General features: G+C 41.5%; 3 protein-coding genes across 3 annotated transcripts; 2 read left to right on the top strand and 1 right to left on the bottom strand.

Moving 5' to 3' along the window:
• Nucleotides 1-74,523: 74,523 nt before the first annotated feature.
• On the top strand, nucleotides 74,524-98,219 carry LOC139203189 (transmembrane channel-like protein 3). The gene is made up of 22 exons (XM_070832868.1): nucleotides 74,524-74,671; nucleotides 77,320-77,466; nucleotides 80,447-80,522; nucleotides 82,685-82,766; nucleotides 82,960-83,066; nucleotides 85,251-85,349; nucleotides 85,852-85,994; nucleotides 86,733-86,880; nucleotides 87,109-87,152; nucleotides 87,827-87,974; nucleotides 88,747-88,856; nucleotides 88,970-89,048; nucleotides 89,276-89,527; nucleotides 90,176-90,304; nucleotides 91,130-91,197; nucleotides 91,591-91,719; nucleotides 93,744-93,854; nucleotides 94,741-94,866; nucleotides 94,966-95,044; nucleotides 95,426-95,468; nucleotides 95,561-95,834; nucleotides 97,217-98,219. The coding sequence occupies exons 1-22, from the start codon at nucleotides 74,553-74,555 to the stop codon at nucleotides 98,217-98,219; spliced, it is 3,516 nt and encodes a 1,171-aa protein (XP_070688969.1). The 5' UTR covers nucleotides 74,524-74,552.
• A 715-nt stretch (nucleotides 98,220-98,934) lies between these two features.
• On the top strand, nucleotides 98,935-106,282 carry stard5 (StAR related lipid transfer domain containing 5). The gene is made up of 6 exons (XM_070834555.1): nucleotides 98,935-99,440; nucleotides 100,322-100,371; nucleotides 101,071-101,203; nucleotides 101,698-101,815; nucleotides 105,109-105,202; nucleotides 105,359-106,282. The coding sequence occupies exons 1-6, from the start codon at nucleotides 99,351-99,353 to the stop codon at nucleotides 105,507-105,509; spliced, it is 636 nt and encodes a 211-aa protein (XP_070690656.1). The 5' UTR covers nucleotides 98,935-99,350; the 3' UTR covers nucleotides 105,510-106,282.
• A 5,820-nt stretch (nucleotides 106,283-112,102) lies between these two features.
• On the bottom strand, nucleotides 112,103-143,290 carry il16 (interleukin 16). The gene is made up of 27 exons (XM_070832968.1): nucleotides 143,215-143,290; nucleotides 138,076-138,322; nucleotides 137,473-137,752; nucleotides 133,418-133,557; nucleotides 132,115-132,232; nucleotides 130,279-130,413; nucleotides 130,088-130,187; nucleotides 129,378-129,526; nucleotides 128,529-128,639; nucleotides 128,098-128,212; nucleotides 127,375-127,448; nucleotides 126,529-126,778; nucleotides 125,754-125,871; nucleotides 125,331-125,463; nucleotides 124,105-124,192; nucleotides 122,901-123,127; nucleotides 122,682-122,819; nucleotides 122,081-122,233; nucleotides 121,285-121,341; nucleotides 119,628-119,721; nucleotides 117,915-119,032; nucleotides 117,503-117,654; nucleotides 117,099-117,264; nucleotides 116,227-116,328; nucleotides 114,730-114,967; nucleotides 114,487-114,615; nucleotides 112,103-113,946 (listed from the first exon to the last, which is right to left on the bottom strand). The coding sequence occupies exons 1-27, from the start codon at nucleotides 143,225-143,227 to the stop codon at nucleotides 113,780-113,782; spliced, it is 4,812 nt and encodes a 1,603-aa protein (XP_070689069.1). The 5' UTR covers nucleotides 143,228-143,290; the 3' UTR covers nucleotides 112,103-113,779.
• Between the last annotated feature and the right edge of the window lie 889 nt (nucleotides 143,291-144,179).

Raw genomic sequence — 144,179 nt, 5'->3', positions numbered from 1 at the left:
ACAATAACAACAGCAGAAGCTTTTTATCTGCACCTGAAAATCTGCTCTACGCCTACACCCTGTGCAGATGCTTTTATAAATGTCCATGTGTCTGTATGTGCCATGTGTGTCAATGTGTGTGTGTGCTTGTCTGTGTGTCTGTATATTCAAATTGACTGGATGCGTGGGAGTCGGCAGCCAAGAGCAAGGCTACATTTCCTGCATAATGAGGCTCTCCTCCATTCTGGGGACAAGAGGAAAAGCATAAAGGATGTCTGCCACCTCTGACACATCTACCTCGATAGAGGCCCTACACAATCACACTCATTACCATGCTGAGATATCTTGGTTAGAGAACTGTGAGACAAATGACGTCTACAATCCAAAACAGTCACCAGTATGAATGGAATCAAAGCTCATCCAATAACAGTCATCGAGCACTGCTGGCATTTTCCCTCTGGCCTGAGAACTCATCTCAACCTTTCTGTGAATTGTGTCTAAGGAGCGTCAAGCAAGATAAGCCATTTTGCTTTCAGCCGTCTCCTCAGTGCGCTGAATCTTAATGACCACTTCTGAGGTTAGAGTGCTGCATATGAGTGGGAAGGTACAGTGCAGATTATTGCTCTGCATGGCCTGAGTAACTATGTCTAACATCACAATTACAAGCCACGGCTCGGGAACACTTCCTCAGCGGGCTGTATATGAGCATTCAGTAACTTGTGGACACTCCAACTCATATGCAGTAGATGTTTAATGTCACTTGCGTCATTTTAAACTTTTAAACTGACAGACAGATGTTTTAATGATAATTCAGACAAATTATTGTGTGTTTTAGTTATACTGTATAACTGTATTACATAAGGTCAGGGGTTTGTCAGTTAGTATAGACTAAAATATCTCAAGAATTGATTGCCATGGAATTTTGTACAGACATGCATGGCGCCCAGATGGTGAATGCCACAATCTCTGAAGCTCTCCTTGTTTTTCATCCAGCACCAACATCAGGTCAAAAGTATACGTTGTCCTTTGGTTCCCATTAATCTCAGCTGTAGTTTGTATTTGCAAATGTTAGCATGCTAACAAACTAAATTACAATGTTAAACGCCTGCTAAACGTCAGCATGTTAATATTGTCAGCATCTTACCTTTCTAGTGTGAGCATTTAGCTCAAACTAGCATTGTTTGTAGACTCTTAAACTCATGGACATGCTCCTTCAGGCTGCACATAGGAGAATACATAAACTTTTATAGTTTTTTGAGTATATGCAGTGAGTAAGAAAGTGTCATACGAGTTTGGAGGAGAAACAATCGATGGTGATAATTCCCCCTCTTATATTGAGAGGTGCATGTCCTTCCTGTCTCTCCACAGTTATACAGCAGTGCGATTTGCTTCTGCAGTCTTCGTAGAAAGCTCACACATTGCTGCTCTCATCTGTTGTTTATGCATGTGTGGGTATGTGTGAAGTCTGAAAATACTTTTGGCTCTATCTTATGATGAATCAAATCCTCATTCCTCATTACTGCAGATTGTAAAAATTCACAAAAAATATCTGAATGTTCTGTAACCTACTTTTCAAAATCAATATACTTTATATTTCTCTCTTATGTGTACCTTTATGTGAACCACCTTGATGGTTTCTTTTTCATAAGCAATGACTGTATGTAGCTACATTCAAATAACAGTGTAAGACCATAATCATACTGTGATGATACTGATATTTAAATGAATGGCTTTTCTGTATAAGGTGTCTTAAACACATTACTGAATGTAACTTGAGTTCATCATTTGAAACCTTTTGTAGGATTATTGTTTTCTGCCTTATTATAATGAACCCTATCACCAGGTAAGATGGTCATTATTGGACAATTTTATGTTAAGTAGCAACATTTTATCACATTCATCCATCCATCTTCATCCATTTTTCCAGGGTGGTAACATGTTAAGCAGAGCACTTCAGACATCCTTCTCCCCAGCAATGCTTTGCAGCTCCTACTGGGGGATCCGAAGGCATTCCCAGACTAGTTGAGATATTTAATCCCTCCAGTGAGTTCTGAGTCTGCCCTTGGGTGTCCTCCCAGTTGGATGTGTCCCAAATTTCCTCCAAGCCTAGAAGTCACACTTTCTACTATATCTGTGAATGACATATAAGTTGAGGATAGGAAAAGACTGTAGTTATGGTAAAAAAAATATGGTTAACTTATGGGTAGGGTTTGACAAACCCCTTAATTAATAAATATAAAAAACATTAGAGATAAGGTTGTGAACAGATCTTTGGACTTGCCTAAAAAAAATTGTATAGTATCTGTTAAGGAGAATAATGAGACATGTTTGGGGGGGGGTCAACTAAACCATTTAATCTTGATAAACCATGTCATTGCTGGAGTGTGTGTCCACCTACAGTAGCACTTTCTATCACAGACAGCTCTGCAGCAGGGCACCTATCTCTGTAAAAAGACAGTTAGCTGCCCTACTTCCTCCAAAATAGGTCAGATCAAATCACCATAGGCCATAATCTGCATCTCCAAGCACTAATTATAAAACCCCTCCTCTCGCTCTTAAGCTATTTCAATACAGGGCTGCTCTGCTGCAACTTGTACAGGCTGTTGCTAAATGCTTAATATAAATACCAATTAAAGTGCACCTGTGTCTAATTTAGGGTAAATTGGTCCTGAACAAAATGCTTCAGTACTTCTGTAGTAACTCTGGGAAGCTAAGGAAGGCTGTGGAGGCAGGGTGGTTCATTACATGGCTGATCACAAAGATACAGTAAAAACATGTAAATATAACTGACAAAGATAGAGAGAGATGAGCTCGATGTGAATCCTTGTATCAGCTGGGATTTCTCTTTTGTCAATCGGGGTGTGTACAGTCCAGTACAAAAATGAAAAAAAAATATATTGTAGATGTTCCAATACTATGTGCTGCAAAGCCAATAGATTAATAACATTAATATGTTTTGATATTTTAGCATTCTTCATAAATGTGTGTGTGTATTAGTTTTGTGTAATTGAATTAACATCATCATTTTAAATTCTGCAGAACATCAAGTCGTGAAAATAGGCATTTATAGACTCATTTTTAAGAGAATGAATTTTTAACTGAAATAAAGCTGTGTGGGTTTGTTTACCTCTGCTTTCAGGTCACTGTTATCCCTCTATGTTTGGCATTATCAACAATGCTCTATGGGCACTTGTCGTTATGAATGAAACACAGGGCCTCAGTAAGTGCCATCAACCAGGAGTTTGTTATGAACCTCCTGATACATATTGGCTAATCTTTAAATTAAATTAAATTACTGCTGCAGCTCAATAACCTTATACTCATAGCAGAAACCTCCACACATCAAAATTACATCCAAATGTGACGTTAAGTGTAGCAGTAATTTGGCTTTTATGTAGCATGATATAAAGTAAGGGTGCGGTCACATTACTCTTACATTCAAGGAACTTTCCCTGTACGCAGTCCTAGGGGATGTGACATCATGTTTCTAATGCAGGCAATAAATACATCCCCTTGGTCAAAGTTGAACAAATGGGGACTCGAACAGGAAATACATGCTCAAATTTGCCCACTGTGTTGGCTTCAATAGAATTGAATGGTAAACTTTGCGAGGACAGAAACACACTATGTAGCACCTCTTATTTTTTCTAGGAGACTGGAGTCCATATCCTACCAAAGACTACAGGTTTTCAATCAATCATCTTTGGAATAAGTGTAACAATGATCATTGCCTAACCTTAACTAAAGGTTTTAGTCACTTAAATGTCACCTAAATGACCTCTATTGCCAAACAAGATCATTCATATTGGATAATTTTGCAACACCCTGGATTACATTCAGTGGCAACATTGTTTTACATCCAGTTACAATGTTCTTTATATTCCTGCCTCCTACAGTATCCATGCATAGCAACTACTCACTCCCAACATGGAGAGAGCAATCAACTATTTTCTGACAAACAAGCATGGAGTAAGACTTGGAGGTGGTGCTGACTATCATCCATAGCACTTTACACTCTGTCCAAGTATAGAACAATTCAAATGCAAACCAGACACCCCCCATACCTCTCAGTTATATAAGGACCAGATGGCTTATAGTAATGGATTTCACCAGTCACCCCACTGGACACAGTCTCCAAGCCGTCTCAAGTCCACAAAACACATTTAGACTGAGTGAGCAAGACACGTTCACACAACCCCGCAAGGGTAAAGAGCTGCTCCACTGTTCCACCACCGGAACAGAATCCTCAATGCTCCCCCTGGACCTGTGGTTTAACAGTTCTTCTGAGCCTTCAGTGCCATGGAATATGCTTTCCTAGGGAGACTGAGCAGTTTGATACCTCAATGATTGAAGCATGCTCTCTGGTCCATCTTTTTATCACCCCTTTCTCCCCACACACAGACACTGTCCCCGATCTCCATGCAACATTAAAGAGGCATGTCAGCCAAGACAGACCAACAATGTGAGTGACCTCAGCATCTGAAGACAAATCTTATTACCACCTGGTGCCTTGCTGCTGAGGAGCTTATTTGTTACCTGAGTGACCTCTACCAGGGATATGGAGGCTTCTCCTGAGTCTTCCTCTATACAGGATGTGTTGGTTGGGGTCAGAAGTCCCTCAAAGTGCTCAACAATATCCATATCCCCTGTGCACACAGCCTGACCCAAGCCCTGCATTCCCAGCGTCATCTTAACTCTCTGCCAGAATTTCCTTGAGGCCAACCAGAAGTAAGGCTTTTGCTTTGGTGACCACTGAAGCTGCAGCCCCCCTGGCCTCCTGGTACCTGTCTGCTGCTTCAGCAGCCCCCTGAGCCAACCAACCCCAATCCCTTTCACAGCTATACAGCCTCCTTCATCACTAGTGTCCATTAGCGGGTTGTTAGGTTGCTGCTGACCCACTGACATATGGCCAGATATCTGATGATGCAACCGTAAAATAGATCACTGAAATTATATTTCACTGTCATTTCCACTGTAGATAAGTCGCATGCAGCTTCTTTTTAACATTTTCCATGTTGATACACCTTCAGATTCTGTTTCAAGATTTGTGTTCACTACCACCTCCAAATCCCAAAATATACTTCCAGCGGAGAAAGTTTGAGGATTAAAGGGTAGTATTGAACTCTTTAACAAAATCAAAAATTCCATCAAGGAGTGTACATATGTATACAAAACTATCCAAGGTTTTAGCAAATGGAATCTAAATTCAAATTTTTATGGAAGAGGAGTATGGGAATAGATGGATAGATGAATCTCTACCTATCTATCTACAGTATGTCCCTGTTAAATATTTGATAGTGTTGAGGGAGGCCAGTAGAGCCCTGAGAAACACAAAGCTGGCCAGCCTCCAGGCTACCAGAGTGAGACTGGATGATGGAGAAAAACAGAGAGAGAGGGAGAGGGAGCGAAAGAGATGGAGGGATATAGGAGTCAGACAGATGGGTGGTAGAGCTTGACGGACAACCAAGGACAGAGTCAAACCAAACAAGAGAGCTTGTTTCAAATGGGATTTAGGGGAAAGAACAAGAACAAACAAAAACATAAAATAATTCCATGGACATCATCGATGTCCATGCTGAGAAAACACATCTATAACACTTCAATACTGCTCTGACGGTGTTTATTTCTCCAGAGTTACAACACGCTATTTTCTTACAGTATTTTAAGTGTTTTTGAGGGGGATTATGCCTTTATTAGAGCTGACTGTAGAGACATAAGGCAGCGAGAAAGGGAACAACATGCAACAATTGGATTAAACTTTATTGTCATTACACAGAATACAAGTACTGAAACAATGAGATTTAGTATTTTGCCCACTGTCAGCTGGGACTGGCTGTAGCCCCCCCTTTAACAGTAAGAAGAGTGTGAAGTGGATACAATAAGAAATATACAGTATGAGCATGTGTTGCGGCTATTTCTACAGTGCCTACTCTATGTATAAATGTGTCAAATATAGAGAGCAGAAGTATAAGTATTGGTGATGCTAATAGTAAGACAATATCAGATAAGAAATAGCTGGAGGAAGATATGAATGGCGTGAATACACTATGGAAATGTCCCCATTCAGGCTCAAACTGGGGCTCTCAAAGCCTTAGGCCACCACATCACCCCAGAATGTACAGTACACTCAACTTTTATGCCAACATGGACAAGAAGTCATTGAAGTGCTCAGAAAGATAGATCTACAATCTTAACTGAGCAAACTTCATCTGCTGATAAAGATTGTGTGATATGGTTGAAAGCTCCTGAAAACTGTAATCAAAACTGGACCATACTTTTTCCAAAGTCAAGGATGAACTGTCAACCTCAACCTTTAAGTCAACACGGATAAGAAGCCCTACAAGTGCTCAGAAAAATGCAAAAAAAAAAAGAGGAACATCTAAATTCCCAGGACGACTTATCAAACTCTATATTATTGTACAGAATTGACTTTTTCTTGTGGAGAAGACTGGAGGTTGTCATTTTTTAAGGAAAAAATTATTCATTATTGAATGAATATCTTTGGGATTTGGATTAGCTCTGTGCTTTTTGTAAACAGCTTGTACTGTACCTTTTAGCAAATGTTACCCAAACATTGGGGACATGGGGACTATTTTCAGCAGCGGATTAATCCACACGTGCTCTTGTGAGTATTTGGACAGGACGTTGTATGTGGGAGTGACTCAAAATAAACTACAGTGTATATTCATGATAATAAAGATCGCGTCACCCAGTGCAACAGTGTGGCTCACTGATGTGTTAGACACAATAAATAAGTACAGTGCATACTGCAGACTCCAGAGAGACCATTACAACATCCATAAAAAAAGCTAGCATTACCAAGCTTTTCCACAGGGTGTTACATGACTTCCTTTGACCTGAGACATGAAGATAACATTTGACACGTGATAATACCAGGTTCAAACAGGGTCTACAAGGCCGTTGACAAAAATAAGAGGCTCATCATGTTTGATAAGAATTTTCATGCTCAAGATGTTGCTGAGATGCTTCCCAGATGTGGTTGTGAGCACTGGAGTGTCCAAACTATTAGACAAATTCAGAAAGTGGACAGGTGATTCAAAAAGTCCTGAGGGGTATTATTTAGTACATGCTTCATTAAATCTGGCATTTGTTTTAACACTTAATAAGTAATAGTACCAGTACAGTTGTAGTCAGATCAAGGAGATGGGAAGCAATTGGCCAGAAACTATGCAGGTTGGACCTGGGCTGGAAAAAATCTTTTGACTGAAGGTGTTCCTCTTCTCCTCTTCTAGCAGAAAGTTTCTGGAACAGATGGTTAGCTGGGTCTGCAGGGTCCATGGCAATCCTTCCTGCCCTTTTCCTGAGCCGGGTGTCCTGTTGTGCTTAAATAGAGGGCAGCTGACACACTGGAGCTTGTCCTTTATTTGATTGCATGCTCTTACACCTGTTTTATCACTCTGCTCATTCTTCATACAAGCTGGTCCTTTGCTTTTCTCCCCATCACCTCCTCATTCACACATTATCCTCTCCTTGATTCAATCGTACATTAAAGACTGTGAAACTTAATTTTAGTTCAAGCTGAACCTCATTCAACTATTGCAATCATTTTAAAGGCATTAGAAATAAAACTGCTCTGGTGCTTGTGTGTATTCAGATGTCCAAATTTCCAATGGAGCAGTAGTGTGTTTGCCGGTAGCTGGTGTGTTTGTTTGGCCTTGCGCTATTCGTGGGCTCCGGGGAAAAGGAGGCAGCAGAGTAGGCAAGCTGCTCCCTCTACCAGGCAGATGGCGCTGGAGCTTGGAGACAGAGTGGCAGGGGAGGGGGGGTGTGCAGAAAACACAGAGAGGGAGAGGTGATGGGCAGGGGGGTTATGGGAAAATATTGATTAATAAGTCAGACAGGTGAGCTGTAGAGGACCGTCTGAGACTAGCAGAGTAAGTTATTGGACATAGTTTGACTTTGTCATTGGATGGACTGGTCTCGATGGAACTGGATTAGATTGGACTGACTGAACCACATTTCAAAAGAATCAGATATCATTGGATTAGACTGGACTAATGTTTTAATGTTTAACAAAACAATCAAAGGGCTGAGGTGTTCTTATCCCATTATGACTACAGGATCATTGGCTATTCACAGGAGACAAACTGAAAAAAGAATGGTCAAAATCAATCCAGCAAGGGCTGAGATATCCTTTTAGTTCTGTGTAATGCAGCCCGTAGTGTCTTTCTGTTACCCCCTCCTGGTGAATGCACATGTCTTTAAACACACCTGCAGTCTAAAAGCTTGCTTTTTGCCAAATTTGAATTGCAAAGGCTCAAGCCATAATAACTCTGATGATATCACATTAAATTAATGTTTTCACAGCCTGAGTAGTGCTGCCAGTAACCAGTGAACTGATCGTGCTGTTCTGGCTCTACAATGGTGCCACAGACTGAAAACTCATCTGTTCAGACTGCACCTTGGCCCATATCGTATTGTTTCTAAACATAGCACTTGGGGCGGTTCAGCTTATTAGATGAAGTTGATGTACTTGTTGATTTTTGCAGTTTTTGGTTGTTCTGATGGTCAATTCTGAGGTTAGGCACAGTCGGTATGAATCCATCCTTGAGCTTGCACATTTACCGCACACATTCCAGTTTTCCAGTTGCTGTAGGGACATTTCCATCCCATTTTCACCCAAAATAAAATAAATCCACCAGATACTCACTTCGTCAAATGATGGGAAGAAATTAAAACTGTTGTGTGGGTTCTTACACCCAACAACAGCGCAATTTGTGTGCGTTGCTCGTGCCTTCATTATTTTGTGTTATTAGAAAGTGAAAAACAATGGTGGACAGCCAGGAAGACTCAGCTTTGGTTTGAGGGTTGATAGAGAGACTCCTCTTTTGGCACCGACTTTGGGCTTTGTAACTTTGCAGACCTTTTGCATCCACAAAAAATCCACATATCTTACTAATGGCTAAAACCCAGCAGGTTCATCTGCATCGCGTTCCACCTGCAACATGGCAAACTCTTCTGAAACGCTCCCTGTGGGATTTAAAGCCAGGCGGAGGACAGAGCAAAACCTGACTGCTGCCAGAACGTGACGCAGGAGTGCCTGATGGGTTCTCAGGGTAAAAGACAGGGAAGAACCCAAAAAGCAAAATATATTGCCTTTTTACTTCTCCGAGGTTTTATGCAATGAAATGGCTGCCAATGATTTTATGCAAAAATACAATCTGTTAGGCAAGGTGAGACTTGACTGAACCAGGGTTATTGCACTGAAATTCTTCTTATCAAGTAAACATCTGAGGCTTTTCATCGTATTAGATCATATGGTTAAATCTACAGAAGACAATATGGGTAGAGGTAACGGATAATTGCAGTAGAGAGAGAAATATGACAGATAAGAGAACATTGGATTTTAAAAAAATGCAGTTTTCTTGTTATTCATTTTGGGCATCTCCTTCAAGAAATAATTCCTAAATGCAATCGAGAGATATTTAATTTAGACTGCAAGACTTTCATTGTCTCGAAATAGCATTTTGCATTTCACCTGCTGTTTGGACTGATTTTTTACATTTAAGGCAGGCAACTGCATGTGAAAAAACATCAATAAAAACAAAGGTGTTTCTATAGTACTAACCAACATCTATTTTCAATTTAACAACTGTTTTTATTCCAACAATTTTAAGACACAAATGGAACCTTTTTGCTTTTTACTTCTTTTGGCCCGGGCCTTCACAGACGGTTTTCTCTGTTCTCATCTCATAAAGCAAAAATAAAAAAAAATGTTGATCTTACAAAACAATTCCCATGGAATGTGGATGAAAGGAGAGGTGGATGAGACAAAAGAGAGGAGATGGAGCTGGTGATGGTGGGGATGTAGAGATGTTGTGTGTGGGAGACAGGGGACTGGGGGGAATTATAGATCTCTTTGCCAACGTGAGCAGCATAGAAAGTATTCCCCTCCAGGGCTGCTGTTTGAATCCACTTCACAGATGAGGATAACAAGAAGGATTCAACTGTACCCGTAAAAATAATATCCACGGCTGCAATAAAACAGTCGGACTTTGATACCAGCACACTGTGTTGCGTAGGGATGAGACTCATCAGCAGAAAGGGCTGTAACAGTATAAACACTAACCAAATTCCTGTATTCATGAGTATGTATGCGCACATTCCATCATTGTTGTAATACTGGTGATATCATTCGGCTGTATTTACTTGTATTTATAGTAATTATTAGAAGTGACAACTTAAAAGTGCATTTAACATCTGGAAAAAACAGGTGTAAAGTCTGTTTTACTGGACACACAGGAAACGGGAAGAAAAACGAAGACACACAAAAAAAAAAAAAATCATTGTGTTAATCTACACATAGGTGTTCATCCTCCTGGGACCTGAAAGATCTTTTTTTATTTTATGAAATGGGGATGTAAGAAAAATATCAGATTTTTTTTTCAATCTTCTTCAAATCTTTTTCAAAACGGTGCCTAACTTGGGCCTAGTTTTGGTGCCTTGACCTAAGAAAGTAGTTTTCTTGTCTAGATCTAACCAAACTGCAGTTAAAAACTGATAAGAGAATAAATGAATAAAAATAAGTAATTCAACCAAGTCTTAAAATAAAAAAGGTCAATGTTGTCATATGTTTCACACTGAACTAGAACCCACTTTCATGTGTGAAAGTCCTGTGGTGGATCCTTTCATCCTCTCCCTTATATGGACTGCGTTGCTCTAATACGTTACTGGGCCAAGTGTAAAGTTTTCTGGTTCAAATGATTTCCAGAGCTACTAAATATAATTAAACTTTGATGAATGAGGACTCAAAATCACAGCAGTCAGCCAAATGAAATAAAGTGGATGAGCTTTGTTTTAATCTTGAACCTTTAAGAAATATTACAGCCATATATTTAATGGCTTTTAATGTTCCCAAGGACATAATAAGCACAACAAAGAGTAAAAACAAAGCAGTGTTGCACAAGAAGAATACGTTTTGACACAGCATGCAAAACCTCATCATCAGGAAAACACGTGAAGCTAATTCTTGGCGTTTCTTTGCTTGCACAACCTTAAAATAATCTCGTTTAATCATTTGAAGTGGAAGCTGCTGGGAGCTGAAGCACCAAAAACCTCAACACACCGTCAGAGTAGAGGTTTAGGTGTGAGGAAGGAGAGAAGGAGAGAGAAGAGACGATTCTCTGTCACCTTCAGATTTTAGAAAGGAAGCTCACAAGCCCACAATTTAACATCAGCACGCCATCGCGGCTCATTTTTAACACATGCTGCTTTTGCTCAAGGAGGTTAGAAAGCATGACACATAAGGTGTTCAGCTGTCATTCGGGCCAATCACAGCCTTGCCGTAGCTTTTGGAGGTGTCGACATTTTTAAATCCTTTCCTCCTGTTTCCTTCTGAGCTCTTAAATGTGGCATCGACGCATCTGGAGGCTGTTTCTTTACAGAAGCAGAAATATTTCAATAACCTGAGAGAGCAGAATGCAGCATGTGACTTTGGCAGGAGACGAGTGCCTGACTGTGCAAACACACGGTCTCTCTCACTCTCACACATACAAACAACCGCATGCACATACACAGCGAATATGTGGTCAGAAGAGAAAAGAATATTGCTTTTGAGTTTGAGTTTGGATGACATCCTCAGGCAGCAGCAGCCCATTAATAGAATAAGGTAACCTTGTGGACTGAATAAGCTGCCAAGTGGTTTGAAAAGATGAAATGAAATGTGGAGAGTGCAGAGTTAGAGTGAGGATCAGACCCAGCATTTATCTATCAGTGTACTGGAGTGTGACGGTCCGCAGTAACCCCTTATCTCGCCTCTTGTCTAAAAACTAACTGCTGGACGGTACAGAGAGAACCGTCACACACACACACACACACACACACACAAGCACAGACATCCACATTAGGGCTGGAAAAAAGTAAGATTGGATACGGTGGCATTAAAAACTCAATATGTGCGACAAAATAATCTCAACTCAGGTCTATTTACTAGATTTTCCATGTGTGGAAGAAGTACTTAGATTATATACACACACAGTATATTATATAGTATGAGGTATTCTCATCTATTAGCTACGTATCGTATTTTATAAACTGATCATATGTTAAACAATAACACACTCTGGGTTTTTACAGTCTTACTTGGTCTGATATGACCAGTAGCACATGGTGGCAAATGTTAGCAAACTTTGGGTGGATACTACTGTGTATCTGACATGTCCAAGCTCTTGAGGGTCACTGACCTGGACTCTTCTCTACTTGTGCTACTGGTACACTACCTTTTAGCATTTACCATTATCCTGTACTGAATTGTTTGTGGCCACTGATTAGGAAAAGTTATAGGATTGCCTCAGCGCTATCGTGACTTCATTGGAAACGTTTGGGAAGTGGAGGACATTTTCTTCAGCAGCTACATTTATGACATAGTTTAAGTTGTTTTGCCGATGTGTTTTGTGATTTATGAGCAGGAATACATGTTAGAAGCTCTATAGATAGCTAACAGATGCTTGTGGCTTTACTCAAATATGACATCCTTTTGTTGCCTCTAACTCTTGGTCATCACTCATTTTAAAGTTTAACGCAGTTGATCTCACAGCACAGCTGCTGTCATTAACCTGTATTTATGATGATTCTGTCAAACGATGTCATAATCGTAACAGTTTCATCTGCATCTCGGCAGCTTGGTAATGACGGCCAGTCAACAAAATATTTATGAGCTGTGATCAAATTTCATACTCATTCAGCTGTTTGACGAGAGGAACTGGAAGATATGTAAATATGTAAAGAGATTTAATTGGGTTCCCCTCCCTTGCCCGTTAACTTTCCTCCCTCTCGCTCTGTCTTACTAACTACACATGCGATAAACTAGTTTTGCTGTGATAAAGTTGGAACAATTACAAAAGTCTTTAGTAAATTGCCAATTAATAATACAAACATGCATCGCCATGTGAATTTCATACTTGAGAGACACAAGCTCCCCTTGCACAAAATAAACCCGGCTAGAACACAAAAATGATTTAAGCCTCTTTTTTTAGTCTTCAGTCTCAGGCACGTCTGATGGAACAGATAAGGTTTTATTTTAATCGAAACAGCTGTCTACACAGGTTGTGAAATAGCTTGCAACTCTAAGCATTTTTTTAATGCTTGAAGTTCATTTTCTTCTGTTTAAAGCACAAAACTCCTGTCATTGTGCCTTTGGCTTTGCTTTAATGATGATGTAGAGGTTCCTGGAATTACGTTAACAGTATTCTTCTCTGTAAGAACTAACAAAAACCTGGAATTTATGTTGAAATTGTAAATGAATTAACTCTTTAAGTTTCACAAATTGGTATTTTTACATTAACACAGTTCAAAAGAGCCAAACGCAGAATCACCAGACAGAGAGAAGTCAAAAATCATAAATCCAGGCAACCAGGCAGAGAAACATGTCAGAAAACAGGTACAGGTCAGAAATCCAGAAGTTCATACAAACAGACAGGTGGGATGTGAAGCAGGCTGAACAATTACAACAATCTGGCAAACAACAGGCAGACTGACTGGTACAAATACTAACAGATAATGAGCTGATCAGCAACAAGTGAATGGCAGACTGAGCTGGCTGGCAGCTGATTGGTATGCAATAAAGGAGGAGTGAATAGTGAGCTGGCAGGAAAAAGCTGGCAGGTGCTGACTGGCAGACATGCAGATGGGTGTGTGCAGGAGGGTGAGGTTGTAGGAGCAGGAAGCTCCAGCAGTGTCCATGACACAATGAGTCAAATAACAATGTGTGATGTGACAAGGGTATTGCTAATAGTGTCAAACCCTTAGAGAAGTGTCCCCAACTCTACAGCTCCCTTCAGCTCTATGGAGCTTCTTAGCCCCTTTTAGCTCAGTGTTTTGGTTTTATGGCAATTTAACTATTACAGTTCAGTCTCACTGCTCTCAGCAGCAGGCAGCTGTTTTCAGTAAAAAAAAAAAAAATCTATTAAACCCATTGTACACTACCTTGTGAACATTTAGCATTTGAGGAAACCAAAACAGGCAAGGACAGTCAGTGTTGGTGTTTGCATTCAGTAGGAGCACAAATCTATGCTGAATAAGCAAAATTGTTTGCCAATATGGTTGCCAAAAAAAACACATTATGTTATTGTTGTGTTTACAGCTTGTTCTGCTGCCCTGGAGTGGCTCAAAAAGAATCAAGCAGTGCAGCTTCAAACTTCTGTGATCTTAAAGTGAGACTTTCTTTGTTAAACAACAGCTTCTGTGCCCAGAAGTCGTAATTACATTGAAAGAACACACTTCACTTTCCAAGTTTCTTTGGAGTCAGTAGCAGTAAAGCATTATCATTAGGTAACATAACTGAGAAGAAACAAGTCTCTTGGAAATGTTGTGCTAAAACAGTGATAAAAGTAGAGAAGAATCAAAAAGTGAGTGAACTGAAGCAGTAATATAAAAAAGTGAACGGATTTGTCTGTCATTATTTTGACATTTATGCATTTAGTACAGAATCTTCTTGACAGGAATTATGTTGCACTTCACTGTGTCAAGAAGACATTAAATGCAAACCAGCCTAATTTAATGAGTAATATTAGCATGACCTTTAAAAGGTAATAAGTGTCCTTACTATTCAAAATGTGTTTTAACCAAAGTATCTGCTCTCACTTGTAGAGGTTTGTTACATGCAGCCCATCAGTCCCTGTATGAGTGGTTTGTAATATTACCAGCAGCATCTATTCACAGCACTTCACAGATGTTATCTACAGCTGCAGCAGACAGGAGGTCTAAACTTATTGATGTGAAACATTAACAGTCCACCGTTAAACCCCTTGAAATTGCTTTGAATTTGGTGAACTCTTGGTCCTAAACGGGGGCAGACCGGCCGCCCTTCAGCTTCGGCCTGGCCGGCTCTTTGGAGGAATGGGGCGGCGAGATTGGTATCTGGCTTTGGGAATGAGATCAGGTCACGGTCTGATGGCAAGTTTCATGGTCTACAGGCTGAGCTGTAACAGGATCACACAGCTGCCCAAGACTGCTTCCATCAAACACAGCAGCAGGTAACTGGCACCGCATCCAGTCATGCACATTCACATACTCACATGTACATACTCAGGAGGCTGAAAGTACCACACTTTCCTGTCCCTTAAAGTTCTAATCCAGTGACACCTGTAGTTTCTGGTGGTAATGGAAAGTATGTTTCGCAAATGCAGATCACCAGACACACTTTGAGCGAGAACAACTCTTGTGTTTAGTTATAGCAAAGACCAAAACCAACAACCAAAACCATATGTGTCAATATTCCCTGACTTCTCTGCTTGTCTGTGGCTCTCTGCCCTAAGCCCATTATTTCCTGTCAAGAAATACGCTGTATGTAGGTTCTGCTTTTTAAATGGCTCACTGTATTTTTCATCACAGCTGGGCACTTTAGTTTAATACTCAAACTGAAGGAAATAATTTGTTGGGAACTATTTTCAGCAGCTGATTATTGAATCCACGTTTGGAACTCTAGTGAGCACTTCCAGCAGCAGTACAGTGTATCATCAGCTGTATCCTTTAAAATACAGTAATTCTATCAAATTTAATCATCATCAAAATGATCAAATCCCAAAAGCCATCACAGTACTGAACTCGAACCCTACTCATACACCTCATAGGTGCAAGCACTGTGGTCACTATAATGTGCAATAAATGTTTGCACTACTCACTGCTGCTGTTCTTTTATGCCTTTTATTATTGTTATTTATTGATGCACAAGTGAATGAGAAGTATGTATGTTGTGTGTGTTTGATACATAGTGTTATTTCTAGGTTTTTTTAGCACAGCAACATTTCGTTGCACTACTTGGTGCAATGACAATAAAACTTTCTGATTCTGAAATTTCAAATAAATATGAAAATAAATATAGATATTCTTTAAATGTGCACATGTGCAAAAGTGGAGGTCTGCAGGCCCGTCACGTCCTAACGGGTCCTGATTCTATTTGGCCGGGCCTTTTGTTTAATAGACCAGGCTCAGGTCAGATTCAGGCTCCTTTCACATCTCTTCTTTCATTGTGCCCATGTGCGCACAGCAGAGCACATACTGTATAGGTCAGTGAATGAAATATTGTGATATTCAGTTACAGTTCAGAACTTAGGTTGGTCATGCTGAGCATCGGAGAGAAGTTGGGAGTGGAGTTGCGTGGGGAGTTCCTGAAAATTCCTACTACCTCAGGAAAAGCTGTTTTGAAGCTTTCAGTCATCATACACAGCATTATTTTTTTTTATTTGACATGAATCAGTTACCAAAGAGTTTCTATAAAGTTACTAAACATTAAAGAAAAGTATGGTGTGAATCTTTATTTGCTGTCAGACCATGTGGTTTGGCTATATTCTATACAGAATGCTCATGCTTCTCTGTGATGGACAGTCAGTATTTACATTTGTGGGCATGATTATCAGTGGCACTGGTAGTTAGTTATGTTTGAGGCTTATCATAAACTTCTTAGTAGTTTGTGTGTGTGTTTGCACACATCCGAGAGAGCTCAAGGTGATGTTGGTGTAGGTCTTGGGTGGGGTCAGACTAGAGCTGAAAAACTGTGGCTTGGTTTGAGCTTAAACACCACTGACTAGTCTAGAGCTGGAGTCCTAGTTTTGCTCTCATGTAATGAAAATGAAAGTGAAAATTAATAAAGTAAGATTTCACTGTGATTATATGGTCTCATTTTGATACTGATAGCCAAACATCACCATGTGAAGTTGGTGTTATGAAGAGATCTATAGAGGACAGTTAACACTGTTAAATGACTCTATAATGCTGTGAACTACAGTTCACATAGATGTATAGTATGACTGTACTATACAAAGAGGCAATTACAGAATGTGAAAACATCATACTATGTAACTGAACGTTTTTTGGTGTTGAAATATTTTGTTGGGCGATTGTAAATTACATGGTGAGCATTAAATCATCTCCATGAGGATGTACACTAAACTAAACATATGAAAAGCTACTGTTCCACACCAAGATATCCACAAGGAGGGCAGTGCTCGCATTAATGGCCTAAATCTGCCATGACTTAACAGGCCCACTAAGAAACATCCCGGCTGAGAACCATCATCAGACCGGATGGATGAATAATCTGACTGGCCCCCTGCCACCAAAATCAGGAAAGACTGACTGTCATTCACCCAACAGCATCAACCCTCCACCATCTGTTCACATAGGCTGTTTCTAGCTGGGCTGCTGGCACTCCATTCGTATGCATGTCTCCAGTAGATAACGAGCACACTGCTAAATGAGGCACTGTCTGTCTTGTGATAAAATGTTTTTGTTAGAATCTATTTCCATTGACGCGACAGAGTTGGGGAGGACTCATGTACAGATGGTAAGCTCCAGTGAATAAAACTAGACCTTCACCAATGTGGGATATGCTAGGCTGACACAAATGTGTAACAGTTCAATCACATGAGTGAATGAACAGTTTATGGAATTCAAATACCATGAAAATGAAAATATTCAACTTAGTATTGAAACATATCTGACTGATGGAAAAAGAAAAATGCTAGACAGCAATAAAACAGTGCAAATGGGCCTAACTCGGCTCCTGAGATGTGTCATATCAGGTGAATGGACCCTGCCTCGCTGTGTTCACTCTCATCGTCGCCCCCATGCTCTGGTTCCACTCGCTCCTCCCAGAGAATGTCATCCAGGCTGCCATCTGAGGCATTCGATATGCAGCATCTCTTGAATCCGATGGTGATGCTGTGTGGGGAAACTGCATCCCATGCTCGGAGGATCCATTCACAGGGCAGACGTACTGCAGGCTGCTCAATTTTTCCAGATGGTGTGCGTTCATGATTACCAGACAGGAGCCACTCTGTGCATCTCACACATTATCCTTACATCCAACCCCTGCAGCTTGCTTGTCATATCTCTATCTTTATCTTTCTAGATTCAAAGTCTAGACCCCGAATGTAAGACAAGCCCACTTTTTCAGAGGTATTTCCTGTCTTAGATTCAGACCAATACAGCAAATGATTTAGCAATGATCATTAAAATTTGATTATTATTTGCTTGCTCTTTTTTAGCGTGTTGGCTACCTTTCTGAACTGCTGCACACACGTGGTGTCCACATAGGCAGCATGGCTGCTGTAGAGCTGCTACAGGCTGTCTGCCAGCCAGCCTGTCTTTCTACATTCAGTTTACCTTTGATAATGGCCATCAAAAAAAGCCTGAAGGGATTCTGTCCACAGAAATACAGCTACAGGGCTTTTTACTGGTGACATAGGCAACATAGGCAGCTGCCTATTAGGGAGGGTGCCCTGAGGGGAGAGTCGAAATTGCCCCCAGGTTTTTTTTTCTTTTTATAATTTTGACATAACATATTAGCTAACAGCATTTATTGTGGTTCAGTTGAAACTGTCATGAGGCCATTTTGGAGTAAAAAACATACATATAGCACATTTCTGTTGTTTGTGTCATGCATTTTAGGCTAGTTTTGGTGTAGTGTAAGTAGCTATAGCCAGAGTGTGTGTTATAAGTTGCCAGCACCAGTACTCCAATAGGACCTTAGTAAATGGGGGAAAGATCACGAAAACAAAGTTTGGTGACTTAATGAAAAAAACTCTGTCAACTTTTCTCTGCAAAAGGAATTCATCCAACAAAAGGAGAATGTCTGATTGGAAAAGTTCATGTTCAACAGCTGTGAAAATAGACCAGAACACCTCACAAATTTGATGTGAAGGAAAGAATAAGCAAATTGTTTAAAACAAGTTCCAGCCATAGACAACACAATAGCAGGCCCTCCTTGACAGAGCAGAGTTGGTGCAGAGCAGTGTTGACACAACTGGTTGCAGTGTGAAATTGGTAGGAAAGTAGCAAAGACTTTTCTTCAAATGGAAACGTTTTGTAAGAGGTTGAGATTTTGACACAGTTTGACCCAGTGCTGACAGACCACATCCACAAGATACTCAAAACATCACGTTATAACTTAATAGAGGTGATCAAATCAATCAGTGGAAAGAGATAAATAGAATGCAAGCACCTTCCCCTTATTTTAGACGGCACCCCCAGCAGATGTGAGCTACACTGAACAGCTATCAGTAGTGATTAGAACTGTGTTAGAGGAAGGAGATGACCCTCAGCTTAAAGAGCCCTTTCACCAGTGGTCCACCCTGATTTTGAAGAGGCTGGAGGATTTGCAGATTGCTTTTTATGACTGCAACAACTGTGCAAATATAAGAGGGAAGAACAAGGGAGTACTGGCCAAGCTACTGCAGTTGAACCCAAGAGCTTTGTTTGAGCATTGTGTGGCAAATTCATTCAACTTTGTAATGCTGCCAAAAGCTCCAGAGATGCCATATTTTGGTATTGTGGAGAAGCTATAGTCCCAGTTTGCTGCCTCAACAGATCAACCTTTGGCTCAAAATGTGTTTAGAAACCAGATAGAAGATAAGGCTGAAAGCTGTAGTCTCCGTGATAGCTGCAGCTGTGAGAGATGCACTGCTTGAGGTGAGAAACCAGGCCAAAGACCCAACCGTCAGGACAGAAGCCCAGTCTCTGGCAGAAGAAGTGGGATCTTTCTGCTTTTCACTGTGCACAGTGGTCTCGTATGACATGTTGAGTCAAATTCAGCAGGCGAGCAAACTCATGCAGCTCGGAACAATCCAAGTGGATGTAACAGCAAGTCTACTGAAAAAGTTCTTGGGTCCTACAGAACCACAGGCTTTGCAGCTGCATGATTATCAGCCAAGGACGTGAGTGAAGACGTGAATGTGGATGCACTCCTTGTGAAAAAGTGGCTGAGGGTCCACAAAAATGTGCTTCTCATGAGTCTCCCTATTGAGCCATTGCTGGGTGCCTTGCAAAATCTTCTGTAACGGGGTGGTGGATGCTGCAGTGTCAGCACAAAAGGAGAGGTTTTTCCATTCTTGAGAATGTGGGAGTTTGGCATTCTGTCAAAACATCCATGACCTGCCACACCAGGGGAAGCTTGCCTTGGGCACTGAACTGAACTGATCGCAGCAATGCAGCGAGATGTTAAAGCAATGGAAGCCAGAAAAACTGAGATTTACAGCTGCTGTTAAATTCATTTTAAAATGGATTTAGAGTGGATTAGAAACTGAAATACGCACGATGTTGAATCAGGTCACAAACACAACAAAAGCTTGGTTTTGAGTGGAAATACATCCAGATGAGTTAAGTTGCCTTGCAATTTGTCTTGGCAAACTATGAAATCTATGCATTATGTCACTCTGAGACAACATTTAAATCGGTTTAATTGTTCACTGCAGAAACTAGTGCAGAACACAATGAAAAACTAATATTTTATGTGTAATATAGACTGAGCTTTATACTGAAAGAGCAGCTTTATTGGTTGCTATTGAAGGCTCTATATTGTAGGAATGGGTTGGCATTTTTAGGTGTTAAATGAAAATGTTCCTGCCATACCTCCTCTTGTCCATCATTATTGATGCACCCCCACTTTAAAGTATAACTAACTGCCCATGTATTCACCCATAAGAACCACAAACACCTGCGTATTATCTTCTGCAAATTCAAGGTGTATTCTCTCCCAGTGGCCTGGAGCTTATTTCCAAGTATGCATAGGGGCTGTTGCAGACATGTTGCACCGCTGCTTGCATATATTGGATAGATTCACCTTATTTTCAATATCCTCATCAAAACAACTGAATGACTCTCAGAGAAGAGCCGTCATTTTTCCAATATCCTCAGTGATGCAATACAATAAAAACCCATAATTACAAAACAATAACTTGTTTGCAGCTTTTCTGGGATGGCCACCCTGAAACTACAGAGGACCCAATCGTATTCTTTTGTGAGTTCATACCAGTGTTTCACATATGGTTGTAGGACCTCCTCTGGTACAGACTTTGGCCATCCTGACAAAACGTAGTACTGTTTCAGTTTTCCCAGTAATGGATCTCTCTTTGTTTTGTGTGCTATATCTTTTGTAGTGATAGGCAGACTGTCTATGACACCTTAAACACAGGGTTTTGGTTTTATAAATCTGTCATCTGAGAGCCATAGAGAGCCAGGATAATGCTTAAGCATTTCTGTTCAGATGGTTTGTACTGAATCTCAGAGGTATATGCTAAAATCAAGGACCAGCTCTACATCCTACTTGCAGCTAATGGAGGTATCCCTGCTTTTGGTCCTAAGACCTTCTGTGGTGTGTTGTGGTTACCAGAGTAAACTTGTCCAAATTTGCCAATGCACATGTAACAAGACTTCCTGTTTACCTCCTATTTCATTGCAACCACATTTTGAAATAGCATTAGCCTTGACAGACTTGTGTGACATTAGCGAGGGAATTAATTTTGTCTCTTTGTGTGCAAGTCCCATCTCATACACTCCTGCCGGCATATAAATTTGTCCCAAACTTGAAAGTAGATGTTTGCTTCTCCAAAATACCCAGGTACTCACATGAGGATGCGTCCTCTCTCTGATTTCTGGAAGTAAACTTGTATCTTTCTGCACTGAAGTCTTCTGTACAAAATGTGCAGGCAGCAAGTCAATTAACTCCAAAGCACCTCAGCACCACCTTCATTTATGTATTTGCTGCTCTGCCTCACTCTCAAAAATAACACAATGGGGAAAATGTCTGTAAGGCTAACCGCGCTCCCATTTTACAGTGTAAATGGTAAAAGAACAAAGAATACCAGTTGACACATTTAATGAAAGGCTTCAGGCTTGATTAGATCCAAGGAGAGATCCGTTGAATCTAGAGAGGTAAATTAAGCTTTCAGTTCTGTGGCTTTTCCCTCCCAGGTCAGTGCCATCAAAGCAGCACAGTCGTAAGCCAGAAAACTTGAGAGACTAATAGATATATCAAACAAGCCACATGAGCAGATGCACCAGGAGTGCATGGGCTGCAGAGTATCTAGTTAAAAGGCAAAAATCTTGAACAAACTTCCACGTCAATATAAATTGACGTGCATGTCTCTTTTGCTGCTAATGCTCCATCAGCCAGTTGCCAACAGCGTGTGTTTGGTTGGGTAGGAGTTGGGCAGGCGGTGTACAAAGGGTTTATCAGAGCTTTTTCATTGCAAACAGCAGCTTTGCTGCTGCTGGAAACAATGCTAATAAGAGCAGTGACAGTGAACCAGAACAGTAAAGATGCACTCTATAAAACCAGTAAGCTCAAAAAATCTTAATGCAGCACCTTTCACATTTGATCCAAAATGACATAGCTTAATGTCTGATGTGTTCACACTTTGTGTATTGTCACAGTCCCTTGCCACCTTTTACTTAGGGACAAACATTTTTGAAATATACCTTAATCATCTCCTGATCTATACACACCTTCATTTAAACTTGAGGTTAATGTCATGGCAGGGTTTCCTTTGCATGCTTAGAGGATCTTAAATACACTGTTTCCCTGCTCCCGCACACCTGATTCAAATGAATGGGTCGCAGAGCTTGATGACGAGCTGATCATGTGAACATGTGTTCATGTGTGTTGGAGCAGGGAAACAACTAAGACTACGTTCACACTGCAAGCCCAAGTGGCCTGAATCTGATTTTTTTTCCAGATCCGATTTTTTCCAAGTGGCTGTTCACATTATCTTAAAAATGTGACCTATAACAGTGTGAACAGTTTAAGGCCCCGATGCGCAGTAGAAGCACATGACCTCTAACGTAGCACATGTTTACTGAAGTGAAAATACAAAGAAGTTGGCGGCAGACATGGAGTTGAGAGATGCGAGTGTTTGGGCTCCCACCTGCACATAATTGTGACGAATGGCGACCAAGAGTGACGTCAAGGTCGCATTGAAATCCGGTACGGGTCACATTGCTGTTCAGACTGAGGTCGCATTTCAAAAAATCAGATCTGTATCTGATTCCGAACCACATATGAAAGTGGTCCAAATCTGATTTCAAAAGATCAGATTTGATGTGTGTTTTGCTGTTCACACTGTCGTGAAAAAATCTGATCTGGGTCACATGAGGGGGAAAAAAAATCAGATTCAGGCCATTTGGGCTTGCGGTGTAAACGTAGTCTAAAACATGAAAGGCAATGTGCCTCCAAGAACAGGACTGAATTACTCAACATCGGGCTTTTCTTCTGATGAATTTACCTTGTGGTGAGAAACAGGAGGAGTTGAGTGAGATCTGTAGACTCTCCTTTGCCACTGGTCAATGGTTAAGCTGTAAAGCCCCAGCACTGACAGGCAGCATTCAGCTGCACTCTGTCAGAGCCAAGAGAGCAAGAAACATGAACCTCTCAGCTTTAAAGAGGGCCTATTATGTATTTTGGGTTTTTCCCTTTTCTTTGGTGTGTTACATAGCTTTTTTTTTTTTTGTATGTTAGAGGTCTGCAAATGTACAAAGTCAGAGGGAGTTACTCTCTCCCGCAGAAACAGGCTCCTGAACTGCCTGTAAAACATCTCGTTTGTAGTCCAACATTTTCTCCTCTAACTCGTTTACCTCATTATGTAACAAATCCCACCTAGCAGCTAGTTTGGCGCACCCTCACAGCAGAGCTGAGTCTTTCAGTCCACAGTTGTTCTTTTCCTTGCAAAGGCCGGCCTCAGTAATGTGAAGATGTCGAAGGCAAGAGCAAAGCACGCAAATTGTTATGTTGTTGGCTGCAAGAACCCACACAGCAGTTTTCATGTCCTCCCATCATCTGAGAAGGTGAAGGCTGAGGGGATTTACTTTGTTTTGGATGAAAAATAAAACAGAACATGATGCGAGAGGGAGAAAAGCCAGATTTTTACGTTCTCATCCGAGATGGACTGCTCAGCGCTGCAATACACATCTTACAGTTAAATTAAAAGGCATTAATTGCGACATCGTTTCTTATCATAGATGTTATTGTGATTAGAAATGCTCATAATGGGCTTCAAATCCAAGATACCAACTGACTTAGTGCTGTGTTTATATGTCTGAGGTGTGTGTGGCTCTTTTTACACAGAAATAAGTGTCTATATTAAACTAAATTACCAGTATACAGGAACTTACTAAATGACTGCCAGCAGCCTTAGTGGCAGTTTGTATTTCTGTCTGTATATCACCTTTATGTTACCTGCATCCCTGCATAATAGTTGATGAGAGATTGAAATATCAGATGGAATATCAGGGAAATTATATTTTACTTTATGTGAACCAGAAACTAAATCAAGAGGATCTCCTTTTGAAGGATGAATATTGGAAGCTCTAGTGGTACCAAAACTTTTAAACAAACTTTACAGTTTTGAGCTATTCCTGTTAAATTAGTAAAACAAATTCCCACTATCAAAACATGTAGGGTGTCTCAGTATTTTCTTTACTATTTAAAGTAAAAATATTCCTATATCTATATATTTACCTTGATTTTGAGTGGTAGCATTTGTTACATACTGTCATTTTTCTTCTTAAATTGACATATTCCAAGTCTTACTAACATGTTTTCCACATTTCTTTGTTGAACATTAAATTGGGAAGCAGTAATTACAAACAGTGCTGACAATTAAATTGGTATCATAAAATATTGATAAACAGATAAACATTTTGTTTCAGAGGTTTTCCAACCTCACACTGACAAAAGCCACGCTGCACATTCCAAATGCATGCGGTTGGAGATATGTGTGTGTGCCTGGATGAGAGTGCACTTGTTGCCATTTGGTGTGCACCTATGCGTGCATGAAGAATGCCAGGCATATTTAAGTCTGACATCTCACATCCTCTGCACCACAATGCTTTTCCTGAACATGGTTGAGGCAGAAGATTGATGGTCTCTCCTCTCTACTACCTCACAATAAGACCTTTTGAGAGGCAATCTGCAGGGTCAGGGCACAGTGGAGGGGTGCAGAGGGTCCTCCACCTCGATGACATTCGACCCCCACCCCCAGACCTCTAAATTGTCATTGCTTTGTGGCTGACTGACCACTGATGGATGCACTGATTGAACAGGGCAGCGATGGGCGTGAGAGAAGGGATCCCACCTTGTGGCACTACATGGAGGCAAAACTCTGGGGACATTTTACCACAGAATCAAGTCAATGTGTACATTTAGTCTCACAGACACTAAGTCTACATGTAGATCATATTGTTACAATTTTATCTCATCATCTGATGAATAGAAGTTTCTACTTACAATTCTGGGAAATAGACCCCACACATTAGTGGTGGCTCAGCAAGTTTCAATACAGAATGTTTAGCAGGTTTCATATATTTCTACTAAAATTCTCATGTTATTTCCATATCATTGTATTCCCATATTTTGGCAATACTGCCCAACCAAGTCAATTATGTAACTAAGAAACAGATTTTTTTTATTTTATTTGAAAATAGGTCTTGTACTAAGCAGGAAAGTCAGAGTTGCCTTGTTAACACTTTGAGACGTCAGTGAATATCTCTGTTCGAAATCATAATGAATCTGACAGCTGGAACCATTTTGTATGAATGAGAGAAAAGTCAACTGTGTGGAAGTCAGAGGATGGATTTTAGATTAGTTTAGTATCTTCGAAAGTCAAAAGTGCAGTTTCTTGGAGTTTCACTGGAGCACTAATTAGTCCAACAGAGGTTGTTTTTAAGGCGATATAATTAATTGCTGGCAGTGCATCAGTGCATTAGCATAGAATGAGTTTCCTGAAACTGTTTGCTTTCTCCCCGGGGTTCAGTTCTTCCTTGAAAGGAGAAAATCTCTTTTTGTTAGCTCAAATACAGTAAAAGATTTCCCTCTTTCTATTTTTCTTTCTTTCTTTTGGGTTGATATGGGGGGGAAGGGGGGGTGTGATAAGACAAAGCAGTGGTCTGTGGTTCGTTTTATCCGGTGCCACCATGCCATCCCGTGGGACCTCAAAGCACACCTGTCTGCTAGAGAAAATATATCAAATTAGATCTGACGAGGGGAAAAATTGGTGTGTGTGTGTGTATGTGCCTGTGTATGTGTGAGTGTGTGTCTCGAGAGGGTTGGGTAACCTCCATAGCTTCAGAGTATAATAACTTCTAATATGAAGCTGATGGCACAAGCAGGAGCTTGAATAGTGCAGATATACGTCTTTTTTTTTTTTTTTTTTTTGCACATCACTAGTCAGGTCCAAGAAATTCAAGACAGCTTAATTGTCACAGTTTCATTGTTACAGTTACAGTAGATACAGAGTTATTCAGTGGTGTAAAAATAATATAAAAGTCTCTAAACATCTCATCTAAAATAACAGTATGTAAGATATACAATGTGAGCATTTGAAAGTGCTCCCCTACCACACTGCATAGCATGTGTTTAGTTATAATAATAATACTTTTTATTTATACAGCACTTTTACTGTAAAGTGTACTGTAATTTATGTTCGACCAGCAGCAACATATGTTTTCTCCTTCAGCATTTCATCCTGTAATGTTCCAAAAATGTGAATCTCTTTTAGGCTGTTTCAGTGTTGCAGTCACAGTACAGTTAAAGGAGAATAAATATATTATTATTGTATTGTAGTATTTGATAATAATTAAATTGAATGAAATTAATATACAGGTTCCATAAACTGTAACTGCATAACTGCACTTCAAAGAATTGGAATTGATGAGCAGATCAGACTTTCTATGATCACAGAGGACAGCTGTCGTCATTAACCTTTATTGTTTACTTAATGACGATCATGGTGCCTACATGTTGGGGACTAAGCAGTGAGGCAATGAGGAAACAAGAGTTGTAGATGAAAGCCTGGCCTTTTTTTAATTACCAAAAAAAAGTTATAACTAGTTGATTGATAACCTATAAAAGAGGTCAACGGCATTGAACTACACTTTATCTCTCTATAACAGAGCAGCTTTGCCAAACCAAATAACACACAAGGGGTAAAAAAAAGATGGACACCAATGACAACAGAGCCCTCAACAACCACAGTGACAGAAAAGACTGATCAATAACAGACTAAAGCATTTTGTAACCTGTGACGTGTGTTACTTAACGCCGTCTGACAAAATCAGCATAAGTGCAGGTACACAGGAAATGTCTTCAATGGACTACGTTCCCCAGGGATCCCCTCCACTCAGACCGACTTGGCAGAGATCACAGACCTCAGACTTCTCCAAAATCCTGTGCACTTTAACATCCATCTGGCAGCACGAATGCCGGCTTTAATTATCAAAATCTTTTAACAGATGCATGGATTTAGCAGTTACTGAACTTCTGTGCTCCTCCAAATAATAGTTTTTTGACAAAAGGACTGTTGAGGGAGTTATGACTTCTTCCCTTGTATAAGTAAGAACTGATTTTGTGTATGGAGTTGTGCTTTATTATACTTTTATTCAGATAGGGTAGCACAGTGTTGTGGTGGTTGCCTCACAGTCTTGAGCCTTGAACCTTTCTGTGTGGAGTTTCCATGTTCTCCCCGTGCTTGCGTGGGCTCTTCTCTGGTACTCCGGCTTCCTCCCACAGTCCAAAGACATGCAGGTTAATTGGTGACTCTAAATTGCCCGTAGGTCTGTCTCTATGCATCGGCTCTGTGATTGACAGGTGACCAGTCCAGCGTGTACCCCGCCTCTCGCACAACATCAGCTGGGATTGGCTCCAGCCCCCCACACGCTTAAGGATAAGCAGCACAGACAATGGATGGATGGACTTTGAGATTTGCCGAGGAGGAGCGGAGTTTCACTGTATTAACTGGCCTTTATGTAGTTTAGTTTTTGCTGCATCACCTTGGATTCAAATATCTAAATAATAACATGAATCAGATCAGATGTGCAGTGAATGAATATCTTTAATTTCTTTTGGTGAATGTTTTTCCCATGTGGTTTTGTGGGTATTGACAGCAACTGTGTGTCTGTTATTTTCTTAACTTCACATCATGATTTGCACTATGTTAGTCATGTGCTAACAGATTTTGACTAAATATCTGAAACCCTGTGTAGAACAGATTGTAATCATTTATCCAGTGCAGCCCAGAGGGCCTTTGTGACTCAGTAAAGAGAGAGGGCAGAAAAGAGAGCAGCATGTTGGATTTTATGAGGCTGGAGAATACTGTGAGGGTAATCCCATGGGGCCACTGCAATGGGGAAGGATTTTTTTTTTTTTACTGTATAATGTCAAATTTAACAAAGAAAGCTGTTGATTAAAAGGAAGGATAGACCATTTGGAACAAATATTGAAATATACATATGAAAATGCTGCATAAAGTATTGTAATAAGAAGAGAGGTGGAAGTGTGTGATAATGTTAACTTTTGCATTTGATCTCTGCATATCTGCCGTTATGGTTGTTGTTTTGCACATCCTGAGAATTAATCCTTAACTCTGAGTTATGGGTGCTAGAGAGGCAATTTTCTGCTCTTTACCAAACTGAATGGCACTTTACATTTTGGGGAATGTTAGCAGTGGAGCTTTATCAATAGCAATGTAGGTCAGTCGGTTCTGTATTTCAAACTGAAACATTACTATTGGATGAGCAGTATTTTGGATTGGAAACAGATTGCTGCTCAACTAACTTTCCCATCAGCCTCAGCTCTACTTTGTGTTCTGTGTTCTGTGTTCTGTGTTCTGACAAATTCTTTCACAGCAAGTTTAACTCTGGTGAACTTTGCCGTGAAATTTTGGGCTGCTGACCAAAGCAGAGCATCTTGACGGAGCTGACCTTTGAGGGAGCAGGGAGTCGTAAAGTCCAAAGCAGAGCAAGTTATCATATCCTATTAGCTTTATTGCACCATATACATTTACAGGCTATAAGACTGCACTGTTGGAGTATAAACTGCTCCACAAAAGTGGCGTGGCCTGCAGTCAATCGTGAATACAAACAAGTTAATATGTCTCTTCAGTAAACTGAATTTATTGTCTGATTAGCGACCAAGCTGACGTCTTAACTGACAGTCACCAAGTCAGCTTACCTCGAAGAGCGGTCATGACTGACGAGTACTTGCATAATAAAATGATAACCTTTTAATTACCACAAGAGACGTGTGTGTCTGAGTGAGAGAGAGAGTTGTAGGTCAGGGATGCCAGCCCCGGGGCCATACCACTCAGTGGAATTTGATGAAATGACCAGTGATGTGACAGAGAGGGATGTCCTCCTCTCTGCACTGCACCTCTCCTCTCACAAAGCTGAAATTCAGGTCAGTTTCCTAACAGAGTCTGGCAGTGGGCTGGGTGAGTCACCACTGACACAGACACAGAGAGGCAGTTCATTCAGCATTTATGCATGTTTATGGACTGGCATATCCATAAAGGGAAACATAATATCTGTAAGAAAAAAGACAGGATGTGGAATCTGTGCTTTTTAAAGCTGCAGTATGCAAGAAGTGAATGGAAAAATCCAAATGTCTTATCAGGATAAAACAGAAGACGGGGCTGCAGCGGAGCAGAGCTCTCCTGTCGTCACTGACTCAGACCCTGTCGGTGTGCAACACAAGCGACGGAGAAAGAGCCGAAATCCTGGGATGGCGGCATTACCACAGTGGAAATTACTTTATTAGATGTAAATGTCCTGCATTCACATGTTACTTGAGGAAAAGTTACCAGTTTTTACAATACATGAATTCAGTGCAGTGAACAAATAATCGACACATTATTAAAGCCTGTTACAACACATAGACCACGAAATCTCACAGTTTGAAAATTCTGTTCCAAGTAAAAAGCTGATGGAATAAAAACATATACGGCAAGTGTTTGGCTAGTTTTGCAATAAACTGACTTGACAGCTTTGATTTTGACAAGAGTCAGCATACCACTGGATTGGTCCAATAGATTGCTCTCACCAGCAGCCAAAAATAGACAGTGAAGGACTAAAAGTGCTTGTTTTTGCCAGTGACCTGTTCAGATTGTTATTTCAAGTGTCTGACAACACAACACAAAGGAACCCCTCAGTAATAGACCTGTGAGATCCTTTTTATTTGACAAGAAACAGACATTGTATTGCTCAGTGCAAACCCACCAGACTCCATCGACAAAAACGGTCATTTTACACAGGCGTTGCCACTGTTTCAATCACTTTGTTTCTTTAGTAGTGTTATTGTGTGACTTTGCGTTAATGTGTCACACAAATATTACCTTAGATCCGAACCCTTTAAACACCAAACAAAACTAAACGAACAGGCAGAAGCAGACTTTCCACTCCTATATTCTGCGAGGTAAAATGACCGTTTTTGTGAATAGCTCCTCTCCTCAGGACAAAACCAATATGTCACCATTAATGTCTTCATCTGTATGTTGGTTTTGTAAATGGATGCATTTTGAACATAAATGCTATAGCTGTACTAATCCTGCCATGCTGTATCTATGCTACGTGTTACATTGTAAGCCCACCAGTCATTAGTAACCCAGTACATCAGTCTGACCCTAAGAGCCACATCTCTTTTGAAACATTGTAATGGATACGTCCACTGGCTCATTTGTACGAAGTTGGATTTGTGGCCCTCTGAACTTCACCTCCATAACTAATGGATGTTTCTACCCACTACATGTCAAATTTTCCTGCTCTTGATGGTGGTTACCACAGAGCACGCTGGACTGCAATCACCACCACGGAGAAAAGATTTCACTGATCTACAGGTGGTGGGACCTTTACGGGAGCTGCCTGATCTACCGTTGTTATTTAGGGACATGCCGTCATTGGTTGCCATAATAAAAAGGAGCTCACCTCAGCCTTCACAAATAGAACTGTCTTTACCAGACTAACACAAACAGGAAACATCCATTTACATGGCAGCTACCTCCAGCTAATCCATGACTCCTTCCTTTTTTATACTCCATCTGGATATGATTTGGCTGGAGCATGGGGAGACATGCCGCCCCTACCATGCTGAGCCAAGAAATACTTTTCCTATTCGCTTTACTTCCTTGGGCAAATATTAAAGGCCTTTAAGTTTTGAGGGGAGGGGGGGTGAGAAGAGCGAGACTAGCAATGAAGAATGGACCTAAGAGAGTAAGGAGTTGTTGAAAAGGAGATTAACCTAGAGGGAGAGTTAGAAAGCTGTATTTTACTGTCCTTTAGACATTTAGAATGTCAAGAGGGCCATTCTGAAAAGATGTTTCACTTTTAAACCTTCGGCATTCAACTGTTGTTCAAATGTTGAATGAGCTATGAGGCTTTCGCATTGACTTTGGTCTTTGGAAAAGCTGCTGCCTGTAATTCTGCTAACTGTTTTCTAGGAGAAAGGTGAGAAGAGCGGAGGACAAGAAACGAAAAAAATACTGTAAGAGAAGAAAAAAAGGGGGGAAAAAAGAAGAAATTTGGAAGGAAAGGACGGCATCTGGTTGTGATTTCCATGGAGAGGTATCTCCTCTGCTTCTCTCCCACAGTATTGTGCTTCTCTCTGACAGACTGACAGAGCTGCAGGAGGTGAACGCTGCCAGGAAAAATAAAAGTACAGGCAGCGTGTTTGGGAGTGGAGGCTAAGAAGGAGGGGGAGGAGACGAGCGGGGTTAGGCTTGGGGGTGATGGTGGTGGGTTTACTGTGAACAAAGGCAGTCAGTCAGGCCAGCTGCAGAGGGCTAAAGTAACATATAGGGTGAACAGACCTTAAAATAAACACAGGAATCAGAGATGGATGTCTGGCTGGCGCACTGTGGGACCTACATCTGGAGGTCTAACTAGTTTCTATCATTAGACATCATTACTGCTGCTCCTCCTTTTTGCTGTGCACGCTGAAAGCTCCAGTCAGGGACAAACAGCAACATCAAACTGATTCTCTCTCTGCTTTTCAGGCTGTTACACTCTGATGATATCTTTTGCTTGTTAGTGACATGTTTTGGCCCTGCTCATTAGCCGGAGAGAAGCCCTGGCATTTGGGAGTAAATCGCTTAAGTAAGGCAGGACCAGTTTCCTACCCAGGCCAATTTGTATTCTGTTTCACCTCATTGCTATTGCATCCAGTTACTAACATTATTCATGTGATCATTACTGGCAGATAGACTAACCATTGAGCACTGCTCCTGGGTTTAATGATGTAAGAAGGTGATATACAGGTAACTGATGGTGCTGAGATCCCCATATATCCTTAAAATTGGCAATGGCTGCTAACCTTTACCCACTACTGATGATGTGTTGGAGGTTTGACGCTCACCCAAACTAAACTTGGTCGTCTTTGGTGGTAGCAGTCTCTACACAGGTAGCACTAAAGCTTCCTCCAAACGCACATAACCACTGTCACATCTATAACTTCTGTTCATTTTCATTTCTAAGGCACATACATTTTTTAAATGCACAGCTTTGTCTTATCCTCAGAGGGACAGAATTTGGTTCCACTTGACTCAAAATCTACCAACTCAAATATACAGACATAAAATTGGAAGATCAAAAATGATTGAATAAAATGTTTAAATCACAGCACCAGACGAACTGCCCATACAAAAAGAATATAATGTATTTGGAAATGACACTGAACCCTCCCCCCCCCTTGGAACAACACAACATCCAGATGTCAGGTAATCCAGACGACAGATGAATTGCTCCATGATGTCAACAGGAAGAATTGTCTGACTAAAAGGCCAAAAAAAAACTTCATACAAGCGTGCACAACAGTGATCATAATACCAATTCTTCTGTTTCATCTTAAAATGTGCATAGCACTGACAGTAACTACATTAAAAACTGTATTAACTAATCATGAGCTATATGCTGATGGGTCAGTTTTGGGTGTTTGGTCATTAAGTATTAGACAAACTTAACTTTTGACCAGGTGATGGTGCCAGTTTAGAACTGACAGCATCATCAACATGACTTTTATTCTTCCTGTGAGGAACAGAAATGTTTGAACAAAATTGCATGAAAATACATCCAGTATTTGTTGAGCTATTTCTTGGTTCTTGGCAATGTAAGTCACTTTGTTGGCGCCCATAAAGTCTGCAGAAAGATCCATTTTTGTACTTTTTAAGTCATGTTAATTTTATCACAGTGTGTACAGAATGACAAAATTAGCAATAGATTGTAAATGTGTATCTGGGAGGACGTAAAATAAACCTATTACTGTAAACCCTTATTCCTCTAATAAGAGTGGATAGTCTGCTCTTTCTTGCTTTTTACTATCCTGTTTTTAAAAGCTGCATTTCCACATGTAGAATATTCTGTAATCATTTGAGAAGAGTCGAGCATACTCACTGTTCTGCGAGTATCGCGTCACATGCTGATGTGTTTCTTGACTTCCTTCCTCTCTCCATCCCTCCCCTCATTTGTCTCACCACCCAGCCGTTTAATGATGGAGGGACGCGTTTGGCAGACAAGGTCTTTGCAGCAACACAGATTAGTTTTTCCTCTACCTCTTGTTATCTTTTTTATGGCCACAGCGTTATAAAGGAAATAGGCTCTCTCTCCTGCTGACACGCACAGTGGCTCCCAGAATTTACAGCTTACAAAGCTGACGACATATTTTGACTGCTGGGGAAGGCTGTTTCAGCCTGCAACGTCTGACTATCAGTACACAGCTAAAAACTTCAGCTGTTTTAGGAAATTCACTCGCCTCATATTCTTAGTTTGGTTTGAACGTGTGGAGATTTTAAACATTTAAGCATCTGCACTCACGTTGGCCTGCGCGCACAGCACAGACATTTTATAGCATCTGACAGCTGCATGCTTGTCGATTAAGGAGACACTCAGGATTTTGGAGTCTAAAAGCCCATGAAACAGACAGGAAATAGAGGTGGAAAGGTCTCCTGAGGGCTCACAGAGGAGGTGGGGGTAAGGGGGTTGTTTTTTTTTGTTTTTTTATGTAGCAGAGACTTCGATCATAATAGTGGATTTATCCTGTTAGCTCCATGTGGGCAATTCAAAGCTGAGCTGCTGCATAAAAAGAACAAAAAGATGGCTCCCATATGTTAATCTTTCCTGAGCCGGCTTGTTCGGTAAATATGAATAATGTAAATAGGGAGAAGTTGTTGTTTGAAGTTGAAGTGATTTACTGTCCTTCTTTCTAATTACTTAAGACGAGTTAAGATGTTAATAAAAAAAAAAAAGGGGATGTTTGATATTTAGCAGAAACTATGGATAAACAAAGCCAAATCTTAATGCAGGAAGTGCCGGCAAATGCAATAACGCAGCGAGATTACTGAGGGACAAAATTTGTAAGCTGTCTGTCTGTCAACTTAAAGGAATAATTACTAGATTTTTCAACAGGTTCATTATTCCGTTCTAGTTCCTTCCGTTGTAGAAGTTATGGGAATGTGACATGGACATCTGGGCGAGCAGCACAAGGCTTTAAAATGCTTTCCAAAGAACCCTCAGTGACAAATCATTTTGACAGCTTGTCTCGGAGAAAAACCTAAACACAGAGAGTAGTCGCCTGGATCAGCTATTGTAGCTAACTGCATATGGATCTACTTCCAGAGAGACTTGGCGGCGAACCAAGCTAGCTGCCAATTCGTCTGCACTTGCTGGTTTGTTTACAAGTGTGAGGCTGTGGCTCGCTGTCGTTTCAGCCTTTAAAGATATTATTTGAACATTATTTCCCTTTAAAGATTAATTCTGGGTTATCAAATGTACATTTTTACAGTTTTGGTCATCATTTCTTTAAGTTATGGTGACATAGTGATATTTACTAGTGGTGGACAAAGTACACAACTCCATTACTCGAGTCAAAGAGTAGATATTCCTGGTCAGATATTACTCCAATACAAGTTAATGTTCTTCATTCATATTTTCACTTGTGTCAAAGTACAGGAGTACCTAATTTCATAAATACAGTATTCAAAAGCACACTTTTCTTTTTAAGACATTGTTGAATTGTTGCGACAATAAGACGGCTTACATCTTTCTTTGGATCTCAGGGTCAAAGCACATGTTTGTGTTTTGGATCCACATTGCTGTGAAAGCCTGGCAGCCAAAGAAGAAAGGAGCGTTCACAAGAGAAACTACATCCACCGTGGGACAAAAGGAAAGTGTGAAATAAGTGCGTGTGCCTGTATTCATGAGAGTTTGTGTGCCTTACCTTATGTATGACCCCCAATAAATGTGTGTGCATTTGTGCGCCTTTTGAATCCTGTCTTGTGAAGACCAGCAAAAACCTTTCAGCACACAAGCTGGCAGGAGCAAAATATAATCGAGACTATGAACCATAAATGAAGCTGAAGGCAGAACATATGAGTCACTGACACCAACACACACACATAAAGGACCAAACAGGTTCACCACTTCCAGCAGCGAGGTCCATTTAAGCCACATGTGGCTGCTGGCAGGTTCTGCTGCTGTGTGTTACTAAAGATTTCTGCACATGAATGCTCCTAATGAATATCCTGTACTGCACATGTATGAGCCATTATGACGGCCACTCGACTGCTTTAAATGTCACTTCCTCTCCTGAAAGCACCTTAGTCTTTATCATAGTTTCCACTTATTCATTTTATTTATTCTGTTGCACGCACATCAGCGAACATGTAGCTTTTGTTTCATTCATCATCATAATCACTGTTTATGAGTTCATACCGCCTCGTTCTGTGTAATCCTTATTTGTTAGTTCTTCAGATGTTTCAGATATGCAACAAATCAAACCCTGAAAATTAAGCTTAGAATGACACCGCACTGCCATCAGTCCAAACTCCACTACTGGACCCCTTTTTTGGCAAAGTCATTCACTTTTCTTCTCATGTCATTTACATTACTTATAAGCTCAAAATTCCTCAGTGATTCATTGGCAAGATGTTCTTAAACAAATGATCCATACCAAGGCATGGTTTTGTAATTAGTGCACAATAATTATCATTTCAAGTGCACAAATTAGTGCTAGAAGCACAAACTTTTTCCGTACTGGTGCTCCGTACTTTCCTCATTGGTACTACTGCATATGTGGAAAAAAAGCTCCTTGTGTCTTCAGAGAGAGCTGCACGGATAAATTGCCTCAAGTAATGTTATGTGAGTCAGCGTCAGTTGGAGCAGCAAACTACATGTTTGAGAATGAAAAGCACCTGAGGGTGGGGGGTTAGAAAGAAGTGAGCTTACCAGACCTCTGTAGCCCGCCACTCATTTATACTTAGAGCTCGCTCCTCGAGGCTGCATTAGCTGCTGCTAGCTGCACACATCTGAATCTCCGAATTAACTGATGGCTGTTGAGTTGCAGTGTGGGTAATGTAGGCAGCAGATTTGGACAAGGAAACAGAAACACAATGTTAGAAAAGTCAGGGGAGTCCTGTTTTAACCAGACAATTTGGTAGATGCTATGTGAATTATACAAATAATACATTTTGAAAATGGTGGCACAAGACATCTGAAGCATTGTCAAATAAATGAATGCAGAGTTTTTCAAAATCAGCCAGTGCTCTGTTTGGCATGTGCATTCTGTCCTGTCAGAGTGTGTGTGTGTGTGTGTGTGTGTGTGTGTATGTGTGTGTGTGTGTGTTTCATGACAGATTCTCCACTGCCAGGCAGAACGGTGGCTCTGCAGCAGCTGGGAATCTGTCAGGTAGACTTCATCTGAGACTCCACCGATCATAGACAGGAAGATCATTTATCACAGCCCCGTGGCTCAGTTAAGCCATTAATCACATGCATATTATTCTCATCTGTGTGAAATCACAATAATTTGATTTCATCTCCTTTATTAATCCTCCAAGAAGGAAGAGTTCTCTTTCCTCCCTCTGGCTGGATTTGGGTCAGCGGAGGACACCTCTGCAGGTACAAACTATACTGAGAACAACATTGCACTATAAAGTTGGGAACTTGCCAGCCTCATTAACCACCAGACAAGACTGCAGCTCATGTAGAGGCATCAATACAGCTTCCTGTCACAGACTACATATCCACTGGGACTTCCCTTGGCTGATTTTTGGTTTCACTGAAAAGGAATAGACAGCAATAACACCTGGGCAAGACTACTGATCAAGTCTTTCGAGTAGCATCGAGTCTTAAAGTTCTATTTTGATTAAAATTACTGTAAGAAGTTGCCAACGCAGTAAAACAATTCCAGCTTTTTAAACTTCATGGAATTTCTTTTAAGAGTTTTCTTCACTGTATTGCTCTCTCAATACTTGCAGAGAAGCCTGCCAAAACATTTAATTAAAAGTCCTGAAATTAGGAGACCGCAGCACACTTGCAACAAAGGAAATGACTTCAACTTCCCCCTTTACATGAGCATTCCTTAGTTTAGAAAGAAAGCAAAAGTCACTGGAGCAAAAAAAACAGTGGATAATGGAGGCCACAGTGCCTTTTTGGTAGAAAACTGTGGAAATGCTGTACAGTCCATTACATTACTGTCCACTACTCCACCCCCACACGTGGGACTGACTCTGGTCTTGTGCCTGTTTTTACTATAGGGTCCTTGTCTAAGCTGGTCTACTTAAGTGGAAGTCAATCCAAATGTTTCCACCCAAACATTTTCAAGTGTTAAATTAGTGAATGTTTCCCTGTTTGCTCAAGTATTAACAGAAAAGGTGACTTCTGCTTCTCAAGTAGAAAAATGTGGCACACAAGCAGTCACTGCCCGTGCACCCTCCTATTTCACTAAAAGTAGTGATTACTTGGAATTCCTACTTTTTATTATTTTGTATATAGTGTATACGCAGCATTTAATTAATCCACAAATTCACATGCTTTTCAATGTGGTAATTGAAGGTGTACTTTTCTTATGCTTGTACATAAATAGACAAATCCGTAGCCTAAATAGGCGTTTTGAATGAGTTGGGCACCTCCACTGTTGTTGCCGATGGCTGTCTCTCTGCGTAAGCAACCCACTGCTCAAAGTTACAGTCGCTCTCTGGGGGAAAATCACCAACTCAGGTAGAAGTACAGGAGGCAGAGTGAGTACACCAAACAGTTGATCAGAACATGTCTTCAAAATCAAACTGAGTTAACGTTTACGGTGTCGTGCCCCGACTGGCTCGCCTTCATCCTTTTCAGGCGTGCATTCAACTCTGTGGGCTTAGATTTAGTTTAACAAGTGCAACCACCCAAAGTAGGTAGGTCACGGGCACATGGACGGTCTGTTTCTCCAAGTGCACGTGCTATTTTGGTTTATGAATGTGCGGCAGCACAAAGAGCAAAAAGGTTGGGTGAAGCAGAAGATATATCAGAGGGTGTGATGGTTAATAAATATACACTCAGCCAGTCATATTACTGGTCACATAGCTGCGACACAGCCGTCACAGTCACAGTCAAGTATGAAAACAGCAGCTCAACAAATGGAAAGCACTGGAGTTACTGTGTAGGAGACTGCTGCCGTGAAGTTGCTGTGTTTACGTTCATTCATTCATACAGAGCGGCGATCATGATGAGCAGAAGGTTTGCTGTGTAAATGCTTTGCTTGGCACACGTCCCCTGAACCATAGTAGTAGAGCTTGTTTACAATCTAAGCATCATTCCATTATTACTTCATATTCACTTGAAGTATTTGGTTTGCTCTTGTTTACCAAACCCTTTTCTCTGAGGCGCTTGGCTCTCCCACCAAGGAGGATCCTGGTTCTTTAGATCAAGACTAGACGTCCCCACCCCCACTCGGAACCCTGCATGGGACCACTGTTTATGTTTCTGAGTGTGGCTGGATGGCGAGTCAGACTGGGTTCTCCTTTCAAAAGGTAAAAACAGGGCGATCTGCCAACATGTTGATGTCCAGCCCATGTTGATGTTTGTATAGGGTGTGTGTGTGTGTGTGTGTGTGTGTGTGTGTGTGTGTGTGTGTGTCCATGTTTTAAATTTGCTGTATCAGGACTAAAGGATGCAGGGCACAAAGACTGGTTTGTGTTAGTGTGGGATGGTGTGGAGTGACACATACTTACATACAGCAACTGTAGCTTAAGGCAGACTGGACTGATGAATGGGCCATTCTTTGGCCGTCATGTAGACAGGTCTAAGGTCTAAAATTAAAGCTGCGTTAAGCACATTTGACCACTAGGGGGCAGAAAGGCTCCATAACAAACTGACTTTATCAGTTTCTAAGATGTTATGGTGAACATGTTAGCAAAAAACTACCTGTTTATACATGTAGCTGATTCAGAGGAGCATCATCACCTCATTGGAGATGTGTTTGTGTCTGCGTCTGATGGAGCAAATACACTCCTGTCTCCATCTGAGTAACCTTAGGCTCAGCCGTCATTTTGTCAGGCGTGTAGCAGAAGCTACAGCGGCCAGGATTCACGCTGCCATGCTTTCTCTTGTGCTAAATAATAATTATGATCCTAAATTTGTCCAAATCTACATTCTCAAACTTCTAACACAAACTGGTATTCCCTTTTTTGTGGCAGAATTACTCGTTCGAATTTAACCATTGATGCGATCACTGTCCACCACCCAGACCGAGCGCCACAGCGGGAGGGGGTAAGGAGAGGAGAGATCGCCCCGGATCAATCTACTCCTCCTGACGGGTGTTCTACAAAGTAAAAATGAAGGTAAATATATGTAGACAGTAGTGGTGTAAACTATTAGATTTTTCAGAAACAGAAATTTCAAAATTTGATAGTAGATAGATTCTAAGCTAACAAACACAGCAAACTTTCTTCCAGGTGATTATACACAATGCAAAACACAACATTCTGTTCAATGTCTGCAAATAGATGCCCCTAAATCCTAAAGGTATTTCACACACTGACTTTTACTTAAGCACACTTTTGCTGAACAGCATATTTTGTCACTTGAGCCATATGGAGGTTGCCACAACATTAGTCTTATTAGCTAATTAGGAAAAGGGCCATGGAGCTCCATGGATGACAGGTGGGCTTGCCAGCCAAATAATATTTCTGATTTATTTTTAGTATTGTTATCTTACTACCTTGGTAATATTGTAACTGTCCTTACAGTTGAGCTGAGGCTGCATGCTGGTACATGCTGTTATTTCTAGGTATTTAAACACCTGAGCAGAGACAGTGTAGGCATCATTTACATGTGATTCCCGTACTGTATCTCTACACCTTTCAAGCCCTTTAGAGCTCAGGTGAGACAAGTTGTTTAAAAAGGTGAAAACCCGTCTGACTTTGTGTATTAGCAGGGACACGTTAAACAACAGCAAATGGTGCATTGCTACTGTTCTTAAATATGGTGATGTCACTGCAGGATCATCACAGAGGACCTGTCATGGACACCACATATCTCCACCCCTAGCAAGCTCAGTTATGGATGCATTTCCTAAGGAAATTTAATAAGGAAAAAATTCCTGTGCCAAGTTCTTGTTCCCTTTTACACTGGAGTGAACGGAAACATCCTGACTGGAAATATGATAAACTGGCATTGGTTGTGCACAGTCCAGGATAGGAGGGCTCTCCAGTGGGTGATTAAAAACCAGCCAGAACATTACTGGAACCAATCTAACAAGTATTAGTGGTGGATACTTCTCTATTTCCCTCCAGACTACGGAACACCTTCTTTTCTCTGCTCCTCCTCAATCATCCTCTGCGCTCCATCAATAAATGACATGGGACGTTACGCGGACATTGCTCATACCTTCTGTGTGCACGTGTGTTCAGGTAAATATACGTAAGTGCATATATCGTGTTACTTTATTGTAAATTTAAACACTATGTATGGAACATACACGTCCTGTGTGTGTCTAGCATGAAGGGGCGATAACTTACATTTCATTGCGTAAAACGTTGATTCGCCAATTTCTCACACTGTTCTCCAATGAATTAACTGAGAGTCTCTCTCTGAAAGTTTGATTGCGTTATTCGAAGGAGTAGCTCAACCGCATAATTCCCAGTTTCCCCATTAACGAAATGTCAATAACTTTTGAATAATGAAATACACTTAGATGAGGTACTTTGTGCTGCCTGCTGTTCATCCTGTGAAAGTGACAGAGACAGAATGTCTGTGATGCTGATGTTTAATCAATGCTGAGCAATTAAGACATCCAGCTGTTATTGTGGCTTCACATCTTTAACAGGCTTCTAGTTTCCAATTAAGCTAATTCATGTCAGCCACAACAAGCACATGACTGGCAAACAAAGTGTATGGTTTGGGCTAGCAGGACACACACCCCATCAGCACCACACTGGAACATTTCTGTTCTTTGGTTCGGTCTAAAACTTTAAATTTGAGGTTGCTTTGAGTCTCTTCCTGTTATTGTGTACCTCCTAATGAAAGACTTTGTCACTTTGACTTTCCCTCCACAACAACAGCTATCCGTTAAACTAATTTTACGTATTTTGTTGGTGTTTATTAGAAACATGCATTGCATTGCCTGAAAAGCACAGAGAATGTGAAGAGGCAAATACTGACTGGCATATATTTTGAAACTAGACTGATAAAATGTGGGGCAAAATTGTTATAATGGCCATTTTTGTTTGGTGAATAGAGAGTTCCCTGCAGGATTTTATTGTTGTCAGAAAGTTTCAACTCAACTCAGTATAGAAAGTCCTGATAGCATCTGTTCCACTGGCCTTTTTCACTTTTTTTTTTTTAAATGGTGATGAGTTTGAATCTTGGTGGTTTTAACCAAGTTAAAACGATTATTTTGCTGGTTAAAGAAATGTGGCAGTGTGCCTATAGTACGTCATAGTAACTGGTCCATGATATCTTCACATGCTGTCTTCTAATGGCATCTTTCCAACTTTGTAGCTTTGATCTTTGCCGTCTTAAAGTGTCTGTGCTGTTCGGGCCTCCCTATCCACTCTCACAGTACATCATTAGCCTCTGTCTATGTGGTTACCACAGAGGACTCTGGTTGTGGGAAGTGAACGTAACAAATGAAACCTGCATTAATGGAAACAACTGTGTGGAAACAACTTGACATATACTCATAAAGGTGATATGGTGACTGTATTAGCAAGCAGTTGCCCATTTGATTGTGTTGCTCTGGTTCTGCTGCATATAAACTCATGTTTTGGTCCATATGATGAAGTCCATAATTCACTCTGCTGTGGGACTGAACAAAACAATAAAAAAGGTGAAAGATGCTAAAATGAGCTGAAAGATTCTAAAATGCAAAAGTTTGTGACCATTCTGTATAATAAGAGAATCACACTTTGCTGTGCAAGAGCTGCTATTTTAGCAATTTGTATTATTACAATGACATTATTCCATGTTGAATGAGGTTTTCTTCCTTAAGGAACAGAACCTGGAAGTTCTGGTTTCACTTTGGCTTTTAATCAAAAATAGGGACAACAATTAGACACTATTGACGTACAAGCTTTGGTCCTATAAATTGTGCCAAAACAGACCTTTCTAAAATATGAAAGTGCTTTCTTATAGCATAGTTATTCTCTTTACCCACATGCCACCACAGAATTTGCAGCCTTTCCTTAGGATAAGACATGAGAAATATCATTGCTAACAGCACAAAGTTATGTGCTAAATGGAATTATTTAACCATAATTGTAAAGTTTTCTGTGCGCCCCTCTTAACCTCTTCTGTGTTGGGAGCTTTGTCATCTTTCTTCTCCACCCTGATTATCAAACTGCTTTTTTTTGACTAGTTAGCTAAATATCATACAGTGAGTGACAGCTGTCAACATACAGGTTATATCATTGGTGCAAATAGCGGCAGTTAATGACTGTGACTGTCAGCTACATGGCTGTGTCGTCAGCACCCAGACCTTTCACTGAACAGCAACCATCTGACATTCTACCTTAGCATCTCAAGCAGGCTGGGTCCCTCATGGGTGCTGTCACCTATCTCTCCCATTCTAAGTGGGTCAGTGGGTCCAGTACACTCACCAGTAATGTGCCGTTACTGCAGCAAATGTGGGAAGATAATGAGCGGCAATTAGCAGAGCTGTCTTATCAGCTCCCAGCTAATAGATCTGCACTCTAACCCACCCTGACAGAGCGGGCCCTGGGGTGCTGCAGTGTTTACCTATACTGCTCTTTCCAGCTTCCCTTTTTCTTCTCTCCTCCCTCACCCCTGGCAACACAGTAGCTTGTGAATGGTTGTGTATGTTGTCACTGCTGCACAGTACATGGCACCACACGTGGTGCAGCCAGCGAGAGCAGGAGGGTTAAACTGAGGTCACAGTGCAGACAGCTGAATGCACTGTCAATATGGTTTGAATATAAAAGGCGGGGGAGCGGTTTTATACGCACCTTTGGCAACACTTCCTTTAAAGATTCATGTCCGGAATGTTTGGATCACACCTGTCTGGCATTGTTCCTCTGCTCTGGGATCCGTGTTTCATTCTTGCTCTGTAGAGCAGTTGCTTTGTGTGTGTGTGTGTGTGTTTCATTCATGATGAGCATCAGCATCAGATGTCTGCTTAATCTAGCTGCCAGAGAGCAATCAGGAGGAGCCAGACATGACAGGAATAATAACACCGCTCAGAGTTAGACTCAGATGATCTTTTGAATGGTTTGCATGTCTACATATCACATTTTCAAATATGTTTAAGCTATTGATTGGGTTATTGAACTATGTCTGTATGTATTTTGATACTGTGTGTGTAGTCACTTTCCATGTATGAACACTTTTGTGTTTTTATGTGTTTTAAGCTGCCCCAGGAAGAGTTGCTGATGAGTAGTCATGACAATAAATGAAGGGAATTGAAATGAGGGAAAACAGACTGATAGAAAAGGGGACCCCGCCCTAGAAAAGTCTACAGCACAGGACTGCTGCAGTAAGACAAAACACACACACACACACACACGGTCTCACACATATCCATGCACGCACGCACGCACGCATGCACACACACACACACACATACAGGAGGCACAGAGCAGTGAGAGTGGGAGAGGGTCCCCACCCTTGTCTGTCTACATTGCAGCAGTGCTGCAGTCAGACAAAGGGGAAGAGAGGTTTCATAACAGGGTGGCAGCCGGTGTTACAGCCCCCCCTAGTGGTGCAACATTGAACATCAGAATAATGCCACCAACAATAAACTGGAAGACAGTATATCATAATTTAGATATTTGATCAGAGTATTATGATGAACAAGTTAAAACAGAAATATATGGAGACTATATTGATAATATTTGTAATAAACTGAATTAGATGTAAACCCCAAGAGCACCATGGGAAATCAGATTGGTAAGTAGATGAGGGTATTTAGGTTTAGTGGTGATCTGCAGGAGAACTTCTTTGCTCTGTTAATTCAATTCCACTTTTGTTTATTTGCGTTAGTAAATTTTGATATCATCATCATCTTTGGGATAACGTTCAGTCGTCACTAACTGATAGCGAGAACATGAAACACTCAAACAAGTGTAGAGATAAATTATAAAATTCTAAAAGGAATTAATTACTTTGCAACACTAATGAGCGATAGTAATTAACTTGCATTAATTATCAACCAACAAGATCAGTGTACCTCCAATACCTCCCCCGTACAGGTCCATGGGGTCAAGTGACAGGCCCATTTAGTTCTGCACTCACAATGAATACACAATAAGTACCTACAGTACATTTGTACAATATGTATACAGTATTCAGTAGGACAGGATAGTACTCCATAGGGGTGAGTACTGGCGTAATACTCTGAGTCAGATAAGAAGTTAAACTACATTTGCAGCCTGTTTCAGATCAATTGTAAAAAGAATCGGTTGTCTCATGTACATGGCCTAACTAAGTCTGTGATATTTGTATCTTTTGAAGAACCACACCATAATATTTATTTACTGCTGATGATGATCAGTTCATCTGACCAAAAAAAAAAAAAAAAGAAAAATCTTAAATCCTTTCATCAAGCTTTGCTCCAAGTCTGAGGCCATGATCATCACGCCTTCTTCACCAACTTTACTTTTGGAAACCATAACCACCATGTCTCCTATTTCTATAGATAATCATTAGCAGAACATGTTGCATGATGTGCCAAAGGCAAAAAGTCTTTTACATTAAACCTGTTTGCCGTGGCTTCTTTTTCTGTGTTCTGTCCTTTCTCTGGCAGAAAATAGTGGATTGCTCCCTCCGCGTTGGGAATGAACTGCTGCCTGAAGTATCTTGGTGTCCTGCCCGCAGGTGGGGGCAAAATGGACCGTGAGATTGACAGGCTGGTGACGTCACTTGTAATGTGGGCGCTGTGCCACCAGTGTGACTTCGGGATTACATCACTTAGCCTGCTGCAACCACGACCTGACCCAAGATAAATGATGGGGTGGATGGTTGAGCACATTGCACTAGTGATGTTACACTGACAGCTGCCTGGAGGTTGCTGTCCAGGTGAACATCCTCTTGTTAAAATACTTGACAGAGTGTTTTATTTATTGCTGGTAACATGCTGTATTCATACTCCAAATTCATTCCAATTAAGGCACTGCAATTGTTAAGTGAAACAAGCGTTATTCTCCAACAGACAGACCATCTCTACATGGTTCATATGACATAGGTCTGGAATGTCAAGTGTACTTAATACCAATAAAAGTTTTAGAAGTTTCTCTTCTGTATAATTTGATGATGGGATGTGATCGAAAAACTGAATCATGTGTTTTCATGCCACACACAAGCCAGTTCACATATTTGGGGTTTCTGCAAACTGGAATAAGGCCTAAAGCGGCCCACACTGTTTAGTATTGTAGCTGTATTGTCAGTCTGAGAGATGAATTAAATAGAGTTATCTTGGCCATTTAAGAAGGATGAATGAAAAGTAAAGCAGGGATGGAACAGGCTTGTGTTTCTGTGGACAGAGCTGGAAACAAATGTTACCCTTAACTTTCATCTGATCCAGCTCAAACCACATGCGCCGTGTGAAGGAAAAAAAAAACACAAATCTGCAGGGAATTGATAATATTCAGTGTTAGCTTTGAGGTGTTTAATGAGATTAGGTGGCATTAATCATTGAGCCGGTACCTCACTCATCACCCTAATTTAGGAAGATCATCATTTTGAAAGGATGAACCTTCTGCTCGAACAGATATATTTTGGCTGCGGGGCTTTGACTTTAAGCTTGTCATGCTGGAACAGCAGGGCCTTGGCGGCTGGCACACACTCTTTCAGGGCCTTAATCCAGTACAGTTGGCTGGCGTTCTCCTTCCCACCCTGCATGTTATGCTCCATGATCAGACTGCATGACAGACAGAAAGAGCGAGGGGGTGAGGAGACCTTCCTTCATCCCTGCATGCGTCTATCTGGTGAGTGGCAGGAAGAGAAGAGCGCTGAGGACGACAACTGTGCGTTAGTTAGGAAGCCACTTCCCAAATGTCTGCTTATTCCAGTGTATATTCATAGTTCTCTCTTCAAGAGCATCAATAAAGTCATTTTATCTGAGTCAGTAATGGAACAGCAAACACATCGAGAGCAACAGAGGTCCAAAACTAGAAATATTGCTAGCAACGATCTCCTACTGGTTGGAAAAGCAGTGTCCAGCAAGGGTGAATGAGAAAAGGGTCTGCTGCTCATCACGCCTTCTTCACCAGCTTTACTTTTGGAAACCATAACCACCATGTCTCCTATTTCTATAGATAATCATTAGCAGAACATGTTGCATGATGTGCCAAAGGCAAAAAGTCTTTTACATTAAACCTGTTTGCCGTGGCTTCTGTTTCTGTTTCTTGTTCTGTCCTTTTCTCTTTAGATTGATGTTTGTTTAATTATGCACTTTTATTACCGTTTTGATTTCATTTTATGTTTAATGTATTCATTCATTAAGCACAGCGCTCAAAAACAGACAGCCTAGTTTGCAGTGATGAAGATGAGTCAAGCGTTCACGAATAAAATGTATATGATCTCAGACCTCCTCCTCCTCCTCCTCCCCCCATCCTCAGTGTTCCTTCAGACAGCTGTAGAGAGATGGGAGTTCACAGTGAGTTCACTGGCTCTCGCCTCCGACTCCCTCAACCCGATTTCACGTCTTCAAACAGACTGCATTTGCTGCAGCCGCGTCGCTGTGAACATGCCACACTCAACTGTCCGCATAATGAGCACTTTTCTTGCTGTTCAACTACAAAACTAGTCTGAGTGCTTGATTAACACATCCACTTTTCTTACTTTCACATTACATGCAAATAGACTTAACAGGCATCAAAGTATATATGCATGCCGAGGGGATAAGTGTAAAGATTACACAGGGATGTAGGAGACACACACACACACACACACAGAAGAGATGATCCATACTAAGATTTCTGCTGCCATCTAGTGGTGCTGATGAACATAACAGTTGATCATCATAACATGGTGACACTGGTGATGAGGGGATTGGAAATTAAGTTTGCTACTATGGCTGCAGTGACAGGAGGTCTGAAATGTTCCCAGTGCCTCAGTGAGCGAAAACGTGCGCCACAGTTTTGAATATCAGTCTATCAAGGCGTCCGTATTTGAAATAAAAGTAGGTTTTTTGTTCGTTTTATTTGTGTGTTTGTATGTTGTATGCATGTTTTATTTGAAAAATATTCAATTTACATTTTATGTGCAGAAATCACGAGTCATTTTTTGTGTAATTACTTTCATCTTCCAATGCCAAATGTTTTGTTGTAAAATGTTACCCTCTGGACTCTGCAGAGACTGTTTGGGGAGTGACTGAGCGTGTGCTTGTTGGCATCTTTAATTGAAATGGCTTTCTGTTTATTTTGTGACCTACGTGGTTCATTTCCCACAACCATGTTAAAAAGGAGATAATGAGCCTTTCTCATGTGCCAAATCATGTCAAACCTGCGTTAGTCATGTCAATGACTAATATACGTGATATACAATTAACTGCAGGTAAGTGAAGTTCAGTCCACCCACTGTGGCATGTTGGCTGTGCTCCGTTGGAAAGAAAACAGCCGGGCTGTAGCAGCTCCTCGGCTCTGGAGTAGCCTGCCAGAGGCCATCAGAAGACAGGCCAAGTCTGTGGAAGCTTTTGAGATGCACCTTAAGACCAAATTCTAATTGTAATGTCATTGTATTTCTGTGTTAAAACTTGCCTTATTTCCAAAACTGTGTGGCTGTCTTTAAAAAGCAAACAGGTTTTGCATCAAAGTGCTTCACAAAGTGTGGTTGGTTAACGTGCCCAAAATGGTAAACCCACACACACACACACACACACACACCAGTCACAGCTTCTCTCCAGTGGCTTCTGGTCACCTGGACTGATTTGAAATGTTTAGCCTCCACACATCAGGCATTACATGGTCAGCCGCCTCTGCATTTAAAGGATCCATCTGCCCTCTGAGAGGACCTGCACATTTTCAGGGCTTTTGGATGTTCGGAGGACAAGGCTGGAAACCTGCGACAGAGCTTTTGCTGTTGTTGCCCAGAAAGTTTCAGATCGGCCATTCACCCTATTTAGATATGTTGTTCTGTCTATTTTATATCCTCCTTATGTAAAGGATGCTGTAAGCTCCACACATACACACAAACACACTGCAGAGGAGAGTCTAGACCGAGTCGAACATCCCTGCTGTTCTGTCTCTACTGTGTTTGGTTAAATCTTTTACAACCAATTTATCTTCATTTCAGCAGGCCTACAGCAGAGGCCCGCTGCCTGAGGCCCTGTATAATTGGACTACAGTCTGTGTAATGAAGCTTTCTCAACAGGAGAGCAGCACAGCGACTGAGATGGACTGCACAATGCACAGCTGACTGTACTGCACTCTTCTGCCTAGTTTTTCCAACCACTGTGCTGTGGTGCACTAGTGTGCCATGAGAGATCGTCAGGTGTGCCGCGGGAAATTGTCCAATTCCGTTTAATTGATCCAGAACAATGTAGTTAAGTCAGATGTTGTGGTCACACTGTTTTTGCACCATGAGGCACTTGTTGTCAAGGCTTTACCAGTGGACCTGGCTGTGTTGGACTGGTTCATGCATATGATAAACTTAGTCCTTGAAACTGATGAGACATGCAATGATGCAGAGCTGCATGCAATTGATGAATGGTGTGCAAGGCTGGCAAATATTTTTCAATATCTGAATAAACTGAACACGTGCACACAAGGCTGAAACAAAAACAAAACTCCATGGGGGAAATAAACAGATTCCATTCAAAAGTCTCCCTCTAGCAATGGCATCTGGAAAGGGGCACTCTCGAAATGTTCCCCTCACCCAATAATGGCAGGAACAGTCCTATTACAGGCCATTGTGTTTCATTTTGTTACATGTAGCATGGTGGTGTGCCTTGGGATTGTTTTCAGTGTCAAAACTGTCTCATGAAACAAGAAAGGTTGAAAGACACTGCTCATCTGATATCGCTGTCTGCTGTGGCTGAGGAAGCAGAGGGTGTCTGCGGGGCCCCGGATGCACAAACTGCCGGTGTTTGCGCTGGACCAGGACTGCGAGGTCATGGCAGCCAAACCATCAGCTGCTCTTGTGGCTCAGCAGCACCGCAGCCTTCAGCGAGTAAGCAATATATTCACCACCACCTTTAAACTAGTGATGGTAAGATGAAGCTTTATGAAGCATTGAAGCTTTCCAGCAAATTGGTTCAGAAAAGGGTTCATTTCTCCAGAGTGTGTAAAACAGGCAAGTGTGATCTGAACCATGTAATCTGTGATACATTGTATTTTGGGTCAGCTGTTGGGAATGACTAAAAATAATGAAAAAAAAATGTATGAGCATATAATTTGTTTCCATCAATAGTGTATTTTATAGTGAGTATATTATGACTATACTGTATCACATACATGTATAATAAACTAATTGTGAATGCATGCTATGTGTGTAAACCAATCACTTGATATATAGTACAGGGAAAAACTTTGACATATTGTGCCCTTAGCTTGATTGACTGAGGTAAAAACACTGAATTGAAGATGAAGGTCTCTAAAAAACATTATGCTAGCTTACATGTATGACTGAGGTCTTACACGACCATTCAGAGGCAGTGGCCTATGTGATTAAGGGTGATTAATTCTCAGATTTCAAATTTCTTAATAAATAACCAAATGAAAATGGGGGGCATATCTCCAAGTCCTACTGGTGCTCAGAGTTGTAAAATTTAGTACCAAAAAATGGTCAACAAGAGGGTCTTCAGCCCACGTTTGCATCATTTCTAGCACGAACCTACTCAAGTGTTTTCCCACCCTGGTCCAGTGGACCAGGTGATTCACACGACCAGCTCGTCATCAAGCTCTGCAGAAGCCTGATAACGACCCATTGATTCACATCAGGTGTGTTGGAGCAGGGAAACATCTAAAACATGCAGAGCAGTGGGCCTCCAGTGGACCTGTTTTCCCAAAGTAAAGATCTGTTATCTGTCTTTACTGAGAAACAATCTGCTCGTCAGTATTTTTTGTATTGGAGTAAATGGTTGTAGTCGTGTGATAAAACAAAGACAGTTTGCATACAATGAGATCCTATGTTATTTTTGATGGATTAACATACCGTGAATATGGCGTCGATTCTAATGACTTTCTGTAGCAATCACAAATAACACATGTGGCAGAGGGCAGCCTCGTCATTTGCCCTTCCCCGGTGCAAAGTACAGAGAGTTTATATGCCCCTTGGGGATTATGGTCTAAAACAACTTTACCCATTCAATAGTGAGAGAGTCAGTAATTGTGCTTGTCTGTGAGTGTGAGAGAGTGATTGTCACTGAGTGATAGTGGGTGAGTATTTGAAGTGTGGTTATGTTTCTAAGAGTCTGGTATTGAAGGTCTGTGGCTGTCTTTGGTGGTCTGCTTTGTGCATTTTGTTGCATGCGTTTTTTTTTGTGTGAGAAAAGGTGATGAAAGACAGAGGTAGGAGTAAAGAGGAGTGCACAGGTGACACAGGTGGAGTTGGAATCAGAAGGAGGGACAGATAGGATGATCATAATGGATCCCACAGTTGTTAAAGAGGTGCTGGATTTCAAACTGCACAACAACACACAGTGCTATTATCAGCTGGTATTGTTGGCCTGGCATGGAGGAGGACATGCAAAATTGAGTGAACTGGTTTCTGAGCAGAATGCTCAGTGACAACTTATAATTCATCCACCTTCCATGCAGGTGTAATCAGCACTACTTGTAGTATACTGTAGTATGCACTGATCATAATTTGGGGATCAAATATGGGAATTCTGTCTGTGAATGTAACAGATTGTTTTGCAGCCTTCCTGGACTGGTTTGACAATGCCTGCTCACATTATGCACGTCAGCTGACTATTAGTCCTCATTATGCAGTAACTGGTACCAACATGTCATAAATTAATGTTTGTGTGTGTGTAGATTGCACAGTGTCCCAAGTGCCAGTCAAAGAGAGCCAATATTAAGAAAAGAGAGGTAAAAGGAAATGGTGGCATATGTTGCCAACAGTGATGCAATGCTGATGTTTTGTATTAGTTTGTCTTCTCAGACAAACAAGCAAAGGGAGACCACACCATGGCACATGTTTAAACAAGGAAAGTTTATTCATCAAAATTATTTATCAATCAATCAATCAATCAATCAATCTTTATTTATATAGCGCCAATTCACAACAGCGTTATCTCAAGATGCTTTACATAAAGAGCAGGTCTAGACCAAACTCTTTAATTAGAGAGAGACCCAACGATTCAGGAATTCAAAATTAAGGATTCAAGAATTCCCACATGAGCAAGCATCAGATATTATATTGAGCAACAGTGGCAAGGAAAAACTCCCCTTTAACGGGAAGAAACCTCGAACAGACCCAGGCTCAATGTGGGCGGCTTCTGTCAGGATCCGCGTTGGGTGGAGGTTGGACAGACAGAGAGACAGAGAGACAGAGAGAGAGAGACAGAGAGAGAAAGAACACAAACAGCAACCAATGTACAAGCAATGATTATAGCAGTGGCGACAGGAGTGTGACTAAAATATTAGCAGTATGATATTATTGAAACGCACTAACAATAGGAATGTGACTAAAAGATTAGCAGTATGATATTATTGAAAAACATGACGAGTGGCCGACGATCCGCAGCAGTGATTCATGAAGCAGAGAACCACATCAGCAGGACCAGGACCAGGATCCACAGGAACCTGAGAGATGAGAAAGCACAGAAAGGCTCCAGGGAAGATAGCAAGTTAGTGGCAGACATGAGACATAATGATGGAGAGGAAGAGGAGGATAGAGAATAGAGAGGAGCCGAGTGCACCATAGGAGTCCCCCGGCAGTCTAAGCCTATAGCAGCATAACTAGGGGCTGGTCTAAGGCCTGATCCAGCCCTAAACTATATGCCTTGTCAAACCCCCAAATAAACATAACATTATTTTTTCACCCAAAAAGCCTGATATCAGTTATCAGAATTGTCACATGATAAACAGAAGCTGTCAACTCTGTAGAGTGGGCAACCACAATGAAGCAGTTCATTTCAGGTTGGAGATTCTAGCTGCTCTTCATACTTTTGGCCACCAGATGCCACTAAAGAGCATTGTGTTGGAACGATTCGAGTAATGAACCCTTTTTCAATACAAGCTTCAATGCTTCAGAAAGCTTAATTTGGCCAAAACTAGTGTGTTCATCAACGAATTTTCAAATCAAAAATACTTTAAATCCACTGCAGCCTTGCACTTCGCCAGGAGAGGTCAATGTAACTGAAGCTTAGAGTAATTAACCCATTTTCAAAACAATTGGTTCAAGTAGTTCAGTGCTTCAAGAAAGCCCATCAATACTCTGAGGCATGAACCGAAATGCACAACTCGACACACGAGTTCAATATAAAGTAATGTTTAATTGAATAAGTATTTAATGAAAAGTTCTGTTTGACAAAGTACAAAGGACTGAACTGGACTGGACTGGACTGGACTTGATGATAGACTTGCTCTCTGACACATAGGACAAGACAAACTGGCACAGGACAAAGGGAGACGTGGCTTAAATACACACTTGAGGTAAGTGAACATAGGTGGAAACAATCAGGGCGGGGCAGACAATCCCACAGGCAGAAAGCACACAAAGGTAGGAAGTACAACTAACACAAATGAGAGGGACACACACATTTACAAAGTACAACAGGAAGTTACCAAACAACATTGGCACGAGACAAGACTGAAGTAAATAAAACTCTACATGATTTACCAGACATAAAACACTTTCAAACTACAGCCTACATTACACCTGACAAATAACTGACAATGATAATTTTCCCAGTGATCAGAGACATCAGCTGGAGGTGGAAGGAGACCCTGTGGTCAAGGGTAGGACCATAGTGGTGTACTCTGAAAACTTGATGGAGCTGACCCTAGGTACTTTTTAAATTACTGGTTCTCTTTTCATCTTTTAGCAGAGAATCACAAGTCACTCTTATATTCAAAGGTTGTCAATCAATCAATCTTTATTTATATAGCGCCAATTCATAACAGTGTTATCTCAAGACGCTTTCCATAAAGAGCAGGTCTAGACCAAACTCTTCATTAAAAGAGAGACCCAACGATTCAGGAATTCAAAATTAAGGATTCAAGAATTCCCACATGAGCAAACAATCCCTACAACCATCTTGGGAAGGAGGACAGGAGTCTGTATCAATGCCTACACCTTGACAGCAACATGGCAGAGCTTCTAAAATGGGTTTAAGAGGGCGAGAAGGATGTTTTACTGTATGAAGATAACAATATCTCATTAATTCAGGTGTATGTGTGTCTATGTATAAATATGCTTTTTTTTTTTCTTTAAGTTGGAGCTTCAGAAACGCATGTCACAATGGACATTGGCTACTGATGCACAATGAATGCATCTGGTATCCACAGGTATCCCAGTGACTGGGAGATACATTAATGTTGGTATAATTGTTAAAGATGAAATAGATAAATGGATAAGAAGATGAATTCAACTCCAGACTAACATTCAGCTAGGATGCCTCAGCATCACTGAGTGAACTCTAAGACCTCTTCTTAAGACATTAAGTCATCTTGACCCTCTCCACAGCGGCAGCAGTGGCGCAGGCTAACCCTTCAGGATGCACAGTTTCACTTTCAGCACCTCGAAAAAGTTTTTGGGATCACCCGACCTGTCCCTCCTTCTGAACCTTAGCTCCACCTGTCTCACCTGTCTACTTCTACTCCCACTTGACTTACAAACTTTCCCTCACCTTTTCACACACCAATATATACAGCAAACTACACAACCAAATGACAAGTCAACAAGCCAAATATTATATGCAATTCTTTCTTTATATGATTATGATTATTTGGATTTTTTTTCTGGCCAAAATGATGTCAGAAATTCAAAGAGGGAATTTACAAAGCTTACATTAAGTTAAAATGACACCAAGACTGAGCTCACACCCTCAATGAGAACAAGGAAAAACTCCCCAAAAAGCCTTTTAGGAGGCAAAAAAAAGGAAGAAACCTTGGGAGGGTCTGCTCAAAGAGGGGTCCCCCTCCAGAACGCTCAGCCAATGGGTGCCAAGAGTGAAGTGGTGGCTAGTTGTTGCAGGAACTATTTGCAGTGGTCTGCTGAGGAGACACAATGTTTGGTGGCGATCTGGACATCCACAGAATTCCAGGCGAAGGTAGAGAGCAGTACAAGAAAGAACAAGTTATATGCCGAACTTGCGGAAGAGATGGCCAAGGCTGGGTTCACCCGAACGGCTGAGTAACGCGGAGTAACGTCCTCCCACTTTGGTTCTGCTTAAATTGGTGTGAACGCGGGCTGGTACCAAGGTTCTGAGACTCCAGTACGGAGCCAGAGCCAGAGCCAGAGCCAGAATCAGAACTGTGTCTGTCTGATAGCACTATGAGTGACATTAGACATTGGTAAGATGTGGCCAACTGTCAGGTTGTTGCCTGTGTCTGTGGAGCCAAGACTGTGGCACTAAAAGTCTCACTGAAAAATAAAACATGGCAATTAGAATTTTATTATTTGGATTTTTTTTCTGGCCAAAATGATGTCAGAAATTCAAAGAGGGAATTTACAAAGCTTACATTAAGTTAAAATGACACCAAGACTGAGCTCACACCCTCAATGAGAACAAGGAAAAACTCCCCAAAAAGCCTTTTAGGAGGCAAAAAAGGAAGAAACCTTGGGAGGGTCTGCTCAAAGAGGGGTCCCCCTCCAGGACGCTCACCCAATGGGTGCCAAGAGTGAAGTGGTGGCTAGTTGTTGCCACAAAGCACCAAGGTTCTGAGACTCCAGAAGAAAAAATTGGTTCGGAACCTGAAAAGTTGGTTCTCAGCTGCAACCAAAAAATAGTTCTTCCTTGCGAACCGGGACATTTTGCCGGTGTTGTGTTTACTTCTGCCTGAGTAACGCGGAGTAACGTCCTCCCACTTTGGTTCTGCTTAAACTGGTGTGAACGCAGGCTGGTACCAAGGTTCTGAGACTCCAGTACGGAGCCGGAGCCAGAGCCAGAGCCAGAATAAGAACTGTGTCTGTCTGATAGCATTATGAGTGACATTAGACATTGGTAAGATGTGGCCAACTGTCAGGTTGTTGCCTGTGTCTGTGGAGCCAAGACTGTGGCACTAAAAGTCTCACTGAAAAATAAAACATGGCAATTAGAATTTTATTATTTGGATTTTTTTTCTGGCCAAAATGATGTCAGAAATTCAAAGAGGGAATTTACAAAGCTTACATTAAGTTAAAATGACACCAAGACTGAGCTCACACCCTCAATGAGAACAAGGAAAAACTCCCCAAAAAGCCTTTTAGGAGGCAAAAAAGGAAGAAACCTTGGGAGGGTCTGCTCAAAGAGGGGTCCCCCTCCAGGACGCTCAGCCAATGGGTGCCAAGAGTGAAGTGGTGGCTAGTTGTTGCCACAAAGCACCAAGGTTCGGAGACTCCAGAAGAAAAAATTGGTTCGGAACCTGAAAAGTTGGTTCTCAGCTGCAACCAAAAAATAGTTCTTCCTTGCGAACCGGGACATTTTGCCGGTGTTGTGTTTACTTCTGTCTGAGTAACGCGGAGTATCGTCCTCCCACTTTGGTTCTGCTTAAACTGGTGTGAACGCGGGCTGGTACCAAGCTTGTGAGACTCCAGTACGGAGCCAGAGCCAGAGCCAGAATCAGAACTGTGTCTGTCTGATAGCACTATGAGTGACATTAGACATTGGTAAGATGTGGCCAACTGTCAGGTTGTTGCCTGTGTCTGTGGAGCCAAGACTGTGGCACTAACAGTCTCACTGAAAAATAAAACATGGCAATTAGAATTTTATTATTTGGATTTTTTTTCTGGCCAAAATGATGTCAGAAATTCAAAGAGGGAATTTACAAAGCTTACATTAAGTTAAAATGACACCTAGACTGAGCTCACACCCTCAATGAGAACAAGGAAAAACTCCCCAAAAAGCCTTTTAGGAGGCAAAAAAGGAAGAAACCTTGGGAGGGTCTGCTCAAAGAGGGGTCCCCCTCCAGGACGCTCAGCCAATGGGTGCCAAGAGTGAAGTGGCGGCTAGTTGTTGCCACAAAGCACCAAGGTTCTGAGACTCCAGAAGAAAAAATTGGTTGCAGTGGTCTGCGGAGGAGACACAATGTTTGGTGGCGATCTGGACATCCACAGAATTCCAGGCGAAGGTAGAGAGCAGTACAAGAAAGAACAAGTTATATGCCGAACTTGCGGAAGAGATGGCCAAGGCTGGGTTCGCCCGAACGGCTGAGTAACGTCCTCCCACTTTGGTTCTGCTTAAACTGGTGTGAACGCGGGCTGGTACCAAGGTTCTGAGACTCCAGTACGGAGCCAGAGCCAGAGCCAGAGCCAGAATCAGAACTGTGTCTGTCTGATAGCACTATGAGTGACATTAGACATTGGTAAGATGTGGCCAACTGTCAGGTTGTTGCCTGTGTCTGTGGAGCCAAGACTGTGGCACTAAAAGTCTCACTGAAAAATAAAACATGGCAATTAGAATTTTATTATTTGGATTTTTTTTCTGGCCAAAATGTTGTCAGAAATTCAAAGAGGGAATTTACAAAGCTTACATTAAGTTAAAATGACACCAAGACTGAGCTCACACCCTCAATGAGAACAAGGAAAAACTCCCCAAAAAGCCTTTTAGGAGGCAAAAAAGGAAGAAACCTTGGGAGGGTCTGCTCAAAGAGGGGTCCCCCTCCAGGACGCTCAGCCAATGGGTGCCAAGAGTGAAGTGGTGGCTAGTTGTTGCCACAAAGCACCAAGGTTCTGAGACTCCAGAAGAAAAAACTGGTTCGGAACCTGAAAAGTTGGTTCTCAGCTGCAACCAAAAAATAGTTCTTCCTTGCGAACCGTGACATTTTGCCGGTGTTGTGTTTACTTCTGCCTGAGTAACGCGGAGTAACGTCCTCCCACTTTGGTTCTGCTTAAACTGGTGTGAACGCGGGCTGGTACCAAGGTTCTGAGACTCCAGTACGGAGCCAGAGCCAGAGCCAGAGCCAGAGCCAGAATCAGAACTGTGTCTGTCTGATAGCATTATGAGTGACATTAGACATTGGTAAGATGTGGCCAACTGTCAGGTTGTTGCCTGTGTCTGTGGAGCCAAGACTGTGGCACTAACAGTCTCACTGAAAAATAAAACATGGCAATTAGAATTTTATTATTTGGATTTTTTTTCTGGCCAAAATGATGTCAGAAATTCAAAGAGGGAATTTACAAAGCTTACATTAAGTTAAAATGACACCAAGACTGAGCTCACACCCTCAATGAGAACAAGGAAAAACTCCCCAAAAAGCCTTTTAGGAGGCAAAAAAGGAAGAAACCTTGGGAGGGTCTGCTCAAAGAGGGGTCCCCCTCCAGGACGCTCAGCCAATGGGTGCCAAGAGTGAAGTGGTGGCTAGTTGTTGCCACAAAGCACCAAGGTTCGGAGACTCCAGAAGAAAAAATTGGTTCGGAACCTGAAAAGTTGGTTCTCAGCTGCAACCAAAAAATAGTTCTTCCTTGCGAACCGGGACATTTTGCCGGTGTTGTGTTTACTTCTGTCTGAGTAACGCGGAGTAACGTCCTCCCACTTTGGTTCTGCTTAAACTGGTGTGAACGCGGGCTGGTACCAAGTTTGTGAGACTCCAGTACGGAGCCAGAGCCAGAGCCAGAATCAGAACTGTGTCTGTCTGATAGCACTATGAGTGACATTAGACATTGGTAAGATGTGGCCAACTGTCAGGTTGTTGCCTGTGTCTGTGGAGCCAAGACTGTGGCACTAAAAGTCTCACTGAAAAATAAAACATGGCAATTAGAATTTTATTATTTGGATTTTTTTTCTGGCCAAAATGTTGTCAGAAATTCAAAGAGGGAATTTACAAAGCTTACATTAAGTTAAAATGACACCAAGACTGAGCTCACACCCTCAATGAGAACAAGGAAAAACTCCCCAAAAAGCCTTTTAGGAGGCAAAAAAGGAAGAAACCTTGGGAGGGTCTGCTCAAAGAGGGGTCCCCCTCCAGGACGCTCAGCCAATGGGTGCCAAGAGTGAAGTGGTGGCTAGTTGTTGCCACAAAGCACCAAGGTTCGGAGACTCCAGAAGAAAAAATTGGTTCGGAACCTGAAAAGTTGGTTCTCAGCTGCAACCAAAAAATAGTTCTTCCTTGCGAACCGTGACATTTTGCCGGTGTTGTGTTTACTTCTGCCTGAGTAACGCGGAGTAACGTCCTCCCACTTTGGTTCTGCTTAAACTGGTGTGAACGCGGGCTGGTACCAAGGTTCTGAGACTCCAGTACGGAGCCAGAGCCAGAGCCAGAGCCAGAGCCAGAATCAGAACTGTGTCTGTCTGATAGCATTATGAGTGACATTAGACATTGGTAAGATGTGGCCAACTGTCAGGTTGTTGCCTGTGTCTGTGGAGCCAAGACTGTGGCACTAACAGTCTCACTGAAAAATAAAACATGGCAATTAGAATTTTATTATTTGGATTTTTTTTCTGGCCAAAATGATGTCAGAAATTCAAAGAGGGAATTTACAAAGCTTACATTAAGTTAAAATGACACCAAGACTGAGCTCACACCCTCAATGAGAACAAGGAAAAACTCCCCAAAAAGCCTTTTAGGAGGCAAAAAAGGAAGAAACCTTGGGAGGGTCTGCTCAAAGAGGGGTCCCCCTCCAGGACGCTCAGCCAATGGGTGCCAAGAGTGAAGTGGTGGCTAGTTGTTGCCACAAAGCACCAAGGTTCGGAGACTCCAGAAGAAAAAATTGGTTCGGAACCTGAAAAGTTGGTTCTCAGCTGCAACCAAAAAATAGTTCTTCCTTGCGAACCGGGACATTTTGCCGGTGTTGTGTTTACTTCTGTCTGAGTAACGCGGAGTATCGTCCTCCCACTTTGGTTCTGCTTAAACTGGTGTGAACGCGGGCTGGTACCAAGCTTGTGAGACTCCAGTACGGAGCCAGAGCCAGAGCCAGAATCAGAACTGTGTCTGTCTGATAGCACTATGAGTGACATTAGACATTGGTAAGATGTGGCCAACTGTCAGGTTGTTGCCTGTGTCTGTGGAGCCAAGACTGTGGCACTAAAAGTCTCACTGAAAAATAAAACATGGCAATTAGAATTTTATTATTTGGATTTTTTTTCTGGCCAAAATGTTGTCAGAAATTCAAAGAGGGAATTTACAAAGCTTACATTAAGTTAAAATGACACCAAGACTGAGCTCACACCCTCAATGAGAACAAGGAAAAACTCCCCAAAAAGCCTTTTAGGAGGCAAAAAAGGAAGAAACCTTGGGAGGGTCTGCTCAAAGAGGGGTCCCCCTCCAGGACGCTCAGCCAATGGGTGCCAAGAGTGAAGTGGTGGCTAGTTGTTGCCACAAAGCACCAAGGTTCGGAGACTCCAGAAGAAAAAATTGGTTCGGAACCTGAAAAGTTGGTTCTCAGCTGCAACCAAAAAATAGTTCTTCCTTGCGAACCGGGACATTTTGCCGGTGTTGTGTTTACTTCTGTCTGAGTAACGCGGAGTATCGTCCTCCCACTTTGGTTCTGCTTAAACTGGTGTGAACGCGGGCTGGTACCAAGCTTGTGAGACTCCAGTACGGAGCCAGAGCCAGAGCCAGAATCAGAACTGTGTCTGTCTGATAGCACTATGAGTGACATTAGACATTGGTAAGATGTGGCCAACTGTCAGGTTGTTGCCTGTGTCTGTGGAGCCAAGACTGTGGCACTAACAGTCTCACTGAAAAATAAAACATGGCAATTAGAATTTTATTATTTGGATTTTTTTCTGGCCAAAATGATGTCAGAAATTCAAAGAGGGAATTTACAAAGCTTACATTAAGTTAAAATGACACCTAGACTGAGCTCACACCCTCAATGAGAACAAGGAAAAACTCCCCAAAAAGCCTTTTAGGAGGCAAAAAAGGAAGAAACCTTGGGAGGGTCTGCTCAAAGAGGGGTCCCCCTCCAGGACGCTCAGCCAATGGGTGCCAAGAGTGAAGTGGCGGCTAGTTGTTGCCACAAAGCACCAAGGTTCTGAGACTCCAGAAGAAAAAATTGGTTGCAGTGGTCTGCGGAGGAGACACAATGTTTGGTGGCGATCTGGACATCCACAGAATTCCAGGCGAAGGTAGAGAGCAGTACAAGAAAGAACAAGTTATATGCCGAACTTGCGGAAGAGATGGCCAAGGCTGGGTTCGCCCGAACGGCTGAGTAACGTCCTCCCACTTTGGTTCTGCTTAAACTGGTGTGAACGCAGGCTGGTACCAAGGTTCTGAGACTCCAGTACGGAGCCAGAGCCAGAGCCAGAATCAGAACTGTGTCTGTCTGATAGCACTATGAGTGACATTAGACATTGGTAAGATGTGGCCAACTGTCAGGTTGTTGCCTGTGTCTGTGGAGCCAAGACTGTGGCACTAAAAGTCTCACTGAAAAATAAAACATGGCAATTAGAATTTTATTATTTGGATTTTTTTTCTGGCCAAAATGTTGTCAGAAATTCAAAGAGGGAATTTACAAAGCTTACATTAAGTTAAAATGACACCAAGACTGAGCTCACACCCTCAATGAGAACAAGGAAAAACTCCCCAAAAAGCCTTTTAGGAGGCAAAAAAGGAAGAAACCTTGGGAGGGTCTGCTCAAAGAGGGGTCCCCCTCCAGGACGCTCAGCCAATGGGTGCCAAGAGTGAAGTGGTGGCTAGTTGTTGCCACAAAGCACCAAGGTTCTGAGACTCCAGAAGAAAAAATTGGTTCGGAACCTGAAAAGTTGGTTCTCAGCTGCAACCAAAAAATAGTTCTTCCTTGCGAACCGTGACATTTTGCCGGTGTTGTGTTTACTTCTGCCTGAGTAACGCGGAGTAACGTCCTCCCACTTTGGTTCTGCTTAAACTGGTGTGAACGCGGGCTGGTACCAAGGTTCTGAGACTCCAGTACGGAGCCAGAGCCAGAGCCAGAATCAGAACTGTGTCTGTCTGATAGCACTATGAGTGACATTAGACATTGGTAAGATGTGGCCAACTGTCAGGTTGTTGCCTGTGTCTGTGGAGCCAAGACTGTGGCACTAAAAGTCTCACTGAAAAATAAAACATGGCAATTAGAATTTTATTATTTGGATTTTTTTTCTGGCCAAAATGATGTCAGAAATTCAAAGAGGGAATTTACAAAGCTTACATTAAGTTAAAATGACACCAAGACTGAGCTCACACCCTCAATGAGAACAAGGAAAAACTCCCCAAAAAGCCTTTTAGGAGGCAAAAAAGGAAGAAACCTTGGGAGGGTCTGCTCAAAGAGGGGTCCCCCTCCAGGACGCTCAGCCAATGGGTGCCAAGAGTGAAGTGGTGGCTAGTTGTTGCCACAAAGCACCAAGGTTCGGAGACTCCAGAAGAAAAAATTGGTTCGGAACCTGAAAAGTTGGTTCTCAGCTGCAACCAAAAAATAGTTCTTCCTTGCGAACCGGGACATTTTGCCGGTGTTGTGTTTACTTCTGTCTGAGTAACGCGGAGTAACGTCCTCCCACTTTGGTTCTGCTTAAACTGGTGTGAACGCGGGCTGGTACCAAGTTTGTGAGACTCCAGTACGGAGCCAGAGCCAGAGCCAGAATCAGAACTGTGTCTGTCTGATAGCACTATGAGTGACATTAGACATTGGTAAGATGTGGCCAACTGTCAGGTTGTTGCCTGTGTCTGTGGAGCCAAGACTGTGGCACTAAAAGTCTCACTGAAAAATAAAACATGGCAATTAGAATTTTATTATTTGGATTTTTTTTCTGGCCAAAATGTTGTCAGAAATTCAAAGAGGGAATTTACAAAGCTTACATTAAGTTAAAATGACACCAAGACTGAGCTCACACCCTCAATGAGAACAAGGAAAAACTCCCCAAAAAGCCTTTTAGGAGGCAAAAAAGGAAGAAACCTTGGGAGGGTCTGCTCAAAGAGGGGTCCCCCTCCAGGACGCTCAGCCAATGGGTGCCAAGAGTGAAGTGGTGGCTAGTTGTTGCCACAAAGCACCAAGGTTCTGAGACTCCAGAAGAAAAAACTGGTTCGGAACCTGAAAAGTTGGTTCTCAGCTGCAACCAAAAAATAGTTCTTCCTTGCGAACCGTGACATTTTGCCGGTGTTGTGTTTACTTCTGCCTGAGTAACGCGGAGTAACGTCCTCCCACTTTGGTTCTGCTTAAACTGGTGTGAACGCGGGCTGGTACCAAGGTTCTGAGACTCCAGTACGGAGCCAGAGCCAGAGCCAGAGCCAGAGCCAGAGCCAGAATCAGAACTGTGTCTGTCTGATAGCATTATGAGTGACATTAGACATTGGTAAGATGTGGCCAACTGTCAGGTTGTTGCCTGTGTCTGTGGAGCCAAGACTGTGGCACTAACAGTCTCACTGAAAAATAAAACATGGCAATTAGAATTTTATTATTTGGATTTTTTTTCTGGCCAAAATGATGTCAGAAATTCAAAGAGGGAATTTACAAAGCTTACATTAAGTTAAAATGACACCAAGACTGAGCTCACACCCTCAATGAGAACAAGGAAAAACTCCCCAAAAAGCCTTTTAGGAGGCAAAAAAGGAAGAAACCTTGGGAGGGTCTGCTCAAAGAGGGGTCCCCCTCCAGGACGCTCAGCCAATGGGTGCCAAGAGTGAAGTGGCGGCTAGTTGTTGCCACAAAGCACCAAGGTTCTGAGACTCCAGAAGAAAAAATTGGTTGCAGTGGTCTGCTGAGGAGACACAATGTTTGGTGGCGATCTGGACATCCACAGAATTCCAGGCGAAGGTAGAGAGCAGTACAAGAAAGAACAAGTTATATGCCGAACTTGCGGAAGAGATGGCCAAGGCTGGGTTCACCCGAACGGCTGAGTAACGCGTGTGTAAACTGGTGTGAACGTAAACTGGTTTGCCACAAAGCACCAAGGTTCGGAGACTCCAGAAGAAAAAATTGGTTAGGAACCTGAAAAGTTGGTTCTCAGCTGCAACCAAAAAATAGTTCTTCCTTGCGAACCGTGACATTTTGCCGGTGTCGTGTTTACTTCTGCCTGAGTAACGTGGAGTAACGTCCTCCCACTGGTGTGAACGCGGGCTGGTACCAAGGTTCTGAGACTCCAGTACGGAGCCAGAGCCAGAGCCAGAACCAGAAGTTTGTCTGTCTGATAGCACTATGAGTGACATTAGACATTGGTATGATGTGGCCAACTGTCAGGTTGTTGCCTGTGTCTGTGGAGCCAAGACTGTGGCACTAACAGTCTCACTGAAAAATAAAACATGGCAATTAGAAATGTTATTTAGATTTTTTTCCAGGCCATTTTTTTTTCTCTATTTGTGTTCGGTAGTGTTTAACTGTTGATGTCAGAAATTCAAAGATTCTGTCCTGGCTCCATATGTCTCTTGTAATCTCCAGAGGTGATACAGGACAGGGAACAAACCCAACACGATTTTAACACCTCAGCTGTTTGCAAGCCCTCCCATCTTCCTCCTCATCCTCCTTTCGGGGCCTCTTCCTTGACCCTCCTGGCAGCAGGTGTACTTCCACTTGCTGGGTGTCATCTTCCACATCAACTGCATCCTCAAAAAGATCATCACTGCTGCTACTCTCAGTGTGATCATGGCCGGTCTGGACAGTAACAGTGTTAGAGGTAAACTTGAATGTTTTGCCACCACGCTCATGTTCTTCCACATCATCCTCTCCGGACCTTTTCATGGACCCAGTAGGCAGCAGTTCTTTTGACGCAACCCGCTCTTTGTTTTCTACATCCAGGGCCGGCTCTAGGCATAGGCCATATAGGCGGTCGCCTAGAGCGCCAGCTGCTGGAGGGGCGCTGCCAGTAATAATTTGCATCCCCGAGTGGCGCCCCCCGTCCGTCCGCCGCTGTTGAGACGCGCGCACCCCCCCGTCCGGCGCTCCTGAGGCGCACGCAGTTAATTTCGAGATCTTTAGCAGACTATACTACATAGATGTCTGTTTAAACTGATGAACAAAGTACTTACAATCAGCACCATTTTCAGATCTGTCTCCTCTGCCATTCATTTTGGCTAAAAAGGCAAAAAAAAAAAAAATCAAGTTGTTTTAGAGATATTTCAGTGGTTTCTTTTCAATTCTGATGTTAAGCTCCCTCAATTTTTACATTTAACACCTATTTCTGTATATAAAGAAATGGCAGATCAACAGACCCCTTTCATGTACAAACATGGGATTTATATCATCTGTATGTAAACCATATCAACAAAGTTAGGATTGGGTATTTGAAGATGTTTTTCTCTAATGGTTGATTAGTTGGTCACTTCAGAGCCTCAAATAGCCTCAAAGAGTTTTTGTCAGGGTAATGCAATTCAGTTGCCCAGTTGTTGTCTCCAATCAACAGTATGATTAAAGAAACAAATGCATACATCAACAATTAATACAGTAAAACATTATCTATGAATGAGGTAGAAATGTAATCAGACATATTGACAAGGATAATTCAAAAAGTAAATCATAAAGACGGAAACATGAGGGAGGATTTGCATGTCAGGTCTGTCTCTCCTCAGTGTTCACCTGTGCACACCTGGAGTCACTTGCTCCAATCAGGAGGGTTTTGTAAAAGGTAAAATGTGTCTAAGTCCTCGATGGGGCAATGCTCTTCAGCACTAAACTCAATATTCTTCAAGTGTACACACACATACACATACACACATGCAGGAACTTTGGCTTGCAACACAAGCTGATGGGGCAGGGATATGACAAATATGCTCACCATAGATTTTAATATAAAATAGCAATACAAAACCAACATCAAGTAAGGTGAGCTTAGAACAGGGTCCCTCATGAGGAAATTAATGGCAAGAGAGTAACTTTACCTGGATAAACGTGTGGTAATAAGGTGTCAACACTGAGTTATGAATCCTGGTGCAGCAACAGAATGCTTCTTATTCATGTTTACAGGTAGATGAGTTTGAACAGTCAGAACAGAAATGACTTCGGGTCCATAATACAACTGTAATCTGGGATTACTATGGACAGATACTCATGTTATTGTTTTTGCTGCTGCTATTTTAAATTCAGAGTAATTTATTTTCCTCATGTTTCATCATAGATATTTCCCAGTCAACATCAGAGGGCCCAAACAGCAGCATCTCAAGTTTTTCCCTCGTACTCTTCAAGGGGGCAGAAGATAAGGCTTCAAGAAAGAGTGGTACAGTGCACACGCATGGCTAGAATATCTGTCAGAGCTATGGTAAAATGTCTGTTGTCAAAGACAATGCTTTTGTGGACATAGTCTGTTCCATGTTTACAGCAGATTAAAGCTGTATTGAAAATAATCAAAGGCCTCTGTGTGCTGCTTTACATTACATGAATGTGCTCCCTAATAGTAAAGCTGTATAATACAACTACCCTATTAGAACAATGAATTTCCTAACTCATAAATAAACCAACACTTAATAAAACAGGCTTGTATTCCAGTCCATGTACATCTAAGTAACATTAACTGTAAAATTAGAAAGTATATGAGTACGTGATTCCTTAACTCTCATACTGACATCGATTTTGACTCAATACTTACAACAGCTTTTCTTCTTGAAATTACGTTATTGTTTTTGGTTTTGGTGTGCCACCCCAGGATTTTCACTGGCCCTATCTGGCCCCCCCTGTGAAAAATTTCTGGGGGCGCTCCTGCACATGTGACACTCACACGGTCTTGTAATGTTAGCATGTAGCTTGGAGTCACAAAATCCTCCCATCAGGATCTTTTTTAGGTCGCGGCTAGGGCCAAATTAATCAGAGCGTTGTTTGATTTACTTCTCACACAACTACTGTGTCTGACTGCAGAGCAAAACTGTCAGCGTTATTCATTCAAACTGGTTTAAAGTGTTGCTGTTTGCCATTCTGATATATAGTGTTAAATATCAGCTCTGAACCATCAACATTTTTTAACATCAGCTAAAATCTAAAGTCTGAGAAATCTACAGTCATGACCAGCAGAAAAGGATGAAGATTAATATAAAAAGATTAATTTCAAATTATTGTAAATTTCCCCGTCATTAGACTAGTGAAGGAATATTTTAGCAATATCTTAACACCATGACAGTGATCAAACAAGGTTTCACTAGCAGAGTGATTTGATACTTAAATTTCAGACTATATATTGAATCTGACTTACCTTGATTCTTGGGAACTAGTCTGTAAAACTGCAAATTACAGACTAGTTAAAAATGAGTGATCTGTAGCGAAAGTAGAAATATTTCTGAGATAATTTTGCCTCTCCTCGTAAATTACAGACGTGAGTGTGTGTTGAATCTTGATCTGTGTCTATATGAACTTAGTGTGCTGCCTTCTGAAGGGATCTAAATTCTGTTCTGATGACAAGAAGAACGGTGACATCAGGATTCTAGAATTCTGTTGTCCTAACTGATTCTCACATGGATTTATGAAAGGAACTGCACTGATAGCAAACAAATAAACTACAGACCAATATAGTATGATTATGAATGTCAAAATATCTACACTCTCTATTTGCCAGCCATGTGTAATGTATAGAAGTACATATATGTCAAGGGAAACATAGGACACCTTGCTAATTAAAGACAATAGTTACAAGCTACTCTGACATTGCATAATTTGTAGTTCATAACAGTAACAGCAGTCTTGGTGGCACTAGAAATACAAGTATAACATTTTCCAAATGCAGTGCACATACTGTGTCTCTGCAAGGATGCTTGCAAGAGTCATTGTCATTGTATCCCTGAGGACACACTTAGACTTTGTAAGTGTTTGGAGCAAAACTGATTTTGTCAAGGCTTATATAGTGTCGCTCTGTCCTTCGTCTATATCTACATTCCTTATTCCCCAGGCCACTTCAGTGCCACGTCCACCAGCTCACAAGCGCGCTCACTTTTTTTTTTGGTGGTGTTAATATTGTAGTGACAGTAAATATACTGTAACAACTATCAAACTGTAATGTGATTAAAATACTACTATCATCATTTTATAAAAATGACCATCTTAGTAATTAACATCACATTTATGAGTGAGACCAGACCAGGGTACTGGAGAGAAGAGCGACAGGCACTGACGGACCATCCTGTGTAAAGTGTAGTAATTTAGCATTTTGTTACAAACACTAAACAGTGTTTCCGGTGCCTGTGCAGAGCTGTGTCAGGTTGTCTATTAAAAGACATGTCAATGTCACAGTGGGGTTAGGGGTTAGGTAAAGGCTAATGTTTCAGTGAGGCTGACGAACAATTGATCTAAAGCTCACAGAATCATCCATCAGTCTCCAGGCCATTTCCATTCAAATGGAGTTGATTCATACAGCGGCTACAGCAAGGTCAGTGCTTCTGCCTTTTTAAATAGCTCTACAATCTTCAAATACACGTTAGTGCTATTTCACTTTACCTTGCCTTTTTTTTTTTTTTATTTTAATTTTGAAATGCTTTCTGTGATACAGGATCTTACTGAGGACCAACACTCCACAGGACGTGGAATCCTGCTAACGGGGGTGTAACAGACCCATCTAGACACATTCACAAACTGTTTGCACACTTAACAAATGAAACCCATTAAAGAACAAGTCCTACATCCTTGTTGACTCCCTGTTTAGAACTGGCTCCAAATGGGTCAACAAACAGAACTCGTCCCTCCTTCTTGCATGCATGGCCTTCTGCAGATAGGATACTTTAATGTGCAAGATGCTCAGTTGGAAATGTAGCTGCATAAATTAAGTGTACTCACTACTCATCCTTGTCTGTCCTTGTAGAGTGTCCCGATAAGACTGTCCCACACCATTACATCAAGCTGCAAGTGATCATGCTTTTTTTTAAATGTGTGCTTTATGTCACATTGCTGAATAGGATCAGGGCTCCACACTGGTGCTACTAACTTATTGCTAAATACCAAATGTTATTAATTATTATATCAATAAGGATTTATTGGTCGCTGGGGGGAAATACACAAGCTACCTATCGGTATGTAAAATAAATTTAAAATGAGCTCCACTTCACCAGTTGCAGCATTAAAATGCTGGACACAAATGCACCAATACTCATAATCCAACGATACATTATCCTAAATTGAATTTATTTTAAGCTTTTTGGGACTTAAGTATATCTTAATGCTAATATGTCTGTACTTTTTACAAGTAAAAGTCCAGCATTAAAGTGCTGACAGTATTTCCAATGTGTCATTAGTAATTTTACTTGGAGTAAAAAGGTCTGAGTACTCCTTTACTGTACGTTAGCTGTTGTGATTGGTAGCTTGTTTGGAATCCTCCCCTCTGGCTCTGACTGCTGTCATTTGGTCAGTTTTGGTCACTATTTATGTCTTACTGTTAGCTAGACTAACACCCTTTAAAGCCGTCTCCCTAATGACTTTCCCAGCTTGCATTTCCAGATTGTGGACAAAGGAAAGGGGTCCTAACTGCAACGGAAATGCACAGTAACTGTCTCCAGGTGTAAAACCTGTAAGCTGCATTTTATTGGTTTTAAAGACCAGCGCCACGGTGGGTGAAACAAACAAACAAAGCCCACAGTGTAGGAAGACTTAACTAGTTTAACTTTTGGTTACAGCAGAAAGCATGAATTTTAAATGGCAACAAAAGGGACTGTGCAGTCTTTCGATGACTAGCAATGAATTAGTTTGGTCCTCTGATGTGTCCAGTGGAGACAATGGTGAGGTGTTAACTTTTACCTTATAACCAGGTGCAGTTACTAATAAACTTGAACCCACTGAAAGCTTAAGTGATCTGACTGCTGAGCTTCATCGTTGGTGGTTGAGCCATCAGTGAGCCACTAGAGGGCGCCATGCAGCTACATTACATGATAGTGTGTAATAGTGATCACTGTGGGAGCTGCATCCTGGTCGAGTCTGCACACAGCGCACATGGAGGCAGGTGAACATTAGCGCCTGTTATCATGAGCAGGGGGCAGCACAGTGATGCTTTAGTGCCTCACTGATTGATTGGCCCTGCTAAATAAATAACATACATCAGAATGGTCGCTGGTACACTTTATTGATTTGGTTTTATTACCTCGTGTGTTTTTGCAGATGCCTTTTGCACAGCTCAACTGTAATGTGCCCCCAATTATTTCCCAGCTGGGCTTTATGTAGATTGAGATCCCTCCCTTAAATGCAGCTGGCTAGCCTTATACATTAATGATGCAGCTGCATTAGTGTCAAACTAATGGATGTTTATTTTTGATCCCAGAGTGTGTGGTCTTTTTTTGTAATTATTTTTTTTTTTCATGCATCTGGGTTCACTTTGACAGTGTTGTGTTGTAAGATTGTATCATTTCTTCTGAACCTTTTCTGAAACTTGACCATGCCATCAATATCTCTGTCAGAGGTTGAGCTGTATCAGCAAAGCACAAGACGATGCAGGTGGAAAGGCCCTGTTAGCACGATGTTCTTAAACAAGTTGAAACTGAAAATACTGGGACATTTTAACTTCCAGTTGTGCAGCCATACTCTGCTTTTCTTCTCTAATCTGAAGGAGCAGTCTAAGTAAAACAGGAGTTTAGGATTAGGGTAAATCTACTGAATAAATGGTCATGTGAAGCCTTGCTAAGCAAAATGAGTAGAATGAAGAAACCTCCAGTAGTGAGAACAAACAAGTGACAAGGTTTAGTTCCCCTAAACGTCAAGAGAGAACAACACAAACCAAACAATAGATATTACATATTGTATTCCTGCAGTAATCATCTACTTAAAAATGTCTTTTTCTCACAGTAAAGCAAATAACACATTCTAAAGCTAAAGCAAATTCTGTGATTTATTGTTAGTTTTGATAGGAAATGACAAAATACTGTACAAGTCTGTAAAATAATCTAGAGATAAATCAAAAATAAGCTCTGTAAATGTCACAGATGAGACTTTAGCGAAGCATAATTACGGGTTATGTGTGGCATGGTGAAATAGGAAGCTGGTTGCAAACACATTAACCATAATATTATAATGAGACCTCCGGTCCTATTGAAAGGGCGGGCTGGCAGCAAATTAAGATAAGTAGCTTTCTGCCATAAGCTCCACGTCTCTGTGAGCCCCCTGTCTCACATGGCTAATAATTCATGTTTATTAATTAATAATTGGTGGTTGTGACGCCCCTCCCGCCGTGTGGGAGGCCGTCCTGGCAACCTCAGCAGGCAAATTGGCTGATGTGGGAGGGTGGTCAGCTGATTTATGTCACCTGGCTATAAAAGCTGCTCTGTGTGATCACTTTCATTACAAATTTCATTCAAATACTGTACTAGAATCACAATGAAGTTTGAACTTATGTGCATATTTAAGGTGCAGTGTGCAAACCTGTACATGTACATCGCCAAATATATATATATAAATATATAATAGAAAGGTATTGGTCACTTTTCAGATCTTACTACAGGGGGCTACCAAAAGAGTGGCAACAAACACAATGTCATTTCCACTGGTCAGCGTGATGTTGCTGTTCTGTTTTAGAAATTAAGAGTGGACTAACGGCCTCAAACAGCGCTGTGAGCAGAGCTCTCATCATATCACTTTCACAAGGAAAATGCACTTTGAAATGATTGTTCTCCCCTCAGGGGGGTTCAGCACAGCTTATGTTGACATGCAACTGTGTGACTTACAGTAAAGGTGCTTAATAATTCACTTACAGCTGTAATAGCTGATCTCTACAAAGATGGAGACACAAATATCTGCAGAAAACAAAAAATGAGGAGAACAACAACCAAAGGCAATGTCATTTACAGCAGTTGGGAGTGTGTGTGATCAGCTGGATAACCTCAACGTCTCAGCAAGGTCAGAGATGTTGGTCCTCAGATCTGTACAAAGACAGATGTGGTCATCTGTACGGAGAGGCTCAGGTTACATGTGCAGTCCAGGACAATAACTCTGAGACGCAATCAAGCAAAGCTAAAGTGAACCTTGAAGTGGCAGCACCTGAATGATATGCTGTGCTTCTAGAAATTCAGCACAGCTTAGTGTTGATCACTATGTACAGGACACTGAGGACAGCAAAAACTAGACTGTTACAAGCCCCTAAAACACGCTTCTCTAATCTTCACCTCATTCACTGTTTATGTAAATACACTTGTGTTCATATTCAAGCTCTGGTACTTCACTGACGGCACCACTGAAATCCTAGCTAGCTGACTAACCTCAGTGTAATCCATGGTCAGAGGAAGTGAAATACATTTTTAGAAGAAAAAAGTGTGTAAGTTGACATGGTTACATTTAGTAACAGGCAAATAGGGCACTGGAGTCCAATAGGGCCAGGTACAGGAGGCATTAACAGGAAACAAGCAGGGTGGCTACAGTGTACTGACAGTATAACCCTCAGGTCAGAATACAGAATACGTATTTACCTCAGAGGTAAATATAGAGGTTCTCAGCAACACCTGTTCTTAAGTTCTTTCTATCTTCAGCTCCATGTAACCTTGATCAGAGTGCCCACAGTGGATTTGTCAGGATGATTATATTGATAAATGGGACTTGGTGTAAAGTCCACCTCAATTGGGGCACCACCTTGTTAACAGTGAAAACGGAGCCAATTTAACTGATTCAGTCTCATTTACAATAACTAAACTATTAATTTGGTATTATGATTAATAATAATAACCAAAATTACCATATTAACAGCTAGATGAAGGAGTTAGGAGTTCTTGAGAGTAGAAGTTGGCAGTGTTAACTCTTTTACCCAGCCCCCCCGATGTGTGAGCCGCATGAAGACAATCCATAAGCTATGGCTGTGAGCTTTATTTCTCTCTCGGTCGAGGCCTATTGTAACACTGTGTGTGTGAGTGTGTAGGATAAAGGTGCCAGGTTTGGAAAGGATGGTTAGCTGCATCCAAGACCTTGTGTCTATGAGAGCAAACAAACACCAACTAAACTTTATAGCTGCACAGTAAACTACACCACATCACAACAATCAAACTCAGTGATCATTAAAGCAAATCAAAACCAATACATTAACAAGGTTAAAACATTGCATGTATATAGTTATGCTATGCTATATATGCTCAGTTAGGTTGTTACCAGTCCATCAGTGTGCTGATTCTGTAGCCTGTTGATGAACCAGCCTGGAAAAGGGTTGTGGTTCTTTGTCCTTGCTGTCCTGGTTGCAGGCTGGAACCCGGTCGCTCCTTTGTTCCTTGCTGGTTAGCAGCTTGGTGCTAACTTGCTGGTGTGCTCCTGTTGCTGTGAAGATCAGCTGGCAGACTTTGGGTCATACCTGCTGGCGCTGAGACACTTGGTTCAGGCAGGACTTCGTGTCGCCCGCCAAGAAAAAGGTGGTCTGCTCTGGTACAGGTCACACTGAGGCTGGAGCTGCAGGCCGGGAAGCACATTTGTGTGAAACTCAAGAACTCGGTGGAAACATAGTCCTCACCATTTCTGCTGGGCCCAATATAGTGGAGTAGAAATATAAAGCAGCACATAATGAAAATACTCCAAGCAAGGAAAATAAAGATGCCTCACAATCAATACAGTACTTGAAGAAATTTCTTTCCACCTCTGGCTGCACTCTAAATGAAAACATTGATTTCCCCGGCAGAATTCACACCCTGAGATGGACATACAATGCACCGTCATGCTTGTCTCCTTAAAGGGGGCTGTTAAACAGCAGGAACCAGACCTATCAATGTGTGTGTATAACTGTGTTGTCATAACTGTTGTATGTCCTTTGTACCTTTTTTGCATCTTTCACATCAGATCAGCACAGCTAGGCTCTGCCCCCCCGCTGCCTGCCTTCACTGCAGCTTTGGGAGTTAATGATTGTTGGTTTCAGAGTTTTTTATTAGTAAAATGAAAAACCAACCAGGACGCACTCTCAGATAACTTCTATGTTTTAAGAAGAGATTTAAAACATGTTACAGACTTCCCTTTATTCCCTGTGGCAGACCTTTGCCGAGCCTCAGTTCCTGATTGCAAACACTTTGTCGTCTCTGGTTTTAAGCGAGGCCTCTTGAGGAGATAAAAAATAAAACTTCTACCCAAGCATTTCAAACTATGTACAGATTCAAATAGTGCTAAAACAACATGTTAAAGTCAATTCTAAAACATACTGGGAGCCAGTGGACTTCTGCGCAGTCTGCAGTCAGTTGCAATAAAATGTCAAACGTTCGACCATAGACATTGGAAATATTTCTAAAATGACAAACATGATTGAGTAAGCCTTATTTTCTTCTGCTCAAAAATCAAACCAACTATCAACACTTCTTGAAACAGGCTAAACATGTTCTGACGGAAAACCAGGGATGTATTTAACATGCTGTTAGCAGACAGCAGGAGGTGATTTGAAGCCTGTGTTGATTTGACACATTTGAAACAACTTGACTCATGTGCTCCATGGGATCAATGAGTGACAAAAACAGTATGCTAATTCAAAATAGAATTGCTACTGTTTTAAGAGCCAAATATCTGAACAATTCAATAAAGGCAACGCTGCACTAAAAGGCAGGACCCCACATCTGTTGCTGAGTTTATGCTCCAACAAGCCTTCTGCTTAAATCCTCTGCTGAATCATTACAGTGGTGTGTCTGAGCTGAACATCCAAGTTTTCCATCTGAAGTTCTACGTTGTGACTGGTCCCCTTGGACATAAACGCATTAAGTGATCCTCCGAGTAGATTCAGACAGCCACCTATTTAAAAAAAGGGACATCTGTCAGGCTTGGTCTCATTCAGCTCTATGATACTTCTGCCCCTCATCTCCAATGAGTCAGGACCAAGTGAACATAAGGCACGCAGTATTACTGCGGTGAGAAAGGCCTCATGGGCACTTGGAATGGTTGAATGAAGCATATAAATGAGGATAAGAATTTTATTTGTGATGAGTACGAATTAAAATATGCTCTTCCTGAACACTCTCTTATAGAGAACGATATCTGAAATATTGGCCAAAGCATTCCTATGGATGTTCCTGCTCCCCAGAGGACGGACCCTTTGGATTATAGATACTTTATGAGTGTTGCTGTATCACCACCCTCAAAATCTCATAAGATTGCTGACAGTTTCTGATATTGCAACATGTAGGTTGGAATAACATTTCCTAAGCACATTCATGATGCCCAGAGGATGAACTGTACTGAGCAGCATCCTTTTGACTTCTAGATAGACCATGACCTGGATGACTCCCAGAATCTCATCTTACTGATTTTAATTTACAGGACTCAAACTCATGATTCATTCTGAAATGCATCTCAATGTGAGAGAGTATAAACACTGGTCACATGAGAGACTACATGTTATTTCCACTATCATATATATTATATATTATATATAAATCTTATCTTATATATTGAAACAATGAATCTTTGGACCATGTGCACCAGTTAATACCTCAACAGAAATTCTGAAATTTCACTCCCGTGACTAAATCCTATCTGATTTTATTTATATTTTTGTCATGATTGCATTTTAATAAATAGGAAAAGAAATGTAGCTAGAGCAGTAGCAGTTAGCAGTTTTTATTTTAACATATGAATAAGATCATTTGTGTTTTTCATAGATTCATATTGTAACAGTTTATCTCCCTGTACTACATAATGAAACGCTGTCTGTTAAACTCAATACGTTGTGGTTAAATATTATAAACGTACAAAAAAATCTGACCGTCAAAGGTAAAACTGAAGTTGCCTGTAGTGTTTGGTGCTGCCCCTTTAAGCAGGCAGAGTGGCTGTGATTGGACTGAGGGTGATAGTGTTTCAGTCTGTACTGTGGGATGCTCCAGTGGGGCTCCAGAGCAGCAGGTAGCCCCACTACAGACACTGCCTGCTCCCACCCTGACCTGCACACCCTGGTTTCACGGCCACAGTCATGCACACACACTCTGAGCAGAGGCAGCATGAGTACAGTATCTGAGCCTCTGGTTGGCAGCAGCAGGTCTCTGTCTGCAGCCAAGAGACACAAAAGTGTCAGGAAGAACTCCAGGAGGATTTATTCAGCCTACCAGGACCACCAGGGGTGAGTGTGCTCCCTCAGCTTTCATTTGATCCATCTGATGTGTTTTTAGGGACTCCTGGGAAGCTTTTCTGTCTCTGTCCCTCCTTCCCTCACTCTTTATGGCTGTCGTCTTTCTGGACCTTAAATGACATCCTGTAGATTATAAAATTAGTCATTTACTAAATCTAATTAGCAGGGAACACTACAAAGAGTTTCCTGTGTGCTGTGTTGTCATTTAATTCCACCCAGGGGCGTTCTGATCTTTTGGTCTTTCTTCATCAAGTGGTTCTCAAAGAGTTTGATGTTGTGAGTGAAAATGTGTTGGATAATTTGAACAGTTCTGAATAAATGCATCTGTGCAAATACAGTTCACACAACATAATCAGAGTTCTTTTTGCCATCAACCACTAGGTTTAATTTTTTGATGATAAATTAGTAACAAAGGAGATCATATTGTGCCAAAGTTAATCCACCATCAAAAGAAAAGAAGAAAAACAAGATGTATTTGAATTATAGCATGCAAACAGGGTAGCTGATGTATCCTATTTGAAGATGGAACTAATTTATCATTTATGCATCAGGAATATGATCCTTTATTTCGTTTTGTCAGAAGAAAGAAGAGAGACTGAATTTACACAGCATTTATCACAGATGAATAATGCTATTGAGACAGAGCACTGGTCAAACTGTTTGTTTTAATATTATTATTATCATTCTTCTTCTTCTTTTTTTTTTTTTTATTGAGGTCAACACAATGTAATTTCTGACTGAAGTCACTCATTTTTCACATGCTGCACTGGATACATGATACCCCAGAACAGATAATGTCACTGTCACAGGGAATGTCACTCTTGTTGGCCTTGTAAGAAGTAAAAAAAGTACTTTTTGTGGACACAGTCTAATCCTGTGACCTTTTAATCTCATTACGGAATTCTTTCATTTATTTTTTATTGCTTTCATGCATCATTTTTACCTCCTAAGTTCTCAACGTTGTTCTTTAGGCATCGCTAAGACAGTTGGAATTCACACGATGAGATACACACAGTGCTGATCAGCACTATAGGCAGTAAGGAGATGCAGTACTATTCACCAGAGATCTACTTTTATTTGCCAGCAAGTGGATCATTCTCTGTGTTTGCATTATTTCTCATCCATTCCTCTCAATTATAAATAATTAATAATAAATAATAGAAAACAAGGAAAGAAAATGTGACTTTTTATGGTTAACAAACAAATGAAACATTATTTCATCAGTGTACACTGCAGACACAAAAAGGAGAAATTCTGAGTGTTGTTTTCATCAGCAATGGATGAAATCGCTTAAGTCTGTTTACCATCTCAATATGCTCTCAACATAGCTCAGATTCTTCTTTTCTTGCCTAAAACATCCATGTTTATTTAATTATTTACAAGCTGTGATGTTTAAGAAGAGACTGAAGCCTAAAAGCTGCTTGCGAGGACAGAAAAGTGAGGTTTAAATTTTATTTCAGCTTTTCTGCTGAGATTTATTGTATAAAGTTTCACCATAAAGCTAATGTATGGGCACACCAGCCATAAAGATGCATTTTACTATAGTAAAGAGCAAAATAGTCCCATCTTTGAGCTAATAAAAAAAAATCCCATGCAGACACAAAAATACTGTGGCTAGAATAATAAGTCGTGTGTATGATCTTGTTTTCTGTGTCCAAACTCAGTTTATACATCATTCTGCACAGTGAAGCTCAAACATCCAACAGAGGTGACAATATAGCACAACACATTTTCGGGATAAATACAGCATTCCCTTATTGTCCCTTATATTTGAATTGTGCCACTTGTAATGTTGCTGTGCTTGTTACCTGCTTGGGGACTTCGGTCATAAATTAGCATTCTTGCTGACTCTGGCATCTTGTTTTTGTATACTTACGTGCTCTGTCCCTTTCAAATGAATCAATTGGAAAACTAAATTGAACAAATGCATTTTGACCAGGGGGAACTGAAGCTTTTGTTTTTTTGTGAGAGCATCAGCAGGAGCAGGTGGAGGTGTCAGGAAACAACCGCCAGTAAATACCAGACGTGCCTTCTGATTGCTCACATGCATCAGTTAGGCTTAAAGCAGAACTACAGTTAAATTGAATTAAAGTTTAAAGTTAGCCTGACATATAATTTAGTTCAGCATTACATGTTGTCAACTAATGAACTGCTAATTGTTAAGATGAAACAGGAAGACGCTGACTGGGACTTCTTGTTTCAAATGCGATCAGTTCTTTGATGCACACACACACACACACACACATGCTTCAGTCCACGAGGCTCACACTTACACTAGTATTTGTAAAGCAGATGTTATACCTTAGAAAACAGCTCCCATGGTATCAAAGACAGCTGGTTATGTGACTCAGGTCTCATATTAGTGGTCTGATTAAGACAGACAGCCAGACGTGATCTCATATGTACCACGCTACATCAACATCTGATATGATTCACATTTAGTTTACCATTTGGAATGGATGGATCAGTCACAATGTTTCATTTAGTTTGCTTTTCTATAAAGTGAAATATAAGGATCATCTCCCCACAACTAAATAATGTCCATACAGTCCCTACGATGACAACCTTTGTTTTTTCTTTCCTTTACAATGTAACTGTCCGAGCCCTTTATCACTGCGCCCCTGTGTCTTATCCCGCAGCTCCTCAGATGATGAAGATAAAGAGGATGAGCGGGTGGACAGCAACGACCCAGAGGAGATGTTCCAGAACATTCAGTACCAGAAAGAGATCATCGCCAACATTCGGACCAGACCCTGGCCAATGAGACGCAAGCTCAAAGCTCTGAAGTACCCCACAGTTTGTTTGTTCCCTCTGTATCTGTGGAGTGGTTGTATACTCAGTTCCTCCCCCCTTTGCTCTTAAACGCATCAACACACACTCTGTATATTTGAGATGCAGATACTTTTCTTAATGAAAGTGCTCTGGGAATAAACATGTCACTGGGTTTAAAGCGAATGTGTCAAAACCTCAGCAGCTCACCCACCAAACCCTCATGAGGTAAAGATGACGAGGCTGTGCATCCTGCGGTGTTACGGAGATACACCCAGAGACCAACAAAGCCTTTAGAACGCATGAATCAGTGTCATAAAAACTAACTCCTACTAAGCTGACTACTCTCTTGTGGACAAAACCATCACTTTATCTTAAAGGGACCCTGTCTTCTAAAAAATAGATATTTCAGGTCAGTTTCAGTTGCCATGAGAGAGTATTGTAAGAAAGCAAACGGAATATTCTGTGAGTGAATGTTTTTCATTTCATTCATGAAAATGGTTCTCATTGTTTTCATAGAAAACACAACCTGGGCTGTATTATGTTTTGGACCTTTGCAGATTATTAGTACATGAGTGTAATTTTGACAAGGCAGGGTTGGTTATAGACCTGCTGCGAATGCATCCCAGCTCTATTTTCTTTATTTGCTTTCTCCACCTTACAGTCTCACAGGGATTCATCAAAAATTAATCAAAGGACATTTGCATATAAATGTATCGTCATTTGTTTGCGAGATTTGTACAATATGAGTTGTATAAATCTTACACAGCAAGATTTGAATATTATTTAAATATACATGCTTTTTCAGCTTTGCATGACCATTTATTTCATTTTACCTTGTTTTTTTTCCCACTTCATGGCTCAACATATGTGAAATGTAAACTTACAGCTGTTATCATTGGGCCAGACGTCCACATGCGACATCAGCCTTGCGGAAGTCCACATTCCTAAAGAAGCTCATCCCTGCGTTTGTGGGCAGACACAAAGCTGTGTTCTAACATTTGACTGGGTGTAATTGGACTAGTAGATAGAGAAGAGGCTGAGCCACACAGAACCAGAGTAGATGGAGAGCTTCTAAGATGTGCTGAGTATGTGCCATGGATAACAGGTTTTATATGGGCAGTTTGTTATTACCGCAGAGGTTTTATTGCCATCATCAGGAATGGGATGCAAGTCTGCGTTTTTACACCCCCCTTTAATCTCGGGCTGAATGTCTGCGATTACTCCCACTCCAATAACAGCTCGTATTTCACATCACAAATCTGATTTTTACTTAGATTCTCTGACAAAGTTATTCTCAGAATTTAGGCTCTAATCTCAGCCCTCGACCTCACTAATGGCAACAAAATCACATGTGCTATATATCAAGGATTCTAAAAGCTGCAGTTTTCCATTGAAGAGTGTGTAAAGTGTATGTTGAATGTCTTCATTGACTAAAACATGGCTCATAGCCCTGTGAATTGTCCCCAGTGCTGTGACAAGATGAGCTGCTTTCACTATCTTATGGACTGTAAAGCTGCAGAATCACTTCATGCAATTTATTTTTATGTGCCCAGTCTGCTCTAACTGGTTTTAGATGAATCTGGGTTTCAGATTCATCTAAAACCAGTGTTAGATGTTAGATGTTAGATGTTATGGCCAAGTATTCAGTGTATGGTATGTATAGTATTAAAGAATACTGTAGACATTTTGGAATGCACAAAGTACCCAGCTTTAAACTACAGAACACTCTGCCTGTAGCATGAGTACTTCTAGTGGAATAATCTATGACCGCTACAGTCTGTATCCACAAGGCATGGAGAATATAACAGTGATAACACCTGTACCGCATACATACCATTACATAAAGCTGTACAGGAGCCTAGATAATGATGAAATACTAAGGATGAGTGTGTTGCTAAATCAAAATATAATTTGGAAAGATAACAACATGTCTCGTGTCTGAGAAGCAAAATAACCCCAGTGGAGATGTCCACTCAGCGGACTACATTTTCATAGCTTTCAACCACATCTCACAGTCTTCATCAGGGAATGGATCTGGCTCAGGTGTCGTCATGTGGCCTGAATGTGGAGCTTTGGTTATGGGATAACAAATAAATCTCATCACACTGTTCCCAAAATCAATCTCATGCTCAAATCTCATGTCATGCTAACTGTCTTTGTGCAAAACCAGCCTAACACCATCCTGACCCCTCCCCTGATAATAATTAGTATATTTCCCAAATTATTGAACTAAAATGTCTACTTAAAACTACTCCAAGAGGAAAAGGTAGCCTGACTGTAGTGTTTTGTTTTTGTTTGTTTGATGTGATTTTCTATTTATTTTATTGTTTCAAGTCTGCATGTATTTTATGTTCTTTTATGCTTCCACTGCTGCACAATCAATTGCCCCATCGAGGACAAATAAAGTTATTGAATTGAATTGATAAAATGATGCTGGCAGAATTGAGATTTATCCTTTAAAGGATATGCTGGTTGGGTTATTTAATCTCAAAACTGTAAGATCTGCATCTTGCAGTTTTTGTGCATATCAGACATTCAGATTATTTACGTAACTGAAAATGGCAGAGCCACAATGGGAAGTAATTACTTTAGTAAATGCGTTAGATTATTGGCAGTAAATTGTGAGAACTCGTCATAATTAATGATTTCCTGCACAGTGGAGCATTCTGTGGCTGGTGCATTATAACTGATAATGCACTGCAATGTAAGGTGCGGGAAATTATGGAGAAACCACCATTCACTTTTACATTGAGGTTATCCCGTCCTCTGGCTCATCAGCTCTCGTGCTTACGAGGACACCGCAGACTGTTTCATGTGTTTCTAAAAATGAATAATCACATCCCTCAGGTGAAAGGGCAGAAAGTACAAAATCTCTATCAAACACGTATTGGAGTAGTACATTTGTACAAAATGGAAATATTTAAGTAAAATAACACCAGTGATGTATGAGAGTAAATGTACTTGAGCTTCCAACTGTGTGTGTTTGTTCCCCAGGGCGGCCAGAGAGATTGTTCTGAAGTACGAAGGCCGGCTGACCAGAACCAGAGGTTACCAGACTGCAGGAGCTGATGTATGTACTCACCAACCATTCACTGTCATTCACAGCAGTTTTCCTCAACATGGAGTAACACTGATCACGGCTCATGCAGGTGGAAATTCTAATAGCAGACTACAAACTGTTTAAGGTTGCATATGTTGACCCTAAAGTGCACACGATGTCTGTAGAAACTTAAGAACCAAAAACGACTTTAACCACCGCTCATTGGTTAAAATGAGAACGTTGGCAAACCAGAGGATGCCTGCAGTGCCGCAGTGCCGATGTCCAACAGCGCTGCAGAAATGTGGAATTAAAAACGAAGATGGCTCTGCTCCGGCTGACTTGACATCCATTTTCCTCCAGTGTGTCTCTGTGTGCAGCTTCAGTGAAATATGTGCTCTGTACTGTACAGCCACTAACAGTCTAACTGTAGTCTGAGAGGAGCGTCTTTGTGTTGTTTCACTGCACTGCAGTAACTTGATGATCAGCGCCAGAATAATAAAACATGCTGGATTTCCTTCATGCAGGCTGATGAACTCTGATTCACTCTCGATAACTTGATCTACTTTATCCGCCTCTCTGTATGACATGCACATATTTTGTACGGAGAGGCACACAGACAAGAAAGAGAGCTTTGCAGCCATAGCACAGCAGCATGAGTGAATTTATATCCTGTTGTTATAGCTCAGTTTAATTAAACTGTTCAGGCTGCTCAGGCCCCATTAGAATAAATTGACTTTATGTGAGCGGTCTGATGATGAGTTATTAAATCTACAGTTTGGCTCCCAGTTAATTGAAAAACCACAATCATCGGTGCAGCTGACCTTATCTTGATTAACAATCATCATCTCAGGTCTGATTTTCTTCTTCGTATGTGCTACAAAATGATACTTTGAGCAAAGCAAACTACATGAGATATGTGTGTGAACACTTAGAGTCAGTCAGCAATGTAACGACATTATTTAAACTTGTGGCTTTCACCTGAGACAGCTGACCAGAGGCTGTCCTCTCCAGAGAAAAACAGCATTGGTTGTTTGTCAAGTAAATGTAAATCATAGGTGTTTGAATAAAGACCTCTTGTGAGCACGCAAAGGGCACTTATGTCTCAGAAGCAAAGGCAGAAGTTATTGTCTTAACAATAAACATCAGGTCCTTCTGTTAAACTATGACCACAACCTTAGCTTTTGTGCCTAACGCAGCCTTAAGCAAAGACCAGGAGTATAAAGATAAATACAGGGAAACCAGGGGCCAGAAAACTGCCATGATTCTTTTTAGAGTGGTCAATTGTACATCAGGAGCACTGACAAAAGGATGTCATCCTGCTGGTAGGAGCGCCAGATCAGAAACTGCTCATATGTGTCATTTTGGAAGGCAAAACCAAGTATTTATCGTTACACACTACTCACAAAAAGTGAGGGATATTCCACTTTCAGGTGAAATATATGGAAAATGTAAAAAGTGAATGCGACAGTGATATTATATCCTGAAAGTAGGGCATTTAAGTAGAAGCATGCAATGGTAATTTTATTCATCTTAAACAATTTATTGAAAGAAAATCTAACAACAGTGGTGGGTATACCACAACAAAACATTTTCAGTGTCTCAATAAATTGGGATGTGGCCAAAGGACGTCCACTCCTCTCCTTTCTGTGACTCTTCCAGTCTCTGTATCACTGTTACAACCTCCTGATGACACTCTGTGACCCTCTAAGCTCAGTGAACACCTCCGTCTGAGGACTTCCTGTTTGAAGCCTCCAGTGTTGAGGTGCTGCTGATCAGATGTTAGGTGTCGTCTTGGTCTCATGATGTCAGAATGTGTGACTGTTTAAATACCAATTCTAACTGAAGCAGGAAATGTATTGGTGGATTCATGGATCAAACCTGTTGTGAATTTTGCTGTTAAGCTTCTTGTTAGAGAACAGCAACTTGTGCAAAAAGTACTGAGACACTGAACAGTTGGACATGTGCATTCAAAGGTTTAGAGAAGGTCACATTAAGTTCACCTGGAAAGTTTAGAATGCATTTTAGGTTCATCCTGAAATTTCACCTGAAAGCCGAATATCCCTAACTTTTTGTGAGTAGTGTAAGTAAGTTTTGAGGGCTTGTTACCAAGTTATTGTGGAAGACACACTCCAGATCTGATACGCTTAACCCTTTCTCAGTGCTTTCTAAACCCCCGATTTCTCCTCCTGCAGCTGCTGAAGAAACTTTCCCGTTTGCTTTACAACATTGTGGTTCTGTTCATTCCCTGGGAAGTGAGGATCAAGAAAATCGAAAGTGAGTCGTCTGTTTCCTCTGCAGAAGTAAAGTCAGTCTATCACTGCATAATGGCCAAAATGCTACCATTGAATGTTTTTCGTCTGTTGTGCTGCTCTGAAAATATAATTCATATTTGTGAGTGTTGGCTGTGCTTCACGACGTGGCTGTGTTGTGTATGTAACACGTCAGATGTCCCCTCTGTCTTGTTGAGGTCACTTCGGGTCAGGCGTGGCGTCTTACTTTATCTTCCTCCGCTGGCTGTTTGGGATCAACATTGTCCTGACCATCATGACTGGGGCCTTCATCGTCCTACCAGAGGTCAGCTACTATCTGCCAGGATACACACACACACACACACACACACACACACACACAGCGCTGGAGATCATGTGTGAATAATCAGCCTAACAGTGATGTAGGATTATTATAGCCAACATTAGACAATAAATGAATGATTTTTCCCTCTACTCTCTAGTTTTGAATAGAGGCCTTTTGAATAAATACTTATTACAGCCACAGTCTGATGATGGACACTCAGCAATTTTACTCTGCAAAGAATTATATCAGATGATGCTATAAAGCATCGCATGGCGGTGTGTGTTGGAGATTATTCCTCCAAACAGTCTTTCCAAAGAGCACAGTGTCAAATATGTAAACTCCATTTGAATGAATGAATGAATGAATGAATGAATGTCTTTATTGTCATTGTAACGGGTACAACGAAATTGAAAGGTGCAATCCTCCTTCGGTGCCATAAAAAGTATAAAAGAAACAGACTACAATGCAGTGTAATAAATATCTAAAGAACAAAGTGCAGAATAAAGTGCCTAAAGTACACTAAAGTGCAAAGAGAAATATCATCCACACCTAAACAACACGTCATTGCACAAGATTCAAGTCAGACAGTGTTTAGTGCAATTATGGTTCTTGCATAGAAACTGTTTTTTAGTCTGTATGTTCTGGCCTTTAATGTCCTGAAACGTCTGCCAGAGGGTAACAGTTCGAAAAGTGAATTTCCAGGATGGGTTGGATCCCTGAGGATGCACTCTGCCCTCCTGAGGCAATGAAGACTGTAGAGTCCCGCCAGGGAAGGAAGGGGGCAGCTGGTGATCTTCTGGGCCGCGGCGACAACCCTTTGGAGCGCTTTTCTGTCTGCTGCTGTGCAGCTGGAAAACCACACGTAGATACAGTATGTGAGGATGCTCTCTATGGAGCATCGGTAGAAGGACACAAGCAGTTTCGGTGTGAGGTGGTTGTTCCTTAGTATCCTCAGAAAATAGAGTCTCTGCTGTGCCTTTTTGATGGTGTGCACGCCCAAGAACCGAAAGTTGGAGACCCTCTCCACACAATCCCCACTAATGAACAGGGGCTGAATGTCTGTTTCTGTAAACTCAGCTTTGTATATCTGATGTGGAGAAGAGAGGGACGAGAATGTGTGCAGAGACTATTGGTAGAGATAACCTTTATCACTAATAGCTATACACACACACACATACACACACACACACACACACACACACACACTTGAAATAAAATAAATAAAATACAAATCTGAAGTAAGGAAAAGAAAAAAGGGCACATGGAAAGTTTTTAATGCTCATCATTTCTGAATTTTTGCCAACTGATCAGATCCAGATCAGAGAGTCCTTTACGATAGTTTGTAGCCTGGTGATTCTCCAGCAGCTGCGGCTTCAAGCTCCAACTGTAGGACGGAGGAAAGCTGCTGGATTTATGCTTGTCGCTGACATGCAGACACAAGCAATTTCCCCAGACATAACTTATCCTATCATTCCCAATGCCTAATCTTATTCCTCCTTTTATTTCTTCTCCATCTCTCTCTCTCTCTCTCTCTCCGTCCATCATGTTATGTTGTGTCTAACTTTCCACTCCCTCCTGTCACACATCCCACCTATAACTCACCTCTGCTTAGCGTCTGATATCGTCCAGCATCAAACATCCTGGATGTTTGGTCCCATTTAATGTCCGTGCCCATAAATTATGACCACAGATGAAATGGAGGTGACCGTCCATTTCATACAAGTTATTCCTCACTTCCTATTTCTTAAATTTGCTTTCTTTTTAGGGTAAAATCACAGATAAACTTTGCTCCTTAGCTTTTTCTGTAACACCTATGGCATGCAAGTCATTAACCACCATGTCACTAAATTCTTTCTTGTATAATTATTATAATTGTTTATTTATCTTCACACATTGCAATACAGTCTCAGGCCTTTTGACTTATGACCCTTGCCAGGAGGTTGGGGTTGATGGGCAGGTCAACAAAACGACAAATGTTTCCTACCAAGAGTTAATATTGGTTTCTGTGAACCATGAGCAAGGTCCTTCCCAAACCATGACCAACTGGCACTGTCTGGTACCATCGATAATTCTTACTCCACTCTTGCCTGTTTACATTTCTTTTTAACAGCTCTTACTGTGCATCCATGCAACGGTGTATTATTATCATAAAGCACTGTATTGGCCTGTGTTTGTGTGTCCTAGCTACTAGCTGGAGCTCCGTTTGGAACGACGAGGAGTAAAACTATCCCCAAAGAGCATCTGGCTTCAGCCCAAGATCTGGACACCATCTGGTCTCTTGGGGCAAGTCTGTCTTTCTTTTACTCTTTTGTCAATAGCACATTACCAGTGGATACAGTGGACCATTATTCAAACATTGCTTTACTGCCTGCTTGACCTCTAAGTACCCTTCAACAGCAACTTGCAAAATAAGTTTTTAAATCCACCACTGGTCGGCCTGTGGGAGAGCAGAAAACACTCAGCTTCCTGCAGCGGCACCGCTCCCTCTTTGGCACCAGGAGCCAAATACACAGTCATTTTGGCTTTTTCAGTAACTGTCCTGTCTAAGTGAAGCAGTAAGGAACAGTTATCATTATGATGCCGAATGGCATTTAATGATTCTCAACTTGCTTTTCTGTATATGTGTTAGATGTGTTAGACTGTGTAGCTGTTGTCAGGCCATCATGTGCTGTACCCCTCTGTTGTGAACATGCGTTTTGTGTGTGTGTGTGTGTGTGTGTGTGTGTGTGTGTGTGTGTGTGTGTGTGTGTGTGTGTGTGTGTGTGTGTGCGTTTGACCTCCACAGGGCTACCTGCAGTACTCTGTGCTATTCTATGGTTACTATGGCAGGGTGAGGAAAATTGGTAGTGCAGGGTATCGGTTGCCCCTCGCCTACTTCCTGGTTGGGATGGCTGTCTTCGCCTACAGTTTCATCATTCTATTAAGAAAGTAATCATCAAATTCACTTTTTACTACTCATATTTTTGTGATCTATGTGTGATGATTTGATTGTATGATGCTGTGGTGTATTCAGATCAGGACTGCACACGTAGTGTGTCATGTCACAGAAAAACACTTAGCTCATTGAAAGGTGACAATTGCTGTCAACAGCTAAAATGAGCTCCTAAATTGTTGATTGTATTGCTTCACCTCTGAAGATTAGATGAGCAGGAAGTGAAGTTTTTCCGTGTGTGTGTGTCAGACAGTTGGCATTTCAACTCAGCTTCTATTACAAGCTTTGATCAGTTCATTGCTTATTTACATGAATATTGAATATTTCCCATTTCATTATCTATTAAAATAGTCTCAACTCACAACATCTTTTCCAAATGAAATGTACAAATATAAGCACTTCCTCTTAACACAGCATCAGCAACAGCGCGTAACAACAAAACTTTACAATGTCATTTTCAGATGGTCAGTCTAACACAGCATATTAATCAGTATCAAGTTTACGTTAAACATTTAAAATCAACAAGTCTGTGTAGGCCACAAATGCTTAAGTTGACTCAATCATTCGTTGTCTAAAGATTCTAAATATTCTTGACAAAATCTGGCCAAAGTGTTGGTTTGGTCGACGGACTTATTACCTGATTAGCATCACCATCCAAAAAAATGTAGCTATGGTTACATAATGTGTGTTTTGATGATATGCTCTGAGTAATATTAATGATAATGCTCCTGCAGAATGGCCAAGAACTCTCGTCTGAGCCTGGCCAGTGCCTCCGATGAGAACTTCACATTCTGCTGGAGGGTTTTCTGTGCTTGGGATTACCTGATAGGAAACCCAGAGGCTGCAGAGAGCAAAGGAGCCGCCATCGTCAACAACATCAGGGTCAGGAACACACATGACACACACAGGCTGTAGTCTCCATGGACTGGACATATCCAGTTACTCTTCCATGTAGCTTTATTAACAGTCCAGGCAAGGACAACTCTTTACCTGTTGTATTTCTTTGTCAATGTATCTCTGACACTTTTCATGCACAGAACACTATAGATCAAAAATTGTGACATTGTGCATCTCATCCGTAATCACATAATATCAATGTTTTTTGCACAGGAAGCCATTGTCGAGGAGCAGGAAAAGAAAAAGGACACCAGTCTGTAGGTGTCTTTATTATTTGTTTCTTGTTTTTGCACATGTTCTATGCATGTTCTTGATTGGTGGTTAGTGTTTTTCTCCTGTTAGGTCAGCTGAAACAACAAAGCAGTGACCCCATAAGCCTCAGGCCTTGTTTCTCCTTTGAATTCTTTGGAACCAACCGGTTTTTCTGCGTCCAGCATGTGACATCTTTACTCACAATGATGGGCACCCATCCTGCCAAAAGTTACAGAACGTGCCAGTAAATCACCAAAAGAATTATTATATTAATATGTATAATATATTATATTATATTAAAATGAGTGCCCTGTATCTCCCTTCATATCTAATCAATCACTGGTTGGATGGCTTCCCACACTCCTACACACAATGTCGGAGCAGGAGAAAGAATTACATTTTACAAAATACTTTTTATAAAGTATAGTGAACATAGAATATGTATAACTTGCCCCCCTAGAGGAAGGTATACTCAGAGGCAGTGGATGTTAGGATGGAAGTGCAGCTGTTGAAAGGCTATCTGAACAGCAGCAGCAAATAACTGCATAGCTTTCAGCTATGAACATGCCTATAAATATGTATATTATATTAAATATATTATATTTTGTAGAATTATCATGGACTTTCAGATTTTTAAAGATGAAACTTGTGCTCTCAAAGTATTCCTGTGTTCCTTCAGGGCAGTTCTGATCAGTCTGCGTATCTTAGCCAACATCCTGGTGCTGCTGTCTCTGGCCGGCAGCATCTACATCATCTACTTTGTGGTGGACCGTTCTCAGAAACTGGAGCAGGAGAAGCCGGAGCTGACGCTGTGGGAGAAGAATGAGGTAGCAGAGCAGAGCAGACATCATCATCCTCAGCATCGTCAGATTGATTAGATTATCCAGCACACAATACAGTTCCAAAGAGTCAATGAAAGTGGAGACCTGAGACTGATCCTGTTAAATGTCAAACTTCCATCTGTCAGTGATGGCTCAACTTTTTATTCTATCAACCTAATGATTCCATGATCACATCACTGTCCAGCTCTGGATCAAAATTTGGTCAGAAAATCAGATATTATAACCAGCAAAATATCCACTTCTGTCTAATTTAATCAAATATCAAACACATAATGTTTTGTATGGAAATATAAATTCAGATTTATTGTTTTGGAGCTGCAACTAAAAAAATATTTGAATTTATTCATTAAATGTTTTCCTTTGCATATTTAGTCTGAATAAATGTTACAAAAACAGAAAGATAATCATTTTAAAATGAACAATAAATGAATGAACAATATGAATAAATGTAACCAGCACATAACTGTGATTCTACTGATACAGATATCCCTATTGATGTTGCTTATCGCTGTTGTCTTCAAGAATTTGCTGGATGTTTGTTTATACTTGCCCATTACATTTAAAAAATGTAGAAATCGCTGAGTTGAACAGTGTCAGGCTGATGCTACTGTATAAGCTGCTCTGGTATCTAATTCTAATCTAAACTGCTTAGAGGAAACATTACTTGTCACACATAGTGAGGACTGAGCCTGACTTTCACATCTTTGCCGATAAAGGAGAGACAAAGGGCTTTGTTTCATGTCCCCCCCTCCCTCAGGTGAGTGTGGTGGTCTCTCTCATCACCATGATTGCTCCTTCGGCCTTCGAGCTGGTGGCTCAGCTCGAGATGTACCACCCGCGAACCTCGCTGCGATTCCAGCTGGCCAGGTACTCCATCGCTGCACCAACTGCTTCTGCAGCGTCAATCTCACAATATACTGTACAATCCATCACAGGTCTTACTGCGCTCTAACACTGATCACATGCTTATGTGCTTACAGAGTGCTTGTTTTATACCTGGGGAATCTCTACAGTCTCATTATCGCCCTCCTTGATAAGGTCAACAGTATGAGCTCTGCTGTGAGTATATAAGGAAAAAATAGAATATATCATTTTTTAAAACTTGTGTCTTATTTTCATACTTCTGGCCATCATTCCTTTCAGTTTTCAGCTTCATTCCTGAGCTCCGATGTGGCTGCATCATGAAACTAGAATAAGGCAATATGAGTAGCAGCTATTATTAGTTGCCTCTCTGAGAGTAACATAGCACATAGTTGGTGATGGAAACCACTATGTGTGTCTTCCAGGTCACAGTGAATCCAGGGAACTGGTCTGACTCCAGCTCCTTCCTGGCCACCATCTCCCAGCCTGAGGTCGACAGCCTCTCCACGTTGGTTTCTGACATCGGCGTCTCCGAGCATCGTAACAGCACCATAGCGACCATCGCCACGGTGCTGGACAGCAGGAGCGGCTCAGGGATCTTCTCTAACCAGACCGCCCTGTTTGAGAAGAACACCCGCTCTCAGCAAGACCAGTGTTGGGAGACCTATGTTGGACAGGTTCTCTGCTCAGACTGCTGTACAGTTTATACTCACATGGTTTCTTGTAGGTTTCTAAGAAGGTCCACAGTGACTGTTTAGACTGCTGTTACATTTTTAAATTCAAATGTCTATCGAATTAAGGACCAAATCTAAAAATGGCTCATCAGATTCAGATCAGGTTTCTGTTGGTGGTGTCTTTACAGGAAAAATGGGTGTGTGGGTCATATACAGTATGGGAGGGGGAGCTAGATAGTGTGTAATTTTGGTCAAAATCTCATTTTAATGGCTTTGAAACACTGAATATAAAACATTAAGGGCCATAAATTGGTTAGAATTAAAGCTGTTGAATACTAAGACAACATCTAAGATCAAATCAAAATAAATTTTTACAAAATATTTGCTAACACAAAGTAAGGCTGAGATTGAGGAGAAAGTCGTTAGTTTAGAAGGTGCTACCTCATACTCAATAAACTGAAATTAAGCTTGATTACTATGACAGAGAGTAAACAATCCTGATTCATCCTAGATACATAAGTACTGAAACATACATTACTGACATGAAAATAAGATTTTACCCTGTTTGAGTGGTGAATAATTGCATTAAATGTAAATTTCTCCATATTTCCATGTTGTACCTATGAGTATGTGTATACTGTGTGTCTCCAGGAGATGCTGAAGCTGTCCATCATTGACATGATCTTCACAGTGGCCAGCATCCTGCTCATTGACTTCATCAGAGGTCTGGTGGTTCGCTACCTGAGTGACTGCTGCTGCTGGGATTTAGAGAGCAAGTTTGTAAGTTGTACACAAGTTGAGGTTTTGTGTTTTAAAACTTTATAAGCAGTTGCTTTGAGGATTGTTACTGTTCGTGACCAAGGAATAGTCCATAATGTAACTCCTGTAAAACAGCTAATTCATGTTCATACAATGATATAAAGTGCTAACTGGTGAGGCTTAAAGGTGCTGGTAGGTCTTTGGTAGGTCTTAGGTCCAGTCTTTGTGCTTAGCTCAGCCTTGTATTTAACCGACTGCTATGAAAGTGTCCCAAAAGTGTCTAAAATTCTGAGACTTTTCCATCCACTCCAAAACATGGAGGTGATTTTAATTCCAGTTGTGGTGCTTATCACCTTATAATTGCATTTGAAAAAGCTTTAACCTCTAATGTTCTTGATTTTCTCCATAAATTCTCCCTAAAGTTCTTTTTAAAGACAAGACAACGAGGACAAGTTTATTTGTATATGACATTACATACACAAAGGCAAGTTAATAGGCTTTACATAATGCATTAAAAACTTAAGAAAAAGCGTAAATTCAAATTGCATTCAAATGCAAAATAAAAGAAGAGGCATGTTTTTAAAGAAAATTTAAACATTTATAACCAAATGAGATGTAGGATATAAATCCTCCAGGTACAATACAACCAGGTGTTAAACTGAGGTTAGTAAAACATATTGAGTGGAGGGGGACTTTAAATAGAATGAACATAGGGACACATTTTTGACAGAAAACATGATGAAAACCAGTTGAACCTACATTTGCCATCCAATATATAGTTTAAAAAACTAAAAGAGGCCCTTGGATAAACAACACTACATTCATGCTTTTTCTGTCTTTTCTCAGCCCGAATATGGAGAATTCAAAATAGCAGAGAATGTTTTGCATCTGATTTATAACCAAGGGATGATCTGGTGAGTCTGAGAATCAGCCTAAAATCATTGACAGAGAGTGAAACACTGAGGATATCTTTATGTCTGTCTGCATCACCTTGGCCTTACCACTGAGTGTGTAATAGAGGATCTAATTCAGAGTTAATAGTCTGGCCAGTGCTGACCAGTCTCCATGACCCTGTTTAAAGGACCGTGGCCCTCTGCAATCTCTCCATTACACCTCCGTGGCTGGTGTGACTGTATTTCCTCAACTCATTTCAGCAGCGTTGCCTTGCAGCAGTGAACATAATGAAGTGAAACAAAGAGCCACTTGATGTAATGTCCTTTTATATGGGCTTTGACTCCCTTAGCTGTGTGTGTGTGTGTGTGTGTGTGTGTGTGTGTGTTACTGACTTTCCTCTTTCTTTGCACTAGGATGGGAGCGTTTTTCTCTCCCTGTCTTCCTGCCTTTAATGTGTTGAAGCTGATTGGTCTGATGTATCTGAGGAGCTGGGCCGTCCTCACCTGTAATGTTCCCCATCAGCAGGTGTTCCGAGCCTCCAGGTCTGACACACACACACACACACACACACACACACACACACACACACACAGCCTACATACAACCGCAAACGTTTGACATCCAAATCTCTGATAAGGTCTTTAGATATCTAGATCATACATGCTGAAAATATTACTAGTCTAAACTTTGACCTCTGGGGAATCCTAACAGACAAAGACATGTGTTGCCAATAGAAACAGCTAATTGTCTTTATTTCTTCTCAGAATGATATGAGGAGAACAATTTCAGTCTCATCTCCACTTTCTAGTAATATCAAGTCATTTGCAGCACATTGTAAACACCGCCGATATGTACACTGTGCATATATATATATATACAGTATAACGTACTGTGGGACACACACTCACAGACAAGGAGAACACTGCCACCTGTTGATCGACTTGTAGACGTGCTGTGTTTTGGTTTTACTATTATGGTTATAATAGCTGTGTCCTGTGTGCCCCACGGAATTATTTACAGATGATTTCACCAGATTAAAATAAAGTTTGTGCATTTAAAACAAGTTCAAAAGTAAACTCTTTCCGTGATCTTGTAACACTTCAGATTTATGCTAATTGCATTGTGACTTTTTTCTCAAAATATTATAATTTTATTCTCAAAATCTGTTTTTCCTAACAGTGGTTGTGATGTTGCAACCTAATATAGGAGGACACGTGATTTTATGTCTGCATTTTCTTTTACATCATCGTCACTGCATGCATGAGATCCTCTCTTTGACATAGATGAACTTGCATCAGCACGCTGCCCTTATTATACATTATCAGCAATGCTTTTCTAGCCATTGTTTCTCATCCTTTTTCATTTTTCAGCTCTGCGGGGACGGTGACACATCAGTGTGTCGTGCCACAGTATATGTACTATACATACGCACACATACACAGGCCTCCAGCACTCAGCCCACTGATTTATGTAACGACGCTGTCATTGCCTCTTTCAGTCCTTATCAGTCACTCCCAGATGTGGTGGAAAATCCAAGCAGCCACACACACGCACACACACACACACGCACAGTGTAATTTCATGTGAGCCAAATGCAGTTGCGTTGGAGGAGAGAGAGATTGACACGTTGCTGGTAGCAAAGAAAGCTTTTTAATGCCCCCTTCTCATAATTATGGAGTGCTGAGACACTTGAATGTGTGTAACACTGACAGTATTTCTGTTGGTGATAATAAATGGATGGATTTTGTTTCAGCGCCATAGCAGACGTCTAGTGTTCTTGGCCTCAAATACGGGATGCAGCAACTAAATAGAGAGAATTGTTTGCCAGTTGGCTTTCAATGGTGGTAATGTATGGTCAACATTGAAGACTCAATAGAACTCAATATTCACGCACATAGCAGCACCAAACCGGACACATTAGTTTATAATCATTTATTTTGTCACAGCAATGGGGCTTTATGGGGGCTTCAAAAATGGAACATCCACAGCATAATCATGCATCTCCCAAAATGTTAAACACCTGTGCGTTAAGTACCAGTTAATGTGTGGGAAAAGGTGTATGAGGGGTTTTTGTGCATATGCATCCTTCAGTCAGGATGTGGTTAGCCTAGCTTAGCATAAAGATTGGAACGAGGGGAACCAGCAGGCCTGCCTCTGTCCGGAGTTTGAAAATGTGATAAATATGTATGGGTGACCCCCTCCATATTTTCATCTCAACAATGGCTCAAATGACGGTGAACTGGTGTAAGCATGTGTTTTTTGCACAAGACTGAGCAACATTACTGAAATGTGATACCATGACAGAAAATCTCAGATTTTAATTTTATGGAAAGAAAACAAAAAATAAATAGTGCTATAATAGTTTAGTGATAAAATGGCAGTGCACCATGGAGTTTCCTTCCTCTCCTTCCTTGCTTCAGCTGCTGTTCGCATGGCAATGCTGTCAGGAGATGATGCGATCGCTCTCGCTGATGTTAAAGGAAACACTGGTGGAGTTATTTCTATTGTTTGGCAAAGTTTGAATGTACAGTTATTAATTTTAACACTCTCTCTCCCTTTATTTTAGATCAAACAATTTCTACCTGGCTATGCTGCTTTTCATGCTGTTTCTGTGTATGCTGCCCACCATCTTTGCCATAGTAAGATACAGGCCGTCACAGCACTGCGGACCATTCAGGTAAACACACAGTTTAGAAAGATGGCTACTGGACAAATATCAGTATTCAGGTGCACAAGTTGATTCTAAAGCTCGCATTTAAAATGGATGAATGCAGTTGGAACACTTAATACGCGTTTAACAGTAACAGGCTAACTGGGAAGAGTCAGGATTGATTACTTAGAAGCCAAAGTGCAAGACACATGACAAGCTTGACAGCTGACAATAAATGAGTAAATATAGCCGGGCTGATGAGGTACAGTGGAAACAGTCAGCTCCAGCCACTGACCGCCACCGCCCACCTACTCACCTAAGACTGGTGCAGGAGTCCGAGGGCATGTGGTGGACAGGTAGAGAATGGCAATGAACATGTATGGGGAGGTGGGAATGTGGCGGGAACATGTTTCAGCAGATAATCTGAGCATGCAGTTAAAATATGATAAAAAAAATATGGAGTGTTCAACAAATTGTATCTGCATCCAGGTGCAAATAGCCACATGGCCGCTTTTTAGCTATTAACATCTGGTAAATATTATATAAAGAATTATACATTCTTGTGTCAGTGTTATATCATGAACAAGGGACACAATCTGGCAAAAGCAGACAGAAGGCCAACAAGGGCAGACAGGACAACCGTGCAGTGACCTGGTGTAATGGCTGGCTAGGAACAAAGGGACAGTAAGACGTGTTCCATTATAGTGGAAGAGTGTTCCAACATTGTTCCTGTAATGGCTGTCGATCCAAATGCGTTTGTTTTTGGCAGTCTGGGTGATGTCCACATGCAGGGACATAGAGGGGCTGCCGTGTTTGTGCAATCACTGGGAGTGGCCATGTTGGAGGTGACGCGGCCTGCACCTTTAGGTGTGGTTGTGTTTATCTTATTTAAATACTTGAATTTGTGTTTCAGTGGCCAAGAGAAGATTTATGACATCATCTCTGAGACAGTGGCCAATGACTTTCCCCTGTGGTTCAGCAAAGTGATGAGTTACATCACCAGCCCTGTCGTGGTGCTGCCAGCACTGCTGCTGCTGTTGTAAGACGGCACACACACACACACACACACACAAACACACTCACAAACTCACACATCTATCAACATGCCATCTTGACTTTTTGTCGCTGTGTGTTTCAGCATGCTGATATACTATCTCCAGGCCATTGCCAGATCCCTCAAATTCACCAACAACCAGCTGAGGATGCAGCTCCAGACTGTGAGTTTCTGATGAATCATCAGACATCAACATACTAGTTAAAGTATGACTAGTTAGTAGTTATTTGAAGGCAGAATGATACTGGATCCACATTTGAGAATTACAAGTATCTTTTTTTGATCCTGAGCGGACATTTTACAGTTAAAAAAGAAACCACTGTTCAGTGATGTGTTTTAAAATGAATTAGTCAGTGACAATTTAGAGAATTTTAAATCATTTTAGTTTAGAAGTTTTCATGTTTTCCTCTGTTAAGAATATGGGAAATAATTATTTGAGTTTAATCCTGAGATGCGGTCTTAAACAGAACATTACAGACAGTGATATCTAATGGTCTGATGTCAAAGTGCCTCTAAAGGTGTCATTTTCCTCTAATCTGTTTAGGAGCGGACTGAGGACAAGAAGAAAGTCTTCCAGATGGCTGCAGGTACCTCTGCTGTTTTTCAGGTCTCGGTTTGTGCTCCCTTACTTGTTGCAGCGTCACAACCCCTCACCCTGTGTTATCTCACCCGACCTTAGCGAGACTGCAGGCTCCAGAGGCTGCAGTGGACAAAAAGCCGGATCAGCAGGAGAGCGACGTCACGAGCCAGGAGGCCTCCATCCACACTCCATCTCCCCGCCGGAACGGCAGCGTCACAAACTTTGAGTCTCCCGTTCGCCGTGGAAACAGCATCCGCACCATCACCCAGTCAGCATCTAGGGCAGACCTGAACAGAGGGAGTGTGGCTGGGTCTGTTCGGAGTCCGACAGTGACCGTACTGCCCAAACACAGGCTGGAGCACATCCCCACCAGGTCTCACACACACTCATATTCTGGTTTAGCCAATAAGGTTGACTTTTGACTACAGCTGAACGTTCATATGATGGATATGTGCAATTTTACTGATTGTAACTTAGTGTAGAATTGATCAGTAATGATATAGCCAATGGAGAGTGTCTAATAGTACATTTTGATCAGATCCCAGACAAGTATACATGTTGTTAGATTTTATTAATATTCGTGCAAGGGCTGAATGATTTGAGGCAAGTATACGACTGTAATTTTGATTTAAATTGTGATCAATTTTTCCCAAAATTGAACAGATTATTATTAGATTATGACACATGTTGTTTCCACACACAAAGAAGTGTTTCATACTCGCTATGAAAATTGATCCCCTTTATAATTTGTGTTACTGGGTGGACGTCAGAGTAAGAAAGTAAACTTTGATTTATCTGTCTGAAGACATTCAAACTAATGGGAACCGTCACTGTCTGTCTATGTGCATCTTCTGCTGTGGATGTCATTCTGTCTGTCCCCCTGTCTGCCACATGCTGATATACAGCTGGTCTAATACAAACAACATACACACCATAATTAAAAAGAAACCTGAAAATATACCTTTAGGAATGAGGAAATTTCAGCCAGAGGCCAATATTGAAAATTAGACAATCATGGCTTCATGGCGAGACACTAAATGTAAATGGTACATCCTGCCAATAGCAAAATTTTTCTCTGAACTGAATTAACATTAATGTTGATTAGCTTCAGCTGACAAGAAATACTCAACAGCTCTAACTATACAGCTTGTTAAGATAGTTAATAATGTCAAGTTATAATTAACTGTGGCTCCTGCGCATTGAAAATTGCACTTTGAAAATCATTCAGCCCTAATTTGTACATAATACGTAACTTAGGTTTCAGAGGACAGCTCTCTAAATGCTGTCTCAGTTTCTTTTCCATTGTGACAAGAATAATATTCTGTGGAAGCACTGAATACTTGTAAGTTATGGGAATGCTTTTTGGCATGAAATAGATCCAATTTAAACGCTCTGGATACAGGCTTCACACAAGTATTTTTGCATGTTTAAGACCATTTTTGCACAAATGCCATATACATTACATCACTACTGACCAATATGTAAATCATATGGAAGTTTTAGGTTTTTTTTATTGTGTTTTTCAAGCTTCCACGCAGCCATTGGTTTTCATTAGTTCCAGTACTTTAACAGTATGTTTAATTACCCATCAAAGTAAACACCATGTCCTCTTTAATTTTGTCAAAATTATAAGATTGTCATGTGGCAATGCAGTACAGGCATTTCATCCTTGTGCAACGAGAAGATACCAACAATCAGATTACGTAATGACCATCATGTGAGCTGATTCTTATGTGTTGTCCTTTCTCAAAACAGGCCCCCACCATTTCTTGGTGGCCCTAGTGGTACCTGCAGGTCCAAGTCCTACCACCACATGGCGTACAATCCCCCAGCTCGCTGTTTTGACAACATCCACTCTGACCCCCTGTACAGGAAGACCATACGTTCTATACACCCCATGGAGGCTGCCGGGATCATCACCGCACAGAGTTATGGAGGACGGCGCGGTCACACCACCCGCTATGTGATCGTCAATGAGCACGAGCCCAGAAAGAAGCTCCTGCGTTCAGCCACACGGATCCCACGCCATTACCTCATGGAGGAGTCTGCAGAGATCCTGGAGCTGTACCCACGCAACATCAAACGCTACGCACCCCGCACCACTCACCACCAACCACATCCTCACCGGTCCCACCCATCACAGCAGCATCTGAGTGAGGAGGAAGAGGAGGAGGAAGAGGGAAAAGGCAGGAAAAGGATGTCGCTGGGGAAGGCTCACCGGCCCCGCTCCCTCTCTGACCTCCACCAGCCAGCACAGTTCTACATTGGTGACCGTGTAGAAAGCCATGTGTCCATGGCTAAAGACAGCAACACTGCTCGAGGAAGTTATGAAGCACAAGAGGAGGATGAAGAGGAGGATGGCGAAGGAGAAATGGACTGGAGAGATTTGGAGTCACACTCCCGGTCCCAGGTCAGTGTGAGAGGAGCAGACCCTCTCCTGGTGCGAACCAGGCGTCACGTCCATTCCCCAGGGAGACGCTATCAGTCCCCGGTCAGGACCAGGCACATGGAGTCTCATGTGAAGCCCAAGACGAGGCCGAAGCTGGAGACCCCTCTGACAGAGTCAGACTCGGCCTCCCTGGCCTCCAGCAGTGACCAGCAGAACAGCAGCACTGACCAGTACATTCAGGTCATCCACAACAAGGAGCGCTATCTCAAATCTGATGCCAGGCAAGGAAAGCTGGCAAAAAAGAAGTCCAAAACCAGCTTTGATGTAAATGCCACTGAGTCAAATGACCTGGTCTGCTCTAATGTATGACATATTTGCTAAAATTACTGTTGAAATGTTTCTTAAAACATCATTCATATATAAGCTGCAAGCACTTAATATGTTGCATTGAAAGCACATTATAAATGTAATTTATTTCTCTCTTGTGTGGTCTTGTATCATTTTAAAATGAAATGGGTCATTGTGGCAATGTGTATTACAATAAACCCAAACAACATTGATGCTGTCAGTGTAACATCAACTATTAAAAGCTATAAAGCGCTTACATAATGACATCCCAGGCAATCACAACGTATTACTTCATCATCTCACACTGATCCAACCTGGCCTCTACACTGGATCAGCAGCACATCAGCAGGAATGAAATGACTACTACAATTCCCGGCATACTTTGGTGCAACAAGCGGGGACTCCGGCCGCAGGTGCATGAAGCACACCAGATTACAAGAAGAAGGCGGGCTCTTTTGCCTTCAAAATAAAATACGTGGAACTTATCGCTCAATTAAATAACTTGCTGTGTACAAACAAATAGTTCAATGTTTAATTTAAACACATATCACTGAAGAAAACATACTCAAAATCTTACTATAGTTCCTGGTACATTTCCATAAACGCTCAACTTTGTGAAAAGGATAATGTTTTGAAACCTATAACCGGAAGTTATCAATTTTTCTGGAAGCTTTGACGGCTTTGCTCCCTTCGCATCACAGGCAATTCATTCAAGCACAGCTGGAATTGAACGTTTTAACCGAGACAGATGTGGGCTGTCTTGTGGCATTAAGGCAAAAAAGGGTTTGACAAAATTCCGCTACAGATAGAGGCTCTAATTTAATTTCTATTCAGATGCATAACACCCGCGAGCTAGCTGCTTGTTAGCGATGCGGGCTTTGCGTAGCATGTTCCATTCATTGTGGCTAACGCTAGCTTCGTAGTGGCGGTTCACGCTCACCTGAGCAGGTTTAGGTCTCCTCGCTATCGTTAGGTAACGCTGCTTGTCGCCGCTGCATTTGGTTATACAGGCCAGTTACAGCGTGGCTCTGATTTTCTGCTGAACTGAGAGATAACGGGCTCGTGTGTCAACCACATAGCCGCTCCTTAACGTCCAGCTAGTCTGCATAGTGAATTAGGTTAGCAAGGCAGCGCTCACTTGCTCTAACTGCTATGGATTATGAACATAAAGCGAAGGAAGTGGCTGACTGCCTGCTGAGCTACAAGAGGGATGAGTCCGGGTGGAAAGTCTGCAAGAAATCGGTAAATGTTTTCTGCTGTTATTGTTGCCTGATGTGAAAGTGTCCGATTTTTCGTCCGCTTTCGCTGTTACATGCTGTTCTCTGACACCGGGGTCCACCGGGAGGCTTGTACTGATAAACGTGTCACTTGGTGTGGCCCTGCTCACCTGACAGCACCGAGCAATAACTTTTAGAACCACACCCGAGGATTAACTCTTCATTTGGCAGCAACACACGCGCCAAGCAAGTGGTGGTTAGGCCACTGTAAAGTGTGTAAAGCAATTCAAAAAATGAGACTTTTGAACTAAATGCAACATTTTACAGACATTAAAGTGCATCTAGGAGCTCTGTTCTATTTGCATTGCACAGACATTGGCATATGCTGGCAATCGGCACATTACAGAACATAATTAATTCATGTCCCTTATTGCTCTTAAAGATGAATATAATTGTGGTTTTATTTGTAGCAAAGACAGCTTCATATTACATGTATGTCTGATCTTTGATCTTATTATTCAGAATAAACAGAATTCAGTATATCCCACCACAGTCAGTAGTGTCAGAACAGAAGTAGCATCTAATCAGCACCAACACTGAATTGATATTCTTGTTTGGGTAAACAGTGAAGAGCCATTCAGTGTAATACTGGGAAAATTACTAAAGCTGCTGACATCAGTCAGCCACTGGTGCTGGATGATGGCTGACCATCAGCTTGGTGTATAGGTGTATAGTAACCTTTCTGTCTCACTTACCCACTACCTCGCCCACCCCTTTAGTAAGAATGCAGAAAGGATATAGGACATAACTTTGTTGTGACATATGTAGTATGACAGAGGGAAAAGCACGCTCCGGGGTCACAGAGGCAAATGTCACTCACTGTAAATTTCTTGTTTTCTTTGGCAGAATGACGTGGTTGTGTCATGGCGCCCCTCGTCTGAGTTCCCTGGGAATGTGTGAGAAAGCTCAACTTCTTTATCTTTCTCATCTAGTTTTGATTTTGTCAAAACTCTGACTAAATCTGTGGATAAACAGAAGAAAAGGTTGCCTTTGTGGAAGTGTAAGGGTAAACTCAAGGGTAACAGCCAGGGCTTGTGCCTGTTACTATGACCTTTTATGCTATTGATGCTACCTGTCCTACATGGCATGATAACTACAACTTTGATAAAAGCAAAAGCCATTTTCCCGCAAGATATCCCTCAGGAACAATCTTGTATAAAAAATAATGTTTGAAAAATATTATTAGCTGCTACCAGTTAATTTTATGTAACTTCCAGATGCCTCACACAGTACGTCACATAACTGTGGATGCTTTCAAAAATCACATGACTCACACATATGACAAGTTTGTTTCAACTTTATGAATTTGGATCAGGACAAAGGCTAGTTTCAGTATGTGGCAGCAGAAGTCGCCTTTTATTTTCTAATGTTTATGGAGGGTCTGGTCTAAAAAATGGAGCAGCTGGTATCAGTAGCCATGTTTTAGTGTTTTCAAGGCTTGAAACATGCGGCGCACAGAAAAGAAGACATGTACAGTTTATCTTTATCTCAGGGGTTAAATCATTTGCCGTTCCAAGAGTGTATGAATCTAATTTAGAGTCATGCCTTGATAATCTACTCTCCTGACTGTGTTCTGTCCTCTGACTTCCCTGCAGTTACAAGGGGGAGGGGATTGTCAACGGCAGCCTGGAGAAAGTGTGGGAGTGTCTGAAGCCAGTACCCAACGGGCTCAGAGTCAAGTGGGACAACAATGTCAAAAGGTTTGAGCTTTTGGAACAAATCACAGAGGTGTGTTACTAATTTCTCTCTTCTGATTGTGCCATGATCATTCTGTATTGGTTAACACAGTTTTCACTCCATATAGTTGTCAAATTTCTTTTGATTTTCATCGAAGATTGTCTGAATTATTTTTAAAGCTGCACTGGGTGTCTAAATATATAGTTTTTTTCAAATGGCAGCTAACCTGTTTGTAATTTTGAACAGCAACAATCAATAAACTGCATATACGCCTAGTGGTTTAAATACCCAACTGGTCACTGAGGCTTAATTCCAAAAGACATTAAAGGAGGAAAAGGACCAAAAGGTCATGTGTACAGAATACAGTTCATATTCTTGTGTTTACTTTGTTAGTTACCGTTCCCTAACTGACTGAATCAACAAATGCACATACCTGGTGCAGCTTTAAATGCATACATGTGATACCAGAAGTGATATCCATTTTTGCTTTTGTCGTGTTCGACTCAGTGTTTGAGTGCATTCCCTTGTCTCCCACTCTTGCGCAGGACATCTCTATCTGCCGAACAGTCACGCCCTCTGCAGCAATGGGTATCATAGCTCCACGAGACTTTGTAGATGTTATTTTAGTTAAGCAATACGAAGATGGCACCATTTCATCAAATGGTGCGTAATGGCTGATTTTTGTCTCCTCTACTTCCTGTATTTGTTTCTTTTGCATTTTCTAAGATCTCTTATGCCATGGAGTAAGGGCTGGACTGTTTTTACTTGCCAGAGTGATTTGGATGCAAGGCTGAGATTTTAGTATGCTGAGGATACACTACAGGTCTGAACAGATTTCCTCTATTTCCATGTTTGAGTGGTTTATCAACCCACAGTTAGAGACTTGTGCAGATTTGACTTCCATTAATATGTAATAAATAGTCAGAGAAGAGACTAACAGGTGATCAGTAACTGAATCTGCATTTCTGTTGCAGGAACCTATTTTAAGTTTTAGTTTTCCCAAAAAATCTGGGCCCAAACATTGAACATTTTGACAGGCCAGTAGCTATAGGCATTCTGTTTGCAATACTAAAGGCCACTGAGTTGTTAAGTGAAAGTGTTTACAGACATATGTGGTGTCCTGCTCACACAGCAAACAAACACAGGGGGGGATCATGTCCCTCACCAGCTTCCCACCAACACACACTGCCCGGGGTCCAACACTAAAACTAGGTTTCTGCTTGCTGCAGTGTCCCCAGCACCAAAAATGAGGTCGTCAGGACTCTTGCATCGAGTCCGAAGGCTACACAAGCGCATAGAAGCATAGAAGCGAAGCCTCTACAAACGTCTTTATGGCCCTTTTATTGAGAGACCACAGGGACTACAAGTGTGTCAACATTATTAAGTTTTGTATCCACAGTGTTTTGTGTCTGTGGCTTGTATCCACACACTGCACATATTCTTTATACTGTGAATATTTGCACACATTTTTTAAAAACACTAATGCTACAGCTCCTTTTAAGTACAGATTCTGGTTGTGGCATATCACACGTTTAGCTCCTAATGACTGTCCTGCCAGGGCACCGGACAAACTCAAAGTTACAGCCAGGGTCTCTTGTGGGCTACAGGTACAGACAGATGCCATTCAGCAACTGGACACTGACATACAGAGATATGATGGTGAAGACGTGTCTCTGGAACAGACAGACAATATCCTAATGTTTGGCTTTTGTCTTTTTAGTAGCCATAAACGGACCGTAACATCCTGAGAGTTAACTAGCTGTAGAGCAGCACACATGGCCATGTTTGGTTAATGATCTTCTGGTAAACAGTTGTCTCTCACTGAATGCTTCTTTTAGTCACCCCCTGTCATTGTGGAGAATCACTGCAGCATACAACACATTGAGCATAAATGTCACTGTGTGCGCTCATAGCTAGTGCGCCATCTTATTGTTTTTTTATACCTTGTTTACACTATTTTAAATTTCATATAAAACTTTCACACAAATAAATAATATATACAGTATGTATAGATGTGTACACACGCACTGTATTTTTTATTTATTGGTGTGTGAAAATGTACATGAAATTTTAATCAGGGACTCCCCACTTGCCCGACTGGGCCAGTTGCAAAAAGCATTATTGTTGGACCCTGCAGCGGGCTTTAATGGAGCATCTGGCCAGCAAGAAATAACACTGGCAGGGGTTAAATTTGGGTCTTTTGTGGTGCGCCTCCTAGGCTTCCAAAGCCATCTCTTTAAAGTCTGTGACCAGTCTAGTTTCCTAATCTCTGCAGTTGTTGAGATGCCATGGATACGCAAACACACATGCGATGAAAGAGATGCCAAATTAATGTCTGCGTTAAGTAATTTTTTTCAAAATGGGCTGTAATTGTGGGTTTTCACAGAAAAACAAACCATAAAGAAGCAGCCTTGCTACAATTGATCTGTGTTTGTGCCTTGATGCCTTTGCCTTTCAATGCTTTGTGCAAGAAAATTTCAGGTGGCACCCAAGTGGCCAAAATGTCTCTGGCTGGCTCTGACTGGAAGAGTTAAGTAGGAAGAGGTAAAGACATGCAGAGATGGGACAGTCCATCAATCCCAACATGAGCCTAGGGACCGTTAAGCTCACTTTTAGAGTTTTCGTTCAGTGCAGGCTCATTTTGTTTGGCAGTTGCTAGTGCCTCTAGTGCTCTGCTTCACTGTTAGTTAATATTGTTGTGCTTTTCTGGGAAGCTCCAAAGTGACTGTGGTAGAATCATGGCTATAGTTGGCCTAGCACAGGCATGTAGTGTGTCCTCAGTGTCGGGCAGTGCCAAACTGCTCCCTGTCTGCTGCTATCAACCTCTGCAACCTCTTTTCTTTTCTCTTTTTTTTTTGGCATACTGCAACCTGTTAATTAAACCTCTTTATTATGTAGCTTAAAGGATAATTCCAGTTTATCATATCTTTGCTCTTTTTAGTAGGTTTGGCCATCAGTTCTGTTTTAGTATAATATTTTAGTTTTATAAAACAATTATCACCAAGTCTGCAGCAGAGTCCAAAACATGAAACATTCAGTAGTGCATAAAGTATGTCTCCATATTGCACTAAAATATATACAGTAACTGCAAAAGTTTCATAATTATTATCCACTGGATCACATTTTATGATCTGTGAACTAAATCTCTCTGAAATCAATAAATAATAAGCTAATAAGGGGGTTTTGGATAAAGGAAAGATGTTTTTTTCTTTCTGGCTTCCCAGTTTAGACTGTTAAAAAGCGCACCAGATTGTGTTGCCACTTTCAGTCGGGTTGGAAACAAAGCCATGAGGGAGAACTAATTTATTTTAAAGAGAAACCAAACCAGTTCACATACACCCAGTTCCTGGTAGGAAGTTGGTTTCGACAATCTGGATAAACTGTTGGCTTGTTTACAACTTGACTTATTGTCTGATTGTCCCATTAGACTTTGTTGCAGTTAACTGGTAGAAATGATGGCCAAAACGATAGGAGTTAAGATACACCTTAATTTACCTTAAATATGTCTTTGAGCCAAAGAGTCTGCAGATTTTCAGTCCTCAGGGGTTCCACTAGGAGCATCCACCCTAGTGATTAAAGTAGTAGTTCACCTTTTGGGAAATACACAATTTCACTTTCATGTTGGAGGAGAAGATGGAATTAGCATATTTATCCATTTAATAAGGAGCTGCAGCCAGGAGAAGGTTAGTTTAGTTCAGCTGTAGCTCCATAGTGAGAGGACTAATGAGCGCAATATCAGTCTTCTCATCTAATTCTCAGCAGCAAGGCAAATAAGTGTATTTCCCTAAAGGCAAGCTATTCCTTTAGCTGAAGTGAAAACCTGCTGGCTCTTGGTTTAGTTTCTGAGCTGCCTTGGTTGAGAGCCGCAGTTCTACAGACAGAAATACACCCTCACCCTCACAAGGTCGATGTAATGTAGACAAACCTGCATGTGTGTTTTGTGTCATGTCAAACAGCCACCAATGTGAGCCACCCGGGCTGCCCTCCCCAGTCTGGCTACGTGAGAGGATTCAACCATCCATGTGGCTGCGTTTGCGTCCCCATCTCGGGGTGAGTACATTAAAATGCAAACACACACGAAACAAGACAAAGGGTGTGTTTGGAGAGGACGTGCTGGATGTCCAGAGTCCATCTTCACTATACTGCTTTTAGCTCTCTGTTTTGTATCACAGTTTCTCTTGTGTGTTTCTTCCGCTCAAACTCCAGAGAGTCCAGCAAAACCCAGGTGTTCAGTTTCTTCCAGACAGACCTGGGTGGCTTCCTGCCTCGCTCAGTGGTCGACTCGTTCTTCCCCTCCAGCATGGCTGAGTTCTACAGCAACCTGGCCAAGGCTGTCAAATCCCTCAAGGACTTTTGACACCAAGAGTTAAGAAATCTACCCTCAAAGCGGAGGCCTGCTGACGGGTCAGGCCACATGCTCATTCCATTTTAAACAGTTCAAACTCCACTGCAACCATCACACTGAGATGATCAAACAATCACCTACTTCAAATACATCTAATCCGCGATTTATGTTTAATGTGCGTTCCTATATTCCTGTGTTACTGCAGGAGGGATCCAGAAAAATGTACACATTAAAAAGTCCCAAAATAACAAGGATTCATCCCCATCTGTAGGATGACTTTAGTTCTTCCAATCTAAAGAATATAGATATTTGAAAAGTATCTAAAATATTTGTATGTGTGCTGAAAGTACAGAATATCTTTACTTTTTACCAGAATGATGAGACACTGGACATTTCCTCTTCTTATGATCGCATACTTTAGTGTGTACAGTAAACATGCATGTTGCATGGACCTTATTTACCCTATGCTGGTATCAGATTATCTTTGGAGTACTGACTCATACCTCATATTTAGTTGTTTGTGTTGTACTTGAAATGCCATAGTTTCTCCACTCACCTGTAATCCATGAATACTTGCCTCTTTTTATCAGCTGCACCGAAGCACAGGTGGGATGGCATACAGTAGGTGGCCTATTTAAACAAAGGTACCTGTTTTTCTTTGTAACAGAACGCCTTTTGAATAGGACCTGCTCAGTACTGCTCTATTGGGCAGAGAAGTGTCTTCCCCTTTTTATTTAACGGCAATAGTGTGAGAAGTACATTTCCCCTTTCTTTTTCTTCATATACAGTCCCAATAACTTCTCATATTTCATATTTCATAATGAAAGAAATGTGATGTGGGGAAAAAATCCCATGTAATATGAGCAAATGCCAATCACATATGTTAAGATATAATAAGATACAACTATTATGGAGAAATGAGATCACTGCCTGTGTGAAATGTAGGATTTAGGATGTAATGATAATGTAATAACGTCGGGCTGTTTTCTGTAGCTGATACTGTAAACGTGAGTACTGGAAAGAAGTGGTTCACCATCAGCTATGTCCTATCAAAATTGTTCTAATTTCATAATTTTGTCTCAATTCTAGTCAGTGTACATGAGTAAGTCAAAAGTAACCCGACAAAGCTAGAGAGCCTTACTGGAGACAGGCTAAAGGAGACACTGAAGCAAATGAAAAAATGCTCTCAATAAAATCTGAACACCTTAGAGCGCATTAATGCTCATGTAGTCTGGGCACTTGAGGAAAAAAAAAACAGTCTGTTTTGAAGTTTGTCATCTATTTTGAAAGTGTTTGTAGGCAGTTCAGCCTGTTGTAAGGTCGAGTGAAGCATCTTTATTACTGTCAGATGCATTTAATGTACTTTGTGTATTTGGGGCTACTCCATTCATTTAAAAACAAATGACAAGAATTACTCACAACACTGGTGTGAATACATAAATGTAGTCATATAATTAGGGATGGTTTTCTAATGGGTGGTTCTATTTTACATCCATTTCCAATGTGGACTACATTACATGTTCCAAACTGTGGAAAGACTACACCAAAGTCAACTAAACAACTGTCAAATGCAATACACAATATGCACGAGGGTACTCGCAACAAAAGGGTCGACTGCCTAAATATTTATCCAGCATCCATCATGTTAAAGTAACTAACTTGTGACGTTTTTGATAACTTGAGGAGGACGAGGGCCTACAGCCGGTGTTACATACATACATACATGTATTCTGTGGCCTTCAGATAATGTTTAATGCGTTGTGCATATTATGAAAGTCATTTTCTGCATTGAGCACTCTTACTTTTAACACTACAGGTGCATTTCCTGATTAAACTTGCATTCTTTTAAGCAATCATTTTTAAGCAACACTATTTGCCCAACGGGCTCAGAGTTTAAATGTACACGTTGTGGTATTAATACTTTTACTTCAGAGAGGACATCTGAATATTTCCTCCACCACTGCCTTTGTGAGACAAAAAAAAAGCCAGATTTAAGCCCAAAGCTTCCTCTGTAAACACTAATCTGTCTTCCTGTGAGAAGTCCTACTCAAAGAATGAGCTCCTATTAAAACAGAGAGGTAACAAAGGAGTGAATGAAAGACTGAATCCTTATGACATAAAAAGATGCTCATCTCGTACACCCGTTAGAATAGATGTTGAATTATGACTTTAATTTTGCTGAACACAACAAAAATTAATGTTACAGTCTTGCAGTCTTACATTGCAGTCAATGATAATTATCCATGTGGAAAAAGAAATGGGAAATGTACTTGTAGAACTTCAAGTGAGCATTGATGAGAGTATTTTCGCTTGTCCAGAAGAGGTGATTTTTCATTCTTAACAATTTAAGAGGCATGTAGTAACTGGACAGAAATCCATCCACACTGACCATTGGCTTTATTTATATGCTGTTGTCTAGTTTGTTTGTTTTTTATTGTAAAGACTCATTTTCACGTCAGACAGACCAGAACAACTCCTCTATAGCTGCACACTAAAATCAAAATTTACAGCACTTGAAAGAAAAAATCTGCAGTCATGTCTGTATTTAATAACTTACCAATATCGAAGTTGCTATTGTATTATATTTGCATTAATAGTATATACAAATATAACATATTCCACAACTGCCAGAATCCTCTTCAGGTATTCAGAAAACAAAGTGGCATCACCACAAATGTTACTGTACTGTACTAATTTTAATCTTCATTCACTGAAGCTCACTTTAGTTGAGGAAATAAGAAATATGCTACACCTAAGTAATTAAGATTTTATTTATATAGCACCATACAAAACAAACTTACAAAGTGCTTCACATGATGTAGACACAGAAAAACGAACAACATACGTATACAGCTATGTACAGAAAGATAAATTACAGCAAATTTACAGGGAAGGCAAGTTGGTAAAAAATGTGTTCTGAGACGTTTTTGGAGCCGATTACAGACTCAGCTGATCTAACAGAGGCGGGGAGGGATGGCTACAACTGCAAAAAGCACAATCACCCTTGGGTTTGCGGAGAGAGTAGGATATAAATAGGAGACCTTGGTTAGATGATCTGAGTGGCTTAGAGGTGAAAGAGGGATGCAGAAGTTCGGAAATGTATGAAGGCCCAACACCATGGTGTGATGTGGAATCTATGGTTGATTTTGGATAGCAGAATGGCGGCAGTGTTTTGCACTAGTTGCACAGGGCTGCTGGACTAAGACAGGAGAAAAAGGCATTGCAGTTGTCTAGCTGTATAATCTGAGCCAGTGGGGACGGGTATGGATTAGTAATTCTAGATGGCTGGTTGATGGCATTGATTTTTATAATGTTCTGGAGTAGGAAAAAGCAGGTTTGCACAAACTTGTTTATGCAGGGGTCAAATTTCAGGTTCTGGTCAAAGATTACACCCAGGTTACTCCCAGGTTGAGGAGTATTAACACCGGTGGCCAGAGGGCTGATTCAGGGTTTCACTTCAAAGAATAACTTATCAGGACCAATAAAAAAAAACCTGACTTTAACTGAAGAAAATCTAGTGAAATCCATTTCTTAATAACAGTCAGTCATAATATTATCCATGTTGTTTGGCTTAACTAAGAAATACAACTATGTGTCATCAGCGTAGCAGTGCTGAGATTCACAATTGAACCGGCTAACCAGTTTGTCTAAAAGTGGGGATGGGACCAAAGACTAAACCCTGCAGAACTCCATAGTATAGGGAATGTTGAGGACACAAAGTTGTTCTTGACAGATGGGACGAAAGCCTAGTGAGAGTAGAGCTTGAGGTACTTGCCCATTTATTTAGCCGTTCAACCAGAATGAAGTGATCAGTAGTATCAAAAGCAGCAGAAAAGTTAAGCAGGGCCAGGATAGGATGTTCCTGGATGTCATTTGTCCCTTTTATTGGTGCTGTTTCTGTTCTATGTTGGTGACAAAAGCTGGATTGGAATTTATTGAGAATATCCTCAAAGAGCTGCTGTGCAACAGTCTGAAGTTGGTCTGAAGTTATGTGGTTGAATCAGGCGCAGGTTATTTTAAATGGAATGGACACTCGCCATCTTAAAACCATCAGGAACACAACACAGGTGAGAGAGAGAGAGAGATTAATAATTGAGAGTAGGCAGGACCTCTTTAAGGAATTTGGGGGAGATTGCATCTAAGGGTGAGGGGGGACAGGCGTACATGGGAGACATTGTCGGTAAGGTTGTGCAGAGAGATGGGGGCGAACTCAGACAAGAGAGTATGACGGTAAACTAATGAATCAGAAGTAACAGTAGCAATGTCAAAATTAGATTGAATGTTATTGGTTTTGTCAACGAAGGAAGTTTTCACTGCTACTGGGGAGGAGTCAGATACAGCAGGATGGACAAATGGACAGGAATTCTTTCAGATGGAGAAGATGCACCCCGAGGTTGAATTTGTTTCTTTCTCCGAAGCCTTCATCTGTATGAAAAGCCATATAGGGTTACATGTTTTAGGTAGGTTTTTGTTTTCTTTTTTAGAAGTATCAAGATTCCTTTACTTTTAACATCTTTTTACCTCACAGTATAACCAGTAATCTTAATTAATTAATTGTATTCCACCATTTCTAAGTCGTGTGAGTGTGAGATGTTATTGCTTACATGTGGATCTAAAGGCATTTTCATGTGTTTATTGTCTAAATGGAACCAGCAGGTTTTTTATGTGAATTTGTCTCAATGTACATACAAGTAGCTGCTAAAGTAGAAGAAACCTCCACTTACATGAGGAATAGCAAGTGAATAAGTAAATCAACACTGATCACTTTTTTTACTTCTTGACCCCATCTCTACCTGGTATTAACATGTGATGTGTATCTAATTAGGCCATCTAGATTAAAACATGTGATGACGGGCCTCTGTATTTACACCTTCTATTAATTAAGTGTTCTCATGCCCGGATCTCAATATTCCAATAGGTGGAGTGGGAGGGCTTATCAACAAACATGGTCCAGTATGTTCCAGGTTAAAGTGGCTATAATTGACATTTTTACTATAACAATATATCAAAGGACGGTGTGTAAACAGTCAAAGTGTCTTTGGGCAACACACTGAACCCTCAGTCGTTCCTGATTGACAGGCCAGCACCTTGCATGGCAGCTCTGTCTGCATCGGTGTGTGAATATGTGAATGGTGTGCTTTGTCCACTATGGAGGAAAAGTTCAATATGAACGCAGCCCGTCTCACTCTATTGGATTCACACTCGTTTTCGGCCACAGCAGGCAGCTGTTTTGAATTTAAAAAAAAAACACTGTACACCACCTGCCTAGCACCAAACCGCAGACAGACACAGTTAGAGATTAGCTGGTGAACATAGTGAAGCATTTAGCAGCTGAATAGCCACCAGTTGTTTCCCTCAGTTGGTGGAGACCAAAAATAGAGCTGAAAAAGAGTGATTATAAGACTTCAATTTGCCAGGTGGTCAGAAACTCCATCCTATTTGTTAACAAGTCCACTGTATTAACTTAAAAGATAATATATCATATACTATATTATCATTGTAATGTTCACAGCTTGTTTCCACTTTCTCCCAGAGGCCAAAAAAGCAGTTATTGGAGTTTTGAGATGTCTTGATGTGGTCTGGCTGGCTCCACTGCATTCTGGTTGCATTGCAGTTTGCAAGCGTTTACGCCTGCTGTGTGTTTTTTCCTGATCCAGATAAGGTACTCAGATAGAGGTCACATGTTAATACTTGATGGAAATGGCATCTTTGTCCGGCTGCTGGGACGTCTCCATCTACTATACTACTTTTTTTCAATAGCTTTCTACGTGTTTCTTAACATATTTACTTCAAACTGAAATTAATAGGGTCCTCTGCAAACAACAGGAACATATATTTCGCTAGAAAATGGGCTTAATCTAATCCTTTTTATGTGTTTTTATCCTAAAAATAAGTAAAAATACAGCGAACATCAGAATATGAACTCGTACAGAGCGGTGCAGCAGCATGTGATCCAGTATTGATTTACACTTTGTGCGTTCTCTGGCCTTGATGAACTTTGACCAGCAAAAGCATGTCGCTGTATCCAGAATGACAAGATGGTCAAAGAACATGTAAACTATGGCAGAACCGGTCCTGGTTAAACCCTTTACGTATTAGATTGTGACTTTTTGACCACCAATGAGACCAAATAATGAGTAAATTTTGTGTTCTGTGAATGAGATTCTAACACCAATCCAAAGTTTCCTTTGTGTATTGTTCTTATCGCAACTTATGGTCCAACAACCAGATCAGACTTTTCTTTTCCTCCTGTGTTACAGTAGTTGCAGCTTGTCCTGAATCCACATCGTCTTGGGTAATTTAATGACCGGCACAACATAGTATATGTACAATGATACATGTCAGATGTTTAGAATTTACTCTCCTTTCTGAGAGCAGCTGCTGCTACTCTTAACACTGAGTTTTACAATATCTATTCAGAACACATGAACCTGTTTTATCTTGTACTGTTCTGCAACCAGTTAGTTTTGTATTTCACCAGCATTAAAATGATTAATAGAAACATCTTGTCCACCACTTGTCGTCTTCTTTTATATAACAGAAAAAGTTCTCACAATTCAAACCATCTACAAATGTGAAAAATGAGACATCACACATCATTTGGCTCAGTTTTAAACCATTTTTATACAAGTTATCTTGAATTCTTACAGCAGTTGTAAGTGACTTTATCAACACTTGTTTTGTACATTGATTTATTTTTTTAAGCGTTCTGTTATAGAAAACATGTTTTGTGGGTCCATACAAAGACATTCTATGGTATTATATTTTTGTATAAATCCTGAGTGTAACAGGAGATTTTGAGCACATAAAAGATTGAACACACATAGTTATCCATGTTATATATTATATTTTGTAGTGAAATTATTACCACAAATATCCTATTTCGATTTGAGCAAAGAAACCTGGTGTGTGCTCCATGTAGTTTTAAAAACACTGCTTGACACATGTCGGTGTTACTGTGTCTTTTTGTGGATAATTAACTCACAAATACATCAGCTGAGCACACAAAGGATTTAAATATTTAATTGTACTTATTTGCTAGCAAACAATCTTTGTCTGTGTTGAAAATGTCCCATTTTAGACGCAAAACTCAAAATTTTCACTTGATTTTGGTTTGACGAGACTTTGTAAATTTGCAGGAGGGTCAAACTCAAAGCTACTGAGTCATCCAAAGTGTTGTATTATTTGACCGCACATACAGTACCACTGTTGAGAAAATAGACCTTTACTATTTATCTTTTTTTTGTCATACATTACAGACTAAAAGTACCGCAGTTAAAAAAAAAAAAAAATACAGCACAGAATCGTTGCTGGGCTTTTGTATTGAGTGCTGACCTCCTGTAGTTCTTTCCTTTTCCTTCAGGTTTGTGCAAATGTCTGAATGGAATCAGACTGAGCTGTTTTGTGGACTTCAAGACTGATTTGCAAGGTAGCGGAGGCGGGGGAGAGGGAGGCGGGGGGTGGGTGAGCAGGTTTCTGAGACCTTCTGCCTCATATTAGCTAAAACCAGTCATCAATGTTAAGTCAATGTTAAGTGGCTCACATGGCACAGGGCTGTTGCTTCCTGTTTCGTGCTGTGATGTATAGTTGAGATAAAACTGCTTTCCCAGTATTTTTGGCCTGGAGATGCTAATACCAATTCTTTTTTTTTTTTTCTTTAAATAGTGTTTAAAGGAAGTTTTACTGCCTCTTACTTAGCCACAGTTTGGCTCATATAAACACACTGGTGACTGATCATGAGTGAAGAGCAGCTTCCCAATGAGGCCACAGCAGCCTTAACCTGCTCCTTCAACTATGCAAATGGAAAGAGTCATGGAGAGAAGACATTAGTTAGTGCTATCAGACTGTTGAATCAATAATTCATGCACGCAAATGACTTTTAAATGCTCTGAAATGACTTCATTTGTGTGCACAAACATTTGCTTCTTGAACATTATTGTGTTTTATTTGACATCCCTTATTCCAAGAGTGCTAATTCAATAATTCTACGACAACAAGTAGTTATGTGTACACACAGATGAGGCTATTTTTCTCCCCATGACGCTGCCAGGCTCTATAACTCAGGCGTCATTTCACTGTAAGCAAAACAGCAATGTGCAGGATAATCATATTTTCTTCTGAAGGTAAGTGGGGAAGTGAGAAAATGTGGCTTTCGGAGGGGAGATTGGTGAACTGACTCTATAAAAATAATGGGAATGTATTCATCACGTCTATGGTGGCCCTCAGAGAGACTGTTAATAAAAGGCCAACATCTTCTCTTTGGCTGCCGGCGGCTGTGACTGTCACTCCGACCCCTCCTGTCTTCTCCTGATCACCGCTGTGATGGGCCCCTCAGGTAAACCCTTGATCATGTTCCAGGCCTCAAAGCGAGTCATGTCCTGCATACTGACTCCCTGGACCTGCAGCACTTCATCTCCAGTCTGTAGACCACTCTGCTCTGCTGCTCCACCTGAGACACACACACACACACACACACACACACACACTCTTTGTCTGTGTGCTCCACAAAAATAACCCATAATTGGCTCTTGGTATCTTTCACAATATTATGACACCTGGATTTCAGTGCTGATCACATTACATTTAACATTTTTTTCAGTCATATTTTAAGTGATTTGTGCCTCCACAGACTGCTTTTCCTATTTCACAAAACGCCAAATAAACCAGAGAAGAAATAGTTTGCAGGTTACATGGTTGCTGCTACAGACATGAGTCATGTTTGTTCCACCAGCTTCCATTCCCAGTCTTCTAAATTATTGGACTCCAGAAATGAATCACATAATCTCCTTAAAGAAAAGATGTCTGAATAGTGCCTTCTTTCTGTGAAAACATTCCTCTGTAATACTTCTCTCTCTGCCCATTTCAGTGAATGAATAAACATATTAGAAATCCTGATGGTGGATTGATGAAGGTCAATAAAGTGTAACTTTTGAACTGACTGGAAATTAAGTAAATATATAATGAAATCATGTAATGTGAGCATCATTACCTGTAAAGATCCTGTTGATGACTAAAGGTCTGTCTCCATGGATCGAGCCTTTTCCTCCCTCCAAAGTGAACCCGACCCCTCCAGCTCCTTTCTGCAGCTCCACACTCAGCGGAGCTCCCTGCTCCTCCACTGCAACGCAAACACCGTCACTGTCCCGCGGAAAAACTCGACACGTCGACCGTGATGTTACCGTCATGTTCAGAGGCTCGAACCTCACCCTTCTCGTGCTGTTGTGTGACTCACCTGCGGGGTGGATCTCCTCGCTCCTGCAGCCTCCCCCCTCTCTTCCCTCCCCCTCCTCCTCCGCTCTCTTGCAGATGACCACCACAGCCAGCTCCAGACTGCGGGCCTGGCGCAGAGCAGCGGTGGCGTCGGCGTGTGTGAGGCCGCGCAGTGTTTGCCCGTTTATGGACATCACCTCGTCTCCTTTCTGAATGGTGCCCTCCTGAGCAGCCAGGCCGCTGGGGAACACCCTGTGGACCTGGACGGAAGACAGTCAGTGTCACACACAGAGGCTGATTCAGGGGGTGGGACATAATACAGCATTCCAAAGTACCCATAGTGCTGCTACAATTACTTATGAACCCAGATTCTTTTGTAATTACAAACTACAGACTGATCTTAAACCTACCTCACAGTGTTCTGATGTGTTCCAGTCATGTTTCAACACATTAACAGTTTCTGTTTTAGAGTGCTGGCTCTCACTGCTGCCTTTGATACTGTAAATCATGGTGTTTTAATGAAGGAACGTTAATCTAATCCAACAGGTCCTGTTTTCAGCTGGTTTTCCTAAAAACAAATCTACTAAAACAAGGTCGATTATCAGACCACTGCTTTTTATTTGTGTACGTGGTCCAACTTTTAAAAAAAAGCTGTATATCCTGTCATTCATACACGGCTGTTCTCTGTTTTATGACCTCAGTCCTACAAGCAAGCTGGTGAATAAAGACAAGACTGAGACAACCTTTGTTTTCTCAGGCTTATTAGTAGCTATTTATGTGTGTGTGTGTGTGTGGGTGTGTGTGTGTGGGTGGACTGTGCCAGAGAAAAGCCACGCAAACTCCACACAGACAGACCCCTGTGAGGCAACAGCGCTAACCGCTACACCACTGTGCACCACATTTAGTCTCCCCTTAACGAAATGTGATACAGAAATAAAATGACCGTACGTTGCTTTGACATCACTCAGCCCTGCATCATATCTGCACATTAGCATGACAGCCGTGCAATTCAAAGACAAGATGGTGAGAAAATTAGAGTAAAAAGAAGTTCTTATCTAAAAAATATCTCTATATATTTTCAGTACTATAATATATCAAATACATAAATTGAACTTTTCAAAAGCAATTCCACTGCAAAGTCTCAATATTAACTAATTAATCAATGGTTAATGATGTCAGTTTTATTTAATAATGCAACAATGACTCAAATTCAGTAATATATCAGTAATAATATTTCTTTAGTAGAAAGTGACCTCTGTACAGATGCATAGACACCACATGAGGGGAGGGAGATAGCCCAACCCGCTCCTTCTGGGCACCCCAAGGCTCCTCATGAATCTACACACGAGTGCCACCCATTGGCCATCAGACATAACAGCGGCACGTATAAGTGAAATGAAACGTTGTCAGAATCCAGAATGAATGAACATCCTTCCCCTCAGCACGGAGAACTCTCCTCCTGGTGGTGAAGTGATCATCTTAGACAGCTTTTCTAATGTGGTGAGTCTGTGCTGCTTACTGTTGGAGCCTTGCTCTCCAGGTCGGACCCTCCAGCGATGCTGAAGCCCAGCCCAGCCCCCTCCTCCTTATGCAGAATCACAACATGGACGTCCACCAGTTGCTGTGGAAAAAGAGTCATTACTGTAGTTTTGTAATGTTTTTCTATGATTAGCTCAGATTACATGTTTACAGGCTCATTACTATGATGTTTCTTCCCATGAGTCCTGATAAAACCAACACCCACAGGGGGGAACTAGGAAAAGCAAATAGGAAAACAAGACAAAGATTGTACACCTACACAAGCATTTAAAAGTTTGGAATCACCTGTTATATCTATATTTTTATTTCTTTCCTTTAATAATGGCTATTTTAGCATAGATATAAATAACTTAGTGCTGATATGACAATTTACATTTACAGTTTTGGCAAAAGGAAACAGAATTATTGAAAGTTCTACTCTTTAATTGTGAATTTGTTTTCCGGTCTAGAAAAGCGTAAGTTACCTGAGATCATTAGAGAACCACAACAGTGTTCAATTGGACTCTTAATATTTTGGGAACCTTTTCTTTGTGCCACCTGCAGTCTCACTGGTTTGTTTAAACAGTGATTTGTCCTCAGAGTGTTCAGCTGATTCAAACAGTGCCAACTCTACACCTACCATCATTATTGTGCATGTAACAGTGAAGCAGGAACCTGCTCCTATTTAAATCTGCACTGATTTTGATGTTAAGCTTTTGCTTTCTTTTATGTAACTATTGATCTTTGTCTCTTTGCCCATTCAGTGTTCTTTATGTTCAAAATATGACTTTTTTGCTTCATGCAAAATAATATCTATTTGTAAAGAGAATTTTCTACAACCTGAAAGCATGATGGCCCCTATTTTTTTTTTACCTTCAGCGTCTCTTCGTCTAGAGCTTTGACTTCCTGGATCATCCTCTGTATTTCCTGTGAAGGGATGGCTGATATGACAGAGTGAGCGCAAGCAGAAGTGACTGCTGTGTCGTCATGACATCCCCCCTCCCCTCGCTCGATGGTGCACTCCCTCAGTGAGGCCAAGCTGTGTTTAAAAAGATAAAACAGACACTTGAGATGAGGGTGTTGTGTCGGTGACACACCTCTGAGCACTGCGCAGCGTATAATGTGCTGTATTTAACTCCTGTTTTCGCAATAAAAACTTGCCACTGCTTCTCTGATAAAACAGGAAGTACATTCTTTTTTCAACCTGAACCCACTTCCTTGTGCAGATACACCAGACACTGTATGCCCTCTGGGGAAGACAATGAAACACCACAAACCTGACAGAGAATCCTCTGTCGGTGCTGTCCAGGGCAGGCTCAGACTCCTGAGAGTTGGTTACATCCTCTGCAGAGGGGTCCTGCAGGTTTAGGGAGCGAGGGTTACCATGGCAGTGGTGCATGGGTAGGGAACGCATCAACGCCTGCGAAACCTGCAACAGAAACAATTAGATTAGATAGAAAATTAAACCAACGCGAGCTGTTAGTGGTGCACAAGCATAGTTTTCCTTTGCAATAAAGGGAAATTGAAATATATAATGATGTTTCACTTGTGCTTACATCCAAATAAAATAGTGTTAATAACTGTGTGACTGACTGCTCATGTTTCTTGACCCATCGGCCTTTGTTATAGCAGTGATACTCTGGTTAATATAAATAAAGTGCGTTACCAAAGCTCCTCATGACAGATTACCTGGTTGCTGAAGGTGAGAATTTTCCCTAAACTCTCTCCCTCCAGGCCTCTGAGGGGCAGGCTGTCTGTGGGTGGCGCTCCGCCCCCCTCCGTCCCCTCCGGAGGACCTTCCCCTTCAGCGTGACTGGATCTCGTGGATGTGGCGAGGGGTAGGACCTTGGATGGTGTGGGCGTGCTGGAGTCCACTTTCTTAAGCTCAGGCTCCTGGTCTGGTAAGACCTTCCTGTCCTCGTACGCTGGAGCTGAGTGAGAGTCGTGTATCCCCGAGTCCAGATCGGTGCTGATGGTGTCAGAAAGTGGGAGATCTGCGGGGGACTGGATGGAGGGAGGTTTGTCTTCAGAGGACTCGGCTGGTTGACTACATGCCTCGGGGGTGGAGGAGGTGATGTCAGAGGGTGTAGCAGTGACAGCTGATTCGTCTGTGTGCCGAACAGGCTTGTTTTCTTGGATCTCTTTGGGGGTTTCATCTTTGCCCTTCCAATGACTGCCATGTGAGGAAGGGTGACTCTTGAGCTCCTTTTCTATCGGAGGAAGGGAGATAGACGGAGCCACAGGCCTCCTGTTGCCCTTCTCTGATCCCTCTGGACTGGAAAATGTCTCAAATGAGTGGATCTTTTGTTTGATGGACAAGTTTGCTGCTGGTGAGGCGGATCTGACTCCAAAGCTTCTGCTAACGCCCACAGTAGGCCTCTTCTCTGCGGTTTTAGCTTGCTTCTTCTGATCCTGCTCATCCCGAATTTTCCTCAGACTCTGGCGAAACCAGGCGGGCTTGGGTGCAACGGGAGGCGCCGCCTTTGCTTCTGGAGGAGCTTCAGATGCGTCTTCAGGGGCCAGGTCAGACAGGGGATGTGAAGTCATGTCTGCGGCTGTGCCATTGAGCCCGGGGGTGTTCTCTTCGTCACTCATGGCGGCAGGCTTGCCGTGGCTGTTGACAGGCTGCGTCCTGTCTGCGGCGTGGTGGCTGTGATGGTGGTGGACCTCGAGCGGCTCTTCAGGGGAGCTGTCTGAGAGGCGAACCCAGGGATCCTGGTGCTGCTCTTGGGTATGTTGGTCCACACGAGCCTGTCTCCTCAGAGCTCCCCTCTTTGGCTGTGAGCAGAACACAGCTGATGAATCCCCTGCCCACACAGCAGAGGGGAAAGCAGAAAAGTCTGAGAGGTGGCCGTGTGTTTAAACATTTTAAAATTCTGCCGTGATGATGGTGCTAAATGAAAAGTTAAGAGATGACCTAAGGTATTTAAGTTCATCCCGAGGGGGACATGAATGCGTTTACCAGAGTTCCATCCAACAGTTGTTCAAAACCAAATACGAACCTCAAGGTAGCAGTAGAAATAATTTGGAAAGCATCTTAACTGGGAGCCATGGAGGTGTGGACAAAATTGAAACACACATTGAAAAATAGTTTGTTGTTGTAGCCATAATACATTTGAACTTTACTATGTGTGTTCCTGCTGAAGGAGATCTGAAGACCCTTGTGTAAGAGCAGCCTCATTTGAACTCTACCATTATGTCTTGATTGAATTTTAGTCACTGCCACACACACATCCTGCCTCTAGCAGGAAATGGGACCTCGTTTACCTTCTGCTGAAATTCTAAACCACAGCACCAGGTTCAGCTTGCTGTCACATTGGTGTATTAACTGCATGAATAATCAGCTGGTTTTGAAGACGCATTCAGGTGCTTGAATGGAAAGTAAGAGCACTCGTCTCTTACCTGTGTGTAGTCTGTCGTTGGTGCAGGCTGCAGCGTCTGACTGAGTGAAATCTTTGCTCCCCTCAGGCCGTTCTCTTACTCTCTCTTCTTCCTGCTACACAAACAGGAAGTATTGTGTCACGACAACTTCTTCTTCTAGCAGCAACCACAGAGAGGTGCAATAATGTACCCTGTTTCCGCTCAGACACTCATCTGCATCACTGCTACTGCTTTCACGCTGTTTCATTCAGTCAGCAACAGGCCCAGAACCTAACCAGCAACAAGCCTGATGCAGGGAGGGGTTCAATTGGGATTTGAGAGAATGGGAGAGCTCAGTCCAATGTAATGGACACTGTCGACAGTTGTTACAGGGCCTATTTCTTCAGTTGAAAGCAGTTCCAAAAAAACATTGTGTTCTGTGGATGTGGACTACACAGATGTTGCTAATTTCCCAAATGCCATTTTTCCAATGCTGTGCCGCAAACTACATTCCATTCAAATCCATTGTATCAGTGATATCTCAAATTGAATCAAGCTGGCTAAATGACCTGATACATTAGGAGTTTTCATTTTTATTTCATTTCATTAATCTATTTTTGGTAATTTGGGTGAAGTGACCCTTTAAATAAATCTGAGGGGGAAAGTTCACCTTCATGAAGCACTTTGAGGTCCGAAAAGCTGATAAAACAGCACCCCCACAACCTTATTTCTTATTTAAGTTATTAGAGAAGTTCCGCGCTTGCAGTAACGTCACTACTGTAAATGTTGCTGCATGTGAGCAGAGAGAGATTAAAATATACCAACAGCTTTGACGGTGTGGGACTCGTCTTGCACCGCTGCTTTATTTCCAATGATTTCACTGCAGAAACTCTGCAGTTCACCTGTTTGCTGTGCAGAATGCATGCATCTTTGATAAGGCTACTGCAGCAATACAGTGCCACATTAGAAGATTGAATAATGAATGGCTTTACTGCTGGTGAGGAGGCCCAATTTAACCCCCTGCATACAGCCTCACGACATGCACTGCTTGCATGCTGACGTGCACACTAACACACACAGATATGCGTAGCAGCATGCATGTGCGACAGTGTGAAATTGTACAGCCATGTGTACGTGGAGAACATTTGATTCCAAAACCACCATCTGCTGCTATAACAGCCTCCACTTGGTTGGCTCTCCACAAACTTTATGAAACCTGGCTGAAAGACGGCTCTAGAACAAAATTAAACTTAAGTACTGGCGTGTACGCAACAAAAACTAGAGCAGAAGAAGTGTGGAGGCACAGCTGATTTCATATTGTTTGCAATTTCACTTATATTTTGGTTTAATTATTGAGGCATCCTTTACAACAGGTTTGTAAGCTGTAACTAATGGCTTTATGAATGTTAATAAAAAATGATTTACTGATGATTTATATCAGTTTATAGATCAGTAAATGCTGTCCAAAAGGCTAATAAGTAGTTCATAAAACATTTAGCCTTAATAAACCCTTAAAAGTAGTGCCAAAAATACACAAGAAAAGTAAATATACTGCACTTAAATTACTGTAATTTAAACAATTGCCTCGTTCTCAGTAATGTTTATGACTGGTCTGACAGCTCTATGTTTTATTAAATCATAAAAAGGTGTTCAGCATGCTTTAATAGCAAAACACTGAAAGCCACATCACTTCACATACGTTCCTCAAGAGTAACCTCAGGAGCTTTCGCAAGGCCTTGTATATGCTGCTGAAGAACTGCAGGCAGTGGAAGGAGAGGAGCGAGTTACATACAGTTTCAGAGGAGAGCACATTGAAGGGAGCATGATTAGTTCTAGCAGAATCAGTGAGAAAGACGGTGAAGTGGAAGTGAAAAACACAGACTGTGATCCGGATACAGTTGACAGCCTCGGGGAAATCAGACGTACTTTCAACATCCTTATATGGGCACCAAACTTAGACAGTGTAATAAACCAAATTAGCAGAGCAGCGTCTCTCAGACACGGAGGTCTGGACAAACCTACACAAATGACACACCTTCAAGGGACCTCCTAAACCACATTGATGGCAAAAATGTTCTCATAATCATGAATTTAGTTTCTCTTAATGTGGGAGCTGCCACCTTTTTTTTTAATATAATAAACAGGAAGTGTAACGTTGCCATGGAGTCAGAGAATAGGATGTGTGCTCCTCATGCGGGCTTCAATTTGCGTCATGCTGCATTAGTTACTGTAAGATTCTGTTTGCATTGTAACCATGGAAACCAACAGCTATCACTTTAGATCCTAGATACTTTTGACAGTTTGATTCATCAGGGGATGATATTTGCAGTGAGAGGGAGCACGCTGCACTGATTTCAGGACCAAAGACGGAGATGCGAGAGGATCATTTCAAAATGCTCCGCAGCGTGAAATAGTAGGTGAGTGAATTATCATAGAAAAACAAAGGAGAGAAATACAGGCAGGTCGACAGGAGAGAACCCCGTCAGCTGCTGTACCTGGCAGCTGGTGTGTGATGAGGGTTCCAGCCCTTCATCTCTCACCGGGGATCCTCTACTGGAGCCGCTGGAGTCTCCATTATAACCTTCCTCACTGGTGACATCCTGAGGCCAGCAGTAGCGACGTGGAGGGGGGCGCACCCTGCATGTGGACTACACACACACACACACACACACACACACAACTGTATTAGAGGTGTTAACAGGTGTGAAGCAAGAGGACGGCATCTACAAATGAATTTAATCTTCTATCGCTACAGTTTACAGACAGGCAATTATAAGCAAAGGCCTAACTCCGGTTAGTACGGCACATTTTCTGGCACATGTCCCACGAACCATGGGACGGGTGGAACCTTTACGGATCAGAATAAAGATAATAATGAGAATAAGATTGCTTTATTTTCTTTAAGGAAGACAGATGCCCATGAGGCTGGTTGTCGTCCATGACATTGGCTAGACCATGTGAAAAATTAATCTAATAAAATATTTTCAGAAGGCTGTTGTAGTAATTATTTAGACACTGCTTTCATTTTAGCCTCATGGGGAGGGAGGGAGGGATGGAAGGACAGAAGGACAGAAGGAAGCAATGTAGATGTGGTACCTTGCTGCCCCTGGAGGCCAGATCCAGGCCCTGCTGACCGGACAGGTTGGCAGCAGCAGAGTTGTATGGGACATTATAGTCTTCATCGGGATACACGGGCACCGACAGTCTGTTGTCTGACCACGTCTCTGTCATAGACTGCACAACAGGAACGGGACATCAAACAGTGAGAAAAGTAAGAAAAGCATCATCAGCATGTGTGAGCGTGTGCAGCCTGGCTACCTTGGACGTGTCCAGGCTGTGGACGCGGGCTGACGGGGTATGCTGCGTGTTGTGGAGGTTGTGGATGGCGACGCAGCGGCTGTGGTGGTGGCTGCTGGTGTTGTCGCTGCAGGACCGGGTCATGGTCTTCGATGCCCGTCGAGCCGTCAGCTGACTGAGAGTCCTCTCCAGACATCGCTCACATCTCTGGCGGCTGTGGGAGCAGGTCTCCAGTCTGCGCAGCCCTGGGACAGACAAAGAAAGGATTCTATTAGTCATTCTAAGACTAGAATGAAATTATAATATAATGAAATAATGATGATTAATGATGTAATGTATACTGCTGCTGAGTTATGAATACAATTGGACTGAATGAGCCTCCATAGACTTTTACGCATAACCCATAATAACTCATAATACCTCAATAACTTATTACTAAGAAAAGTCATAGCACCCATGTACAAAGACTTATTCACAATTTGATATATGAATCATCTTGGTAGCATTTAAGCTGCAGCAGACGCATAAAAAATCATCTGCATTTGTTTGAATACTGTTTATTTAAATGTTATGTTATAAATTGGTACATATTGGTATATAAAGAGTGGATGTAGCATAAACTTTTTCTAAATTACAGTAAAATATTACAGTGATGAAGTAATTTAGTAGGCAAACAGTTGTGTAGATTTTTAATTTAGCATCACCCACAAAAGGCCAGTGGGATTTTTCCATTGGCTTTTGGATTACCACAGATACTTATGATACTCACACATTTCATTCAGCAAGATGATCGTCACAAAAGAACACCACTTCTAGGATTTTTGAAGCATAAATGCTACACCATAAACTACACCACAGTCCATGACTTCAACATCAGCACCACTGAGCTAACGCAACCGCCTTTTTTAAGAAATGTAGTACCTTTGAAATTCATCAGTGCAATATTTAATGATGTGTTGAATATAGTATATAGTAAACTTGTGCTAATCACAGACCTTATTTCAGGCATCTAACCAATAAGCCAATCAAAAAACCCTCTGACTTTGAGTCGAGGGAAGTGAAAACGCTAAAATGCTTTTCCAGGTTTTAGGACTCATTCCTGCGAGACAAGACAAAAATAACATGCTCCATAAGAAAAGTACTGCACCTTCCAGCTGAACCATGACCCTGAACAGGATTATGTGACTGTTGAAAAGCAATAATGAACACAGAAATATGTCACCATCAATACTCCACTGGCTCTTGTCTTTCCTCAGTTTGCTGTTTTCCACTGCCTGAGCGATAGCGTCGTTCAGCTGCTGCTCTGATACCTGTGACACACAGGGTGCAGAGGATGGGAATGTCAGAGGGAATGTACACGACAGGATGATGAAAACTGCTGATGCTCAGTTCTCACAAACATTTTAAAGAGAGTCGCAAAGATCAAGAAAGGAATGCATAGCGGAGTATAAACCCAGTCCTCACTTTGAAAAAGAAAAGATTTCGTTTTAGCCTTAAAGCCCAAGATGTGAAAAAAACTGTGACACTATATATGTACACTATAATCCCCTGAAGGCGACTGCACTTTCTGCACAACTGTCATTTACTAAAATAAAGCTAATTGTGTTACACTTTAAAGGTGGTTTCTACTATTATAGCACCCACATACATATTAGACTAATGAGTTTCTGGGCCTTAGGTACCATTGGGGACAGTTTCATTTTTCTACCACTTTGGTCCAGATTAGAATATCTCAACAACAAATGTAACATTCACTGCTCATAGACAAAGAACTGCTGACTTTAGTGATCTACTGACTGTTCATCTAGTGCCATTATCAGATCAAACATTGAATTTTATTAATAATCCTTCCATTAAAATACCTGCAAACCTAAAGACACTCCCATCAGCCTCAGCTGTACTCTAACACTGAACCCTAATACTAGTTACCAAATGTTAGCATGCTCACATGCTACACTAAGAGCACGGTAAAACATTATACTTGTTGTACCTGCTAAACAACAGGATGTCAGCAGGGTCACTGTGAGTATGTTAGCATGCCGATGTTAGCATTTAGCTTGACGCAGCGCAGTGCTGTGGCTGCAGACTGTTTAACCTTTTTGGCCCGAAAGGTCTTGCAGTGCAACCATAAACCTCTATTAATAGCCACTGAACAGCTCCACTAGTGTGTATGGATGCTACATAACACACACACACACACACACACACACACACACACACACACACACACACATATTTATAGGGTAAATATGGGCAAGCTAGATTTTCAGTCCAACCATTGGAGTCTGGACTGTGAGTGGAAGCCAGAACACCAAGTTGGAAAGCAGAGGGAGTCCATGTTAACAGCTGAACCCATGAGGCAACATTAACCGTGGGCCAGCAGGGTTTTGCCCTGTAAGCCCATAAATCTGCACTGGTGGAAGTAAATGAGGCGGAGGCGTTGCATACTTTGGGGTCAGGGTGTCTACTGATGATGATGTGGACTGGACCCGGTGTGCACTGGCTCAGGACCGTGTAGACGTCATTCAGCGCCATGCTGTAAACCACAGTGTCGTTGATCTCCATGATCTCATCGCCACACCTAAAGGTGCGGAGGAAAAGTTCAGGGAGAGGAAAGAAGAAGAACAGAAAGAAAGAATTAATATGCACAGAGTTCGAGAACACTCCTTTAGATGGTGTGAAAGGCTGCGTATGGGAGCTGCTTTAACTCCTGAACATAACGATCGATTGTTCCATATGATATTCACACCATATTACATGCATGCTGCACCTGACAGTATCTGCTTTTAACATGACTAAACATTTTCAGTTACACTTCACTAGAGTAAGCATCTTGGCACTCTTTCAGACCCTGTAGTGACTCCTCCTCACCGCAGTCTGCTGTCCATGTGTGCTACAGATCCAGGAGAGAGGGTGTGGATGTAGATCCCAGGGCATCCATCGCCAGATGGAACACAGCACAGTCCAATACCGAGACCAACACCGGCCTCTGGGAAATCACACACAGACTTTTACTACGATTCTTTTACCATGATATAATAAATGATGATATAGCATCAAGTGGCTGTTTGATGTTAAAATGAGTGTAGTATTTACACCCAAATATAAACTGTAGAGCCTTAGAAATCAGGTACCAGCTGTAGAGCAGCAACTAGCAACTACTTTCATTATTGATTGATTAATCATTTAGTCAATACAACATCATGCTATGAGAGCCTGGAGTGACGTCTTAAATGGGAACTCGATCGTTTTTTCACATGCATGTCAGTTTAGCAGCTGTGGGGGGTGCGACTCCCCATGACAACCTTCTTAAAGACGAATGTGTCCTGGCTCAGAAACTGCAAATTTATAACAGAAAGCCTGCATTACAAGGAGTGAGCACACAGTTTGAGGACGTGGATGTTTATCAGGCAAGGAGGGTACAACTACAATATGCAATCAGTTGCAATGGAAATGTAGGATCCGACTTTAAAAAAAAATATTTTTAAAACTCTTGTTAATCCCCCAGTTTGATGCAATGCAACACTAAATTGCCGGAGCAAGCTGTTGCAATTCCTTATTTTAAATGATAAACTACCAGAAAGATTTAAAAGGTGAATTGATAGTCAAAATGAGTCCAGGGTCTGTTCTGTCCGCTGAGCCTGACCTTTCTGCAGGATGATCTCCATCATGACGCGGTCTCTGGGTTTGGCAGACTGTCCCGACACGCTCAGTGTGTTGCTGCAGCTGCTGTTCAGGTAGTTGTAGTCTCCCAGGTCAGCACTGACCCTGGCCATGCCCGTAGTGGAGCTGAGCGAGCGCGATCTGCACAGCTGAGCGACCTGCGTCTGGCCACACAGAGCCCCCACACGCAGGCTGGTCCTCACCACCAGGGTCAGCAGGCCCTTTTTGATTTGCTGCACAAAGACATTTGTTAGTTGGTTATGGTGTAAATGGGTTTGATCCTTGAAGCTGAAACCAGGCTGGATTGAACAAAAATGAGCTCTGACCCCCTACTGACCACCCAGTGTCTCCTTCTCTCTGTTCACAGCTTTTGTATCAGTTACTAATGAATGAATAAAAAGGGATTCACTTGTAAAAGAGGTGATTTATTTTTTTACATTCACAAAAGGCATGTTACTTACTGAATGGGTTTCATAATGCCATTAACTAAAAAGATGCTAACAAAACAATTTCTGCTTAATGCAAAACCACTCAACCTTTTTATCACCTGTACAGAGGTAGAGCGATACACACATCTCTAATAAAAAGTGCTTTCATATCTATTATTGTTCTAAGTGCACATACAGCTGTCCCCAGAGCGTCCACTTCAGCTGAGTCAGTTTTCACTAACACTTCCACTTCTTTCACCTGTCACACTTTCACCTGACATTTCAGCAGCTTTCATTTTCTACGTGAATGTTGGTAAGGTTTTTTTTGCTTTACTGTGATCATAGAAAAACCCTGAACAGAGAGGAATACTGTTGCTGGGATCACAAAGTAGTTGCCTCACTTTGAACTTGTGCAGGGCTTCATCATGAGTCAGACCATGCAGTGACTCTCCATTCAGCTCCAGGATCTCATCAGCTGTGCACAAACAGAGACAGAAGGCCTGAGAGGCTGTGCATTCACTCTGTGACACACACGTTAGAGAGATCTCACTTCTTAATTGAGCATTGGACAAATATTTATGCAGGAGAATTCTTATGGTTCGCAACTTTCATGTCTAAATGAATAAAATGAAATGTGAATCTTCAAAATCCAGAGTGTGAATATACATTTATTACTGTTTTTCATATCGTGGGACATTAGTCCAGTAAAGCAACATGCAACCATCTGATTTTAAATATTTCAAGACTGACATATTAAGAAGAGACAGAAATGTCCATCAACCCTGCATTCAAATATTGGATTAGTCTAGCATGCATCACCTTAAATCTATATTTTGTTTTGTTTTTTAGTGCAATTGAATCTGAATATGGTTAGTACATTGAATACAATGGAAACATGCTTTAACTATGCAGTTTCTATTCTATGCAGTTCTTTTTTTTTTAAAAACAAAAATATGACAAGCCCCCAACTTGAAATAGGTGTTTTACAGTAATAGAGAGCAATAAGTTGACAATTAAGGGAAAAAGGGGGAAATTACTTAGATAACTCAAGCACTTGTCCAACAGTGTTTGAGCATTATGTGTTATCATCATGAGCATCATGTACACCATATGTTGTCCCTCACCCTCCTGCAGCCTTCCATCAGCAGCTGCTGCCCCTCCAGGGAAAATGGTCTTGACATAGATCCCCATTGGTCCATACATGCTGTCCCTCCCTCCCACTATACTGAAGCCCAGACCCTGGGAACAGCAGCAGAGTTATTAGTAATAGCATTAGCACCAATCATCTTTAAACACCTGTATATTTACACGCCTGATTATAATCATAATCATAACTAAAGGAACAGTTTGGCACATTTTGCATGCCAGTTATACAATTTAGAGAAAGTGAATTAAGAGTAGATTACTATAATGGTGTCATTTGTCATTCTTGACTTGAGATAGAGTAGTTTATAGAAAGAGTAGAGGCTTATGGACCTTCAGATGCAGTTGAAAGGTCTGGAAAAGACAAAACTAGACATTATGACATCATTGCTACATGTAGTAGAAGACCTACCTTACCGTGGCCCTTCATCAGCACTATGTTACAGATTATGAAGGCTTGCACGTTGCTGCAGGAGTGTAACAGCTGGGCAGAGCTGAGGGAGCGGCAGGGACGGTGCACAGGCTGGAGAGGAGCAAGAGGTAACACACACACACACACACACACACACACCAGAGACAAAAAGGCAGGGAATTATATCACGATTTTTTTCCCTTCAGTACCAGTAAGTAGTAATATTTAGTTGCTGACATGATCAAACTGTGACAATTTTTAAACGTTTTACTGGGTTTATCTTTTTAAACATCTCTCTCTACTGGCTGGGCCAAACGTTTGGATACCAGTGCCAACGGTTCATGCACTTTTATAAGTTTTGTTTTCATTCAACAAAACCGTCCTTCAAACTACCTGATCATGAGCTTCCTCATGGACAAATGTAAAGAATGCACCTTTTTTTCAGCTCAAAGACCGAAGTTTGTCTTTGATTTTCACCTGAATGAACACTGCTGTCTGTTGAACTGGATCAGACTGTGTGTTTTCTGCTCCAGTCATGGCTGGATTAATCAGCTATGGGGCCCCTGAAACAAAAATACCCTGCTGGACTCTATTTACTCCCAACTTGTCCTACCCTGTGCACAGTGTACAGTTTTTCTGTGCTGGAATACTAAGTGACTTATTTAAGAACGCACAACCTGAGTAAGCAAAAAACCTGAACGCATAATGTCTTAGAACTAGATTAGACCTCAGGATTAGAAAATAAAGCAGGGGCCTAACTCAAGGACCTGATCACATATATTTCAAATGACATAAAATGAATGAACATGTGTGATCGTTAATGTTTCTAATGTCAGGTAAATCAAATACTTGTGTAGCAGTGTGAGGAAACTCCAGCTGCTGGGACAGAGACTTCCTGTTTCCAAATAAACCACCGCTCCCTTGAGGATGGCTGGGGTACAGCTCTGGAGTCTTCATGATGATGCTGTCCAGATCGCCAATCCAGTAAGGATGAACACCTGGTTACACACACAGCGGCAGCAGATCATATGAAATAACTCATTTATTCATGAAAATGATTTTCCTCAAAATGATATGGTAGAAAAAGAACCGAATCCAGCATTTAGACAGATGGATTAGGATGTACAGAGGCTTTTATCTGTCTTAGTTATACTAGCCGTTATACTTTCTTTCATTACAAATGCACAGTGGCTTCGACAATCTGTTCAATTCAATCTCACCCCGGTGGAAGTGGAAGCGCACCCCCCCTTCTCACATTTAAGACCACATTTCCCATAAGCTGTGTGGCTTCCTGGTGCTAAAAGGGTATTAACTCCTGGCCTCACACCTCCCTGAAGACAATAAACATATTAGAAACAATTTCCCTGTCAGCCTGTCTCTCCTTTCATCATCAGCACACGCTCTAAAAGCTGCAAGCCTCAGCAGCCCCCCCCCCCGCCTGTGCAGCTTTCTACACAAATCTGACATTCAAAATGAAATGCAGCAGAATTTATGACTCTCACTCCTCTTGATGGATGATAGATGGTTTTACAATTGAACAAAAACTGAATGATACACACTGGTTGAGTTGGAGCATGTCCTGTTGTTGGTCATCTGTTCTGGTGGTCTCTGCTCGGTCTTCTCCCAGCATCTCTCCTCATTCACCTCTGGGATGGGTAACTGTACACACACACACACAAATGTATGTCGAAGGGCCACACACAGGATACCTGCATAGGCGGCTTCCTTTTGTCCAAAAGTGGGGGTTTACCTTGAGGTGGTTGTTGTTGGCAATAAGTTCTTCATCTGTGTATCCAGGCAGTGACAGGGGATCAGATGGGGAGGCGAGAGGATGCTGTGGGCTTGTAGTCAGACTATGCGAATGGAGTTTGTCTGCGTGCGTGTCCTGAAGCACACAACACACCAGCAAGGAGAAATATTTCAACTGTGGCCCAACATGAGGGGAACCATTGGCAGAATGTACCTTTCAAGTTCATTCCAGCCTTACCTCATTTATTAGCTCACATAATCCTCGCTGTAAAAAATCTGCCTGTTCAGTACAAAGTGATATGTAGCTCTAATCATTGTAATAGATTACTCTGTTTGACATATGAAGTCGGTTCCCTGACTTGAAAGCCATGGCTCTGTATTATGATATTATTGTGTCTTTGGAACTAAGTGGGTGTTTCATCGCTGAAGGGATTTTAAAATCAAACAGAGACAGCGTTGACAACCGAATCAGCTGAGCCCAGTCGTCACATGTTAGGCATTCTTTCCTACAGCTCTCTTTCTCCATTTCTCCTTCATTTTGCCGTTCAGGATTCCACAGCCTCTTAAAAGTGACTCAAATAGACTTGGCAGGATGACAAGGTGTTGCCCTGCCACAACCACAGCAACAAAAATACCTCATATAATCCCTCTGTGGCTGCTGAGGAGCAATGAAAGCTCACCGTGCTGCGTTCAGGACTGATATCTACGCTACGATGACACATCCATACATACAGCACGTGCTGCTCGTTCGTGTTCATGCAGTTCCTTGTGCAAAGTAGTGTAATACCCACTATTTGTGAATAAAGCTGTTACGTTTCTACATTTGTTTTCTTGAAACAAAATTTTGAGATTTAATGAGGCTCTGATGTAACATTACATAATAATTCCCTAATTTTCCATGACCGGCTGAAGAGATTCCCAACTGTGCTTTGCTCCTGCTGTCAGTGATGTCAGAATGTATCAAATTCCTTGCCTGTTCCTGCCAGGGGGAATATTCCTTCCAGAAGTTATTCTAGAAATTCCAAGAGAAGTCTACAAATCATAGGAATGACAGTGAATTTTCTTCTTCTCAGATTCCTTTTTTTGTTGACCAAATTCAAATGTGTCATATTACTTTATGCGTGTTGCCATTTCTGACTGACTCCATAGAGCCTTGTGTGTGAGTGTGTGTGTGTGTGTGTGTGTGTGTGTGGGGGAGGACTGGGAATGTGATTGCAGCATGAGAAAAATGCCATACCCACACAGTGTGGAGAGGGCATTACAGTAGCTATACTGTCATTTTCAACCCAGTGGCAGTCTCTGGATGGTTTTGACTTGTTTATCTATATATTCAAATTAAATTTGAATTTCACTGAGCACATCACATGGATGACACTTTCATCAAATATTACTTGTTATTGTGACTATATGCATGCTTTTAGAATTCATGGTAGGATTTTCTTTTCACTTATTGACCTTACAATGCCTTGCTTTTTATTATTTATCATATTGATACGATTAAAGTAAATGAAAGGTATTTAACATGATATGCTCAAAAATGTAAGCAACATTAAGTGGAGGTTATGAGGATGTGGAGGTTGCAGTGTGACATAGTGAAGTTTAAGATGCATTAAGCTTAATGTGAAACAACTTTACGGTAAACGCACAATGTGCAGGTACTGTACTTCATCTAGTGATGTATTGTCATGGTCATCACCATGTACAAATTCAGAGATACATAGTTAAAAGTGTTTTGTTTGATTGGACTAAAGACAGCTGGATAGTGGTTTCTTAAAGAATTAGAAAAAGAGGCACAAAAGTCACACTAGAGTCCATCGCATGTGTCAGTTGCTGTTACCTCACTGTGGGCTTTTATGTGAATGCTCCTCATTCCCTCCCCCGCCATCCAAGCGCTGCCATTTAGAAACTGTCCGTTAAAGGGTGCCAGCTTGTCTGGGCTCGGGAAGCTGCAGCCTCTGAGGAGAAAACACACACGCACACACTCAGCTGAAGGTCCAAAAGTCTGTCACTGTTTTGTTGTTTGGCCTAGACAAGGCACTACCTCAGGAAAGTCATCTACGATGAGCTGTGTGATTATCAAAAAATACTGTAATAGTCAAAGGCTTTGGATTTGGATTACTCCAACTGATGGCATGTTTTTACCTTGGCCACATACCAGAAGCCTCCCAGAAAATGTCTTTATCAAATATTCTTTGATTGAGAGGAGAAGCTGCAGCCTATCAGCAACTGAAACCAGCGTACCACAGTACCTCTCTGTTAGGCCTGTTAATTATATGTACAAATGACTCTCTAACACTGAATTGTCAAGATGAAGGAAGTGTAATAAGTTCTAAGTGTCATTGACCAAAACAGCAGCTTTAAAATCAGAGCTCTCACTGCGGATTGAAGGTGCCATTGTCAGTTCAGCTGACTAGGCTCATACTAGGATGTGGTCACTCTGTTAGGTGACTGATAGGCTATTAACCTTACATCCAGTACTAATATTTGCTCTTGTTTTCTCAATTCTGCAATGTGATCACATCCCAATAAGCAAATTAGGTAAGTAGACTTTTCCACAAACACTCTTGATGAACATCTATGATGCACAAGGTGAAGGTCACCTGACAGACAGAGACAGTCGAAGGCATCAGAAGAATACTTTGGGGTAACATTACAAAGTAGATTAATGTAACTTGTACTCTAAGCCTGTATTAGGTAGACATTAGCACTACGTGTAAAAACACAGCCCCTTCATTCATTTGAAGGGGATCACTGCACTGACTCACAAGAGGTGCCAGTATAAGGAGCTCCAATAAGAAAATGCAGAATCATCCAGCAAAAAAGTTAAACCTGGCTGAATTTTAGCCCAAATGCAATGTAAAGTCATCCAGTAAAGCACAACATTGGTCAAACAAATGCTCACATGATAACTTTTCAGAGCTGCAAAATCGTGTTTCATGGTATCATAAATCACTGTGCAATGATGTTTGATAAGCATTCAAACAAACTATGTGTTAACACCAAGTAGAAACTGTCTCTGTGTCAGTTAGTCAGTTACTGCTTCACACTGAGGGTAGTTTACTACCCAAGTCCTGCCATCATTTTTCCAGCTCATTCCTGGGAAATAAAGCACTTAGAGTTGCGGTACTGTGTTTTATTACCTGTGCAGGTTACCTCCGTTCCTCCCCGTCTCCACATTAGTGTCTTTGTCCTCTGTCTGGACGCTGTTATCAGCCATTCGTGGCCCAGACACCTCCTCAGCGGGCCCTGTGGCTACACACATCCTCCAGATACTGCTCTCCTATAACGACACACACATATGCACACATGCATACACACAGTGAACTAGTATAAGGGTACCTCTATAGTAGGAGGTAAAAAGCAAGCTTTATGAGCATATCAACCTTCTGGCTGAGCGGAGTGACAGCAGAGGAAAAAGAAAACAGCAGTAAGGTTTTATGGGTGCCTGAACTTGACTGTAGTTAAGCTTATGGGGTGAAGTGGCTCTAAAGGGGACAGTATGTGGCCAGATGATTAAATGACATTACACACAGAATGGTTGTGTTATTTAAATAGGCACTAAGGTATCTCATTTATGTCAATTACTTTAAATATGGAGCAATCATTTCCCCAACGGTGAACATGCTACCACATAATAAAACAGAGAAACCCAGTAGTTAATAAGCATGACTACTACCTTAAATGTGCTCTTGCGTTTTTGTCTCTTTATTACAACATGACTTTATTCACAAAGACGTCATTCGGAAATCTCTGCTGGACTCTACAGGGTTTAGTCTCAACATAAAGGCCATTTGGGATAAAAGGATTTGGTTATGATATTGTTTCTTTCTGGTAGGTGATTAAAAGTGATTGATGTCCAGTCTGGCATAAATTAGCCCCAGAGGAAAAACACTGCTCCATTAAATTACTGTTGAGCTCAGCTTCAGTCAGGGTTGTTTAGCAGCCTCGGCTTGGGTCCATGGAGTGGTATGCAACAGCCAGCTGTAAAGTCTTCACTATGACTGGCATGCAGTTTCTATTGCTGATGATTAATATATTCCTTGTACAACAGAAAGAGAAGTTCCTACGACTGGCACATTAAATCTGTGTTATGTGGGATTGGATACTTTTTAGCCAATAACACATAAAAGCATGAAGCATGGCTGTAGTGCTGGCAGTGTTAGTTGGTCCATTGCTTTGGTTCAGACTGAAGTGTCAAATAGAATTGAGTGGATTGTCATAAAATTTAGGTCAGGTCATGTTTTCCTCACGATGAATTGTAATAATGGTGGTGATCCCCTGTCTTCTCATCTAGAGCCATCTTTGGGTCAAATTTTGAATTTGTTTGCGACCAAATGCCTATACAATGAATGACATTCCCATTAGCCTCATCTTTTGAGCTAATTAGCAAGTATAAGCATGTTAACATGCTAACTGAGGATGGTAACCATGGTAAACGTTACCTGCTAAAAGCTAAGCATGTTATCAATGACATTTTGAACATGTTAGCATGCTAATGTTAGTATTTTGCTTAAAGCATCGCTGCCATTTAAGACGTAGGATGCAGTCACTTCATCATTATTATTGTTATCATCTCATTTTAGCTGGTGCAAGTAAATCATGACCCACAGCTCTTTAAGAAAACAAGAGTGAGAGATTTCCTGATTGGAATGAAAATGTCTTACTACTGTACTGAAGTCAATTACTGAAGTAAGTTACTTTTTTTACAGCCCAAATAAACACATGCAGATAACACAATAAGATACATATACATACATGTTAAGAAGATAATATAAGAAGATTGTCTTGCAGCTTGCTATCGAGGGAAGTAAGTAGGAAGAATTCTGAAACTGCATCATACTGATTAATAGAAATGAATAGTTGTGTTGAGCAGAAATTCTCAAATAAAAAACTTAACATAACGTGATGAAGGCTGATGGAAGCAGATTTTTCTAATAGACCTGTAGTTCCTGCTTCAGTCTTCTCCAATGCAGACAAAGTCCAAAAAATGCCACTGAGTTAAGAAAAAAGTTTTCAGGCTTATTTTTATTTTGACAAAATGTAAGAAATATGCTTAAATCTTGTGTAATAATTCACTGGCAACTTAACTAATAATTCTAATTGGTCCATATCTGTCCAGATCTAAATGTTGGCTTAACATTGTTCACTTATCAGAAAACACTGGACACAGCCTAAACCGTGGGAATAAGCACATGCAATTATTATTCTCATATTAATTTATACTCATTATGGAAGGTAAGGAGAGTGATGAGTGACCAGTAGTCTGATCCTATTTGACATTAGTGGAATGCGCTGTGAGGCTATAGAAACAGCACAGCACAACAAACCCCATCTTTGTCTGAATGTTTGACATTCAGGCCGGCCGCAGCTCTGAATCTACCAACACACCAGTGCAGGGCATGTGATTATCATTACATTTAGACAAGAAACACTCCCCACAGAGCACAGAGCACAGCCTCAGCCTTGATACCATGCTAAACCTTGGGATATTCAAACAACAACACAGTCAAGTATGAAAATTGTTGCATGGGTTTATTGGAGGCTAAATAATGAATCTGACAGTTTTGAACAGTATGTTATATGGTGGATGTTTCAGTGAGTCTAAGCACAGTCTACACTCTGTAAGAATGAATTCCCCTTTAGTAAGAAGCTCATCCTCAAATCAATACACTGACTATGGCCGAAGGCTTCAACATACAGTACAAGAGAAGCCTGGTGACTATGATGCCCTAAACTTGCACTAAATTTATCACGCTTTCTGTAATAAAATATCGGAACACATCCATGTCACAATAGTTCTAAAACAATGTACTGTGTAACGCGTGGAAACAAAAACTTAACAGTGCAGTGACTAAGAGTGGTGAATTATTACAAGACTGTTTGCATCCGCAGAATAACGGCATTGGCAACAGCACTGTTGATGTGAAAACCACATAGGTATCAAGGTCTCATAATTACCAGAACTCTGATATGACATGAACGCATCATTATTCTATGTTTAGACAGGAGATTCTCAACCGAGCACTAGAACTTGCAAAATCACATGACCGCTGGAGAAAGCTGAGGGCATCAGTCAAAGCAAACTACTCTCCAACTTCTGCATTTCTGTCCTATTATCCCAGATATGTCCCTGAAATTCTTTAACGTGTGGTTCTGTCACCCAGCAATAGACGTCCAGCATCTCTGATCACGGTGTCCAGAGAAATGTCAGATAGTGAGGAGGGCTCGGCTCAGTGCCGTAGGAGAAAGACACCAAACATCAGCGTCGCACAAATGTCAAGCTAGGGGAGGCATCTGGAGATCGCCAAAGTCAGTAGGATCCATCCTCTAGGGACCATGAATGTCAGAGTTCTTTCCAGTCTGGACCAAACTGGTAGAGTGACCGTGATTGTCATTTCCACCTGTACTTTTTTAAATTCTGTTTACATGTCCAAAAAGCATAATTTTTCTCTTACTGTGTGCTGCATACAGTCCTTTCACCCTCTTGCTGAATGCTTTGTTTTTGCTCTTTGAGGCTCCCAACCTGAAAAGCCCAGTCAGTTCCCACAAACCTGAGCAGGCACTTTCCATCAACTCCCGCATCAACTCCGCCGTCTCCAAAGGGGAGACCCATCTCCAAAGGGGAGATACGTTAGCCAAGCAACATGCTAACACCATGTTCAACAGACTAACCTGCCAAATAAACAACAAAAGAACAACAACATAAAACACTGCAAAACTTACAGCTTCCAAATCTGAGGTCAGGTCGTCCAAAATAAAGTAAATCTGCAGGGTCCTCACCTCCACAGATGGTGGGAGGACATGGAGACTTGTGTGGGGTTTTGCAGCAAACAGGAGCAACAATTTGCATGCTTTGCTTGCCCCTTCGACATCTTTATACTAGGGCTATCGTTAGCTAGACAACAACAATGGTGGACAGTGAGGTGGATTCAGGTTGTCAGTGTGCAGCCTGCTGAGGGAATGAAGGAAGTCACATGTTGGACAGATTCCTGCATACGATGTTACAAGCGAGCACAAGCATGTTTTCTCACACGTTTACTAAAAGACAGAGCAGGAGAAGAAGAGAGAGGGTTGTCTCCTCTCATAGTTTGATGTCATGAAGCAGAGTAAGGGTGAGAACGTTCAGATAGTCTAAGAATATTAATTGATTATATTCATATGCAAATGATCACTCTAGTGCAAACTGCAGTCGTACCTTGATGCTGAAGGACCTTCTTATGCTCCTTTTATTCTCCCTGAGTGTGTTGCTGTGATGCACCTGGTTATCCGCCTCAGTGCCTCCTCTTTTCTCCAGGATTGATTGCTGGGTTGTCCTCCATTGTCCATTCTCTGTATCTATGTAGCGCGTTTGATCCCCAGCAGTCACGTCTGCCTTCCAGCCTGGACCCCATGTCCTGCACCCGTCTGACACTTCCCCAGTATGCCGCTCCTCTGGATAGTCATCGTTAGTCTTAGAGTGACACAGGATCAGGGACCTGGACAGTCAGGCAAAGTCAGAAAGCCAGTGTCAGGACTTAAATGATATAAATAGCATTCTTGCAAGACTGTAAAATACTGTAATGCAGCTCTAAAAGTCATACTGATGTGCCAATACATGCTGTATATCAGAACTGAAAACTGAAATGAATAAGCAAACTTTCTCATTCAAAATCTCTACAAAATCAATATGTATGTATATTCTAGACTATAAAATTACATCATGAAGATTTACATTAGCGACCTAACTCTGAGTGACCTAACTTTATGTCTTGAGCTTCCTGTGCACCCCTGGCTGTGAGCCTTTGAGTGGTGCTGTTACCTGGAGAGCATCGCCAGCTTCTTGGAGCGATGGTTGTGGCTGCTGTTGGGGTTGTTGTTGTTGCTGCTTTTCCCTTGGTCCCTGCGTCTCCTCTCCATCCTCCTAGCAGCCGCTGTGCTGGCTTTCCTCCTCTGGTGGGAGTATCTCTGAGGCATGGCCGTCAGTGTGTGTGTATGTGTGCGCGCCGAGAGCTCGGGAACCAACACACCCCTCCCAGCCGGCCTGAAGCCTAATGGAGAGGGACGCTCTGGAGGGCAATTAGAAAATTCAGTTAGGACATTCTGACTGCATCTGTGTGTGTGTGTGTGTGTGTATGTGTGTGTGTTCTGAGAAACTGCTGAGGCAATTGCGGAGGACAGCGGAAATAAAAGCGCTTTTCTTTCCCTTCTTTGAAAAAACATGACAAAGTTTTCCTCAGTCCTCATGACTGCAGCTTAATAAAACTATTGTTGAGAGAAACATATGGATACACACATACACACATACACACATAAAATGACGTCCCGTGTCTGAAATGACTGAAGCACCCGGAGCATAGACACAGCAACAACAACTGGTGAGGTAGAGGAAGCTCGTAGATCATACATAGCTCATTTCATGCTTTAATGTACACACAATCTACACTTTGTGGGAACAGATAATGGCATTAGCCATGTTGCGCTGGTCCCATTAACCGACTGGAATGAATGATGGTCTGTAAACTTCAATGCCTCACACTCCAGAGAGCACTGTAGGATAACCCTAAAGTGCATTATACACGTTAGCGTAGATGGCCTCTCACATTTGCCATGGACACTTAGTAAACAATGTGCAGAAGCTCGCTCAACCCATAAGCCCTTTGGTCTGACGTCATTATCTTGCTATCTTGTCTCCCAGTCCTCACAGTTGCTTCCTGATTGGCTCAGAGGGTTTGAGCAGTTCTCCAGCTGCATGTGATGTAGATGCGTTGATTGCTTCAGACTTTCCATTTCTCTTGGTTGGGATCATTTTACTTTGTCTGAATATTAATCAACTCAACCTTTGTGATGGCTGCAGCTGTAGCTTTTGTTGGTATAATAGGCCTCTCAAAAAAGGTTGGACGGTTTTCCGGTGCTTCCAGTATTTGTATTAATCTAAGCTAAACAAGTCTAATGACGGACAGAGACAATTTGATGTTTTAGTCGTTTGAAATGGAAAGTCTTGCTCTGGTGATGTTGTTGTCTGCCTCCTTGTCGCCACAACTTTTTTGGCTCGGACAGGGCCTTCACTTCTCCATTAATCCAGGCTTTCTAGTTGGGGAATGAGTTTATTGTCTTTGGGATGGCATCGTATTCCAGCAGAGTGGCGGCATCTCTAAGTGTGTGTCAGTCTGTGCACTCAAAACAGCCCTGTAGAGCTCCTGCATCTTGATCTGTTTTTCTGATGGTTTAAAGTCTGCGTAAAGCAGTAATAGATACGTGTTATGGATTTGTCACAACAGAAAAAAATATCAAGCGTCCAGCCAAATGTGCATGATTTAAAAAGTTTTGATTTAAAATGATGTACTGTATTATCTGCTCAGAAATGCTGGGGGTGTGTCTGCTGAGGGTGAATGGGATTTCTGTGAGATTGATAAATGCTATTTACTTCCTCTTCATTTGTCTTGTTTTAATCTGTTCATTCTCTGATTCTTTTTTTTTCATGGTTCCACTGGTTCATTTCCAGCTCTACCTTTAAGCCTGTTAAGTCTGGATCACTTTAGACTTGATATGTTTATGTCTCCTGCTGCACTGTTAGCTTAACCACGTCTAACATCACCAGTTTAGCCTTTTTCACCGCAGTCAACCCTGATAGCCCTGATAACCAGTGCTACAGTAAAAACAGTTCTGAAGTTTGTTTGATTAAAATCACCAGCTACAATAAAAATACGATCCAGTTGGTTTGTCATATGACTGATGACCTCATACAGGTCCTGGAGCATAGACTGTATATAGGAAGTGAATATAACCACCGTGACATCACCCACTGGTTTGTGGACTGCCACTCCAAAGACTTGAGTTTGGCTTTATGGGCGTCACCATCTTAGCTTTTTGGTGCCAGAAGTGACCTTCGTTCCACGAGGACTGCCTCTGATGGGTTAGGAGATATTTTACTCTACATGTGACCATCATTTACAAAATGAAAATCATGCTTTATTGAAAAAGACTTGAAAGTAGTGATGGAAACCAGAACTCAAAAGGAAAGTGCTCACTGAGGTAATAAATCAAGTGAGAAGCAGGGTCTTTTTCTCATACACCATACAGTCAGTGACGTCGCTCCCTGCTGGCCATTAGAACGAAAGCTGGTTCAAGGCACTTTGCACTGGTGTCACTTTTCAGACAGTTTGTGGTCTGGAGGAATCTTTCTGGGGCGGCCACAATGCCTGTGGTGGTGTTTGGTCTGACTGGGTGGTCGCAAGAAGCCATGGTCAGTGAATGGTGCACGTGCCATCACCCCCATGGTACATACCAGCCTGTTTTCCTCAGCTCCCTTACAGTGATGTGGCAGTCCACATGCTGACAAATGCCTCTCTGTGCTGTGAATATTACAGCATGCAGGTGGAATATTACACACTTCTTCAAACAGAAGAGGCTGCGTATAATGTGCTGAGTCTAAGCTCTCAGTTTTATCTGCATCTCTGCCACTTAAATGAAAAGAAGTCATTTCAGTGCATTCCGAAGGTTGTACTATTAGGACTTTATTCAATAAATAACTGCACTAAAGTGGCTATTTTCTTTCCTGGTTTTCCTGGCTACATCAGTGGCTTTGATCCTGGAAGTGTGTTAGCAATCATGGAGCATTAGTCTGCTTGTGGTGTTGGCCCGACAGACAGGAAACGGAGACATGGATCTCTATGCTGGAGGCCTATAAGCCCCATAGTCTCCATCTCTTCCTCTCTCTTCTCCTTTCTTGGGCTTACACAGTGTCCAGCTGAATGTATGCCAGCACAGCCACTTACAGTAGTAGGACGGAAATCAATCTCAGCTACTGTCTCTAGAGCCGCTATTGAAACATCTCATTCACTCTGAGCACCAGGTGAATGTAAACACAAATGGGAGTTACAATAAAGTCAGGTCAGCTGTGCGGCACTATAGCAGCCGTCTCTGTTCTCAGTTCTGGTGCTTGAATTTAGAGATAAACTCTGCAGCTGAAATGAGTTCTGTATGCTTAACACAAATACTATGTCTGTACTGCACACTGCTAAAAATGCACTGTACTTCTGGCAGTACGTTTACTGAGACGGTGTACTTAGGTTCATTTATGAGGTACTCCTCTAAAGTAAACCATTATTAACCAACCAGTACTACCATTTAGGGAATCATTGTACTTTTTCACCACTATATTTCGATGTATTCATTATAATCTGTCACTGGTAAATATATAAAATCAACTAAACGAGTTAAAAAGCAGCTAAAGGATGTGAATAATATTTATCAATAATCTTTTATTTGGTAATCATTCAGCAGTTGTGCAGAACTTGACTTCTGGGTTCTCCTCTAGACAATTCAGCCCTACAATGTAACCCTGCTTATGAGAAGGGTTGAGATGGTCGGGGGTGAAACACCACCAGACTGAAAGACTGAGGCTAGTTGGTGAGCTGTGACAATGGACAGGCAGGGTTGAATGACATGTTTTAGACAACAGAGAGCAATAGTCACAATGAACACACACACACGCAGAAACATAATTAAATAAAAAGTCAAATGTAAGACAAAAATGGAAGTGCTTACATGTGAATTCTATTTATTATACAATGTTTCTTGTTTGTTTTATCCACACTTACACAAACATTTTAAATGATCATTTATGATTTTAGGGGTAATTAGCAAGCTTCACCATGTGAGTTAGAGAAAGGTAGTTCTTTTTTCCTCATTTGGGACGGCCATTGTTTTCCAGAAAGTAGGGTACACAGGGTATTTCCATGTAGGCTGCGTGTTGGTTAGCATGTACATTTAAAGCCCAGCTTCATAAAAAGCACTTGTTTCAGAGCCTTCGGGATGTTGACTGCCTCCTGTGATGTCAGCAGAAGCACACAGAGAGTCCAACTTTCCTCTGAGACACTCTCTGCTCTGTTGATGTAATGGCACACAGCAGTAACACTGTTTAGTATGAAAACTCGGAGTGAGAGGAAAAATGGTGGGAGGAGGAGAGGGAGAGTAGCGCGGGTCACGTTGAAAGGTGTGTTTAAGATAGAAGCTCAATAAGAAGGGTGCATTCACATGTTTGCAAATTCATGCGTGTGTGTGTGTGTGTGTGTGTGTGTGTGAATGTGCACATGTCCTCATAGAAACCATACTCTGTGCCTCTAGCAGGCAGGGACTCCAGCCTTACAGAACCTGATTGAGAGAAAGCAGAGGGCGGGGTGGCCGTGCAGCTGAACAACGTGTGTGTTGTTTGGAGTTTTCTCAGGGGATTTTTCCAGTCTGTGAGACGGAGCAGAGACCCACACAGGACCGCCAAGAAAGCCACCTGAAGGGAGTCTTGCCACAAATGAATAATGAAACACTTTTAGCCCAGTCTTTAAGGGGGCACAACTGATCTTGATTTCTTGCTCTGCAAATGATCTCGCCTTCTCGTGGGAGGCTCGGCTAGTCTGGCCTCTGCCGTTCAGCGTGGACAGACAACAGCATGCTGCGCGCGGCCATGTGGTCGTATCTAAGCTCGGGCACGGCGGCGCGTATGCGTGGCTGCGGGGAGAGCAGAGAGGAAGCCGTGCCCACTGATGGTTGGCCTCACTGGGCTATTTGTGCTTCAAAGGTCGCCTTAGAGTGGACACATAAACAATGTTATGTAATTTTCTGCTTTCATGAGGGACCTCTGTGTGCAAGTGGGTCCATGAATCCACACACACACACACACACTTTGGTTATTACACACATCCACCCCTCAGGCCAACAAGTGCATCATTTAACTTCCCTGCTCTGCAACTAATTTTGATTGTTACGCAACACTTACACACACACACACACACCCTCAGAAACAAGATTCTCTCCCTGTCTTTCCTGTCATATCAGATCAATAGTCATAGATGTCTAAATGGATGCTAGTTTGAGAGACACGTGGTTCAAATAATTATAAGCTTGCACTGATGAACATCCCAGTTAAAAACCCTTCAATGCTGCAAATGGAGGTCTCACTCACCGTAGTTGATCATGCTGTCTTTCAGCCGGCTTCCACAGTTTCTACTGAAGGTGCAACGCTGGGTCCCAAAGGTTGGATTCACTCCAGATAGACAGGCAGAGGTCCAGACAGAACATCAGGACAAAAGGGGACACATTACTCAGAGCATTGCTTCCTCGCTGTGATTCATCAGGGGTAATGTGCCTGTACCTCTCCTCCTCTTCCTCCTCCTCCTCCTCCTCCTCCTCTGCCCTCCTCCTTGTCTGGAGAACACAAGAGTGTGTCTCAGTAAGGCACGGCTCCCCGAAATCACTGCCCCTTTCCTGTGAGCCAGCTCCAGAGAGGGAAACACACTGCACTTAGCTGGGCCTGACCTCACACCTACTTTGCATTACACACTGGTTGTAGTCTTTTACAGGGTTCTGTGTGTGTGAGTGTGGAGAGAATGAATAGATTCTCTGTGGCCCCCTCCAGTTTACACATAAACATAAACCCCTCATTTGAGGGCATGAGTGTGTGTGAATCTAGTTTTCAGACTGGTTCAGTGTTGTTTGAATGGCAGCATGCACAAATCTGGGCTGATTTTAGTGGAAGCTGTGGGTGGAGAGACTCACTGTGGGTGAACTCAGTTTTCTTTAGACAGGCTCTGATGGGAAGTGAGGCCTTTATCTGGTTTGGTGTGTGGTTTAGGATATGAAGGAACATTAAATGTGGGCTATTCTCATACCCTGAGAAAGATTCTTAGGCTGCTGTCAAACTATTGTGTGCCATGATAGCCACATGCATTCATTTGGTGAGATCAAAAAAGATTTATAACTGTTGGATTAGTTTTGAATTACATGTGTGGGTGAAATAGCAGTGAAAGTGAAACGTCCTCACCACTCTCTAAAGATATATATACATACATACTACACACATATTTTACTTAATGTGTGACTAAAGTCCAAGTCACAGAGAGATTATTTTCCATTACAGTCTAGAGGTTA

Source organism: Pempheris klunzingeri, chromosome 1, assembly GCF_042242105.1.
Source record: "Pempheris klunzingeri isolate RE-2024b chromosome 1, fPemKlu1.hap1, whole genome shotgun sequence".
In the NCBI taxonomy this organism is placed as follows: domain Eukaryota; kingdom Metazoa; phylum Chordata; class Actinopteri; order Acropomatiformes; family Pempheridae; genus Pempheris; species Pempheris klunzingeri.
This window is presented reverse-complemented; position numbering and strand designations above follow the sequence as displayed.

Excerpts from the sequence above, each read along its gene's own strand:
- LOC139203189 (XM_070832868.1), top strand. The coding sequence starts at position 74,553 with ATGAGTACAGTATCTGAGCCTCTGGTTGGCAGCAGCAGGTCTCTGTCT. Across the intron at positions 87,153-87,826 it reads AAGAAAAAGGACACCAGTCT|GGCAGTTCTGATCAGTCTGC; the intron begins GTAGGTGTCTTT and ends GTGTTCCTTCAG. Across the intron at positions 95,469-95,560 it reads AGTCTTCCAGATGGCTGCAG|CGAGACTGCAGGCTCCAGAG; the intron begins GTACCTCTGCTG and ends ACCCGACCTTAG.
- stard5 (XM_070834555.1), top strand. The coding sequence starts at position 99,351 with ATGGATTATGAACATAAAGCGAAGGAAGTGGCTGACTGCCTGCTGAGC. Across the intron at positions 100,372-101,070 it reads TCTGAGTTCCCTGGGAATGT|TTACAAGGGGGAGGGGATTG; the intron begins GTGAGAAAGCTC and ends ACTTCCCTGCAG. Across the intron at positions 101,816-105,108 it reads TGGCACCATTTCATCAAATG|CCACCAATGTGAGCCACCCG; the intron begins GTGCGTAATGGC and ends CATGTCAAACAG.
- il16 (XM_070832968.1), bottom strand. Across the intron at positions 130,188-130,278 it reads CCAACAACAACCACCTCAAG|TTACCCATCCCAGAGGTGAA; the intron begins GTAAACCCCCAC and ends GTGTGTGTACAG. Across the intron at positions 113,947-114,486 it reads CATCAACAGGATCTTTACAG|GTGGAGCAGCAGAGCAGAGT; the intron begins GTAATGATGCTC and ends TGTGTGTCTCAG.